General features: G+C 42.7%; 4 protein-coding genes across 5 annotated transcripts; all 4 read left to right on the top strand.

The window, feature by feature from the left end:
• Nucleotides 1-38,121: 38,121 nt before the first annotated feature.
• LOC311146697 (xenotropic and polytropic retrovirus receptor 1 homolog) lies at nucleotides 38,122-94,893 on the top strand. Its single transcript, XM_084183249.1, has 14 exons — nucleotides 38,122-38,578; nucleotides 55,635-55,686; nucleotides 75,904-76,005; nucleotides 76,430-76,650; nucleotides 77,655-77,804; nucleotides 78,158-78,323; nucleotides 78,589-78,776; nucleotides 79,196-79,375; nucleotides 79,616-79,778; nucleotides 82,101-82,301; nucleotides 85,081-85,247; nucleotides 89,335-89,474; nucleotides 92,635-92,856; nucleotides 93,057-94,893. Exons 1-14 carry the CDS (start codon nucleotides 38,510-38,512, stop codon nucleotides 93,109-93,111), a joined length of 2,076 nt encoding a protein of 691 aa, XP_084039375.1. The 5' UTR covers nucleotides 38,122-38,509; the 3' UTR covers nucleotides 93,112-94,893.
• Nucleotides 94,894-97,729: 2,836 nt separating this feature from the next.
• On the top strand, nucleotides 97,730-104,803 carry LOC311146841 (alpha-tocopherol transfer protein-like). Its single transcript, XM_084183442.1, has 5 exons — nucleotides 97,730-98,080; nucleotides 101,171-101,324; nucleotides 101,764-101,957; nucleotides 102,589-102,699; nucleotides 102,908-104,803. The coding sequence occupies exons 1-5, from the start codon at nucleotides 97,877-97,879 to the stop codon at nucleotides 103,142-103,144; spliced, it is 900 nt and encodes a 299-aa protein (XP_084039568.1). The 5' UTR covers nucleotides 97,730-97,876; the 3' UTR covers nucleotides 103,145-104,803.
• A 10,128-nt stretch (nucleotides 104,804-114,931) lies between these two features.
• On the top strand, nucleotides 114,932-142,008 carry LOC311146792 (uncharacterized protein). 2 transcript variants are annotated; one of them, XM_084183379.1, is made up of 11 exons: nucleotides 114,932-115,119; nucleotides 126,419-126,574; nucleotides 126,911-126,955; nucleotides 127,683-127,751; nucleotides 135,344-135,421; nucleotides 136,562-136,633; nucleotides 136,805-137,593; nucleotides 137,997-138,086; nucleotides 138,246-138,284; nucleotides 138,474-138,518; nucleotides 139,635-142,008. In XM_084183379.1, the coding sequence occupies exons 1-11, from the start codon at nucleotides 115,080-115,082 to the stop codon at nucleotides 139,640-139,642; spliced, it is 1,431 nt and encodes a 476-aa protein (XP_084039505.1). In that variant the 5' UTR covers nucleotides 114,932-115,079; the 3' UTR covers nucleotides 139,643-142,008. The 2 variants fall into 2 exon arrangements, with proteins under 2 accessions (XP_084039505.1, XP_084039506.1); XM_084183380.1 differs by lacking the exon at nucleotides 126,911-126,955.
• On the top strand, nucleotides 132,693-135,331 carry LOC311146793 (uncharacterized protein). The gene is made up of 2 exons (XM_084183381.1): nucleotides 132,693-133,332; nucleotides 133,918-135,331. The coding sequence occupies exon 2, from the start codon at nucleotides 134,019-134,021 to the stop codon at nucleotides 134,379-134,381; it is 363 nt and encodes a 120-aa protein (XP_084039507.1). The 5' UTR covers nucleotides 132,693-133,332; nucleotides 133,918-134,018; the 3' UTR covers nucleotides 134,382-135,331.
• Nucleotides 142,009-144,179: the final 2,171 nt, after the last annotated feature.

Below are 144,179 nucleotides of genomic sequence, written 5' to 3'. Positions count from 1 at the left end.
TAAGAGCGTCTGCTAAATGACTAAAATGTAATGTACAGTTCAGGTAACCCTAAGCGTTGGGTAACAATGAAAGAGATAGCATCACTGGAGGCACCGATTGAGCCGGTCTCGGCGTGTATGGGGGGTGGAACAAAGGAACTATTTGAGGCAGTTTGAGAGGGACTAGGGGTTCTACAGTGAAATTGTATAATAAGAACTAACCCAAACAGCAATTGGCAAGGCATAATTGACATGGGAGAGAGGCATAAAGCAATCACAGGTGTTATTAGAGAGAGCTAAGACAACAACTGGTAATAGCGATAACGTTTGGGCTGAGAATAAACAGGACAGGGTACCGTGCAGCTGAGTGATCATAAGGTCCAGTGAACAGCAATATGTGAGTCCGAGAGCAGTTCAAATTGGTGCTTCAGCACAGCTAGCAGGGAGCACAGTTGTAGTTTGCGTGTGCTAGTGGGGCGGGGCTGGCAGATGGATGTTCGTGGTCGTCGCAACGGGAAGCCTGTTGAAACCACATCAGACGATTTCGTCGGCAAACCAGTCGTGTTGGATCGGCGGGGCTCAGTGTCAACACTAGGAGGTCCCGTCCAGTTGACAGAGAAGTAGATAGCCGGGAGATGGGCCTGAGGCTAGCTCAAGGCTAACTGGTGCTTGCTATAGGGCAATGGTAATTAGCCAACAACAGGTTGCAGCTAGCTAGCTGGTTGCGATGATCCGGCGCTAGGGTCCAGTGATTCCGGCAGAAAGTCCAATAAGCTCTGGGTCGATAGCACGCTGTGCAGACTGGCCGACGAATTGTCCAGGCTAGAGCTAGAGCTGGCTGGTGGATAGTGTAGGCCACGGACAATGGTGAAGACGCTAACGGTGACTAATAGCAAGTAGCCATTCAGTTGCAGCTACACTAGTTTCAGCTTAAGGTTCTTGATGAAAGTTATAAAGAAATAATAGAATCCTTTCCACGTTGGGTGAGGCGGGTTGCAGGAAAGTATATTTAGTTAAAGAATGAAAAGTAAAAATTGAGAAATATATACAAAATAGACAAAAAAAACAAGAAACGGGATATTTACACTAGGACAATGAATAAAACCGCGACCGCACTGCTACGCCATCTTGGATCAACATGCTGTGGTAGCCATGTCCATTCATTGTCCTTGTCAGTCAGTCTTCTGAGTGGCTCACACACATCAGATAGGTGGGGCATGAATTTTGCAAGATAGTTCACAAACCCAACAGCCGCTATAGTGACTTGACATCGGTCGGTGTACCCATGTTCTGAATAGCTGTTATTTTCTCTGGGTCAAGGCCCTCTGTGGTGAGAAGATGGCCCATGTATGTCACACTAGGTAGCTTTAACCAGAGTTTATTTTTGTTCAGCTTCAGGTTGACATCTCTTGCTCTCTGCAGGAGAGCTGAATGGTTTCTGTCATGATCTGCCATCGCCTCTTCGTGTGTGTTACCACATTCATAGAGTACAATGTAATCTGCATTCACACTCACTCCTTTAAGTCCCTGTAGTGCTTCACACTGTCTGCACTGGTATTCTTCAGCTGCTGGCTTGATTGCAAATGGCATTCTCAGCCATCTATACCTGCCCACAGGTGTCCAGAAAGGTGTTAGATAGCTGCTCACTTCATCAAGTTTGACTTGCCAATATCCATCTTTGGCATCGAGTACTGAGAATACCTTTGCGTTGGATATCTCTGGTAGAATCTCTTCTATTGTGGGCATCTGGAAGTGCGATCTCAGTAAGGCTTTATTGAGTTTACCAGGTTTATCAATGACAACTATGTTGCTGATCCACGGTGTTGGCTCTGTGACTTTCGTGATGATGTCTGCATTGTCTACTGAATGTATGGCCTTTGTGATCCTTTCTTTCAGTGGAATAGGTATCCGTCTTGGTAGCTGCTGCACAGGCCGGGCTGCATTGTCTACTTCTGGGTGTAGCTCTTCAGGAAAGCAGCCAAGCCCATCCAACACGTCCTTGTACTTGGAGATGATCTCCTCAGTTGTCATATCGACCTCAGTGGATGTGGTGCTTGAGCTGTCGACGTGATGTAACACATGGCTGTGGTTCACATGTAGTAGGCTGAGTCTTTCACACGTGTCAGCTGACAGCAGAGGAAGCTGGGATGTCTCAATGACCTGAAATTTGATATAAAACATTTTTTCATCATGATCTGCTTTGAGATTGCATTCTCCTGTTGGCTTTATCAGTGTGCCGTCATATAGCTTGAGTGTAGCTTTGCTGGGTAGGAGAACTGGATTGTCGTCTTGCATGACTCGCTGTAAGTCCCCATAGCTTATGACATTCACTGTTGATCCTGTGTCTAGTTGACATTTCATTGAATGGCTGGGGTCATATGTCAATGGCTCATCACTGAGTGGAACTAGCTTAAGGTTAATGAACCATTTGTTTGCCTTGTCTTCCACAGAATTAACCTGTGAGATGTACTACATTGCATCTGTTGATTGAGTTGAGGTTTGTGTTGTGCTTGTTTACAAACTCTGGCAAAATGGTTTTGTTTTCCACATGCTTGAAGGTGACACTGTGAGCTGGGCATTTGGCATGTACTGAACTACAGTAATGACAGGGTAAGTCGTTTGGCATTCTATGTTAGTTAGTATCCCCTGTAAACTCTGTCTGTTTACGACCATATGTTTGGCGTTTTGATTCTGAACTTCGCTCACGGGAGGTATAATGTACAGTCTCTGGTTCACCTCCACCAATTTTCCTGATTTACATTTGTGCTTGACACATGTCAATGTCTTTGTTCAGTGTGAGGTTGGGTTCTCTGAACATGCGCGCTCACACAGCTATATCTTTAGTACCTATGACAAGCCGGTCACAGACTAGTTCCTCTCGTAATGCGCCAAATTCATGTGTCTGCTAGCTTCCTCAGATTTGCAATGTACTGCTCTGATGTTTCACATTGACTTTGTTGACAAGCACTAAACATGTACCGCTCATAGATTATGTTTCTGGATGGCTCAAAGTGTTTCTGTAGCACCTCTATAATTTTTTACCGGGTCAGTTCTCTCTGCTTCAGGCATATGAAGATGCCTCTGTAAGAGATGACATTCCTTTCCCATCACGGTTAGCAGAGTTGCTATGGAGACTTTTGCTTCCTTTTCGTCCAGACCGGTAGCTATCTCATAGTTTTCCCATTGTGCTCGAAACAATGTCCAGTTGTTGTATGTATCGCCCTTCATGTCCATAGGCTCTGGTACTGGTACCCTTCATGTCCATAGGCTCTGGCACTGGAATTACCGGGTAAGCCATTGTTGTCGTTGTCGTTATTAGAGAACGGTAATGTTGATTAGAAAGTCTTTACTTCAACATCATTGTGTAGCATGCATACAGCTCCCTTCAGTGCATAGTAATGCATAACTTGGCTCGCTCGTACTATATAGTATCACATTCAGATACACATAAAAGCAGCGGCATCTATTGAATTGGAGACATCTCGTAAAAGGCAGGAGATAGAAACACAATCATCTATTGATAAACAAAATATTGAACAACAATTCATATTTTCCGTAGAAGTGTGCTGTAGCGTTTACTTTAAAAAATGTCAAATAGACAATCAAACTTGCAGAATGTTCTGCCAGTGTTTGGCACTCGCTATTGGTGGTATGCATTTTTAGTTTGAAAAAGTCACTGAAAAAGAGTAAAACATTCTGCCCACACCTCTACATAAATGTGATCAAATTTGCCATTGCGCCATCTTTTAGAAACTAGCATGTCCCAGTTCCAACATCTACAAATCATCCAGCAAATGAGGGCATTTTTGTTACCATAAAAGGTGAATGGAGGACATTTTTCAGGCGGGGTTGTAATGCTCATTCACGAGCGCAGAAATATAGCATGGCTCTGCTTTATCAATGAAAATGTGTATATGTTGTGTGCGATAGTTTGATAAATCCCAATAATTAGTTGCGCAAGCAAATCCTAGAATCTCCAGACACACTAGAATTTACTGAGAAATGTACGCACTGTTGATAAATGAGGCCCCTGGTCTTACTGTTGAATTGCATGTTTGCTTTTCAGAGAGCAAAAGTTTCCTTATCTCTAGCTGATGCAGGAGTTATTAGCGAAGGTCATGAAATAGAACAGTTGAGTTCACCACAGTTCAGATTCAAACCTGTCACTGAGAGCAGTACACATTTTGCCATGAGGCTGAGAAAAAATGTTGCAGTTTTAAAGGTAATTTCCTGTCATTCTAAACATTTTGCCATTGCTTATGACTCTTCATATGCTATCTGGGGGAGGGCCCCTACTTCCAGGGTGCCCCCAACCCCCAAAATAATTACAATTAAATAAATATTTTAATATTTAATAATATATATTGGGGGGCCCCCACATATCTGAGACGAGGCTAACCATTCCTACCATTCCAGCCTAAAGTAAACCTAAGATGAGGGCCATTAAAAACACTAGAGAGTGTGCCCTTTGAGCAGAGATGCAGTCATTGATTTGAGGTCTGAGACACAAGCACGGCTGAGAGAGAGAGTGTCTATGTGAGGTCATTTAGCTAGAACTTGGGGTTTCTCTGGGGCAAAATGTAAAACGCCATGATTAAAATCTGTACAGCTAGTAATGTACTCCCTTTGTTGTTGGGTGACTAAAGTTCAAACATATTATGGAATTCTCTAGTTAGGGGGTCAAGGTGTGCACTCCTTTAAGGAGTAGGAGGAAGTTATAGGGTAACCAAGGACCATCCCCTAAATCAATGATTAATTAACCACGTTTTCACAAACAGCATGTCTAAAAAGTCATTGTGCTAATGCTAGTTAGCATTGGCTCACGAAACTACCTCTAACTTCCTTCTTACTGGACACAGAGACATAAAAATAGTATCCACGAGTTCATCTTACTCTGGGGAAGTACTCATTGCCAAAATCCTGAAGTATCCCTTTAAGAGCGTTGGGCCAGTAACCGAAAGGTCGCTGGTTCAAATCCCCGAGCTGGCAAGGTGGAAAAATCTACAGTTCTGCCCTTGAGCAAGGCAGTTCATATCAAATCAAATCAAATGTTATTTGTCACATGCGCCGAATACAACAGGTGTAGACCTTATAGTGAAATGCTTACTTACAAGCCCTTAACCAACAATGCAGTTTTAAGAAAGAATACCCCAAAAAATCACAAAAAAATACAATATAAAATAATATGAAATAAAAGTAACAAATAATTAACCCCCAACAACAACTGCTCCCCGGGCGCCGATGACGTGGACATCAATTAAGGCAGCCCCCCGCACCTCTCTGATTCAGGAGGGTTGGGTTAAATGCGGAAGACACATTCCGGTTGTGCAACTGACTAGCTATCCCCTGTCCCTTTCCCATACGCACTGTTGATCTATCTCATTTGTTTCCAATGGTAAAAATGAATGGGAATATACGTTTGAAGTTTCCTCGCCTGTCTGTGTGTTATTTCAACAAACAACTTGATAACTTGAAAGTCCTGATCGCTAAGGTCGTTTTAAGATGTGAGCCCTGAAAATCCATTCAGTGGCCAAGTCACATCATGTGATTTTCTAGTGGACCAACTGGAAATCAGACATGAGATCTGATTACATAAGTGAAAAGGTCATGACTTCAGCTTTCCCCTCATACACAGATTATCCATTATATCCCAACGTTTCTAAACCCAGAGGCGCAACATCGAGAGACTTCCGGAAATGCTTGCCAAACAGACCAAACAGACCAGGCTGTGGTTTGGAGTTTGAGAAGTCAATGAGAGAAGTGAAAAATTCTTCCTTACTTGTAAATTTTCTCAAAATCTAAAGGCACAACCTAGATTAGAGACTATGTCTTAAGTAGTTGAACATGTTATTACTCCAACCTCCTGAAAGTAAGAAACGGACACGTTTTCATTTTAGTCAAAAACTACTTTATATCAAAGGAGTGCCTTTGATTTGATGGCCTGCACATGCGCAGTTCGGCGTGAGACGACAGTTAGACCCGATGACGTGTTTCTACACGAGTTTAGCTAGCCAATGTCGCCATGACATCGCCTACAAGTGTGATCTGGGATTTCTGTTGGAGAAGCAGTTTTAGCCTATCTTCATACTGTACTGTCTTTGATTATATTGACCAGATACTCTAGTGGCCACTAGAAGGCAGTCGGGAGGAGGCAAGATCAGGTGTAGGGTTGATCCGAGCGTTCTGGCCTCACAACGGCGGTCAAGCACCCAAGCTAACTGGCTAACATTGGCTAGCTTGCTAGCTACTTCCAGACACAAATGAGAGAACAGCTCACTCTGACCATTTTACTCTCCCTAACAGAGCTGGTTAGGCTGTTTTTTATGTTATCCAGAGGGTTGGTGACTGTAACTGCTGCTGGCAACAATTTAATTACGCTTTTTTGCCGACGTTTACTAACACCGGCCATATTCAACGGGTGTTGAGCGTTTGTAAATTTGTCAGTTATTCTTCGCTCTGGCACACTCAGACAAGAGTGTTCTGAAATCGGAGTAGATAGCCAGAGTGAATTTACGAACGTAGCCAAAGTGTTTTTTCTCCAAGTTTCCAGAATGCCACGTGTCCTACTTATATCAGTACACTCGTAACTAACAACCTAATTACGAAACTTCTATTCGATCGAGTAAGCCACACGTTGCAAATAAGCCATACAAATGTTTGTTAACCAAATTCGACACTCATTGACCCCCATACAAAAACTCCTCGCTTGGTGAGCGAAAAGAAGACAGATTTTGGGCCCAGTTATCCCTCTCGCTTCCTCTTCCTCTCTGATGTATATTAATTCCTGTAAAATGAAGGTATGGCACGTTTCACAAGCACTTTTAAAATGGCTTTGTTCCTATGGGAATTTGCACCTGTTTAGAGTGCATCCATTAGGTAAAAGATATTACCTTTTTTGTTTGCTTTAAGAAAAACAAAAAAACATTTGGAATGGTAATTGGTGACCCAGACTTTCAAATCTCTTATTCCCAACATGGGGACAAATATATTTGTTGTTGTTGTTGCTTTTCTTTGCCTGCTATTGTTCTGGCTCTGTAATAGTCACATTGTTGCTGTTCACCTGTATCAGAATCACACGGTTCTTACCTTTCTAACAGTAATACGTGTTGCATCCCTGGTTAAAGGAAGCTGGTTATTTTTTTTGGCCAACAACCAATGAGGGCCTGCCGATTAAGCTATGCACATCCAATCAGATACATATTTCCAATATCACGCACTGAACACGTGCATACCATTTCAACCAGATGTGCATAATAACATGCTGCTTATCTCTCAAACACTACACTAAGCATTTGTTTGTAGGACTTATATAATAGTTTTGAAATCAAAATGTACCTAATGAAGTTACAGTAGTTTACAATTGATGTGTTGCTTAGAAAATGCCACCAGCATGCTTCAGAGTTTAACAGGATATAGCCACTATATAAACAAATAGAGTGTTTGTTTGTATAACCTAAGCCTATGAGAACATGTGCTACTTACCAGGAATACACTCTCTGCCTTCCGCCAATTCGGGTGCATTTATTGTTTCATTGTGTGAATTATTTGCCCTTTGTTTGTTAAATGTAGGCCTATATCAATTAGCTAATCCTACCTGATTAATATATCGCCAGTAGGCTAATGAATTGACATTAGCCTAACCCCCGTCATTTCCCAGTATTCTGGAACGTTAGTGTTTGATAAGCCTACTGCTAGCCTACATCAGCCTATTACCACTCTCATTCTCAGAGTGGACACATGTTTGCAGTGTTCACAAACTAGGCCTACGCTACACTTGTGAGAAATACGTTTAGATTTATTTCATACCATTTAAGAGTTTTCTGTCAATTTCCCCGATTTCTTTTGGGGCCCAGGGGTACTGACCTCCATGAAAATGTTACAGTTCTAAAGCTAATTGCCTGCAATTCTACACTTTTGCCATGGGTCAGAGAGAAACATTTGCTGTTTTATAGCTCATCTCATGCTACTGTTCACATTTTACACATGTTGCTACCTCTTTTTCATATTTCATTACATTATTTAGATAATGAACTCTTCAAAAACGAACCAAAGACTGACTAAAAATGCCGACTACCCAAGGAGGCAAGAAAAACAGCGCCCTCCGACTTCTTCACCTATAGTTAAGCGTCAGAAGACAGCCCTCAGTACTGAAACTAAGGCCTTCATACCTGGCACCATTTCTGAGGCGTTAGCCAAGCAACAGAACTCTCTCGAGGCTATGCTACAATGGGTGTTAGCTGAGGTGGTTGAACCACTCAACAAAAAAGATCAAGAGACTTTAGCGGCTGTTGAAGCTCTTACAATCGACGTTGAGAGACGGATGAAAGTAGTTGACAACCTGTCTACTGAAGTGGACAATCTGCAAGGTGAAAATAGGGAAAGCAAATGGAAAATCAACCACTGTTCTTCACAACTGGAGAAGATACAGCTCAAGATGGCTGAAATTGAGGACTTTTCACATCGCTCAAATGTAAGATTAATTTCTTTAAAAGAAGGAGACGAGCCTGACGATCCCATCGAATTCCTACAGAGAATGATCCCTAAATGGATCCCATCCATATCTCACAAGGTTGAAATAGAAAGAGCCCATTGCATCTACTCGGGACCTGGGACTAGTAATGCTTCAGACAGACCGAGGACACTGATCTTCAAGGTCCTCCGGTACAACGACCGCCAAGCCATTCTACAAGGAGCCAGAGCAGCAGAGCTCATTCACCACGCCAGTAAGGTACTGCGTTTTTTCCCTCACTACAGCACCCACACCTCCCAACGCCTTAAAGCCTTCAAAGAGGTCCAGAACAAACTCAGACTTAGGGGCATCCAGTCATTCCTTGCCTACCCAGCAACGCTCAGGGCCACACACAAGGAAGAGCGCCTGTCATTCACCACAGCACAAGATGCAGAGGAGTTTGTGGCATCACTAGGAGAGGACAACCACGAGCACTGCAGTGAGCACCACACCACAGGTCCTGTTGTGAGGAGGAAGACTCAACAACAGGGCCATGCAAGCACCGGGGAACCTATGGAGTAAGTGAACTGGTCAAACTTCAACAACAGAGCACCAGCTAGCTAGCTAGCAAACTAGCTTTCCAACTAGCTGGGTGATTGGGACAGTAACGTTACAGCTAACGTTAGCAGCTAAGTAAGTCATCATCACAACTGTTAGCTAGCTAACTAATTATCTTTTTGTAACAATATATGCTGGGAGTCGGGAAGCAAGTACAGGGAGTGCATTAAATGATAAATAAACATGGAACAAAACAAGAGAAGCTTAGCGACAGGAACAGAGTAACATAATCAATAACGCCTCGAGAAGGAACCAAAGGGAGTGAAATATATAGGGGAGGTAATCAGGAAGGTGATGGACTCCAGGTGAGTCTGATGAGGCGCTGGTGCGCATAACGATGGTGACAGGTGTGAGTAATAAAGAGCAGCCTGGTGACCTAGAGGCCAGAGGGGGAGTATACGTGACAGTACCCCCTCCCTGACGCGCGGCTCCAGCCACAGGACGCCAACCAAAGGGACGATCCCAGGGATCTGGAGCGGACCGGTCACCTCTGTTGAAGCACGGGAACCTGTCGAGCCGGTAGAGGCGCGGGAACCTGTCGAACAGACTGAGTCGCAGGCACCTGTCGACCCAGCTGAGGCGCGGGAACCTGTCGAGCCGGCTGAGGCGCGGGAACCTGTCGAGCCGGCTGAGGCACGGGAACCTGTCGAGCTGGCTGAGGTGCGGGAACCTGTCGAGCCGGCTGAGGTGCGGGAGCCTGCCGAGCCGGCTGAGGCGCGGGAGACTGATGAGACAGCTGAGGCATGGGAGCCTGCCGAGACAGCTGAGGCATCTGAGCCTGCCGAGCCAACCGAGGCTTGAGAACCTGTCGAGCCAGCTGAGGCATGGGAGCTTGACGAGCCAGCTGAGGCATGGGAGCCTGACGAGACAGCTGAGGCATCCACGGTAGCTTCGGAAACGGACGCCTGACGAGCCAAACGAGGCTTGAGAACCTGTCGAGCCAGCTGAGGCATGGGAGCTTGACGAGCCATCTTAGGCATGGGAGCCTGACGAGCTAGCTGAGGCATCCCCGGTAGCTTTGGAAACGGACGCCTGACGAGCCAAACAAGGCTTGAGAACCTGTCAAGCCAGCTGAGGAATGGGAGCTTGACGAGCCAGCTGAGGCATGGGAGCCTGACGAGCTAGCTGAGGCATTCCCGGTAGCTTCGGAAAACGGACGCCTGACGAGCCAAACGAGGCTTGAGAACCTGTCGAGCCAGCTGAGGCATGGAAGCCTGACGAGCCAGCTGAGGCATCCCCGGTTGCTTCGGCAGCGGCACCCGGCCCCGACGTCACCAAAAAATATATAAACAAAAACAACAAAAAACTCTCTGATGCTTCCCTTTGGAGAGGCGTTATTCTGTAAAAATGTACGCTGGGAGTCGGGAAGCAAGTACAGGGAGTGCATTTAATGATAAATAAACATGGAACAAAACAAGAGAAGCGTACAGACAGGAACAGAGTAACAGAATCAATAACGCCTCGGGAAGGAACCAAAGGGAGTGACATATACAGTGAGGGAAAAAAGTATTTGATCCCCTGCTGATTTTGTATGTTTGCCCACTGACAAAGAAATGATCAGTCTATAATTTTAATGGTAGGTTTATTTGAACAGTGAGAGACAGAATAACAACAACAAAATCCAGAAAAACGCATGTCAAAAATGTTATAAATTGATTTGCATTTTAATGAGGGAAATAAGTATTTGACCTCCTCTCAATCAGAAAGACTTCTGGCTCCCAGGTGTCTTTTATACAGGTAATGAGCTGAGATTAGGAGCACACTCTTAAAGGTAGTGCTCCTAATCTCAGTTGTTTACCTGTATAAAAGACACCTGTCCACAGAAGCAATCAATCAATCAGATTCCAAACTCTCCACCATGGCCAAGACCAAAGAGCTCTCCAAGGATGTCAGGGACAAGATTGTAGACCTACACAAGGCTGGAATGGGCTACAAGACCATCGCCAAGCAGCTTGGTGAGAAGGTGACAACAGTTATTCGCAAATGGAAGAAACACAAAAGAACTGTCAATCTCCCTCGGCCTGGGGCTCCATGCAAGATCTCACCTCGTGGAGTTGCAATGATCATGAGAACGGTGAGGAATCAGCTCAGAACTACACGGGAGGATCTTGTCAATAGTCTCAAGGCAGCTGGGACCATAGTCACCAAGAAAACAATTGGTAACACACTACGCTGTGAAGGACTGAAATCCTGCAGCGCCCGCAAGGTCCCCCTGCTCAAGAAAGCACATATTCATGCCCGTCTGAAGTTTGCCAATGAACATTTGAATGATTCAGAGGAGAATTGGGTGAAAGTGTTGTGGTCAGATGAGACCAAAATCGAGCTCTTTGGCATCAACTCAACTCGCCATGTTTGGAGGAGGAGGAATGCTGCCTATGACCCCAAGAACACCATCCCCACCGTCAAACATGGAGGTGGAAACATTATGCTTTGGGGGTGTTTTTCTGCTAAGGGGACAGGACAACTTCATCGCATCAAAGGGACGATGGACGGGGCCATGTATCGTCAAATCTTGGGTGAGAACCTCCTTCCCTCAGCCAGGGCATTGAAAATGGGTCGTGGATGGGTATTCCAGCATGACAATGACCCAAAACACACGGCCAAGGCAACAAAGGAGTGGCTCAAGAAGAAGCACATTAAAGTCCTGGAGTGGCCTAGCCAGTCTCCAGACCTTAATCCCATAGAAAATCTGTGGAAGGAGCTGAAGGTTCGAGTTGCCAAACGTCAGCCTCGAAACCTTAATGACTTGGAGAAGATCTGCAAAGAGGAGTGGGACAAAATCCCTCCTGAGATGTGTGCAAACCTGGTGGCCATCTACAAGAAACGTCTGACCTCTGTGATTGCCAACAAGGGTTTTGCCACCAAGTACTAAGTCATGTTTTGCAGAGGGGTCAAATACATATTTCCCTCATTAAAATGCAAATCAATTTATAACATTTTTGACATGCGTTTTTCTGGATTTTCTTGTTGTTATTCTGTCTCTCACTGTTCAAATAAACCTACCATTAAAATTATAGACTGATCATTTCTTTGTCAGTGGGCAAATGTACAAAATCAGCAGGGGATCAAATACTTTTTTCCCTCACTGTATAACCGTAAAACAGTCACTCTTACAACGTGGTTAACATCGCAATTATGATGATGATGATATCATTTATGATTGTGAGGCCGAAGTAACAGTAGTTGAACTGAAATTAATATATTGCTTGTGCCAGTGTGACATCATGGTGACGCCAGCAGACTGGTAAGCTGCAGGACACCAACACAAACAGCACACTCATCTTGGTGTGTGCTTGGCATTCCCTGTGGCATGTGATGCAGTCCTATTACCAACTGTATCTTCCCACCTGACTACCATTAGTCCTAACTACCTTTCCATAGCAGCATGTGCCTCTGACGTGTTTAAAGTAACTGTCCAGTGAAAACTTTTAAAAGTTCATATTCTGTTAACTCATACCCAAATAATGTTATTGACTCGTCCTATGCTTGTATTTGTGGCCAAAGCATACATTGGAGAAAACACAAAAATAATACAAAATACATTTTTTAAATGCTTGCTATTTCCTCATAGAGTATGATGTCATACTCCTGAGGATGATGAGCTGGCCAATCAGCAGTCTAGAGGAGGATGCGTTGGCCAATCAGAGGTCTACTCGCATGAATATTTTTTATGACTGGTACACGCCCACACCATTCTGTTGTTGGGGTACGCCCACACTGCTTTTTAACATACTTAATTATCGTTTTTTTGGAAGGAAAACTATTTCACTCATATTGTAAGTAATTATAGGTCATATTTTCTGGAAACACTGGACAGCTACTTTAAACCCCTCTACACTAATTACTTTGATCAGCAAATGCAAGCAGCAGGAGATGGCTCACGTTCAGGCACAATCCTCAAACACACAGCAAAGTCATATGTCTGGGACATGGCTTAGTTGTTGTGACCCAACATAATGAAATGATTATTAATGTCTTTGAGCAGGGAACGGTGTCTATGAGATAAAGGTTTGAAGAAGACAGATTCACTCTTCAACAAAGTGCCGTGACTGTGATAGAGGTCATATTATGATTTTTTTTGTAAAATTGTCTTTTACTTTTTTTGACAATAAACAAAAAACATACATAGACAAAAACAATAGACAACTTAACATGTACATACATTTCAACAAACATTAATGACATCACAATTGCTCACCCACATGTTCCCACCTTATCCACACCCAATGTTGTTTCCAATGCTTGTAAGACTCCATATGCCCCATATGACTTCCGATTGTGTTATGTTGTTTCTGTCTGTAGCCAAATTTCTTTCAATATTTAAATGATAAAGCATTTGATTATTCCATTCTCTTAATATTGGAGTATCATTTGACTTCCAGTATTTAAGTAATAGCTTCTTCAATATAAGTGACGAAAATAATATTGTCGAACCCATTGGGTATCTCACTGCACACTCATATGCCATGTCTTGAAATATGCAGATAGACGGATTAAACGTTAATTTACATTGTAAAGTCATATTATTTTCGACAGTACTTAATTTTTGTAATACTCTATAACTCTCCCCCTTTCTTCATTGTATCTTCTACCTCACCTCTCTCCCTCTTTCGTCCCTTTCTTCCCTACTTTTTCTTTCTTTCTTTCTTCCTCTCTCTCTCACTCTCTCTCTCTCCCTTTTCCTCCCTCTCTCTCTTTGTAATCCAAGGTGAGAGTAATTTATACAGTGAGACAGATTATTTGCTTTACAGCCTTAATATGCTGACATCATAGAGAGGGCTAAATCCAATCCCATCAAGGTTATGAAAAACGTGGGCAATCATATCTCCAGGAGTCATTTTTTCTGTGAAGCAACCTGGTGTCAGAGCATTTCGTATTATTCTGTACGTAAACCTGAGACACTCCATTTAGTATGATATGTCACGTTTCGTATGGTATGTATTAATTTGTGGATGTCCATCACCCTATTCGTATGATATGTTACGAATTACAATTCATATGATATGTTACGAATATGAAAACATATCACATGTCATCAATTCTAGCTAGGTGGCTAAGTGGCTAACGTTAGCTAGCATTCTAAGTAGTTGCAAAGTAGATCAAAAGTAGTAAGTAGTTCAAAAGATGTTAATTAGCTAAAATGCTAAAGTTATCCGCAATGAGATTCGAACTCGCAAACCTTTGGGTTGCTAGACGTTCGCGTTATACGTTCACCCATCCACCCCGACCAACCACCCTACTTTCATTGTTGCCTTAAGTAACCTTCTGTGTTATGTAACCATACCAAACGTAACATATCATACTAATTTGAGTGTCCCGGATTTACATTTACTATGTTACATCGAGTCTATGAGACCAGGCTGTGTGAAGAAACACACAAAGTAACAAAGTTATTTCTGGGAAACAAAGTTAACTCTATTCTATTCTATTCTGCCATGTAATTTCCCTGTGCAAGTAGACTTGTGCAACATTCCCTGAAGAACTTACTAGGTTACCTCAAACTCCCCCTATGTGCCTGACATATCCAAGATGGCATAGCAGTGCGGTCGTGTTTTCTGTAGTGTCCTCACCTAAATAGACTTTTTTATTTTTTTTTGTCTTTTCGTATATATTTCTCAATCTCACTTTCCATCCTTTAACTAAATATACTTTCCTGCAACCCCCCTCACCCAATGTGGAACGGATTCTATTATTTCTTCAAACATTTTTATCCAGAACCTCTGGCTGAAACTAGCCAGCTAGCCAGCTAACTAGCTACTTGCTATTAGCCACCATTAGCGGTCTTCACCATTGTCAGTGGCTGTGGCCTGCACTACCTACCAGCCAGCTCTAGCCTGGACAATTATAGGCCAGTCTGCACAGTGTGCACAGTGCGCTATCGAGCCAGAGCATATCGGATTTTCTGCCAGAATCACTGAATCACTGGACCTTAACACCGGATCATCGCAACTAGCTAGCTGCAACCGAATGGCTGTTGTCGTTGTTGGCTAATCACCACTGTCCTGAAGCTAACCCCAGTTAGCTTTGAGCTAGCCTCGAGCCAAGCCCATCTCCCGGCTATCTACCTCTCTGTCAACCGGACGAGACCTCCTAGTGTTGACATGGAGCCCCGCCGATTCATCACGACTGGTCTGCCGACGTAATCAACTGATGTGGTTTCAACAGGCTTCCCGTTGCGACGACCACGAAGATCCATCTGCTAGCCCCGGCCTGCTAGCACACGCAATCAACAGCCGTGCCTCCAGCTCGCCTGTAGCGTAGAAGCCACTGAACTGCTCCCGGACTTACTTATTGCTGTTCACTGGACCTTATGATCACTCAGCTACACAGCTGATGCCTGCTGGACTGTTCCTTTATACGGTACCCCATCCTGTTGGTCCGTGGTCAAACGACCACCCCTCATCACTGTAAAACGCTCCCTAAAACACTTCAGTGAGCAGGCCTTTCTAATTGACCTGGCCCGGGTATCCTGGATGGATATTGACCTCATTCCGTCAGTAGAGGATGCCTGGTTGTTCTTTAAAAGTGATTTCCTCTCCATCTGAAATAAGCATGCCCCATTCAAAAAATTCAGAACTAAGAACAGATATAGCCCCTTGTTCACCCCAGACTTGACTGCCCTTGACCAGCACAAAAACATCCTGTGGCGTACTGTATTAGCATGGAACAGCCCCCGCGATATGCAACTTTTCAGGGAAGTCAGGAACCAATATACACAATCAGTTAGGAAAGCAAAGGCTAACTTTTTCAAACAGAAATTTGCATCCTGTAGCACTAACTCCAAAAAGTTTTGGGACACTGTAAAGTCCATGGAGAATAAGAGCACTTCCTCCCAGCTACCCACTGCACTGAGGTTAGGAAACACTGTCACCACCGATAAATCTACGATAATCGAACATTTCAACAAGCATTTTGCTACGGCTGGCCATGCTTTCCACCTGGCTACCCCTACCCCGGCCACCAGCTCTGCACCCTCCGCTGCAACTTGTACTTGATTGACTCTGTCAATCACCGCATTCTTATTGGCAGACTAAATAGCCTTGGTTTCTCAAATGACTGCCTCGCCTGGTTCACCAACTACTTCTCAGATAGAGTTCAATGTGTCAAATCGGAGGGCCTGTTGTCTGGACCTCTGACAGTCTTTATGGGGGTGCCACAGGGTTCAATTCTCGGGCCGACTCTATTCTCTGTGTATATCAATGATGTCGCTCTTGCTGCTGGTGACTCTCAGATCCACCTCTACACAGACGACACCATTTTGTATACATCTGGCCCTTCATTGGACACTGTGTTAACAAACCTCCAAACGAGCTTCAATGCCATACAACACTCCTTCCGTGGCCTCCAACTGCTCTTAAACGCTAGTAAAACTAAATGCATGCTCTTCAATCGAACGCCGCTTGCACCCGCCTGCCCGAGTAGAATCACTACTCTCGGTGGGTCTGACTTAGAATATGTGGACAACTACAAATACCTAGGTGTCTGGTTAGACCGTAAACTCTCCTTCCAGACTCACATTAAGCATCTCCAATCCAAAGTTAAATCTAGAATCGGCTTCCTATTTCCAACAAAGCCTCCTTCACTCATGCTGCTAAACATGCCCTCGTAAAACTGACTATCCTACCGATCCTTGACTTCGGCGATGTCATTTACAAAATAGCTTCCAACACTCTACTCAGCAAATTGGATGTAGTCTATCACAGTGCCATCCGTTTTGTCACCAAAGCTCCATATACTACCACCATTGTGACCTGTACGCTCTTGTTGGCTGGCCCTCACTACATATTCGTCGCCAAACCCACTGGCTCCAGGTCATCTATAAATACATTCTAGGCAAATCCCCGCCTTATCTTAGCTCATTGGTCACCATAGCAACACCCACCCGTAGTATGCGTTCCAGCAGGTATATCTCACTGGTCATCCCCAAAGCCAACACCTCCTTTGGTCGCCATTCCTTCTAGTTCTCTGCTGCAAATGACTGGAACGAACTGCAAAAATCTCTGAAGCTGGAGACACTCTCCCTCACTATCTTTAAGCATCAGTTGTCAGAGCAGCTTACCGATCACTGCACCTGTACACAGCCCATCTGTAATTAGCCCACCCAACTACTTCATCCCCATATTGTTATTTACATTGTTATTTATTTTGCTCATTTGCACCCCAGTATCTCTATTTGCACATCATCTTCTGCACATCTATCACTCCAGTGTTAATACTAAATTACAATTGTAATTATTTTGCACTATGGCCTATTTATTGCCTTACTTCCATAACTTACTACATTTGCACACACTGTATATATATTTTCTATTGTGTTATTGACTGTACGTTTTGTTTATTCCATATGTAACTCTGTGTTGTTGTTGTTTTTATCGCACTGCTTTGCTTTATCTTGGCCAGGTCGCAGTTGTAAATGAGAACTTGTTCTCAACTGGCATACCTGGTTAAATAAAGGTTAAATAACAAAACAAATTTAAAAATGGAGACTGTCCCATCTATTCTGGTCTCAAAACCATCCCCTCTAATTAACCAATTAGGTGAGGGCTTAGACAGGTTTATGGAAACATGGCCCACACAGTCATGGATACTAATCCCATGACAGGTGGGAACTAGGTGAGATGAGACACTAGAGTAGGTAAAGCTGGGGCCTTCAGGTATTCCTTTACTTTCATATCTGTACCTTTCCTTTCCTTCAATCCTTTCCTTCACTATCACTGATCTGAAGGCACTGAACACTTGAAAGTAATGTGGTGGATACCTATCCAGTTGTTGTATCTATCAGTGGTCATATAGGAGTAGGTATTTGCCCCCAATCACCAATGCAGGGTAAGATGTTAAAGTAATCTGATCCCAGAAGAAGGGCAGCTTCTGGCTCAATCAGTCATAAGGGAAGGACAAGACATGGAAGCCCATTATTAACAGCACTGAGATCTGGATCTGTTTTAATCTCTTAGAAGGGATGAGCATAATGTTTTGCTACTGTTAAGCTACTGTTCTGCTACTGTTCTGCTACTGTTCTGTTACTGTTCTGTTACTGTTCTGCTACTGTTCTGCTACTGTTCTGTTACTGTTCTGCTACTGTTCTGTTACTGTTCTGTTACTGTTCTGTTACTGTTAAGCTACTGTTCTGCTACTGTTCTGCTACTGTTCTGCTACTGTTCTGTTACTGTTAAGCTACTGTTCTGCTACTGTTCTGCTACTGTTCTGGTACTGTTCTGTTACTGTTCTGCTACTGTTCTGTTACTGTTATGCTACTGTTCTGCTACTGTTCTGTTACTGTTCTGCCACTGTTCTGTTACTGTTCTGCTACTGTTCTGCTACTGTTCTGTTACTGTTAAGCTACTGTTCTGTTACTGTTCTGCTACTGTTCTGTTACTGTTCTGCTACTGTTCTGTTACTGTTCTGCTACTGTTCTGTTACTGTTCTGCTACTGTTCTGTTACTGTTCTGCTCCTGTTCTGCTACTGTTCAGTTACTGTTCTGCTACTGTTCTGTTACTGTTAAGCTACTGTTCTGTTACTGTTCTGCTACTGTTAAACTACTGTTCTGCTACTGTTCTGCTCCTGTTCTGCTATTGTTCTGTTATTGTTCTGCTACTGTTCTGTTACTGTTCTGCTACTGTTCTGTTACTGTTCTGATACTGTTCTGTTACTGTTCTGTTACTGTTCTGATACTGTTCTGTTACTGTTCTGCTACTGTTCTGTTACTGTTCTGCTACTGTTCTGCTACTGTTCTGTTACTGTTCTGCTACTGTTCTGTTACTGTTATGCTACTGTTATGTTACTGTTCTGCTAGTGTTCTGTTACTGTTCTGCTACTGTTAAGCTACTGTTAAGCTACTGTTAAGCTACTGTTCTGCTACTGTTCTGTTACTGTTCTGCTACTGTTCTGTTACTGTTCTGCTACTGTTCTGTTACTGTTCTGTTACTGTTCTGCTACTGTTCTGTTACTGTTCTGCTACTGTTCTGTTATTGTTAAGCTACTGTTCTGCTACTGTTCTGTTACTGTTCTGCTACTGTTAAGCTACTGTTCTGCTACTGTTCTGTTACTGTTCTGCTACTGTTCTGTTACTGTTATGCTACTGTTCTGCTACTGTTCTGCTACTGTTTTGCTACTGTTCTGCTACTGTTCTGCTACTGTTCTGTTACTGTTCTGCTACTGTTCTGCTACTGTTCTGTTACTGTTCTGTTACTGTTCTGCTACTGTTCTGCTACTGTTCTGTTACTGTTCTGTTACTGTTAAGCTACTGTTCTGCTACTGTTCTGTTACTGTTCTGTTACTGTTCTGCTACTGTTCTGTCACTGTTCTGCTACTGTTCTGCTACTGTTCTGTTACTGTTCTGCTACTGTTAAGCTACTGTTCTGCTACTGTTCTGTTACTGTTCTGCTACTGTTCTGTTACTGTTCTGCTACTGTTCTGCTACTGTTCTGTTACTGCTCTACTACTGTTCTGTTACTGTTCTGCTACTGTTCTGTTACTGTTCTGCTACTGTTCTGTTATTGTTAAGCTACTGTTCTGCTACTGTTCTGTTACTGTTCTGCTACTGTTAAGCTACTGTTCTGCTACTGTTCTGTTACTGTTCTGCTACTGTTCTGTTACTGTTATGCTACTGTTCTGCTACTGTTCTGCTACTGTTTTGCTACTGTTCTGCTACTGTTCTGTTACTGTTCTGCTACTGTTCTGCTACTGTTCTGTTACTGTTCTGTTACTGTTCTGCTACTGTTCTGCTACTGTTCTGTTACTGTTCTGTTACTGTTAAGCTACTGTTCTGCTACTGTTCTGTTACTGTTCTGTTACTGTTCTGCTACTGTTCTGTTACTGTTATGCTACTGTTCTGTCACTGTTCTGCTACTGTTCTGCTACTGTTCTATTGCTGTTCTGCTACTGTTAAGCTACTGTTCTGCTACTGTTCTGCTACTGTTCTGTTACTGTTAAGCTACTGTTCTGCTACTGTTCTGTTACTGTTAAGCTACTGTTCTGCTACTGTTCTGCTACTGTTCTGCTACTGTTCTGTTACTGTTAAGCTACTGTTCTGCTACTGTTCTGTTACTGTTCTGCTACTGTTCTGCTACTGTTAAGCTACTGTTCTGTTACTGTTCTGCTACTGTTCTGCTACTGTTTTGCTACTGTACTGCTACTGTTCTGCTACTGTTCTGCTACTGTTCTGTTACTGTTCTGCTACTGTTCTGCTACTGTTCTGTTACTGTTCTGCTACTGTTCTGCTACTGTTCTGTTACTGTTCTGTTACTGTTAAGCTACTGTTCTCCTACTGTTCTGCTACTGTTCTGTTACTGTTCTGCTACTGTTCTGTCACTGTTCTGCTACTGTTCTGCTACTGTTCTGTTACTGTTCTGCTACTGTTCTGCTACTGTTCTGCTACTGTTCTGTTACTGTTAAGCTACTGTTCTGCTACTGTTCTGTTACTGTTCTGCTACCGTTCTGCTACTGTTAAGCTACTGTTCTGCTACTGTTCTGCTACTGTTAAGCTACTGTTCTGCTACTGTTCTGCTCCTGTTCTGCTACTTTTCTGCTACTGTTCTTCTACTGTTCTGCCCACCCACATTTCATTTTTTGCCTTAAAGATGCACTATGCAGAAATCGCTCCAACATTTCCTGGTTGCTAATAACCAAACATATTGTATTTTCAGCTGTTTGAAGCTGGTGTACAAAACCGTAAGTACAAGATGCAAAAACGAAATTTAAGAACGGGAAGCATAGAAATAGCGCATATAGAACAGATATACCGCTTCTTAGACTTGCTTTCAATGAGAATGACAGATCTATAACACACATTTCTATGTGAATTTGGTCGGGTCGCCCACAAAGTTACATATTGCAGCTTTAAGTAAGCTTCTGTCTTATTTAACCATACCAAAGGTAACAACATATCATACTAATATGAGTTTCCAGGATTTACATTTCCTATGTTACGTCTAGTCTATGAGACCAGGCTGCAGCAGTTTAATCACAAGCCACCCATTCAATCTCTCTATACTGTCCAGCTAGATAACTTGGATGTGGTATACAGTGGGGGAAAAAAGTATTTAGTCAGCCACCAATTGTGCATGTTCTCCCACTTAAAAAGATGAGAGAGGCCTGTAATTTTCATCATAGGTACACGTCAACTATGACAGACAAAATGAGAAAAATAATTCCAGAAAATCACATTGTAGGATTTTTTATGAATTTATTTGCAAATTATGGTGGAAAATAAGTATTTGGTCAATAACAAAAGTTTCTCAATACTTTGTTATATACCCTTTGTTGGCAATGACACAGGTCAAACGTTTTCTGAAAGTCTTCACAAGGTTTTCACATACTGTTGCTGGCCCATTCCTCCATGCAGATCTCCTCTAGAGCAGTGATGTTTTGGGGCTGTCGCTGGGCAACACGGACTTTCAACTCCCTCCAAAGATTTTCTATGGGGTTGAGATCTGGAGACTGGCTAGGCCACTCCAGGACCTTGAAATGCTTCTTACGAAGCCACTCCTTCGTTGCCCGGGTTGTGTGTTTGGGATCATTGTCATGCTGAAAGACCCAGCCACGTTTCATCTTCAATGCACTTGCTGATGGAAGGAGGTTTTCACTCAAAATCTCACGATACATGGCCCCATTCATTCTTTCCTTTACACGGATCAGTCGTCCTGGTCCCTTTGCAGAAAAACAGCCCCAAAGCATGATGTTTCCACCCCCATGCTTCACAGTAGGTATGGTGTTCTTTGGATGCAACTCAGCATTCTTTGTCCTCCAAACACGACGAGTTGAGTTTTTACCAAAAAGTTCTATTTTGGTTTCATCTGACCATATGACATTCTCCCAATCCTCTTCTGGATCATCCAAATGCACTCTAGCAAACTTCAGACGGGCCTGGACATGTACTGGCTTAAGCAGGGGGACACGTCTTGCACTGCAGGATTTGAGTCCCTGTAGTGTGTTACTGATGGTAGGCTTTGTTACTTTGGTCCCAGCTCTCTGCAGGTCATTCACTAGGTCCCCCCGTGTGGTTCTGGGATTTTTGCTCACCGTTCTTGTGATCATTTTGACCCCACGGGGTGAGATCTTGTGTGGAGCCCCAGATCGAGGGAGATTATCAGTGGTCTTGTATGTCTTCCATTTCCTAATAATTGCTCCCACAGTTGATTTCTTCAAACCAAGCTGCTTACCTATTGCAGATTCAGTCTTCCCAGCCTGGTGCAGGTCTACAATTTTGTTTCTGGTGTCCTTTGACAGCTCTTTGGTCTTGGCCATAGTGGAGTTTGGAGTGTGACTGTTTGAGGTTGTGGACAGGTGTCTTTTATACTGATAACAAGTTCAAACAGGTGCCATTAATACAGGTAATGAGTGGAGGACAGAGGAGCCTCTTAAAGAAGAAGTTACAGGTCTGTGAGAGCCAGAACTATTGCTTGTTTGTAGGTGACCAAATACTTATTTTCCACCATAATTTGCAAATAAATTCATTAAAAATCCTACAATGTGATGTGTCTGTGTCACGGTTTCGGCCGAGGCTGCCTCTCTCCCTTGTTCGGGCAGGCTTCGGCGTTCGTCGTCTCCGGAATTCTAGCTGCCACCGCTAGATGTTTCATGTTCGTTTGCTTTTGTCTGTTTGTTTCCACACCTGTTTCTGTTTTGACGTAATTAGTGTCCTATAAGTTTCTCGTTGTGTTTGTCTAGTGTTGTGTGTGATTGTTTCCGTCAGTGTTGTGTTTTGCTCGGTTGAGCGTATTTCTCCACTGTGCTGGAGCTTATTTTGCACTTGTGTGTGCACCGTTACATTTTGTCGCACCTGTTAGTGCGCATTTACCTTTCGCCTTCGTGCGGGTTTTGCTGTCGGGCTTAGTTGTCCTGGTGCCTGTGTTGGGCCAGTAATACAGCCTTTGGAACATTCAGTCTGCGTCCTGCGTTTGATTCCTACACTACACCTACAACACGCCCTGACAGAATCACACACCAACAATGGAATCAGCAGGAGCCGAAGCAGCCCAGACGAGACTGGAAGCCCAGGTTCGGGACCAGCAAGAGCAGCTCCTGCAGATGGGGACCGCCCTGCAGGAGGTGATTACCACACTCCGAGGCTGGGGTTCGCCTCCACCGCCGCCCGCCCTGCCAGCACCATCGGCCAGCCCGCCCATTCCAGCGCCGGAACCTCGAGGAGTCCGACTATCTCTCCCGAGGGCCTACGACGGGACCGCGGCTGGGTGTCAGGGATTCCTGCTCCAGGTAGAGCTATACCTGGCCACAGTGCACCCGGCACCTTCAGGGCATGAGAGCGTGTCCGCCCTGATCTCCTGCCTGGCCGGAAAAGCGTTGGAGTGGGCCAACGCGGAGTGGAGGAAGATCGACGCCACGACGATTACGTACACCGAGTTCTCCCGCCGCTTCAGGGCGGTGTTTGACCATCCCCCGGAGGGGAAAGCGGCGGGGGAGCGTCTGGTCTTCCTCCGGCAGGGGAGGAGAAGTGCCCAGGAATTCGCGCTCGAATTCCGTACTCTAGCGGCAGATGCAGGGTGGAATGATCGGGCCCTCATCGATCTATACCGATGCAGCCTACGAGAGGACGTCCGTCGGGAGCTGGCTTGTAGGGACACCAGCCTCACTTTCGACCAGCTGGTTGATATGTCCATCAGGCTGGATACCCTGCTGGCTACCCGCGGACGTCCTGCGGAGGGTCCGTCCATTCCACCCTCCAGCGTCTCCGAGCCTTGTCCTATGGAGCTCGGGGGCGCTGGCGCTAGAGAGAGGAGGAGTCGGCAGGCTAGGGGGTCCATCCACTGCACCAACTGTGGTCGGGGAGGACACACCGCGGCTAGGTGCTGGGGATGGCCTCCTAGGGGAGATGACGACAGGTCCCGCACTGGGGATTCCCTCCAGGTGAGTAGGCGCCCCACTCACCCAGAGCTCACTGTTGCCCATTTTTGTATGCCTGTACGTTTTCCACAGGTAGCACCTCATTCCCAGCATAAGGCGCTGGTAGATTCAGGCGCGGCTGGGAATTTTATTGATAAAAAGTTTTGTTTAGCGTTAGGGATTCCCCTCATTCCTGTTGATGTTCCTTTTCCCGTTCACGCCCTAGATAGTCGTCCGTTGGGTACGGGCTTAATCAGGGAGGTCACGGCGCCACTTAGGATGTGTGCGCAGGGGGATCATCAGGAGATGATTCAGCTGTTCCTGATTGACTCTCCTGCGTATCCGGTGGTGCTGGGCATGCCCTGGTTAAGTACCCATAACCCAGCGATTTCGTGGCAGGAGAGGGCTCTGATGGAGTGGTCTGCTCAGTGTGTGGGTAGATGTTTGGGCGTTTCCGTAGGGGCTACCTCGGTGGAGAGTCCAAACCAGGTGCCCGCATTGCACGTTCCACCTGAGTATGGGGATTTGGCTATTGCGTTTAGTAAGGCGAGGGCGACGCGGTTGCCACCCCATAGGCAGGGGGATTGTGCGATAAACCTCCAGGCAGGAGCTGCGCTCCCACGGAGCCATGTGTATCCTCTGTCTCAGGAGGAGAAGAAAGCTATGGAGATTTACATAGACGAATCGCTGAGACAAGGATACATACGGCCGTCCACTTCCCCCGCGTCCTCGAGTTTCTTTTTCGTGAAGAAAAAGGATGGTGGTTTGCGTCCGTGCATCGATTACCGTGGTCTCAATCAGATTACGGTGAAGTATAGTTATCCACTCCCGCTGATTGCGACCATGACTGAGTCGTTGCATGGGGCGCGTTTCTTCACGAAATTAGATCTCAGGAGCGCGTACAACTTGGTGCGCATCAGGGAGGGTGATGAATGGAAAACAGCCTTTAGTACCACCTCGGGCCATTACGAGTATCTGGTCATGCCATACGGGTTGATGAACGCTCCGTCAGTTTTCCAATCATTTGTGGATGAGATCTTCAGGGACATGCAGGGGCAGGGGGTGGTGGTGTACATTGATGACATTCTCGTGTACTCACCTACCCGTGTCGAGCATGTGGCCCTGGTGCGCAGGGTGTTGCGGAGGCTGGTGGAGCACGACCTGTATGTGAAGGCAGAGAAGTGTCTGTTTTTCCAGGAGTCGGTCTCCTTTTTGGGTTATCAGTTGTCTGCGTCAGGGGTGAAGATGGAGGTAGACCGGGTGTCGGCCGTGCGTAATTGGCAAACACCAACCACTGTGAAGGAGGTGCAGCAGTTTTTGGGGTTTGCAAATTACTACAGGAGGTTTATCCGGGGTTTTGGACAGGTGGCAGCTCCCATCACGTCTCTGTTGAAGGGGGGTCCGGTGCGTCTGCAGTGGTCGGCCGAGGCGGACAGGGCGTTTGGGAGGCTGAAGGACCTGTTTACCTCGGCCCCGGTGCTGGCGCATCCGGATCCCTCTTTGCCGTTCCAAGTAGAGGTGGACGCGTCGGAGGCCGGTTTAGGAGCCGTGCTTTCACAACGGTCTGGCGCGCCACCTAAACTCCGCCCCTGTGCTTTTTATTCTAAGAAGCTCAGTCCGGCGGAGCGGAACTATGACGTAGGGGACAGGGAGCTGTTAGCCGTGGTACAGGCTCTAAAGGTGTGGAGGCACTGGCTTGAGGGGGCTCAACACCCTTTCCTCATTTTGACGGACCACCGTAACCTGGAGTACATCCGGGCAGCGAGGAGGCTGAACCCTCGCCAGGCAAGATGGAGTATGTTCTTGACCAGGTTTACTTTTAAGATCACGTACATCCCTGGGTCACAGAATGGCAAGGCAGATGCGCAGTCTCGGCGGTATGACGCGGAGGAGAGGTCCGTGGAGCCCACTCCCATACTGCCTGAGTCGTGTCTGGTGGCACCGGTAGTGTGGGAGGTCGATGCTGAACTCGAGCGGGCGTTACGCACCGACCCTAGTCCACCACAGTGCCCGGAGGGTCGGAAGTACGTTCCGCTCGAGGTTCGGGATCGATTGATCTATTGGGCTCACACGTCACCCTCCTCTGGACATCCGGGTATCGGCCGGACAGTGCACTGTCTTAGTGCCAAGTACTGGTGGCCCACGTTGGCAAGGGATGTGAGGGTTTATGTTTCCTCCTGCTCGGTGTGCGCCCAGTGTAAGGCGCCTAGACATCTACCTAGGGGTAAGTTGCTACCCCTGCCCGTTCCACAACGGCCATGGTCCCACCTATCAGTGGACTTTATAACAGACCTTCCCCTCTCCCAAGGGAATACTACCATCCTGGTCGTTGTGGACCGGTTCTCTAAGGCCTGTCGTTTGCTCCCCATGCCGGGTCTTCCTACGGCCCTGCAAACTGCCGAGGCACTGTTTACCCATGTGTTCCGGCACTACGGGGTACCCGAGGACATTATGGCTGATCGGGGTCCCCAATTCACCTCCAGAGTCTGGAGAGCGTTTATGGAGCGGTTGGGGGTCTCGGTGAGCCTCACCTCGGGTTACCACCCGGAGAGCAATGGGCAGGTGGAACGCGTAAACCAGGATGTGGGTAGGTTTCTCAGAACATACTGCCAGGACCGGCCGGAGGAGTGGTCAAGGTACGTGCCCTGGGCCGAGATGGCCCAGAATTCCCTACGCCATTCCTCCACTAACCTAACTCCATTTCAATGTGTGTTAGGTTACCAGCCGGTTCTGGCACCCTGGCAGCAGAGCCAGATCGAGGCTCCTGCGGTGGATGAGTGGGCGCGGCGCTCGGAGGAGACTTGGAACGCTGCACACGTCCACCTGCAGCGGGCCCTCCGACGTCAGAAGGCGAGCGCTGATCTCCACCGCAGTGAGGCACCGGTGTACGCACCTGGTGATCGAGTCTGGCTCTCTACCAGAAACCTGCCCCTCCGCCTGCCCTGTCGGAAACTGGGTCGGCGGTTTGTAGGGCCATTTAAAGTCCTGAGAAGGTTGAACGAGGTATGTTATAGATTACTGCTACCTGTGGAGTATAAGTGTATTAACCCCTCGTTCCATGTGTCCCTTCTCAGGCCGGTGGTAGCGGGCCCACTCCAAGAAGATGAGATCTTGGAGACTCCTCCGCCCCCGTTGGACATCGAGGGGGCACCGGCGTACTCCGTGAGATCCATCTTGGATTCGAGACGTCGGATGGGGGGTCTCCAGTATCTAGTGGAGTGGGAGGGGTACGGTCCGGAGGAGCGGTGCTGGGTGCCGAGGAGAGACGTGTTGGACCCGTCGCTCCTGACGGAGTTCCATCGGAGGCATCCGACGCGCCCTGCGCCGCGTCCCCCTGGTCGCCCCCGAGGCCGGAGTCGGCGCACGTCTGGAGCCGCGCGTCAAGGGGGGGGTACTGTCACGGTTTCGGCCGAGGCTGCCTCTCTCCCTTGTTCGGGCAGGCTTCGGCGTTCGTCGTCTCCGGAATTCTAGCTGCCACCGCTAGATGTTTCATGTTCGTTTGCTTTTGTCTGTTTGTTTCCACACCTGTTTCTGTTTTGACGTAATTAGTGTCCTATAAGTTTCTCGTTGTGTTTGTCTAGTGTTGTGTGTGATTGTTTCCGTCAGTGTTGTGTTTTGCTCGGTTGAGCGTATTTCTCCACTGTGCTGGAGCTTATTTTGCACTTGTGTGTGCACCGTTACATTTTGTCGCACCTGTTAGTGCGCATTTACCTTTCGCCTTCGTGCGGGTTTTGCTGTCGGGCTTAGTTGTCCTGTTGCCTGTGTTGGGCCAGTAATACAGCCTTTGGAACATTCAGTCTGCGTCCTGCGTTTGATTCCTACACTACACCTACAACACGCCCTGACAGTCTGTCATAGTTGACGTGTACCTATGATGAAAATTACAGGCCTCTCTCATCTTTTTAAGTGGGAGAACTTACACAATTGGTGGCTGACTAAATACTTTTTTTCCCCACTGTATATCCGGCTGCTCCACTAACAGTCACATGGTTTGATGCAGGCTTAAGGCCGAACAGATGCTGTGGTTCCATCATAGGGAACTAGTGACTGAAAGTGCAAACTATGAAGAGAGGAAGAGGATGAGCAGAATGTCAGGGCCACGTCTCGCTCTGTCCATAGCAAGTCTGTTTCACTATGCTATATGGCGAAATGTTCTGTTGAACATCAAGTTCACAATGTACAGAATATGGTGACAGGTTCATTATGGAATGACTTGCAGAATCTGAAGAAGAGAGACAAATCATGTGTTTAGACTGGACACAAGCACATCCATGGCTGGCAAAAGGCAATTACAAAAACTGAGCTAATCAGTCCATCGTAATCAATACAAATGTAACCATCATTCTCAGTGTGGCTAGATTTCTTTGAACTTTGCATCAAGGTGCTTTTGGCGGCTATACTGCTCTCTAGTGGCAAACTCAGATCTGTATGTCCACCGCTGAATTATGCACACAGTTTATTTGAATGGCTCCTATATATATCCTGTTAAGCGTTTGTAAATATTCTGATAGGCCTAATGCAAACGGCCCCAAAGTGTGTTCTGCATGAGTATCTGACGAGTGTAGGCCTAGTAGAATTAGGCCTAAGTAATTGAGTCATGGTGTTTTTTCATGTGTCATCATGCGCAGTTATGTGCAAGCCAAGCATAGACACAAATGTTCACACTCTGCATATGAAAACATTGCTGCATGTGGGGAAAAATATAGATGGACGTCTTTGCAAATAGCTATTTGAGAAAAGGCTGGTCAAATTGCAAGCGCAACAGTGTCAAGGGCACGGGAAGAGGATGAGAGGGATTTTGGAGCGTCTGGCTGCATAGTGACGTCATCGACCCTGCGCGTAATCCTCTCCCGCTGAAAGGATGCTAAAATTGCCACCTTATTCTATCGTCTGGTACAACATAATATCGTTTTTTTTTTTTTTTTATCACCGAAGAAGAATGCCGAACGAGGACGTAGACTATTAGATCAGATTTTTTTCCGCCATGGAATCACAATTCCTTGAATTCTGGAAACGAACTCAGACGTGGTAAGAGCTATGTGACTGGGGATCATTCCTTAGGAAAGAATGCGCCATGGACAAGAATAGCCTATATGCAGTTAAAAACCGATTCAGTTTTATTTTTGTGGGGTTGCGTTTCGATAAAATGATGTTATTTCTCTTTCCAGAATAGACAACCTGTGCACGGTCGATATTTGACAGCATTTGTACATTATTTTATACAGCCTAGCATTGTTACCCTTCAACAAAACACGGGTTAAATGTGTACTCCTGTAGGTTATTTGTGTATTTTTTATTTTCTTTGCGTTTTTCAGTGAATTAGGGCGTTGCAGAATTGTCAAATATTTGCATTCAATATCGGATTAGTGGTGTTGTAGGCTATGGTCGTTGTTGTTGTTGTTGTTTGGCCTAGATTATCCCCCTTCCATCTCTGAATTAATGACTGAGGAATAACAGCCTTTAATTTGTGTTTTTATGGGGTTATTGTAGTCATACTATGGTGGAATAACCGTTTTGCTTATGTTGCATTACAGGCACGCAAGGACATCAGATGTGCCGCCGCTTTTCACCTTTAGGCGTTTTCATTGTTGTACAACCTCCAAAATCAGAGCAAGGACTAAAATGCAAGGCCTTGCCTGACCAATTTGATTCTCTTATAATGGCTGCCGTGGATTATCTCGTAGGCGTATTGGTCCTCTCTTTATGGATAGTGTAGGCTGAATTAACAATATTTCAGGAGCCAAACATGATCTTAATTCGAATTGGAGACGCAGGTTTCAGGAATAGACAATGGAGTTATTCTTGACCACTTGACCGCCTCAATTGGCTGCAACACATTAAATGGAAAATAGGTTCTATGGAAGATAGGCTAGCCTATCGAGACCGACGACGCCTTTTTCTCTCTGTCCATGATTTAGACTCCGGCTCCTCGTGTTCACGGCGGACCTTGATTTAAAGTAATTCAATTAAGGCACGCGGTGAATGCCAAGAGCCGAGCCCCATACAGCACCAAATGGAAGCGGACGCTCCATTCTTTTGCGCGATGCTGTTTTGTTGTTGTTGTATTTTATAGCATTGCATCTGTAGCCTAATCAATGTCGTTTAAATTAGTGATTCTATACCATACATTTGGGTCATCATCATAAATATAATCGCCTATGGAGATTTCACTTGTTCTGGTTCGTTGTCGTTGCAGGGAGACATACATTTTTTCAATTTCACGCAAGCGTTATGTGGTGTGTCACAGAGGCGCTGTCCACGACGCGTGGTGCTGAATTTGACCAGAAGCCGATGAGCGGCCATAGTGTCGTCATCATGGGGTTAGCAAGTCTGCCTTTGGTTGCTTAGAGCGGCTCTGAGTGGATGTTAACATCAAAACAAAGCAAACTCAACTATTTTGTAATTGAAAGGCAAGAGTAATCTCAAATGCTGTCTGTCCTACATTGTGCATGGTGTGTTAGGCCCACTGTTTTTCTGAGAATCACAGTTTTTTAACCTCATGCATGCTTAATAAAGATTTATTGAAAAAAATGTGTTGTGTTGAGAAATGTATCTCTCTCTCTCTCTCTCTCTCTCTCTCTCTCTCTCTCTCTCTCTCTCTCTCTCTCTCTCACACACACACACACACACACACACACACACACACACACACACACACACACACACACACACACACACACACACACACACATACACACACACACACACACATTGATGTTAAGGTGAAAAATCTGTCAATGTGCCCAAGGCACTTAACCCTAATTGCTCTAGAGTCACCGTTGATAATGGAAAACCATGACCCAATTCAGGGGGAGTTGGGATATGCAAAAAAACACATTTCAATTCAACATGAGTATAATACACACTTGTACATGTGTGAAATAGGATTAATAAGCGCACACATTATTACATGCAGCAGCATCGCTACACGGTTATATAACAGTACTAGTTTTACACAACAGGAGTGGAGCTGACTTCTGCAGCATATTCACACATCTCACTCATTTTCATGGCCAACAGTATATACAGTGCCTTCAGAAAGTATTCATACCCATTGATTTATTCGACATTTTGATGTGTTACAGCCTGAATTCAAAATTGATTAAATTGATTTTTTTTCTCAGCCATCTACACACAATACCCCATAATGACAAAGTGAAAACATGTTTTTCTTTAAATGTTTGCAAATGTGTTGAAAATGAAATACAGAAATATCTAATTTACATAAAGTAAGTATTCACACCCCTGTGTCAATACAAGTTACAATCACCTTTGGCAGCAATTACAGCTGAGAGTATCTCTGGGTAAGTCCCTAAGAGCTTTGCACACCTGGATTGTACAATATTAGCATATTATTATTTTAAAAATTCTTCAAGCTCTGTCAAGTTAGTTGTTGATCATTGCTGGACAGCCATTTTCAAGTCAGGAACATTCAATGTCATCTTGTTAAGCAACTCCAGTGTTTATTTGGCCTTGTGTTTTAGGTTATTGTCCTGCTGAAAGGTGAATTTGTCTCCCAGTGTCTGTTTGAAAGCAGACTGAATCAGGTTTTCCTCTAGGATTTTGCCTGTGCTTAGCTCTGTTCCGTTTCTTTTGAAGTCACCATTGGCCTCATGGTGAAATCCCTGAGTGGTTTCCTTCCTCTCCGGCAACTAAGTAGGAAGGACGCCTGTATCTTTGTAGTGACGGGGTGTATTGATACACCATCCAAAATGTAATTAATAACTTCACCATGCTCAAAGGATATTCAGTGTGTGCTTTTTTTTTTTACCCATCTACCAATAGGTGCCCTTCTTTGTGAGGCATTGGAAAACCTCACTGGTCTTTGTGGTTGAATATGTGTTTGAAATTCACTGCTCGACTGAGGGACTTTACAGATAATTGTATGTGTTGGGTACAGAGATGAGGTAGTCATTCAAAAATCATGTTAAACACTATTATTGCACACAGAGTCCATGCACCTTATTATGTGACTAGTTAAGCAAATTTGTACTCCTGAACATATTTAGGCTTGCCATAACAAACGGGTTGAATCCTTACTTATTATACTTTAACTAATTTGTAAAAATGTCTACAAACATAATTCCACTTTGACATTATGGGGTATTGAGTGTAGGCCAGTGACACAAAATCTCAATTCAGGCTGTAACACAACAAAATGTGGAAAAGGTCAAGGGGTGTGAATACTTTCTGAAGGCACTGTAGCTTTGTGGGATCTTGTCACTCTTTCATATAGAGTTAGCATGTAAACCAACCTCTTAGGGGGTCAGTATTAGCTGGCCTATTCATAACAGCACTTTGAATCCTTACAAGGAAAACTAAACATTTACCAAAAAAGTATGATTTAAGAGAATTACAAAGATCTACGCTGCCCGCACTGAACTTGTATTTTTCTCTTCATTTAGACATTTATTAATCTTCTTCACTAGCAGCCAGAGCCGAGCCAAGGGAGACATGCATCATTTCCCATAAAATCTACTTTCAATACATGATACAACCAGTGCCATATACTTCAATGATATGTTATTTCATCCCATTATTCACTTTTCATTCTCACAATACCAGACCTTGTTGTAATAGACTACATAACCAAGTCACCATGAGGGTAGCTGCCTGTACCTATGGGCACTGCTTGGTGACGTTATGCTCTAGGCCTATATCTGATATTGACACTTGAGGGCACTGCTGTCACAAGACAAAACTCACATTTTAAAAAAGTATGTATATATTTGTCATATTTTCCAATGAAATATCAGAATAACCCTTTATATAGGTGAACTTGACACAAAACAGGAACATTCAAACTTAAAGTTTCTGTTTTGTGTCCAGTTCACCTATATAAAGAGTTATTCTGATATTTCATTGGTAAATAAGACAGACGAAAGAGCCTCTCAAAAAGTATTCTGGTTCCGTCTGTGTGCTTTAACCGAGTCCTCTCTGTGTTCATTGTCATGCCAAAGATGTATGTAAATGGATTGACAATTAAATAAGGGTTACAGTCTACATCATGTTGTTCAGGCTGAAACAGTGAAGACTGGAGATTACTGCAACTCAGTCAATGAAATAATGTAGCATGGAGTACAACCTGTGGTTGAATTGAGATGTTGTATGTGCTGGAAGACAGAAAACAGGCCTGGCCTGGTTAGTGTAAGATGTAAATAAACCTTCTCAGAACACTGGCGCACACCCAGGGGTTAATAAAGGTCCAATGCAGCCGTTTTAATCTCAATATCAAATCATTTCTGGGTAACAATTAAGTACCTTGCTGTTATTGTTTTAAATTTAAATGGGCAAAAAGAAACAAAAATAGCTTCTTAGCAAAGAGCAATTTCTCAAGCAAGAATTTTGCTAGGACTGGTTTACATTTACATTTGAGTCATTTAGCAGACGCTCTTATCCAGAGCAATTTACAGTTAGTGAGTGCATACATTTTTCATGCTGGCCCCCCCGTAGGAATCGAACCCACAACCCCAGTGTTGCAAGTACCATGCTCTACCAACTGAGCTACAGGAGGCAATTTATTTTTATTTTTTTATTTCACCTTTATTTAACCAGGTAAGCCAGTTGAGAACAAGTTCTCATTTACAACTGCGACCTGGCCAAGATAAAGCAAAGCAGTGCGATAAAAACAACACAGAGTTACATATTTATTTATTATTATTTATTTATATGGGGTAAAAAAACATAAAGTCAAAAATACAACAGAAAATATATATACAGTGTGTGCAAATGTAGCAAGTTATGGAGGTAAGGCAATAAGTAGGCTATAGTGCAAAATAATTACAATAGTATAAACACTGGAATGCTAGATGTGCAAGAGATTATGTGCAAATAGAGATACTGGGGTGCAAAAGAGCAAAATAAATAACAATATAGGGATGAGGTAGTTGGGTGGGCTAATTTCAGATGGGCTGTGTACAGGTGCAGTGATCGGTAAGGTGCTCTGACAACTAATGCTTAAAGTTAGTGAGGGAGGCAGGCAGTGTCACCAGGCAGGCCAAAACTCCATCCCACCAAAACAGGCTGAAAATTCAGGTGGTCTTTTCAAACAGCTTTTACACTAAAAGGGCATTATCATAATTTTCACAATTTCACAGTATTATTCCTATCTCATAGTGTGGAAATATATATAAAATACAGGAAAATAAAGGTTTTGACTGCACTTGGCCTTTAAAAATCCCAGGATCTCAGATCAGCGGGCAAACCTTTTGGCTCAAGGGCCACATCGGTATTTCGAAATTCAACAGAGGCCGCACAGATTATTTTATGAATTATTTGTTTGTCAAAATTGATTTGTGGGCCAAAAAAACTGCAGTTATTTGAAAATATATAGGTCCATTATCATTTCTACCAGTGGAGGCTGGTGAGAGGAGCTATGGGAGGACAGCAACAACACTGCACATACTACACATGAACTTCAGGGACAAAATGTTCTTACCTGACCTTGTCTGAGGAGTGATTTTTATACTATTGAATTGTTCCCCAATAATTACGGTCCCCTGGGAACAGAGACCGAAACTATCGTTCCTACCCTTTTACATTAGTTTACCACAATATTACAGTAACACATGTATCCAATTTACCATGCTCATGATAGAGTAGTTCACCATATAATGGTGACCTAACCCTAAACCCAAAATTAAGAGAAATAATTTAATGTACATGCTTTTTAATTCTGTACATATTTTGTATTTTATGGTGTTGCCTCCCTCTATGTGAGTGCATTACTACCTCTGCCAAGAGAAGGTCTGGAGCTCTTTTGCCCTGTATATGCAAAGTTATTGGTTGAGGTCCTACTCCAGCTCTTCCCCTCAATCGCTATGTTACTGGCAGCACTGAGATCATCCCTGTGGTCTCTTATTTTGTTGGTCTCTCATTGGGGTTGTGTGCGGGCCGTGTCTTGAGAGATAGGGAATAGTGTAGCCTCCCTGTACGTATACATAGCCAGTGCTTGACTTGGACTGAAATAGGTTCCAGTACTCATTTTGGGTGCCGGCCCGGTACTGTTTATATTTAGGTGCAGGAGCTCCACAATACTTTTGAGCTAATTTTCTGTAAGAGGAACAGGAGTTTCGTTTATTAGGATCTCCATTAGCTCCTGCACATGCAGCAGCTATTCTTCCTGGGGTCCACATAAAATGTACAAATACATGACAAAGTATAGAACCGTTATAGACAAGGACATTACATTAAAAATAAATATATATTAAAAATAAATATACACAATGCATTCGGAAAGTATTCAGAGCCCTTGACTTTTTCCACATTTTGTTACGTTACAGCCTTATTCTAAAATTGATTAAATTGTTTTTTTTCCCCTCATCAAACTACACACAATACCCCATAATGACAAAGCAAAAACAGGTTTTTAGACATTTTTGCACATTTATAAAAAAAATACAAAAATGTAATATTAAATACGTCACACCCTGATCTGTTTCACCTGTCTTTGTGATTGTCTCCACCCCCCTCCAGGTGTCGCCCATCTTCCCCATTATCCCCAGTGTATTTATACCTGTGTCCTCTGTTTGTCTGTTGCCTGTTCATTTTGTTTCGTCAAGCCTACCAGCGGTTTTCCCCTTGCTCCTGTCTTTCTCAAGTTCCTGTTTTCTAGTTTTCCAGGTTTTGACCATTCTGCCTGCCCTGACGCCTGCCTGCCGTTCTGTACCTTGTCACACCACCCTGGATTATTGACCTCTGCCTGCCCTGACCCTGAGACTGCCTGCCGTTCTGTACCTTTTGGACTCTGATCTGGATTACTGAGGGATTACTGCCTGCCCTTGACCTGTCGTTTGCCTGCCCCCTGTTTTTGTAATAAACGTTTGTTGCTTCAACACTGTCTGCATCTGGGTCTTCTCCTGAAACGTGATAACATAAGTATTCAGACCCTTTACTCAGTACTTTGTTGAAGCACCTTTGGTAACGACTACAGCCTCAAGTCTTCTTGGGTATGATGCTACAAGCTTGGCACACCTGTATTTGGGAAGTTTCTCTGATTCTTCTCTGCAGATCCTCTCAAGCTCTGTCAGGTTGGATGGGGAGCGTTGCTGCACAGCTATTTTCAGGTCTCTCCAGAGATGTTAGATCGGGTTCAAGTCTGGGCTCTGGCTGGGCCACTCAAGGACATTCAGAGACTTGTCTCGAAGCCACTCCTGCGTTGTCTTGGCTGTGTGCTTAGGGTCGTTGTCCTGTTGGAAGGTGAACCTTCACCCCAGTCTGAGGTCCTGAGCGCTCTGGAGCAGGTTCTCATCAAGGAGCTCTCTGTACTTTGCTCCGTTCATCATTGCCTCGATCCTGACTAGTCTCCCAGTCCCTGCCGCTGAAAAACATCCCCACAGCATGATACTGCCACCACCATGATTCACCGTAGGGATGGTGCCAGGTTTCCTCCAGACATGATGCTTGGCATTCAGGCCAAAGAGTTCAATCTTGGTTTCATCAGACCAGAGAATCTTGTTTCTCATGGTCTGAGAGTCTTTTGGTGCCTTTTGGCAAACTCATGTGCCTTTTACTGAGGAGTGGCTTCCATCTGGCCACTCAACCATAAAGGCCTGATTAGTGGAGTGCTGCAGAGATGGGTGTCCTTCTGGAAGGTTCTCCCATCTCCACAGAGGAACTCTGGAGCTCTGTCAGAGTGACTGTCGGGTTCTTGGTCACCTCCCTGACCAAGGCCCTTCTCCCCTGATTGCTCAGTTTGGCCGGGTGGCCAGCTCTAGGAAGAGTCTTGGTGGTGCCAAACATCTTCCATTTAAGAATGATGGAGGCCACTGTGTTCTTGGGGACCTTCAATGCTGCAGAATTTTTTTGGTACCCTTCCCCAGATCTGTGCCTCGACACAATCCTGTCTCGGAGCTCTACGGACAATTCCTTCGACCTCATGGCTTGGTTTTTGCTCTGACATGCACTGTGAACTGTGGGACCTTATATAGACAGGTTTGTGCCTTTCCAAATCATGTCCAATCAATTGAATTTACCACAGGTGGACTCCAATCAAGTTGTAGAAACATCTCAAGGATGATCAATGGAAACAAGATGCACCTGACCTCAACTTCGAGACTCATAGCAAAAGGGCTGAATACTTATGTAAATAATGTATTTCTGTTTTTTTTTTTGAAGACATTTGCTAAAATTTCTATAAACCTGTTTTCACTTTGTCATTAGGGAGTGATGTGTGTAGATTGCTGAGGATTTTTATTTATTTAATTAATTTTTGAATAAGGCTGTAATGTAACAAAATGTGGAAAAACAAGGGGTCTGAATACTTTCCGAAGGCACTGTATATATAAATAAAACATTAAACAAATTATAATAAAATAAATAAATAAGAGTTATATATTGGAAAGACACCAAAAGACACCAAACATACAATTTACACACTATTCATACATATTAATATTCTTATACACAGATAAATTACATCTTTAGAAAGAGGTGAGGCACTGTGATACAGTATGTTTTGTATATATTTTTTTAAGCTAAACTTGCTTTTGCCTGAGTAACTTCTGGTTGCAGAGCATTCCATGATGACTTGACTCTATAAATAACAGAGAGACACATTAAATCTTCTTATTTTTTCAGGAGCTCAAGCAGTAGAACATTTGAGGTGCCTGTAGGCCTACTCAGCTCCGGTGAGCTCCTGCCCAAGTCAAGCACTGAGCATAGCCTACTCTGAGAGGTCTGGACCTTATTAGCACAGGTGGTAGTGCATTTGCCCTGGAAGTACAGTAATAATAAAATAATAATATGCCATTTAGCAGACGCTGATCTTTGGTTCAAGTCCTAGTCTGACTTTTTCCCCTCAATCACTACATTGGTCCTTATTATAACATGGCCATCTAGTGACTACATCACGTCGCGATTTGTGCCTTATTATGTTGTTTGCAAACCAATGAACAGTCTGAGCTCTGTTCACCTTGGTGCCAGACCTACTTGGGAACAATCAAGCTCTAGCTCATAGTATGTTGATAAATATAACACTGCTCTAGGAGACACTGATGGCCATAACGCAAATGTATGAATGGTCTGACCGTCTGTAAAGGGTTTGGACCTTAGTTTGTGAAACCAGTGATTTGGAGTATAAATTGTGGGGAAGGCATTGTGGCAATTTGCACATGCTCTTGCCGTATTCCATATGAAGGGGGCGGTGAGAATTAAAAATCCACTTGCTGTTGTGCATTCTATGAGGGGTGACGACATAACTACGTCACTTTCTGCCCAATGATGGCGACTCAACGACCTCACAGCACAAGAGGATAGGGGCTGTGTTACCACAAAAACAATATTATCCAAGTTATAATCAAAGGCGGAACAACATGTTATTATAGTGACAACGTAGCTAGTTAAGATAAAGGCGGAGAGGAGCATTTTCTTGAAGTAATGTTTCGGGGTTTTCGCTCGCGTTCTCCGAACATAATGTGAGACGGAGAAAAGGGGATCTTGGACCGAGCAGCACAGTCATAATCTGGATGACAAACATTGCTAAGTGGTGATTCTCTATCAAACGGTCCTCGTTTTTTTTTTTTTTGGCTAGCTAGCTGTATGATATCCATCCATCGCAAAGAAAGTAATCTGACCGCAAGTATTTCAACGTCGAAACCCCGGAGGGAAACCGCTGAGGAAGGATGAAATTCACCGAGCACCTTTCGGCGCACATCACTCCTGAATGGAGAAAACAATACATCCAGTATGAGGTAAATAGCTAGCTCGCGCTAGCTAGCTGTCCTGTTTTTTGGGTGTCTCGCGCTGCTAAATTACGCTAGCTAGCTAACTGCCAAGAGTGGGGATGCTCTTGATAGAGTTTCGTTTTTTATAGCACACCCAGCTAGTAATGTCCGTTTAGTTGGCTAACCAGCTAGCGAGTATAACAAATAACTTAGCATGAACTCCTTGCTAGCAAGTAATGTTAGCGGTTAGCTAACGTTAGTTTGCTATTATTGCTGAACTAGATATTTTTTTTTGGTGGGGGGTATTGCATCTAATGGGGTTTGCAGTGTGTTACAGTGAACGAACAGTTTTTTTGAGGCATTGAATGTCAAGCATTTGAGCTATTTAGCGTGTTTTACAAGTCTTGCTTGATCTAACGTACTACTTAGAGAGCCCTACTATACATTATATTTATGGTTCATAATTCTTATTCTCTGCCTTATTTTGCTACCTAGATAGCATCTCTTTTGCAATGCAATTCTCCAATTCCAACCAAATAGCTAGCTAGTTTAGTAGCGTTATAACGTTACAGTACAGTAGTTACCTGTAATACAGTGCACACTATTACACTGATCCCCTAACATTCTTCAGCACGGGAGCAACTACAAAACCCAGTGCCCCTGTTCGATGGAGATGATTGAATAGACCTGCAATGTTTGGGGCTGATGTGGATTGCAGCAACATACCTCTGCAATGAACACCTGCATTTGGAGGTGATCACGGCTGCAGCCCTCAGACTGAACCGCAGCTCCAGTTCTACGCATTGCTGCTTCTTGCACCAACACTGTCATGTTTACTGACACAGTGTCTGGGCCGGGTTCACTTCAGACTGCAGGACAGATGGCTACCTCTAAAATATTGGCTGGCAACCACCCTCTCATGTATCAACACTAACAAAGTCAAATTCAAGGACATTGACTTTTAATTAAAAAGCTCTGGAAAGGGTCAGCTTGCCCTCTTCCAGTACTACCTTCTGCTGGACAGTGTGTGAACAAAATGGGTCCAGACCAGTGGTCCCTAAAGCATTTATTTGTTAGGAAGTAAGCATGCCAAATACATTAATGGCATATTGATCCAAAATAATAGTTATTGAGCTTGCTTTCCTCAATGATAAACATTGTATTTTTGAATTATGATCATGCAAATGTGTGAAATATGGTCTAGTTGTGTCCACCACATCAGCACTCTAAAACAGCAGCGCCCCTTTCCTACTCCCCCACAGAAATGCGCTCCCTTAGACTGCAGTACACATAATTGAATCATTTCACATCAGTGCTGCTGAGGTTTCTTCTGTGGGATTAGCCTACTGATTAGAGAGATGGTCAGGGCTGGAACAGACAGTGAATGATGGCTCTGTGGCTCTTGCGGGGTCAGTTCTCCACACAATGATTACACAATTTGTCTTTCCAGACTCCTGCCAGTTGGCTAGAGTTGCACAACACATTGGGATGAAGTATCACTCGTGTAGTGGTTTTCAGAAGTGTAGTCTCTTCATGTAGTGGTTTTCAAAATGTTTGTGAGAACATAGGCCTAAGCCTATTTATGACAACCTATTTGTGAGATTCTGCCTAGGTGTGTGTGTGCATGGATTTGTATGTGTGTGCGCGCACGTGCAGCTCTGAGAATATATCCTAATTCCTTGTAAAGGTGTTGTATTTGTTCAGTGCTCTCTCTCTCAGGTCAAGAGGATAGCTGGACTCTGCACTCAACGTTCTGTTTGAGCAGAGCACTGTATGAACACCATTCTGTATGAGCAGAGCACTGTACTGCCTCATAATTTGATTCATCAGGGAGCAGGCAGCAGACATTTTATGTCTGTCATTGTACTGTTTATTCTTGTTGTCGGAATTCATGTGTGTACATGTGTGTTTGTGTGACTGTGTGTGTTTGTGTACTATATTCATGTCTGTCTGTATTCCTGTGTGTGGTTACGGTTGTCATTGAGAATAATTACCAGTGCCTGTCTGAGTGACCTCTGTTGTTTTTGTATCTTTTACTCTTGTGGAACGCTGATGTCAGCTGATTTTCTGGAAGACAGAGATTCTGCCTTTTCCTGGCTGTTACCTGATGAAATTACACCAACAGTCACGGTTTATGATTATTGCTGTTGTCATTGCAGAAAGGAAGGGTGGGTCATATTCATTACGGCAAAACAGTTTGCATCTGAAAACAAGTGTTTCTTATTGGATAAGTTCTGGTAGTCCCTTCCTGTTTGTCAGTTTTTTTCAGTTTGGTGCCTGATGAATATGACCCTGATTATGGCTTACTGTTTTCTGAGCTCACATTGGAGACGTGCAGTGGCTAACTCGCCAGTAGTTAATAGCCTAAAGGCCACCTACTCCTTCATCTAGGCTTGTGCGTCATAGATATAATCCTATTATACGCGTGACATGACACCCAAATACAGTGTGTGTGTGTGTGTGTGTGTGTGTGTATATATATATAACAGTTTTCTTTGAGCTTATTAGCCTATTTGGCTGTTGAATGCAGTGAGATTGGAGGCAGAGAATGTGTGGCCAGTTGTGGTCAGAGAAGTCACTCAATGTTCATTCTAACCAGACTCTGTCTCGTAGACTCCTAGTGTAGCCTAATGCACACACACACACACGCACACACGCCATATCTCCACAGTCCACACTGCCTTGATTTTGTCTGGCCTTGTGTTGTAGTTTGGCCTGTATTACGGCCCACGATGTGTGAGTAACACCCCTATTAAGATACCACAGACCTGTGAAAGGCCAACAGGAGTGCAGCGGGAGAGGAGGGAGGGGGGCTAAAGGGATAATCGCCTGCCTGTAGTGCTCTGCTTTGTTTTGGAAACTTACGCTTTAGCACCCGCTGATAAACTTACGGCACACACAGGCTCAAGCATGGGAAGTTGCCCTTTCTGTCAAGTACAAACACCATACATACACAGTGGGTAGTGTGGGAAAGCGAAGTATTTCGCTACACTAGTAGCACTGCGCCCTGCTGTGTAGGCTCATGCTGAGTATTGCATGACAGTTGGTGAGCTTTGTAAGCACACCACGCCATGCCATTCCTGTCTCTGTTGTCATTATCATTCCTACCATCTCTGCCACAAACGGTTTGCTGCTCTGCAAAAACACTGTCAGAGCTAGCCTAGGGAAACACTGCTTCTAGTTCAAAAGTACTGCAAAAAAGGGTTAAAAAAATTAAGTCTTAACACCTGCTCACGGTTTAACCTAAGGGCTATATGCTCCCGTGGTTTTACTTACTAGCAAAGATTTTACCACAAAGGGTCAGGCCTTCCCCTCTGTGGTAAAAAAAGAAAGAATGTTTCTAATAAAACTACTGGAGCATTTAAACAGTGGACTGGCCCATTATTTTAGTTAGCTCTCACAGTGACAGTCCCGTGACCGTCTTTGTGCAAAGCAGGGTCCGGCAGGGACCAGGGTCACGGCGCGGTCATATCAGTGTCTTCTCCTCTCTCTGACTGGCTGGCTGCTTGACTGGCTCAGCTCCAGGGAAGAGTAAGATACTGGTTGCGTTCCAGCCCGTCGCGCTGTGCAAATTAGCCAATTCTCACGATGCCTGGAGTACTGTTTTAACATCTCAAGAACCACATTAATATGATGTAGCAGTCTTATGATATGCACAGTCCAGCTGTGTAAAGATGGGCTGTAACGCAACCAACGCCTCACAGAAGACGTTAGCTAACAAGCCAGCTACACTACACCATAGACATTGAAACCAGTAGATGGTAGCATTGACGTCATCCACGTATTCCTATGGAAATGTCCCGATGGTGCATGAAGCCGGAAGTATTTTAATTTGAAGCGTGGCATATTGCTGATTGGGGCTGAATGGCACCAAAAAATCGCTAAAGATTATGGTAAAAGTGGCCGTCACTAGCAAAGGATCATGGTCGACGTAGTCGTTTTCATCCTGCCTGAGTCACGTGCAAAGAGCGTGCATGAGGGCGCGAGTCTCCTCAGTGGGGATCAAACTTGATCATGATAAACACACTTTAGAGCGGCCATCCTGAAAAAAAGATCAAATTTACATAGGCTTTCAAGGGCAGACAATGGGCTTTTGGCACCCTAGGTTTCTATGCAGTAGCCCACCAGCAAAGCTCGTGACTTGACGTTCCAGACCGGACACATCAGTATTGTGTCAATGTGAAGTTCTACCTGCGACACCAGAAACCAACCGAAATCAACTCTTTTTCTCATTAGTTCCATTTACAAGATAGAATGAACGCGCGCGTCAGGCATAGAGAATTGAACCTCAGCGATTCTTGCACTTGGACACTGCCATTGCATGTGACACAACGCGGGCAACATTGCAGCTTTCATTGTTTTCAAAGGAAGCGTTCCCTCAATGGCTGATGGCAATGTCGGAAGCCGATGGATTTAGTGTAGCAGGGCCGTAAAATGGAGGACCATAGACGGGCCCGTTGTCTGTTGGTTCTCACTCTATCTCACTATTTATGAGATTCTATATAGACAAGTGCCAAGGGATAGTTGCTAGGGGCCTTTTGGGCATAAATCTCACTAGTGTAGGTAATCTTTCCCTCACAGGTAGACTAGACTTTACCCCCAATCTCTTGTCTAGACTCTAGGAACAGTATTTCTAATAGCCCCCAAAGGTTTGGATTAAGGCAGTGAAAGTTGACCCTAGGGCGTTGCCTAGGAGTAACATTTATTTGGACTCTCTAGGGGCATCTCTTGGACTGGGGAACTGAGGGTGCCTGATGTTGAAGCTGTTGTTCCAAGGTGTCACGTGATGAGAGAAAAAACAAGCATGTGAGAATGGATCTACGTACATCATTGTTGTTGGGAACAGTGGGGGTTCGCTGTGTTGGACACAGACACGTTAGATAAGGATACAGTAAGTATGGAACCCTGATAAACAGCCAGCAAACACTGATTGATCGGTAATGATTGATTTGGGATTCCCACTGTAAGATAATACACACACACAACACAAGTATGCCAACCAACCCCAAGCACAATGACTGATCCCAGGTCATGCACAGACAGCATTACATGATCATCATCATCCACTATGGGCAGAACTATAACAGGAAAGACATCCACTATGAAACTGCTGATTGGACTAGGCTACATTATTTTTTAATAAAAATAAATTTAAAAAAACTTTATTTAACCAGGGAAGCCAGTTGAGAACAAGTTCTCATTTACAACTGCGACCTGGCCAAGATAAAGCAAAGCAGTCCGATTTAAAAACGACAACAACACAGAGTTACATATGGAATAAACAATAACACAATAGAAAATCAATATACAGTGTGTGCAAATGTAGTAAGTTATGGAGGTAAGGCAATAAATAGGCCATAGTGCAAAATAATTACAATTTAGTATTAACACTGGAGTGATAGATGTGCAGAAGATGATGTGCAAATAGAGATACTGGGGTGCAAATGAGCAAAATAAATAACCATGTAAATAACAATATGGGGATGAGGTAGTTGGGTGGGCTAATTACAGATGGGCTGTGTACAGGTGCAGTGATCGGTAAGCTGCTCTGACAACTGATGCTTAAAGTTAGTGAGGGAGATAAGTGTCTCCAGCTTCAGAGATTTTTGCAGTTCGTTCCAGTCATTTGCAGCAGAGAACTAGAAGGAATGGCGGCCAAAGGAGGTGTTGGCTTTGGGGATGACCAGTGAGATATACCTGCTGGAACACATACTACAGGTGGGTGTTGCTATGGTGACCAATGATCTAAGATAAGGCGGGGATTTGCCTAGAAGTGATTTATAGATGACCTGGAGCCAGTGGGTTTGGCGACGAATATGTAGTGAGGGCCAGCCAACGAGAGCGTACAGGTCACAATGGTGGGTAGTATATGGGGCTTTGGTGACAAAACGGATGGCACTGTGATAGACTACATCCAATTTGCTGAGTAGAGTGTTGGAAGCTATTTTGTAAATGACAGCGCCGAAGTCAAGGATCGGTAGGATAGTCAGTTTTACGAGGGCATGTTTAGCAGCATGAGTGAAGGAGGCTTTGTTGCGAAATAGGAAGCCGATTCTAGATGTAACTTTGGATTGGAGATGCTTAATGTGAGTCTGGAAGGAGAGTTTACGGTCTAACCAGACACCTAGGTATTTGTAGTTGTCCACATATTCTAAGTCAGACCCGCCGAGAGTAGTGATTCTAGTCGGGCGGGTGCAAGCAGCGTTCGATTGAAGAGCATGCATTTAGTTTTACTAGCGTTTAAGAGCAGTTGGAGGCCACAGAAGGAGTGTTGTATGGCATTGAAGCTCGTTTGGAGGTTTGTTAACACAGTGTCCAATGAAGGGCCAGATGTATACAAAATGGTGTCGTCTGCGTAGAGGTGGATCTGAGAGTCACCAGCAGTAAGAGCGACATCATTGATATACACAGAGAATAGAGTCGGCCCGAGAATTGAGCCCTGTGGCAACCCCATAGAGACTGCCAGAGGTCCAGACAACAGGCCCTCCGATTTGACACATTGAACTCTATCTGAGAAGTAGTTGGTGAACCAGGAGAGGCAGTCATTTGAGAAACCAAGGCTATTTAGTCTGCCAATAAGAATGTGGTGATTGACAGAGTCAAAAGCCTTGGTCAGGTCGATGAAGACTGCTGCACAGTACTGTCTTTTATCGATCGCGGTTATTATATCGTTTAGGACCTTGAGCGTGGTTGAGGTGCACCCATGACCAGCTCGGAAACCAGATTGCATAGCGGAGAAGGTACGGTGGGATTCGAAATGGTCGGTGATCTGTTTGTTAACTTGGCTTTCAAATACTTTCGAAAGGCAGGGCAGGATGGATATAGGTCTGTAACAGTTTGGATCTAGAGTGTCACCCCCTTTGAAGAGGGGGATGACCGCGGCAGCTTTCCAATCTCTGGGGATCTCAGACGATACGAAAGAGAGGTTGAACAGGCTAGTAATAGAGGTTGCGACAATTTCGGCTGCTAATTTTAGAAAGAAAGGGTCCAGATTGTCTAGCCCAGCTGATTTGTAGGGGTCCAGATTTAGCAGCTCTTTCAGGACATCAGCTATCTGAATTTGGGTGAAGGAGAAGCGGGGGGGGGCATGGGCAAGTTGCAGCGGAGGGTGCAGAGCTGGTGACCGGGGTAGGGGTAGCCAGGTGGAAAGCATGGCCAGCCGTAGCAAAATGCTTATTGAAATTCTCGATTATCGTAGATTTATCGGTGGTGACAGTGTTTCCTAGCCTCAGTGCAGTGGGTAGCTGGGAGGAAGTGCTCTTATTCTCCATGGACTTTACAGTGTCCCAAAACCTTTTGGAGTTAGGATGCACATATCTGTTTGAAAAGGCTAGCCTTTGCTTTCCTAACTGCTTGTGTATATTGGTTCCTGACTTCCCTGAAAAGTTGCATATCGCGGGGGCTGTTCGATGCTAATGCAGTACATCAGTACAACATTACCAATGTGTTCTCCTCCAGGACACTAGACTTCCTTCCCAATCATTTCTTCATTTCTCTTCATTCGTTGCTCTTGTTTGTTTGCAAATCTACTAAATCCACTCATTCATCAGAGCATGAGTGACCTTGACCATGCGGCTGTATTGGCACTGAGGACTTTTATTGTTCTCTGTCTTGCTGGCTTCTCCACAATAATAAGTGACTTCTTGTTCTCTGTACTCTGGGGCACGGAGAGAGCGACTGTCGAGCAGGGGTATGCAACTAGATTCAGCTGAAGGCTGAGTTTTGTTTGAGTGGATGGTTGGGGGCTGGAAAATAATTTTAATAATTATGCTGTGCAAATTGATCACAACTAAGCCCAATATGAGATTGTATTTGAAAATAACAATAATTTCATACCTTGATTACATTGAGACACGATCACATATGTTTTTTCTTAAACTAAACTATATACAGTGCCTTCGGAAAGTATTCAGACCCCTTGACTTGTTCTACATTTTGTTACGTTACAGCCTTATTCTAAAATGCTCCTGTAAGTCGCTCTGGATAAGAGCATCTGCTAAATGACTAAAATGTAAATGTAAATGTAAAATGGATAACATAAATATAAATCCTCAGCAATCTACAAACAATACTCCATAATGTCAAAGCGAAAACAGGTCTTTAGAAATATTTGCAAATTTAGTCAAGTATTAATACCCTTTGTTATGAGACTCGAAATTGAGCTTGGGTGCATCCTGTTTCCATTGATCATCCTTGAGATGTTTCTACAACTTGATTGGAGTCCACCTGTGTTAAATTCAATTGATTGGACATGATTTGGAAAGGCACACATCTGTCTATATAAGGTCCCACAGTTCATAGTGCATGTCAGAGCAAAAACTAAGCCATGAAGTCAAAGGAATTGTCCGTAGAGCTCCGAGACAGGATTGTGTCGAGGCACAGATCTGGGGAAGGGTACCAAAAAATGTCTGCAGTATTCAGACCCCGATTGCTCAGTTTGGCCGGGCGATCGGTTCCAAACTTGAGGTGGCGAATCGCATCTCTGCATGTCTGGTAGACATATCAGTGTGGATGACGGATCATCACCTCAAGCTGAACCTCGGCAAGACGGAGCTGCTCTTCCTCCCGGGGAATGACTGCCCGTTCCATGATCTCGCCATCGCGGTTGACAACTCCGTTGTGTCCTCCTCCCAGAGTGCAAAGAGCCTTGGCATGACCCTGGACAACACTGTGTCGTTCTCCGCTAACATCAAGGCGGTGACCCGATCCTGTAGGTTCATGCTCTACAACATTCGCAGAGTACGACCCTGCCTTACACAGGAAGCGGCACAGGTCCTAATCCAGGCACTTGTCATCTCCCTTCTGGATTACTGCAACTCGCTGTTGGCTGGGCTCCCTGCCTGTGCCATTAAACCCCTACAACTCATCCAGAACGCCGCAGCCCGTCTGGTGTTCAACCTTCCCAAGTTCTCTCATGTCACCCCGCTCCTCCGCACACTCCACTGGCTTCCAGTTGAAGCTCGCATCTGCTACAAGACCATGATGCTTGCCTACGGAGCTGTGAGGGGAACGGCACCTCCGTACCTTCAGGCTCTGATCAGTCCCTACACCCAAACGAGGGCATTGCGTTCATCCACCTCTGGCCTGCTGGCCCCCCTACCTCTGCGGAAGCACAGTTCCCGCTCAGCCCAGTCAAAACTGTTCGCTGCTCTGGCACCCCAATGGTGGAACAAGCTCCCTCACGACGCCAGGACAGCGGAGTCACTCACCACCTTCCGGAGACACTTGAAACCCCACCTCTTTAAGGAATACCTGGGATAGGATAAAGTAATCCTTCTAACCCCCCTTACCCCACCCCAAAGAGAAAAAAATAAAAAAATATTGTAAAGTGGTTGTCCCACTGGCTATCATAAGGTGAATGCACCAATTTGTAAGTCGCTCTGGATAAGAGCGTCTGCTAAAGTACGTAAATGTAAATGTAAGGTCCCCAAGAACACAGTGGCCTCCATCATTCTTAAATGGAAGAAGTTTGGAACCACCAAGACTCTTTCTAGAGCTGGCCACCCGGCCAAACTGAGCAATCGGGGGAAGGGCCTTGGTCAGGGAGGTGACCAAGAACCTGATGATCACTCTGACAGAGCTCTAGAGTTCCTCTGTGGAGATGGGATAACCTTCCAGAAGGACAACCATCTCTGCAGCCCTCCACCAATCAGACCTTTATGGTAGTGTGGCCAGACGGAAGCCAGTCCTCAGTAAAAGGCACCTGACAGCCCGCTTGGAGTTTGCCAAAAGGCACCTAAAGACTCTCAGACCATGAGAAACAAGATTCTTTGGTCTGATAAAATCAAGATTGAACTCTTTGGCCTGATTGCCAAGTGTCACTTCTGGAGGAAACCAGGCACCATCCCTACGGTGAAGCGTGGTAGCAGCATCATGCTATTGGGGAAGTTTTTCAAACTCTCCAAATACAGGTGTGCCAAGCTTGTAGCATCATATCCAAGAAGACTTGAGGCTGTAATCGCTGCCAAAGGTCCTTCAAGAAAGTACTGAGTAAAGGGTCTGAATACTTACAGTGGGGAAAAAATGTATTTAGTCAGCCACCAATTGTGCAAGATCTCCCACTTAAAAAGATGAGAGGCCTGTAATTTTCATCATAGGTACACGTCAACTATGACAGAAAAAATGAGGAAGAAAACCCAGAAAATCACATGTAGGATTTTTAATGAATTTATTTGCAAATTATGGTGGAAAATAAGTATTTGGTCAATAACAAAAGTTTCTCAATACTTTGTTATATACCCTTTGTTGGCAATGACACAGGTCAAACGTTTTCTGTAAGTCTTCACAAGGTTTTCACACACTGTTGCTGGTATTCTGGCCCATTCCTCCATGCAGATCTCCTCTAGAGCAGTGATGTTTTGGGGCTGTCGCTGGGCAACACAGACTTTCAACTCCCTCCAAAGATTTTCTATGGGGTTGAGATCTGGAGACTGGCTAGGCCACTCCAGGACCTTGAAATGCTTCTTACGAAGCCACTCCTTCGTTGCCCGGGCGGTGTGTTTGGGATCATTGTCATGCTGAAAGACCCAGCCACGTTTCATCTTCAATGCCCTTGCTGATGGAAGGAGGTTTTCACTCAAAATCTCACGATACATGGCCCCATTCATTCTTTCCTTTACACGGATCAGTCGTCCTGGTCCCTTTGCAGAAAAACAGCCCCAAAGCATGATGTTTCCACCCCCATGCTTCACAGTAGGTATGGTGTTCTTTGGATGCAACTCAGCATTCTTTGTCCTCCAAACACGACGAGTTGAGTTTTTACCAAAAGGTTATATTTTGGTTTCATCTGACCATATGACATTCTCCCAATCCTCTTCTGGATCATCCAAATGCACTCTAGCAAACTTCAGACGGGCCTAGACATGTACTGGCTTAAGCAGGGGGACACGTCTGGCACTGCAGGATTTGAGTCCCTGGCGCCGTAGTGTGTTACTGATGGTAGGCTTTGTTACTTTGGTCCCAGCTCTCTGCAGGTCATTCACTAGGTCCCCCCGTGTGGTTCTGGGATTTTTGCTCACCGTTCTTGTGATCATTTTGACCCCACGGGGTGAGATCTTGCGTGGAGCCCCAGATCGAGGAAGATTATCAGTGGTCTTGTATGTCTTCCATTTCCTAATAATTGCTCCCACAGTTGATTTCTTCAAACCAAGCTGCTTACCTATTGCAGATTCAGTCTTCCCAGCCTGGTGCAGGTCTACAACTTTGTTTCTGGTGTCCTTTGACAGCTCTTTGGTCTTGGCCATAGTGGAGTTTGGAGTGTGACTGTTTGAGGTTGTGGACAGGTGTCTTTTATACTGGTAACAAGTTCAAACAGGTGCCATTAATACAGGTAACGAGTGGAGGACAGAGGAGCCTCTTAAAGAAGAAGTTACAGGTCTGTGAGAGCCAGAAATCTTGCTTGTTTGTAGGTGACCAAATACTTATTTTCCACCATAATTTGCAAATAAATTCATAAAAAATCCTACAATGTGATTTTCTGAAAAAATAAATCTCAATTTGTCTGTCATAGTTGACGTGTGCCTATGATGAAAATTACAGGCCTCTCATCTTTTTAAGTGGGAGAACTTGCACAATTGGTGGCTGACTAAATACTTTTTTCCCCACTGTATGTAAATGTGATATGACAGTTTTACATTTTTTATAAATTAGCAAACATTTCTAAAATCCTGTTTTTGCTTTGTCATTATGGGGTATTGTGTATTGGAAAAAAATAATTTAATACATTTTAGAATAAGGCTGTAATCTAACAAAATGTGGAAAAAGTCAAGGGGTCTGAATACTTTCCGAATGCACTGTGATCTATATATCACAGTGCATTCGGAAGGTATTCAGACCCCGATTGCTCAGTTTGGCCGGGCGGCCAGCTCTAGGAAGAGTCTTGTTGTTTCCAAACTTCTTCCATTTAAGAATGATGGAGGCCACTTTGTTCTTGGGGACCTTCAATGCTGCAGAAATGTTTTGGTACCCTTTCCCAGATCTGCGCCTCGACACAATCCTGTCTCGGACCTCTACGGACAATTCCTTCGACCTCATGGCTTGGTTTTTGCTCTGACATGCACTATCAACTGTGGGACCTTTATATAGACAGGTGTGTGCCTTTCCAAATCATGTCAAATCAATTGAATTTACCCTAGGTGGACTCCAATCAAGTTGTAGAAACATCTCAAGGATGATCAGTGGAAACAGGATTCACCTGAGCTCAATTTTGAGTCTCATTGCAAAGGGTCTGAGTACTTATGTAAATAAGGTATTTTTTATATATATTCTTTTATAAATTAGCAAACATTTCTAAACCTGTTTTCGCTTTGTCATTGTGGGGTATTGTGTGCAGATTGATGATGGGAAAAAATGTATTTAATCCATTTTAGAATAAGGCTGTAACGTATGAAAATGTGGGGAAAGGGTCTGAATACTTTCCGAATGCACTTTATTAGGGCTGGGCGGTATACCGTATTTTATGATATACCGGTATTGATGCACGGACCGTTTATTTTATTTTATTGACCTTCTATAACAGTATTTGAATGTTTGGTTTGTTAAATGTGATATGACGTGTGTAACGTCCATTTTTATAGTTTATTTATCTTCTTGAGTCATCTCTCGCCACTCTCTCTCTCTCTCTCCATGCTGCTTTCCACACAGACCTAGCCCCTCCCCCTGTCACTCAAGGAGCGTATTTTGTTCCTCGACCACGAGACAGTGGCGTTCAGTCAGCATGGTCAATGCAGCACATGCAACAATGTTGATGGCAGCGATGCCGTTTTCACTTTGCTTCTTAATATAATTCCACTAGCGTTCTATAATTACACTATTAGTTTGTATTTCTTACATCTGCAAACAGCTAGTTCGTCTTTTCTTAGCAAGTTGGGCCTAAAACTTGTTAGCCGCAAATTGTTAGCCGCTAATGCTAATCACTAGCTAGCTAATAAATGTACTGAGTCAGAGCAAACTTAATTAGCTATACAGCCTGATAATACCAGTGATGGTGTAGACCTAAATCAGCATGTTGTTTGTGCAACAGTAGCTTCTAAATCAAAGAGGAATACACGAAGCAAGAATATGTTAGCTACATGAAGTAGCTAAGAGAAAATGTAGCCAAAGATGATAGGGTCCCCTAGGAAACACTTATCAACACTTTGGTTCCTACCCTGTCACAATAACGCCTCCCTGGCATTTTCATTCGTTGTCATGTCAAACAACACTGTATTCAAAGTGCCCACTATTATAGAATTAGAATAATCATTCAATTTCCATGATTCCAACAGTTCACCCAAGTGTTTTGCTCTAAATCGCAAGTCAAATCGCAATTGCAACATTTGGTTAAAAATAAGGCCTAGATTGTTTGCCCATATTGTGCAGCCCTACGTGGCAGTGTGGAAAGGATCTCATATGAGTGCAGAAATTGATGAAAATGCTGAAAAAATAGTTTTGGTTGTAGTTGAATTGAACAGTATAAAACAATCAGAACGGAGGAAGACCCATTGAAATCACTTAGAATGTATGTGTTGCCACCCTTGGGTCACGCATCTACTCCTAAAGTAAATGTATAACTTTTTTTAAATTCAAAAACATCAAATACTGACATGCTGTCAATTTTGTTTTTAAATACTGTGATATGATATTTTGGCCATATCGCCCAGCCCTAATATATATACAGTGCTGCTTGAAAGTATGTGAACCCTACAGGGCTGGTTATTATTTTGCTATAAAATATAAAAATAAACATATAAAATCCTTATCTAAACCCCAATTCGTAATAAAGACATTCCAAGTAAATGACAGAAACAAAAAAATATGGTATATTTTCATTGTTTATTTAACAAAAGTGGTTTATTTAACAGAAACTCAGATTTGATATGTGCTTAAATGTGAACCCCTTCAGTCAATAGCTTGTGGCACCTCCATTAGCAGCGATAACTTGGACTAAACGTCTCCTATAGCCAGTAATCGGTCTCTGACATCTGTTTTGAGGGATTTTTGCCCACTCCTCCTTACAGAACTCAGTCAATTGAGTGAGGTTTGAGGGGTGTCTGGCATGGACTGCCCGCTTCAGGTCCTGCCACAGCATCTCAATTGGATTTAGGTCAGGACTTTGACTTTGCCAATCCAAAACACAAATCTTCTTTCTCCTGAGCCATTCTTTGGTAGATTTGCTTGAATGCTTTGGGTCGTTGTCTTGTTGGATGACCAATTTTTGACCTAGCTTTAGCTCCTTGACTGATGGCCTGACGTTCTGTTCAAGAATCTCCTGGTATACCTCAGAATTCATGGTTCCCTTAATGATGTGAAGTCATCCAGGTCCAGAGGAGGAAAAGCAGCCCCAGATCTTGACATTCCAACCACCATGCTTGACTGTTGGGATAAGGTTATTTTGGTGGTAGGCAGTGTTGGGTTTTCGTCAAACATAGCGGTGTTGATTGTGACCAAAAAGGTCAATTTTGGACTCATCGTTCGAGAGAATGGATTTCCAGAAACCTTCAGGTTTGTCTAGGTGGTCTCTGGCAAAGTTAAGACGGGCAGTTTGGTTCTTTTTTGACAGCAGAGGCTTCTTCGTAGCAACCCTCCCATGAATGGCATTTCGATTCAGTGTTTTTCTTATTGTTGAAGCATGCACAGTTACCTGAGATGCAGCAAGGGAGATCTGCAAATCTCTAGATGTTATGTTTGGGTTGGCTTTTACCTGATTTATTATTATTCTTGTGGCTCTTGGGGATATTTTGGAAGGGCGTCCACTTCTAGGCCGAGTTGCTGTCATGTTAAATGCTCTCTTGTAAATTATTTACCTCACAGTGGACTGATGACGCTCAAATCTTTTTGAGATGATTTTATAGCCTTCCCCAGACTGATGTGCTCTCACTACCCTCATCCTGATGTCCTCTGAGATCTCCTTTCCTCTCGGCATGGTGTGCTTTGCATTCACCTGGATGGGTAACACCAAACTGACCAAGTTTCTTATCTCTATTCATCAGAGTCCCGTCCAAACTCTTTCCTAACGATCTCTCCTTTGATTGGTTCATTTGGTAGCTAATTATTTACCCACCTGATTCTACTTACCTACTTGATTGAACCAATGCAACTTGGGGTTCACTTATTTTTACACCTGCACTAATACTACACGCATTATTTCCTCTACACCAACATATGGTATTGGTAAATATAAACCTGTTATGTCAGATCAAAAAGACTGATTCTGATTAAATGAAGATTTCATGGTAAAAACTGACAAATCTGTAATTGCACAAGGGGTTCACATACTTTCAAATAAATATATATATATACACACTACCAGTCAAAAGTTTGGACACCTACTCATTCAAGGATTTTTCTTTATTTACAATTTTTTACACTGTAGAATAATAGTGAAGACATCAAATCTATGAAATAACACATATGGAATCATGTAGTAGGTGTGTCCATGAGTAGGTGTGTCCAAACTTTTGACTGGTGTGTGTGTATATATATATATATATATATATATATATATATATATATATATATATATATATATATAAATTAATGCAAGAAGCCATGTATAGTAGTGATGGGTGAAATCGATAGTTACATATCGGGATACTATTTTTGACAATATACTGTATCCTAATATTATATATATATTGTTTTTTACTAAAAACTTTGGGGGGTCAACCCCTGCTGTAGAGAAACTGTTAGTAGCTAGCAGCTGCTGACTCTACCCATTTCCTGGACTCTCTGGTTAGGGGGCTAGAGACTCAAAAAGCGCCTTCTGTTCTGTCTGATTGGTTCCCTGATGCACCAGAATAACCTTGACTGATCACCCTGATGCCAAGGACAGCTAGGACAGAACACTTCCCCCCTTTTCACCCGTCTTCTCTATTGTTATATTTGCACACAGTCCCGAAAAATCATGACCCGTTTTATCCCTCAACTATCTGCTGCTTCCTCTGGCTGGCTGGTTTCCTGTCTGGCCTTCTGTCTGTCTGTATACCAACATGCAGAAAGAGTATTGTACAGTGTAGCTTCCCTTATAGGTTGGAAAGGGTTTACTATGAAACGTGTCTGCCTGGCCGCCTGCTTACCTGCTTGCTCCTGGGCAGAAATTCCCCAGCTGTTTTAGCTAGTCAGCGGTGGAATAATCTGGGTGCCCATGTTAAAGAGGGGCTGAACTCACTGATTTGGCCTGGCTTTTTAGCTTGCCTATTAAGAAATGCAAGAAGCCATGTATAGTAGTGATGGGTGAAATCGATAGTTACATATCGGGATACTATTTTTGACAATATACTGTATCCTAATATTATTTTTGACAATATTGCAATATTATGTTTGTGCTAGCTGTCTGTACCTGCGCCAAAACTCCAGTAATTTACCTTCTATAACTTTTAAAATGATGAGCCAACATGTTTTTAGCACTTTTATTTCCATGACTGATCAAAACTTTTTTTCTCATGTCTCTTTCTTGTCTCTCAGCAGCAGGCATGGTGAGCCATATGTTTGGGACATCGAATCGCTATAAAATCGCACTATTGAATCGCAATACATATAGAAACATGAGAATTGCAATGCATATCGTATCACCACCTAAGTATCGTGATAATATATCGTGAGGTCCCTGGCAATTCCCAGCCCTAGCGTATAATGCGAAGGTCTAGCGACCCAAACGTTGAATGTTCGAATCACATCATGAAGACTTTAGCATTTTAGCTTATTAGTAACTTTGCAACTACTTAGCTAGCATGTTACCTAACCTTAACCCCTAACCATAACCTTAACCCCTAACCTTAAACCCTAGCCTAGCTAGCATTAGCGCTAGCTTAGCGCAAATACTGGAAGTCTATCCCTTTAAGCAGTGGCAGTGTCATGAGTCATACACTACACTACATCATGTGCTGCTCTACCACATTGTGCTGTAGGCTTACATAAAGTGTGAATACTTGGTGTAGTGCTGCATTATTGAAAGAGTCTAAGTGTCGAAACATAAGTGATGTCGTGTCGAGCATAATACAATGTCTGCAGTTCATGTTATAAATGTGTCATCCAATTAGTTAGGTTAGTGGCAATGTAAAAAAAAAAAATCCCTTTCTCTTGTTTTTCTCTCTCTGCTCTGCAGGCGTTCAAGGATATGCTGTATTCTGCCCAGGACCAGGCCCCCTCTATCGAAGGTAAAATAAGCTGTGTGTGTACGTGCATACTGCACACTATTAGGGCCTGACCCCCCCCCCCCCCCTTTTGGCCTTTCAGTATCAAACAAATTCTGCAGAAATCAATGCGAGAACAAAGTAAATCATCTAGGAGAGATGAGCAAAGTGAGAAAAAATAAAACCAGAGAAGGAAAGGGAGAGAGCAGAGGAAAAGAGTGTTGAACCAGGGAGAGGAAGCGAAATGCACAATAATCATATTTCATCTCTCAAATACCCCTCCCTCTAAATGAAGCTTCTGTCCATCAGTCTTTGGTCTAACAGCCAGGAGAATGACAATGCTTTGCTCAGGCCTTTTTCTACTGTCGCTGGCGTCATCATAGCTGCTTTCAGTTTATTGGACGGCTAATCCGTTTCTACAGCGTGATTCTCAGTGAAACGCGTCGTGTCCCTTTGTTAAGAGTTCCCTGTGGTGTCTCTGCATGGCATTGTGTATTTGGAGACTTAATCAAACTTGTTATGTTTGACCAGCCACAGAGGCTACTCTGTTCCACTCATCTGTCAACACCTTTATAGGAGCCTGAAGTCAGTAACACAGTCAAAGCTGGTGGGAACTGCAGTATAGACATGTAGGTGGAGGATTGTATAGTGTAGCTACACTCATTAGGGTGTCAACCCTCAGATGAGCCTGAAGTTAGACATGGGTGTTAGGCTAGTCAAAGCTGGAAGGATCTCGAGCAGACATGTAGGTGGAGGATTGTACAGGGTAGCTTCTCTCAAAAGATAGAAAGGGTTTACTATCAAACCTGTGTATGTCTCTCTCTGTGTCTGACCTGGGTTCAAATACAATTTGAAAACATTTCAAATACTTTAGCCACCTACCTGGCACTCCAGGCAAGCAAAAGCAAACACTCAAAGTATTTGAAAGATTTCAAATAGTGTTTAAAGTGTGTTTGAAGTGTGTGTGTGTGTGTGTGTGTGTGTGTGATAAATATCTAGAGCCCGACCGATATGGGATCTTTGGGTCCGATACTGATTTTAGGGAGGCAAAAGTTACCGATATATCTGCCGATACATGTTTTTTTTCCACAAATTGTTCTCCAAAGGATGAACAGATACTCTAAATTATGATTTCTTAACTAAATATAAAACATTTACATTATTTAAGAAAATTGTATTTGTCCTTTACATAACCACCAAAAAGCAACTATATATCCTCTATAAATACAAAAGTAAATATAACACTTGTTCAGTTTACCTTCTTAGGTACAACCTAAAGATGTGTCTGTCTATGGCAGTGGATAAGAAGGCAGAAGTGTTTGTGCTGAAGCACCACAAGCGCACTAATAAACAAGAAGGGCTGAATGAATTCAACTTTGTCTCAAAGTAAATCTGAAACTGCACTGTTCACAAGGTCACAAACTATGCAGTGGAATCCTGTAACATGCAGTTCATAATGTCACCACTTAGTAGATTCACTACAGTGCTTTACAAAAAAGTCAAAGGTCATGGAAAGAAACACTTTATGGCAACCTGCAATGAGAGCTTGTTCAGAGATACTTTTGAGGAAATGGGGGAACTCTATTGGAATCGTATCAACGGCCATTGTGTATGTTTCCCATGCGTTGTCAATGGACTGCGCTGGGCGATTCTGGGACAAGGTGAGCTCTCCTTCAAGGAGTATATGGGAGTCAATTGGGCGCTAGCTCAAACCCAACATTAGCACGAATTTCGTCAACAAGAAGTACAACATTACAAATATTTTCAGAGATGTGAGTTAATTAACTTGTTCTATGTAATATTGTATAGCTTTGAAATTGCGACGTTACGTACTTTCGAGGAAAATATGCAGGTTTCTTGACTCATACCCTGACTTTGAGAAGGGATTGCGTGATGATTAGCTTAGCAACCGTGTGAGGCAGCATGACAACATTAATGCAATTGGTCGACAGTCTGCTGTGTGGGGCGGTATACGGTCCTCCATTCATTGCCCAATGGGATTCCTATCTCGTCTTTTCTCTATCTTTGGCTTGTTATCGCATAATGTACTGTCTGTTGTTATGACAAGCACACGCTAGCTGTTCATTACGAAAATGAACTGACTGACTGCTTCTTCCCTAAATAGTTATTGCATAGTTTGGAGCTGTGCTTTGGGTCATTGTCCTGTTGTAGGAGGAAATTGGCTCCAATCAAGCGCCGTCCACAGGGTATGGCATGGCGTTGCAAAATGGAGTGATAGCCTTCCTTCTTCAAGATCCCCTTTTCCCTGTACAAATCTCCCACTTTACCACCACCAAAGCACCCCCAGACCATCACATTGCCTCCACCATGCTTGACAGATGGCATCAAGCACTCCTCCAGCATCTTTTCATTTGGTCTGTGTCTCACAAATGTTCTTCTTTGTGATCCGAACACCTCAAACTTCGATTCGTCTGTCCATAACACTTTTTTCCAATCTTCCTCTGTCCAGTGTCTGTGTTCTTTTGCCCATCTTAATCTTTTCTTTTTATTGGCCAGTCTGAGATATGGCTTTTTCTTTGCAACTCTGCCTAGAAGGTCAGCATGCCGGAGTCGCCTCTTCACTGTTGACGTTGAGACTGGTGTTTTGCGGGTACTATTTAATGAAGCTGCCAGTTGAGGACCTTTGAGGCGTCTGTTTCTCAAACTAGACACTCTGATGTATTTGTCCTCTTGCTCAGTTGTGCACCGGGGCCTCCTACTCCTCTTTCTATTCTGGTTAGAGCCAGTTTGCGCTGTTCTGTGAAGGGAGTAGTACAGAGTGTTGTACGAGATCTTCAGTTTCTTGGCAATTTCTCGCATGGAATAGCCTTCATTTCTCAGAACAAGAGTAGACTGATGAGTTTCAGAAGAAAGTTATTTGTTTCTGGCCATTTTGATCCTGTAATCGAACCTACAATTGCTGATGCTCCAGATACTCAACTAGTCTCAAGAAGGCCAGTTGTATTGCTTCTTTAATCAGCACAACAGTTTTCAGCTGTGCTAACATAATTGCAAAAGGGTTTTCTAATAATCAATTAACCTTTTAAAACGATAAACTTGGATTAGCAAACACAATGTGCCATTGGAACACAGGACTGATGGTTGCTGATAATGGGCCTCTGTACGCCTATGTAGATATTCCATAAAAAATCAGCCGTTTCCAGCTACAATAGCCATTTACAACATTAACAATGTCTACACTGTTTTTCTGATCAATTTTATGTTATTTTAATGGACCCAATAATTGCTTTTCTTTCGAAAAGAAGGACATTTCTAAGTGACCCCAAACTTTTGAACGGTAGTGTACATACATGGACGAGCAATGACAGAGTGGCATGGACTAAGATACAGTAGAATATTATAGAAAATAGAGCGCCCTCTTCAGGCAACCATTGAAAGATTCTAAAAATGGCCGCAAATGAGCACACGTGTTTGTTCATCCTATGTATATAATATCCGTGTTTTATCGGTGGAATAAAGACCGATACAAATATTTCTGTGAAAGGCTAATATCGGCAGATTTTAATATCGGTCAACCGATTTATCGGTCGGGCTCTAATAATATCCCTCTGTGTTTATTTTTATTTAACCATACAAAGCCCATTGAGACAGTCTCTTTTGTAAGGGAGACCTGGCCAAGAAGGCAGCAGCAATCAATACAACATTACAACATTTAATTAATTCAATCAGCACAACAATACAATCCAGCCTACAGGAAACATTTACACTACTCCTGAACAGAGTTTTGTACCAGAGTTTTAAACTCACTGAGGTCCTCTGTAGCTCAGCTGGTAGAGCACGGCGCTTGTAACGCCAAGGTAGTGGGTTCGATCCCCGGGACCACCCATACACAAAAAAAATGTATGCACGCATGACTGTAAGTCGCTTTGGATAAAAGCGTCTGCTAAATGGCATATTATTATATTATTATGTAGTTTAAGTATACTTTGTAGAAAATTCCATGCCTCAAGTGCCCAATAGGAGGCAGTTTATCTAATGAGTAAAAACAAACGCAGATTCCTGTGGTCATCTGAGGTCATAGTTCAACCAGCACTATCATTGATAGGACTTGCAATAAACAGAGCTAGCCTATCTCTGAGTCTGTGTGTGTTGTTGCTATGGCTGGACATTGGACACTAGGCCTGGAGTGTTGCCAGAGTTGGAAGTCAACTCATCAGTGCATCAGCAAAACAGTCTACGGACACTGTTGTGCTCCCAGTGTGTTTAAAATAACAACAATGTTGTAACCAACCGGTGTTATATAACCAAGAAGATGCCGCAGTCAGCACACAGTGAAACACATACTCCCAACCAAGTGTTTATTGTTTTTTGTTAATACCCTTAGCTCTTTGTTCAGTAGGCCTACCTTTTCCTAGCTCACACGTGCAATTATCCTTGTTTAAGTTGCTTTGATGCACCATAGATAGATAGATTAATTAAAGGCATAATTATTCTAGCAGTGTAATGGTTTACCAAACCAACGGTTCGGTACGTATTTGCGGTTTTGGGGTCAAGGTTCGGTTTCAGTACAGAAGGAAAGTTAAATGCCATTCACAATGTTCCTTACATTGTCTGTTTTGACCAGATTGTTATGTTGGACCTTTTACGTTTCCACTCTGATGCTGTGGGAGGTGGGAATTTACCAGTTGTGAAGTCATAAATACCAGTTAAGAAATGCCGATTGGCTATTTGCAGCTATCATGCTTGTAAACAAATTATAGAGTTCAAAAACCACATTAATAGGTTGCTTTTTATAAATAATGTTTTGTTCCATTTAACTGCTGAAAATGTTGTTATAGAGGCCATTTCCTTGCTCAGGATGATAGATACGTTTCCCACTAGTAATTACCAGTTTGAGGGCCGTTCAAGTGGATTTTTCCGAGTCATATGTGGTGAATTCCCACTTCCTACTTGGTTACGAACACACCATGACACTGCCACCTTCAGTGCCAGATGCGCACTTGTGACTCATAACGGGGGCGTGTCTGTAGCTCGGTACATCTTCCGCTTGGGGGTAATGTGATGGGCTGTCACTGTTAAAGGTCCAATGCAGCCGTTTTTATCTCAATTTCATTATGTACCTTACTGTGAGTGTTTTCAATCAAAATGGTCAAAAAGAAACAAAAATGGCTTCTTAGCAAAGTGCAATTACTCAAGCAAGAATTTTGCTAGGACTGTCTGGGAAAGAAACAAACACAACATTTTCCTCTCCCCACTCTTTCTGAGTGGGGAGAGGAAAACTGAACACTAGCTGTTTTTGGCCGAGAGGTTTGGAACTCTCTTTCTTATTGGTCTATTAACTAATTTGTCACCAGGCAGGCCAAAACGCCATCCCACCAAAACAGGCTGAAATTTCACTGCACTGGGCCTTTTAAGTAACTGCAACACGTTGCATTGGCTAATTCTTTGAAAACGTCAGCTTTGGTTTGCTTATATAGAGCGGGTACTACATGTTTGCTGAAATGGGTGCAAGAGGGAAGTTCGTAAGGTGGCTCAAGCACTTTCACAAGGTTCTGAAACTCCATATTCTCAACTACCGAGAATGGGCGCAAATCCACGGCTATAAACCAAAGACTGTAAAAAATATAAACAAAATTGCCTACCTATCGCTCTTGTAATTTCTTTGGCCGGTCAGAATCAGCTGCCAAGGGCTGCTTGAATGCAGAGAGGAGACAATGTTGTGTTTGTTTCTTTGCGTTTCCATCTTGCTCCAGTAAACTGGGGTGATGTCGGCGTAAATGTGTCATTATATTTGAGGTGTTGGCAGCTGCATAGGCTATTCTCATTGAGAGTGGCGACATACTGTTAACGTTTTATCCACAACTCTCTGCCCATTGCCAAAATGTTCCCAAACCGGAGATTTAAACGATGATGGAGGATCCTCCAATTCTGGTGTATCGACCCCACCACATGCCATCGTACAGAACTAGTTCCCGGCTGCGCCTCACAAAAGGACAGTTTGAAATGCGCCAATTAAGATTAGAATTTTGATTACAACGTGTGCTCTAGTTGTTTATTCTAGGTCTGTCAAGTTGGTTGTTGATCATTGCTAGAGAGCCATTTTCAAGTCTTGCCATAGATTTCCAAGCAGATTTATGTAAAAACTGTAACTAGGCCACTCAGGAACATTCAATGTTGTCTTGGTAAGCAACTCCAGTGTATATTTGGCCTTGTGTTTTAGGTTATGTTCCTGCTGAAAGGTGCATTTGTCTCCCAGTGTCTGTTGGAAAGCAGACTGAACCAGGTTTTTCTCTAGGATTTTGTCTGTGCTTAGCTCTATTGTTTCTTTTTATCCTAAAATAAACTCCCTAGTCCTTGCCGATGACAAGCATACCCATAACATGATGCAGCCACCACCATGCTTGAAAATATGAAGAGTGGTACTCAGTGATGTGTTGGATTGGCCCAAACATAACGCTTTGTATTCAGGGCATAAAGTTAATTTATTTGCCTCTCACTCTGTCATTTAGGTTAGTATTGTGGAGTAACTACAATGTTGTTGATCCACCCTCAGTTTTGTCCTGTCACAGCCATTAAACTCTGTAACTGTTTTAAAGTCACCATTGGCCTCATGGTGAAATCCCTGAGGGGTTTCCTTCCTCTCTCGCAACTAAGTAGGAAGGACACCTGTATCTTTGTAGTGACTGGGTGTATTGATACACCATCCAAAGTGTAATTAATAACTTCACCATGCTCAAAGGATATTCAATGTCTGCTTTTTTTTTTTTTTTTTTTTTTTTTACCCCTCTACCAATAGGTGCCCTTCTTTGCGAGGCATTGGAAAACCTCCCTGGTCCTTGTGGTTGAATCTGCATTTGAAATTCATTGCTCGACTAAGGGACATTACAGATAATTGTATGTGTGCAGTACAGAGATGAGGTAGTCATTCAAAAATCATGTTAAACACTATTATTGCACACAGAGTCCATGCACCTTATTATGTGACTTGTTAAGCACATTTCTACTCCTGAACTTATTTAGGCTTCCCATGACAAAGGGTTTGAATACTTATTGACTCAAGACATTTCAGCTTTTAATTGTTTATTAATGTGTAAAGATTTTGAAAAACATAATTCCACTTTCACATTAGGGGTATTGTGTGTAGGCCAGTGACAAAGCAATCTCTATTTAATACATTTTAAATTCAGGCTGTAACACAACAAAATGTGGAAAAAGTCAAGGGGTGTGAATACGTTCTGATGGCACTATATATGATCCCAATTTTAGCTCCATTATCCCAGCAATTTGAAAAACCCCAAAAGTAGATTGTGCTGATTTATTGGCGCATTGATTGAACCATGTCACGCGCCGTAGTTTAAAAACTCCATGGATGGTGCTTAAACCGTAGAATTAAGAATTTGAATACTAGAATGGACATGAACCTTGTTATAATGGAATAAAGGTTAGCCATTTTGGTCAGGGAGTTTTTCAACCATGGTTTGCCAGTGCTGTGATATTGTCAAATAATGAATTTGAAGAATTGATCTGCACTGTATGTTTGTTAGCTAGCTATTCAGCCAGTTTTAAGGGAATGATTCCATACATTTTTCAAATGAACTACCGATGTGCCAACATTCCATTCAAAAATGCAGTCAGTCCACAGCCATACACTGGCTGTTGTCAGTTGATGATAGCACTTAGACAAGTTTGTAAATGTAACAAGTACTGATATTGTATCATATAATAGCACTCAGCTTTCCAAGAAAACAAAAACTGACATTTATGGTGTGTTTACATATATTTTAGAGGCTATTTATACAGAAAATGTGTATAAAACCTGTATAAACTGTACTTATAATTATATTACTATTTTAGGCTGACAATTATGACAAAAACATTTTTGTATATATCACATGCCTTTACTTTTATTTTCTTACATAAGTAAAATCAGGATTATGCCTCTACTGCCATTCATTCCAATTAGACTGTTTTGGATTTCTCCCTGACCAATATGTCTGCCGTTTTCACCCCATTCTGGAACTTTGAGGGTTTATGACATAGCCCCTCTAGTAATTTAATAGGATCTCTATGGCTTAAACAATGACTTGATATCTGAAGTCATGCACCTTCGCCATTGATTGGTGTGATCTCTGCAGCTGTTTGTCAATGTGTTTGTGTGTCTCAGAGTCAGAGAGAACGGGAGTGAGGATGCGACCTACCCACGTGTGGTAAATTACTGAATTGAATGTCTGTGGTTTATGAATATGTGTGTGGGGGTGTGTTGATTATCTCTGCTTCTGTTTTTGTGCCATTACGTAGCTGTGCGTGTGCGCGTGCGCGATAAGCGTGACTGACTCAAAGCCACAAGAGGATAGAACATATTTCAAACGTTGCTTGTTAGGGGGAGGTAGTTGCAGAAATGTTAGAATGGTTTGGTCGACTTCCTCAATGGTATCCATACCTGTTATTTGCCATGGCAGACTGATGATAATCACAGGGCCATTTTAGGCCAAATTGAATGTAATTGAAAAGTTAATGATGGTCCTTGGAAACGGCTGATGTTTGCAGACATGTCGGTTTCACCTGTTAATTTTCACACGGACGTCATGATGTCACTTACCTTACCAGCACTCTCACAAGTCTGACTTCACTGCCACCATCATCATCGTCTGCCCACTATGTCAAAACTGTTTTTAAGATTCTTCTAAACCATTCTGTGAGCAGAGAAATGGCACAGAATTGCTTTCTTCAACTCTACCCCAATAGGCAAATGTTGAAATACTGAAATTATCATGAGGCTAATTTTTTGCTGAAAACATCTGGAAACCGAAGCAACAGAAAATAGGACATCAATGTGTGCCCACTACCCAGGCTCTCCTGTGATTTGTCAGTGTGTCATCCAGCTGTGCATAGATTGGTTACAGCGTATCTCTCTAATCTTATCAGCTCTCCTCAGGGCCCAGTCGGCCCCAGTGACCCAGTTCTATAGAGCTATATAGAGTTACCTAAACCAGTTTTATATAGGGGTTCGCTCAGTCAAACCAGTACTACGCTAACGGCTGGGATGCATTACTAGTGCTGTTACCATGCCCTGGGGCAGTTGACAACCTTGATCAAACCCGGAGTTCAACCTGATAAACAACATCACACCAGATAAGTGTTTTATTGAGTGGTATATAGCAGGGGCAGCCTATTGCCTATTGAGGGGTTTATAGCAATTCACTAATATTAAGATTATGTTAGTATTGTAGCAATGTCTTCTGCCCCCTTGTCCAATTGCATTTTCTTGTATTGTCACATCCTAGAAAAGAAAAGGAACATTTTGAGGAAAACAGTCATAATTTTGTCTATGATTCAGCCTCTGTCTGAGATAAAATAGCATCTATTTTAATCCAATGAGCTGTATTTAATCTGCAGACTCACAACAACCCCTTTGAAGAGTCCCCACTCTCATTTGGTCAGCATGTGTCACTGTATATTTCAACTGGAGTCATAACACATACATTTATGTGAATAAAAATGATAAAATCATGGCATTAACCATCAATGTGAAGTATAATTTCTCCCTACTTTGAACTTGTTTTGTCTCTTCAGATTTCTCATCCATTTGAATCAAGCCAAATGGACTAAAGACGTCACCAAAGCTTAGAGAACAGTCAGGGAAAAGCACTTTGTCAAGATCCTTTATTGAGTCTCTGTGAAAATGTTTACATTCAGACCTATTACATTTCTTTGACCTTTTGACTGACGGAAAGACACTGCAAAACAGTCTGAAAGGCCAGTAAAGGGATATTTGGAGACTTACCAATGGCACTAACACAGATGAACATCCTGTTCAGGCATACAGTTCCAGAGGGAGCGTTCTGAGTGGTATTATTTGGCTATTAATATCCATCTGCACCCATCCATCATTCTACCCATTCTCTCTTCCTCCTCCAGTGGTTTCAGGCTCTAACGATGGCCTTTCTTTCTTTCTTGCCGCGTGACTCCAAATAACATTTTTGGTCCAAAAATCTTTGCAGACCAGTGATTATCTTCACTTTTGCTGGTAATGTCTGAACACACGAGTGCTCGCATGTGTAATGTATTCATGACAGACTCATTCTGCAGAAAGCAGGATGGGACGTTTTTGTTATAAATCTAGAGTTTCTCATCTGAAGCAAGACTATTAGGATGATGAATCCTTGTCCTCTTGCTTATTATGAGATTCTGTGGATTTGGTCCCAGTCAGTCCCAGACCAGTATAAAGAGCCCAGTATGCCCAGATCCTCCCAGCCTACTTACTTTTTTGTTATGTTTTATTTTGAATTATTTATTTTTTTGCTTATCTTTGACCGTCATTCTATCCCCCACCCAGCAACTCCACTCCCACTTGTCTCCAATTCCACATCCCAACCCTCAGCCTCCCTCAGCCCATCCCACCTATCTTTGCTGGCCACCCTCTTCGGATTTCTACGCCCCATATATCTTTCAACTATGCTGTGATGTTTAACATACAATTTCAATCTATCTAATCGAATAGAATCCACAAATTGCGAGTTGAAGATAAATACTTTTACTAAGAGTATTAGTAATTGACTGACCCTGTCTCTCCAGATCTTCCAACAGTACTATTTCTAGGGTCAATTTTAGATCAATGTTATGCATTTTCAGCCATTCCTGAACCTGAGACCAGAAACAGGCTACCTGAGGGCAATACCAAAATAAATGGTCTATTGATTCTGTATCCTCACAACAAAATCTGCAGAGCTTCAATGATTGTATGCCCCAAATATTCAACATTTTGTTGGTGGCAAGAATTCTATATAATATTTTTTTTTTTAAAGATGAAGCAAAATATTTTTTGCTCATATGATTTGAAAAACTAATCATCAGGAGTTACAGCACCATAAGTAAGTGAGTAAACTGAGATGTGACTAAGGAGTTAATCAGGGCAATTTTTCGGTAAATAGACAGGTATTTACCTCTCCATGGTTGCAGGATCTTGTCTATTTTTACTAGTTTCTATTGAAATTAATTGTGGAGAGCTCATTTATATATTTTGTGATATGAATACCAAGTATGTCTACTTCACTGTCAGACAATTTTATCGGTAAACTGCAGGGTAATGTAAAAATTATATTTTTTAAAGATCCAATACGTAATATTGTACACTTATCATAATTAGGTTTTAGTCCAGAGAGTCCAGAAAAGTTATCTAGATATTCAATGAGACATTGCAGGGATCTAGCTTGCGGACTTAATATAAAACTTGAGTCATCAGCATACATGGACACATTTGTTTTTAAGCCTTGGATTTCAAATCCTCTAATGTTGATATTTGATCTGATTTTAATAGCTAGCATTTCGATGGCCATAACAAATAGATATGGTGACAGCGGACACCCTGGTTTAACTCCTCTTGACAATTCAAAACTATCTGAGAAGTAGCCACTATTTACTATTTTACATCTGGGGTTGCTATACATTACTTTTACCCTTTTTATAAGAGAATCACCGAAATTGAAAAAAATCCAGGCATTTATAAATAAAATATAGTCTTACTTTATCAAAGGCCTTTTCAAAATCTGCTATAAATACCGGGCCTGGCTTCTTAGATGTTTCATGATGTTCTATTATTTCTAGTAGTTGTCGTATATTATCTCCAATGTATCGTCCATGTAAAGAACCTGTCTGATCAGGATGAACAATACCAGGTAAACCTTATTAATTCTGAGTGCTACAGTGAGGGAAAAAAGTATTTGATCCCCTGCTGATTTTGTACGTTTGCCCACTGACAAAAATGATCAGTCTATAATTTTAATGGTAGGTTTATTTGAACAGTGAGAGACAGAATAACAAACAAAAAAAAAAAACGCATGTGAAAAATGTTATAAATTGATTTGCATTTTAATGAGGGAAATAAGTATTTGACCCCCTCTCAATCAGAAAGATTTCTGGCTCCCAGGTGTCTTTTATACAGGTAACAAGCTGAGATTAGGAGCACTCCCTTTGAGTGCTCCTAATCTCATTGTGTTACCTGTATAAAAGACACCTGTCCACAGAAGCAATCAATCAATCAGATTCCAAACTCTCCACCATGGCCAAGACCAAAGAGCTCTCCAAGGATGTCAGGGACAAGATTGTAGACCTACACAAGGCTGGAATGGGCTACAAGACCACCGCCAAGCAGCTTGGTGAGAAGGTGACAACAGTTGGTGCGATTATTCGCAAATGGAAGAAACACAAAAGAACTGTCAATCTCCCTCGGCCTGGGGCTCCATGCAAGATCTCACCTCGTGGAGTTGCAATGATCATGGGAACGGTGAGGAATCGGCCGAGAACTACACGGGAGGATCTTGTCAATGATCTCAAGGCAGCTGGGACCATAGTCACCAAGAAAACAATTGGTAACACACTACGCCGCGAAGGACTGAAATCCTGCAGCGCCCACAAGGTCCCCCTGCTCAAGAAAGCACATATACATGCCCATCTGAAGTTTGCCAATGAACATCTGAATGATTCAGAGGAGAACTGGGTGAAAGTGTTGTGGTCAGATGAGACCAACATCGAGCTCTTTGGCATCAACTCAACTCGCCGTGTTTGGAGGAGGAGGAATGCTGCCTATGACCCCAAGAACACTATCCCCACCGTCAAACATGGAGGTGGAAACATTATGTTTTGGGGGTGTTTTTCTGTTAAGGGGACAGGACAACTTCACTGCATTAAAGGGACGATGGACGGGGCCATGTACTGTCAAATCTTGGGTGAGAACCTCCTTCCCTCAGCCAGGGCATTGAAAATGGGTCGTGGATGGGTATTCCAGCATGACAATGACCCAAAACACACGGCCAAGGCAACAAAGGAGTGGCTCAAGAAGAAGCACATTAAGGTCCTGGAGTTGCCTAGCCAGTCTCCAGACCTTAATCCCATAGAAAATCTGTGGAGGGAGCTGAAGGTTCGAGTTGCTAAACGTCAGCCTCAAAACCTTAATGACTTGGAGAAGATCTGCAAAGAGGAGTGGGACAAAATCCCTCCTAATAATAATAATATGCCATTTAGCAGACGCTTTTATCCAAAGCGACTTACAGTCATGCGTGCATACATTTTTGTGAATGGGTGGTCCCGGGGATCGAACCCACTACCTTGGCGTTACAAGCGCCGTGCTCTACCAGCTGAGCTACAGAGGACCATCCTGAGATGTGTGCAAACCTGGTGGCCAACTACAAGAAATGTCTGACCTCTGTGATTGCCAACAAGGGTTTTGCCACCAAGTACTAAGTCATGTTTTGCAGAGGAGTCAAATACTTATTTCCCTTATTAAAATGCAAATAAATTTATAACATTTTTGACATGTGTTTTTCTGGATTTTGTTGTTGTTATTCTGTCTCTCACTGTTCAAATAAACCTACTATTAAAATTATAGACTGATCATTTCTTTGTCAGTGGGCAAACGTACAAAATATGCAGGGGATCAAATACTTTTTTCCCTCACTGTATGCTTTTCGCTAGTATTTTTGCATCACAACATTGAAGTGTAAGGAGGCCTCCAGTTTTTAAGATAGACTGAATCTTTATATTTGCCATCTGGGTCTTGTTTTAATAATAGTGAAATCAGACCTTCCTGCTGAGTACCTGTCAGACCACCATTTATATAGGAGTAGTTAAAACAATCTAACAATGGAGCTTTGAGTATATCAAAAATGGCTTGATATCCCTCTACCGGTATGCCATCAAGCCCTGGGGTTTTTCCACACTGAAAGGATTTAATAGCCTCAAAGTTATTCCTCTGTAATTTGGCCTTCGCACTGATCTTTCTGTACATTTGTTAATTTTCCATTTGTTTTATTATTTGGAAAGAATTCCTTACAGTAATCGTCATTCAGTGGGTGAGGATGAGACGGAAAAGAGAACATCTGCTTAAAATATTTAGCTTCCTCTTTTAAAATATCATTCGGAGAATCATAGATGACTCCGTCTTCAGTAACGAGTTTCTGCAAATTATTTTTATTAGCGTTCCTGTGTTGGAGATTCAGGAAGAATTTGGTGCATTTTTCTCCATATTCCATCCAGTTTGCTTTATTTTTGTAATAGATTACATTAGATCGTTCTACCTGTAATATAATATAATAATATATAATATAATATAATAATAATACTATTAGTTCATGTATTTCCCTTGTTAGTCTTGTCTCTTTAGCCAGAAACTTATTTTTTATTATTAATGAATATTGAATTGAATGACCTCTGAAGGTACATTTTAAAGGTATCCCAAACAATAAGGGGATTTGCTGAACCTATATTGTACTGGAAAAATTCAGTTATAAATTATTTTGTCTTAGTTAAAAATAAATTGTCCTCCAGTAAACTTTGATTACATTTCCAATATCCCCGTCCATGTGGAAATTCTATAAGAGTTATGTGAAGGCCAATTAGATGATTATCCGATTGCATTCTGTCTCCTATTAAAACTTTTTTAACCTTTGTTGCAAGAGACAAGAAAGTAGTCAAGACGACTAGCTTGATTAAGTCTCCTCCATGTACAGTGAGGGAAAAAAGTATTTGATCCCCTGCTGATTTTGTACGTTTGCCCACTGACAAAGAAATGGTCAGTCTATAATTTTAATGGTAGGTTTATTTGTACAGTGAGAGACAGAATAACAACAACAAAATCCAGAAAAACGCATGTCAAAAATGTTATAAATTGATTTGCATTTTAATGAGGGAAATAAGTATTTGACCCCCTCTCAATCAGAAAGATTTCTGGCTCCCAGGTGTCTTTTATACAGGTAACGAGCTGAGATTAGGAGCACACTCTTAAAGGGAGTGCTCCTAATCTCAGTTTGTTACCTGTATAAAAGACACCTGTCCACAGAAGCAATCAATCAATCAGATTCCAAACTCTCCACCATGGCCAAGACCAAAGAGCTCTCCAAGGATGTCAGGGACAAGATTGTAGACCTACACAAGGCTGGAATGGGCTACAAGACCATCGCCAAGCAGCTTGGTGAGAAGGTGACAAAAGTTGGTGCGATTATTCGCAAATGGAAGAAACACAAAAGACCTGTCAATCTCCCTCGGCCTGGGGCTCCATGCAAGTTCACACCTCGTGGAGTTGCAATGATCATGAGAACGGTGAGGAATCAGCCCAGAACTACACGGGAGGATCTTGTCAATGATCTCAAGGCAGCTGGGACCATAGTCACCAAGAAAACAATTGGTAACACACTACGCCGTGAAGGACTGAAATCCTGCAGCGCCCGCAAGGTCCCCGTGCATTTCACCACCCCATTCCTTTTTCCACGCAACTTCATCTAAGGATGTAGAGTGAGTTTCCTGTAAACAATATATGTTATGTTCCTTTAGCCACGTAAAGACTGATCTTCTTTTTTATAATCTGCTAAACCGTTACAATTATAACTGGCTATACTTATTTCACCCCTTACCATAACCAGATACTATTCTCAGTCTAAATTGACCATAATTAGTGCTTGTAAAGTTACTGCCATAAGTTCAGCATCTTTGGTCCTACATGGGATTGTGTGCAATAGTTTCGAAACTGATACAGGAATACATCTGGAGTTATCATAGAAACAGTGTCATGATGATGCTCCCGAGTGGCGCAGCGGTCTAAGGCACTGCATCTCAGTGCTTGAGGCGTCACTACAGACCCCCTGGTTCGATTCCAGGCTCTATCACAACTGGCAGTGATTGGGAGTCCCATAGGGCGGCGCACAATTGGCCCAGCGTCGTCCAGGTTTGGCCGGTGTAGGCCGTCATTGTAAATAAGAATTTGTTCTTAACTGACTTACCTAGTTAAATAAAGTTAAAATTAAAAAAAGATGTGGCAAGTTACAATTTGCTTTTTGAAAGTCCTATATCTTGAAAGCTTGATTGTTGACATGCAAAAAAATGTGGGACTGTATCAACAGTGGACTAATGAAAGAAATACCCAAATATTGTTTTTAAGTGGATTATTCCTTTAATACAGTGCATTTGGAAAGTATTCAGACCCCTTGACTTTTTACACATTTTGTTACGTTACAGCCTTATTCTAAAATTGATTAAATGGTTTTTTCCCCTCATCAATCTACACACAATACCCCATAATGACAAAGCAAAAACAGGTTTGTTAACAGGTTTGAATTATCACATTTACATAAGTATTCAGACCCTTAACTCAGTACTTTGTTGAAGCACCTTTAGCAGCGATTACAGCCTGGAGTCTTGGGTATGACGCTACAAGCTTGGCACACCTGTATTTGGGGAGTTTCTCCCATTCTTCTCTGCAGATCCTCTCAAGCTCTTTCAGGTTGGATTGGGAACATCGCTGCACAGCTATTTTCAGGTCTCTCGAGAGATGTTCGATCAGGTTCAAGTCCGGGCTCTTTTTGCAAATTTATAACAAATAAAAAACAGAAATACCTTATTTACATAAGTATTCAGACCCTTTGCTATGAGACTCGAAATTGAGCTCGGGTGCATCCTGTTCCATTGATCATCCTTGAGATGTTTCTACAACTTGATGGGAGTCCACCTGTGGTAAATCCAATTGATTGGACATGATTTGTAAAGGCACACACCTGTCTATATAAGGTCCCACAGTTGACCGTGCATGTCAGAGCAAAAACCAAGCCATGAGGTTGAAGGAATTGTCCATAGCTCCAAGACAGGATTGTGTCAAGGCACAGATCTGGGGAAGGGTACTAAAACATTTCTGCAGCATTAAAGGTCTCCAAGAACAGTGGCCTCCATCATTCTTAAATGGAAGAAGTTTGAAACCAAACTCATCCAAAATGAGCAATCGGGGGAGAAGGCCTTTATCAGGGAGGTGACCAAGAACCCGCTGGTCACTCTGACAGAGGTCCAGAGTTCCTCTGTGGAGAAGGGAGAACCTTCCAGAAGGACAACCATCTCTGCAGCACTCCACAATCAGGCCGTTATGGTAGAGTGGCCAGACTGAAACCAGTCCTCAGTAAAAGGCCCATGACAGCCCACTTGGAGTTTGCCAAAAGGCACCTAAATGACTCTGACCATGAGAAACTAGATTTTCTGGTCTGATGAAAGCAAGATTGAACTCTTTGGCCTGAATGCCAAATGTCACGTCTGGAGGAAACCTGGCACCATGCCTACGGTGAAACGTGGTGGCAGCATCATGCTGTGGGGATGTTTTTCAGCGGCAGGGACTGGGAGACTAGTCAGGATCGAGGGAAAGATGAACGGAGCAAAGTACAGAGAGATCCTTGATGAAAACCTGCTCCAGAGCGCTCAGGACCTCAGACTGGGGCGAAGGTTCACCTTCCAACAGGACAACGACCCTAAGCACACAGCCAAGACAACGCAGGAGTGGCTTAGGGACAAGTCTCTGAATGTCCTAGAGTGGCCCAGCCAGAGCCCGGACTTGAACCCAATCAAACATCTCTGGAGAGACCTGAAAATAGCTCACAGAGCTTGAGAGGATCTGCAGAGAAGAATGGGAGAAACTCCCCAAATACAGGTGTGCCAAGCTTGTAGCGTCATGCCCAAGAAGACTTGAGGCTGTAATCGCTGCCAAAGGTGCTTTAACAAAGTACTGAATAAAGGGTCTGAATACTTACAGTACCAGTACTACTCTGTAGAGGGAAGGACACACATACACACACACATTCAGTACCGGTCAAAAGTTTGGACAAACCTACTCATTCAAGGGTTTTTCTTTATTTTGACTATTTTCTACATTGTAGAATAATAGTGAAGACATCAAAACTATGAAATAACACATATGGAATTATGTAGTAACCAAAAAAGTGTTAAACAAATCAAAATATATTTTAGATTTTAGATTCTTCAAAGTAGCCACCCTTTGCCTTGATGACAGCTTTGCACACCCTTGGCATTCTCTCAACCAGCTTCATGAGGAATGCTTTTTCAACGGTCTTGAAGGAGTTGCCACATATACGGAGCACTTGTTGGCTGCTTTTCATTCACTCTGCGGTCCAACTCATTCCAAACCATCTCAATTGGGTTGAGGTCGGGTGATTGTGGAGGCCAGGTCATCAGATGCAGCACTCCCATCACTTTCCTTCTTGGTCAAATAGCCCTTACACAGCCTGGAGGTGTGTTGGGTCATTGTCCTGTTGAAAAACAAATGATAGTCCCACTAAGCATAAACCAGATGGGATGGCGTATCGGTGCAGATTGCTTTGGTAGCCATTCTGGTTAAGTGTTCCTTGAATTCTAAATAAATCACAGACAGTGTCACCAGCAAAGCACCATCACTCCACCTCCTCCATGCTTCATGGTGGGAACCACACAAGCGGAGATCATCTGTTCACCTACTCTGTGTCTCACAAAGACACGGCGGTTGGGACTCATCAGACCAAAGGACAGATTTTTCTTTGCAGAAATTCGGCCTTGAAGGCCTGATTCACGCAGTCTCCCCTGAACATTTGATGTTGAGATGTGTCTGTTTCTTGAACTCTGTGAAGCATTAATTTGGATTGCAATCTGAGGTGCAGTTAACTCTAATGAACTTATCCTCTGCAGCAGAGGTAACTTTGTCTTCCATTCCGGTGGTGGTCCTCATGATAGTCGGTTTCACCATAGCGCTTCATGGTTTTTGCGACTGCACTTGAAGAAACTTTCAAAGTTCTTGAAAAGTTCCGTATTGACTGACCTTCATGGCTTAAAGTAATGATGGACTGTTGTTTCTTTTTGCTTATTTGAGCTGTTCTTGCCATAATATGGACTTGGTATTTCACCAAATAGGGCTATCTCCTGTATACCACCCCTACTTTGTCACAACACAACTGATTGGCTCAAACACATTCAGAAGAAAATAAATTCCACAAATTAACTTTTAACAAGGCACACCTGTTAATTGAAACGCATTCCAGGTGACTACCTCATGAAGCTGGTTGAGAGAATGCCAAGAGTGTGCAAAGCTGTCATCAAGGCAAAGGGTGGCTACTTTGAGAATCTCAAATCGAAAATATATTTTAAATGTTTTGGTTTTTTAAAGGGTTAGTACATGATTCCATATGTTATTCCATCGTTTTGATGTCTCCACTATTATTATACAATGTAGAAAATAGTTAAAATAAAGAAAAACCCTTGAATGAGTAGGTGTGTCCAAACGTTTGACTGGTACTACATATAAATGTGATATTTCAGTTTTTTTATTTTTAATACATTTTCAGAAATTTCAAAAATCCTGATTTTCCTATGTCATTGTGGGGTATTGTGTGTAGATTGATGAGGGGGAAAAAACATTTTAATACATTTTAGAATAAGGCTGTAACGTAACAAAATGTGGAAAATGCCAAGGGTTCTGAATAATTTCCGAATGCACTGTACAGGGGACAGCATTCTCCACAACTCCAGTCCTGCTGGGGCCACAGTATGTGCCTGCTTTTTTTCTATCCCAGCACAAATGCACCAGATAAAACATACATGAGCTTGTAAGGGGTAAGTGGAAGGTAGACTCCTTGAATTATCTCAGACACCCACCTTGTTTTTTCCAGACCACAGAGTCTGGCTGTTCTGACTCACAGATAGTCCTCAGACACTGAGTCAGAGGTACCTGTCTGGACTACCCATAGCCCTACAGTAAGTTAACCTACTACTGTTACACTGGGAATTACTTGGAAAAAACCTGCGAGCTGCTGCCCTCTCTGCAATGGCTCCGCCTGTTGGCCCCCTGGGGTATTACAGGAGTGAGGTAGCAGTGTATCGAGGCACATAATGTACTTAATTTCAATTATTTTAGACCAGTGTTCCTAGAGAGCCGCAATGTGTGCAGGGTTTGGTCTCACGTGCATCACTCTTTTTAGACACCCAATTCAACTAATCCACAAGACTCTGATTAGGATAATCTGTGTTTTAGTGCTGGTCTGGGACACATTGTGCATTATATATTTTCTTCACAATGTCATGCCACCTGAATGTGCTGAATAAGCCCAGAGAGGTTAAGTAATGACTGTGTCATGTATGTACAGAAGCCTTGCTCACTGCTGAGTCTCTAAATAACTTACCACATCATCTCTTAAGACAGCCTGTCTCAACACAGTCTTAGGGATTCAGTCATTTTAAACATGTTTGATGGATTCCCGCTAAACAAGGGCTTGCGTATTTAGTTGACTAGATATTTAAATCAGGGGTGCCAGTGTTGGAATACATCAAATGTGAAATGAATGGGATATCACAAGTAGCAAAAATAGCAAGGTCTCAAAGACATTTGCAAACCCCTTGAAAATACGTCAGATTTATAAGACCTAGTTTTTCTTGTTCTTCCTCTCTTCTCCTGTCTTTTATTAACACCTCGTTTTACCTCGTTCTTTCCAGTCACAGACGAAGACACAGTCAAGAGATACTACGCCAAGTTTGAGGAGAAGTTCTTTCAGGCGTGCGAGAAGGAGCTGGCCAAAATCAACACATTCTACTCAGGTAACTGTACAACTGTGTACAACAATGTGTTGTCATTTCTGTTGCTGGAATACATGCACCTGATATAACCAAACCACCGTGTGTCTCTACTTAGCTAGCCTATTTCTATGATTGTACAAAAAAACTACAGCACATTCACAATGCGTGATTAGCAAACAGTCACACGCTCCTCCACTGTCCACCACTGGCTAGGCCACTAAAGGCCCATCTGTTCAGAAGACAAACATTTAAACCCTTAGGGAGTGAATCTCCCTGCCAGAAACCAATAGTTAGGCAACAGAGACAGAATCAGGCTGCCTCGCTCTCTTACTTAATCTCCCTCTCTCTCCTACCCATGATCCTTCTTCCCATGACCCTTCCTCCTTCTCTCTCCTTCTCTTCTCTCCCCCTCTTTTCTCCCCCTCTCCTCTCTCCCCCTCTCCAGAAAAGCTAGCAGAGGCCCAGCGTCGTTTCGCCACTCTCCAGAATGAGCTGCAGTCGTCGCTGGACGCCCAGCGGGAGAGCAGCATGCAAGGCCTTCGTCGCCGCCGCAAGGCCGTCTTCCACCTGTCCCAGCAGGAGCGCTGCAAACACCGCAACATCAAGGACCTGCAGCTGGCCTTCTCCGAGTTCTACCTCAGCCTCATCCTGCTACAGAACTACCAGGTTAGTACCCTAAACCCTAGATACTACCCCCTATACACTACCCCTAGACCACAGGAGGCTGCTGGGGGGGGGGGGGGGGGGGGGGGGGGGGACTCTTAGTAATGGCTGGAATGGAGTGAATGGAATGGTATCAAACACATGGAAACCATGTGTTTGATACCATTCCATTTATTCCGTTCCAGCCATTACTATGAGTCTGTCCTCCTCAATTAAGGGGCCACCAAAGTCCTGTGCCCTAAACACTATCACTAGACACTACCTCAGCCTCATCCTGCTGCAGAATTATGAAGTTAGTAGACACTACCAGGGTGGGAAATGAACTTTTTGGTCCACCAACCACTGTGGCAGGTAGATGAAAAAAATCTACTAGCCACTCAGTTTTTTTACCAGGCATTTGTTTTTTTATTGCCGTTATTACACCAAAAATCACCCCAAAAATTATAAGCATTCTTTCTAATGTTTCTAAAACAAGAAATCTATTACTAGTAATGGGGTATATTGCTTAATTTCAATTTTGTGACCTGTGTATTTTTTAACCAATTATGTTAAAATAAATCATTTATATCCAAAATTAAAAACAGATAAATAGTTCTACAACTAAACATTAAGAATCAACAAATTGCCTGCCCTGCCACAAAATCCTGAGTGATGTGGCTTATTTAAGCAATAAGGCCTGAGGAGGTGTGGTATATGGCTAAGGGCTGTTAAGCATGACGCAACGCGGAGTGCCTGGACACAGCCATTAGCCGTGGTATATTGGCCATATACCACAAACCCCCTGAGGTGCCTTATTGCTATTATAAACTGGTTACCAACGTAATTAGAACAGTAAAAAGTATTTTGTTGTCATACCCGTGCTATACGGTCTGATATACCATTGTCATATCTGTACAATAAAAGAATCTGGGAGAACCCTACTGATGGTCCAAAAAATGTATCTGAGGGATCCGAAAAAATTATCAGAGAGACTCCTACTTATAACCATTCTCCTCTCCTCTCCCCAGAATCTGAACTTCACAGGTTTCCGTAAAATCCTGAAGAAGCATGATAAGATCCTGGAGACATCGCGGGGGGCCGACTGGCGCGTGGCCCACGTGGAGGTCGCCCCCTTCTACACCTGCAAGAAGATCACCCAGCTCATCTCTGAGACTGAGGTACTGGACTTGACAGACATTTTTTTCCCCCTCTTATCAATGAGAAGTATTGGCTCGTAGCAATGTACTATAATCATTTCAGTTTTTGTCTTTTAGCTGTGACTCTCTCACTCTCTCTGTCTCATTTCAATTTCAATTTAAGTGGCTTTATTGGCATGGGAAACATATGTTTACATTGCCAAAGCAAGTGAAATAGATAATAAACAGAAGTGAAATAAACAATAAAAGATTATCAGTAAACATTACACTCAGAAGTTCCAAAATAATAAAGACATTTCAAGTGTCATATTATGTCTATATACAGTGTTAAAGTTCTCGCTCTTGCTCTCTCTCTCTCTCTCTCTCTCTCTCAGGCCCTGGTAACACAAGAGTTGGAGGGAGGAGACAGACAGCGAGCCATGAAGAGGCTACGAGTGCCCCCACTGGGTGCTGCACAGCCTGCTCCGGCGTGGACCACCTTTAGGGTCGGCTTGTACTGTGGAGTCTTCCTCGTCCTCATGGTCACTGTCGTCATCACAGGTATGCCTGTCTTCCCTGCTTTTCCCCTATTATCCTCCTCCCCTCTGCTACTGAGGCTGTAACACAGGTTTTAAACCATGGTGGTGTGAAGCGCTTTACCATGTGAAAAGATTAGCTCCATAGTGAGAGTTTCTCCATCCATCATTCTTTCATACAGGCCCTAGTCCTCTAGTTCAGGATTTGATAGCTCAGTTATTGACAGAAATGTGCCATTATTGTGTTATTAATACGTTATGAATGTGTTATTAACCGTCTTGCCCTCTAGCTGCGGTTGTGATAGAGAATGCCAACGTGTGGCCGCTGGTGAGGATCTACCGCGGCGGCTTCCTGCTGATCGAGTTCCTCTTCCTGTTGGGCATCAACACGTATGGCTGGCGCCAGGCGGGGGTCAACCACGTGCTTATCTTCGAGCTCAACCCCCGCAACAACCTCTCCCACCAGCACCTCTTTGAGGTAGGAGTTTGGGCCTGATTGGATACTGATTGTGTTTTATTCATACAGCTCTGGTTATTACTTGTACCTATGTGTCTTTTTGTGTTCACATTTATTGTTACTGAATCAAGCTTTTCACATTAGTATCAAGTCATTTGCTTGAATTCTCTCTCTCTCTCTCTCTCCTTATCTCTCTCTTTCTGTCTCTCTCTCTCCCTTTATCTCTCTTGCTCTCTCTCTCTCTCGGTCTCCCCCATCTCTCTCTCTCTCTCTCTCTCCCCCCCATCTCTCTCTCTCACTCTCCCTTTATTGGTATGAAATTAGCAATCAACTGTTGCCAAAGCAATAAGCAGTAGAACGTAATGACACAGTAATCGATTGAAAATGCAATCAAATTACAACACAAGTGAACCTCTCTCTCTCTCCTCACCTCCACATAGATTGCTGGTTTCCTGGGGGTGCTGTGGTGTGTGAGCATCCTGTCCTGTCTGTTCTCCAAGTCCATCCTGGTGCCCATGCAGGCCAACCCCCTGGTCCTCTACGGCTTCTTCTTCCTCTTCCTCATCAACCCCTTCAAGACCCTCTACTACAAGTCACGCTTCTGGCTCCTCAAACTGCTAGTGAGACGCTCAGAAAGCTGCTGAACATGTCTGAACATGTGCCTGGCATCATGATGTTGCCAAATGCTGTATTCTGTATCCTAATCAGTAATATATAGTTATCTCTCTTTTCCCCTCTTTGTCTCACTCTCTCTCTATTTCTCTCTCTCTGTTTCCCTTTCGCTCTATTTCCCTCTCTCCCTCTCTCTTGTCTCCCCCCCTCGCTACGTTTCCCCATATCCATCCCTCCCTCTCCTCCAGTTCCGTGTGGTGACAGCCCCGTTCCACAGGGTAGAGTTTGCAGACTTCTGGCTGGCTGACCAGCTCAACTCTCTAGGGGTGGTTCTGATGGACCTGGAGTACCTCATCTGTTTCTACAGCTTCGAGCTCGACTGGAAGCAACAGGACGGGCTACTGCGGGACAGTAAGCAATGAATTCACACACGAGTACACATGGATATACACGTGTACATACACGCACTGAGACACAAAAACACACACATACAGTGCATTCAAAGTATTCAGACCCCTTGACTTTTCCCACATTGTTACGTTACAGCTTTATTCTAAAATGGATGAAATCATTTTTGTCCCTCATCAATCTACACACAATACCCCATAATGACAAAGCAAAAACAGGTTTTTAGACATTTGCAAATGTATTAAAAATAAAAGATACTGAAATATTACATTTACATAAGTATTCAGACCCTTTACTCTTTGTTGAAGCACCTTTGGCAATGATTACAGCCTCGAGTCTAATTGGATTTGACGCTACAAACTTGGCACACCTGTATTTGGGGCGTTTCTCCCATTCTTCTCTGCAGATCCTCTCAAGCTCTGTCAGGTTGGATGGGCAGCGTCGCTGCACAGCTATTTTCAGGTCTCTCCAGAGATGTTCGATCGGGTTCAAGTCTGGGCTCTGGCTGGGCCACTCAAGGACATTCAGAGACTTGTCCCGAAGCCACTCCTGTGTTGTCTTGGCTGTGTACTTAAGGTTGCTGTCCTGTTGGAAGGTGAACCTTCGAACCAGTCTGAGGTCCTGAGCGCACTGGAGCAGGTTTTCATCTATACTATGCTCCGTTCAGCTTTACCTCGATCCTGACTAGTCTCCCAGTCCCTGCCGCTGCGAAACATCCCCACAGCATGATGCTGCCACCACCATGCTTCACCGTAGGGATGGTGCCATGTTTCCTCCAGACGTGGAGCTTGGCACTCAGGCCAAAGAGTTCAATCTTGGTTTCATCAGACCAGAAAATCTTGTTTCTCATTGTCTGAGAGTCATTTAGGTGCCTTTTGGCAAACTCTAAGCGGGCTGTGAGGTGCCTTTCACTGAGGAGTGGCTTCCGTCTGGCCATTGTATCATGAAGGCCTGATTGGTGGAGTGCTGCAGAGATGGTTGTCCTTCTGGAAGGTTCTCCTGTCTCCACAGAGGAACTCTGCAGCTCTGTCAGTGACCATCGGGTTCTTGGTCACCTCCCTGACCAAGGCCCTTCTCCCCCGATTGCTCAGTTTAGCCGGGCCGGCCAGCTCTTGGAAAAGTCTTGGTGGTTCCAAACTTCTTCCATTTAAGAATGATGGAGGCCACTGTGTTCTTGGGAACCTTCAATGCTGCATAATTTTTTTGGTAGCCTTCCCCAGATCTGTGCCTCGACACAATCCTGTCTCGGAGCTCTACGGACAATTCCTTCAACCTCATGGCTTGGTTTTTGCTCTAACATGCACTGTCAACTGTGGGACCTTATATAGACAGGTGTGTGCCTTTCCAAATCATGTCCAATCAATTGAATTTACCACAGGTGGACTCCAATCAAGTTGTAGAAAACATCTCAAGGATGATCAATAGAAACAGGATGCACCTGAGCTCAATTTCGAGTCTCATTGCAAAGGGTCTGAATATTTATGTAAATAAATTAGTCGTTATGAGGTATTGTGTGTAGATTAATGTGGGAAAAAAGTAATTTAATCAATTTTAGAATAAGGCTGTAACGTAACAAAATGTAGAAAAAGTCAAGGGGTCTGAATACTTTCCGAATGCACTGTATACACACACACAATAACACACTCCAAGCTCCATTGAAAATAAGCTTGTTAGAGTTTCAGACCTTCAATCCGTCAGTTCAACAATCGGGGCTTTTCTTATTTTTTCTGTCCTCTCCTTTGTCCTTCTCTCCTCTCTCTGTCTGTATTTCTCTTTCTCACACACACACAACTCAACACAACACAACTCAACACAGCCTTATCCAAACACACAAAGCTCAGTCAAAACAAGCCTACGGCCCAATCTAGCCCACACTAAACATACCCTCAAGACTTTCGTCCAAACAAAGCTAACTTGAGTCCAAACAAACATAGCCCAGTCACAAACATAACCTAGTCCACACATACAGCTCACTGCAAACACGCATAATGCAAACACAACAAACATTATCCAGTCCAAACAAACACACCACCACCGCCACCTAGCCCTGTTCAAGCATGTTTTATCAATATTATTGATTTTATGGGTGAGAAGTGTTGGAGTCAACTCCATCTAAAACTCAAGTCAATTGAGTATGTTGAATTGCATTTCTGGAAAGAAAATATCCAATCCATCCAACAGAGGGGAATTTCAATGGAACATATTCGGCAGATTTTATTGGTTGATTGATAATCATTGAGATAGGTGCTGGTGTTTGTCACTCCTACTCGTATACCGTGTGCGTGATTTTATCTGTTCATTTATAATCAATGTGTTTTCCGATAGGTGGAGGCGTGTGTCACTCGTACTCGTACGGAGTGCGGGCCGTGATCCAGTGTCTACCGGCATGGTTCCGCTTCGTGCAGTGCCTGCGGCGTTACCGCGACTCCAAACGGGCTTTCCCTCACCTGGTCAACGCCGGGAAATACTCCACCACTTTCTTCGTGGTCACCTTCGCTGCCCTGTACAGCACTCACAAAGAGAATCGTAAGTGTCCTGATACTGTATTATAATAATACTACTGTACTCCTCAGACATTAGTACAGTAGATATACAGTGGGGGAAAAAAGTATTTAGTCAGCCACCAATTGTGCAAGTTCTCCCACTTAAAAAGATGAGAGAGGCCTGTAATTTTCATCATATGTACACGTCAACTATGACAGACAAATTGAGAAAAAAAATCCAGAAAATCACATTGTAGAATATTTAATGAATTTATTTGCAAATTATGGTGGAAAATAAGTATTTGGTCACCTACAAACAAGCAAGATTTCTGGCTCTCACAGACCTGTAACTTCTTCTTTAAGAGGCTCCTCTGTCCTCCACTCGTTACCTGTATTAATGGCACCTGTTTGAACTTGTTATCAGTATAAAAGACACCTGTCCACAACCTCAAACAGTCACACTCCAAACTCCACTATGGCCAAGACCAAAGAGCTGTCAAAGGACACTAGAAACAAAATTGTAGACCTGCACCAGGCTGGGAAGACTGAATCTGCAATAGGTCAAATCAAATCAAATCAAATTTTATTGGTCACATGCGCCGAATACAACAGGTGCAGACATTACAGTGAAATGCTTACTTACAGCCCTTAACCAACAGTGTATTTATTTTAAACAAAAAAAGTAAGAATAAAACAACAACAAAAAAAGTGTTGAGAAAAAAAGAGCAGAAGTAAAATAAAGTGACAGTAGGGAGGCTATATATACAGGGGGGTACCGTTGCAGAGTCAATGTGCGGGGGCACCGGCTAGTTGAGGTAGTTGAGGTAATATGTACATGTGGGTAGAGTTAAAGTGACTATGCATAAATACTTAACAGAGTAGCAGCAGCGTAAAAAGGATGGGGTGGGGGGGGGCAGTGCAAATAGTCCGGGTAGCCATGATTAGCTGTTCAGGAGTCTTATGGCTTGGGGGTAGAAGCTGTTGAGAAGTCTTTTGGACCTAGACTTGGCACTCCGGTACCGCTTGCCGTGCGGTAGCAAAGAGAACAGTCTATGACTAGGGTGGCTGGAGTCTTTGACAATTTTGAGGGCCTTCCTCTGACACCGCCTGGTATAGAGGTCCTGGATGGCAGGACGCTTTGCCCCAGTGATGTACTGGGCCGTACGCACTACCCTCTGTAGTGCCTTGCGGTCAGAGGCCAAGCAGTTGCCATACCAGGCGGTGACGCAACCAGTCAGGATGCTCTCGATGGTGCAGCTGTAGAATTTTTTGAGGATCTGAGGACCCATGCCAAATCTTTTTAGTCTCCTGAGGGGGAATAGGCTTTGTCGTGCCCTCTTCACGACTGTCTTGGTGTGTTTGGACCATGATAGTTCGTTGGTAAGCAGCTTGGTTTGAAGAAATCAACTGTGGGAGCAATTATTAGGAAATGGAAGACATACAAGACCACTGATAATCTCCCTCGATCTGGGGCTCCACGCAAGATCTCACCCCGTGGGGTCAAAATGATCACAAGAACGGTGAGCAAAAATCCCAGAACCACACGGGGGGACCTAGTGAATGACCTGCAGAGAGCTGGGACCAAAGTAACAAAGCCTACCATCAGTAACACACTACGCCGCCAGGGACTCAAATCCTGCAGTGCCAGACGTGTCCCCATGCTTAAGCCAGTACATGTCTAGGCCCGTCTGAAGTTTGCTAGAGTGCATTTGGATGATCCAGAAGAGGATTGGGAGAATGTCATATGGTCAGATGAAACCAAAATATAACTTTTTGGTAAAAACTCAACTCGTCGTGTTTGGAGGACAAAGAATGCTGAGTTGCATCCAAAGAACACCATACCTACTGTGAAGCATGGGGGTGGAAACATCATGCTTTGGGGCTGTTTTTCTGCAAAGGGACCAGGACGAGTGATCCGTGTAAAGGAAAGAATGAATGGGGCCATGTATCGTGAGATTTTGAGTGAAAACCTCCTTCCATCAGCAAGGGCATTGAAGATGAAACGTGGCTGGGTCTTTCAGCATGACAATGATCCCAAACACACCGCCGGGCAACGAAGGAGTGGCTTCGTAAGAAGCATTTCAAGGTCCTGGAGTGGCCTAGCCAGTCTCCAGATCTCAACCCCATAGAAAATCTTTGGAGGGAGTTGAAAGTCCGTGTTGCCCAGCGACAGCCCCAAAACATCACTGCTCTAGAGGAGATCTGCATGGAGGAATGGGCCAAAATACCAGCAACAGTGTGTGAAAACCTTGTGAAGACTTACAGAAAACGTTTGACCTGTGTCATTGCCAACAAACTTTTGTTATTGACCAAATACTTATTTTCCACCATAATTTGCAAATATATTCATTAAAAATCCTACAATGTGATTTTCCCCCCCCACTGTATTAGGGTTGCAAAGGGAGGGTATATTACTGGAAACTTTAGAAGTTTACCAGTAAAGTACCAGAATTTTGGTATCTTTCAAGGATTTTATATAATCTAGCACAATACATCTAGTGGCTCTTTTGGGTACTTCAGATTATCACTGGTGTCTATAATAATCTCTGTCCCTCTGTGTGACTTTATCACATGTAAAATATATCAAATAATTGAATAAGATTATTAAAAAATTAAAAAATAGAATGACAAAGCTGTAAAACATTCTCCTAAATATAAACCATAAACTTAGTGAATACCATTGGTGTTTCATTTGAGGGTTTCAGCATGAAATGTCCTTTATAAAACAATGTTTACTCACTTATTTATTTGACCTTCTCAATATGTTTGTGTTTTCAATATTTTGGTGTCAAGCTGGTATGCCTCTGCCTCTCTCTTCCTAGCTGCGAGTCACAACGAAGCTAAGATCTTCTTCTACCTGCTGATTGGCTGTTCCATAGTCAGTTCCTGTTACACCCTGGTGTGGGACCTGAAGATGGACTGGGGCTTGTTTGACCGCAACGCAGGCGATAACACATTACTCAGAGAGGAGATCGTCTACCCTCAGAAAGTTAGTATACACCTTTGAAAAAAAGCTATACCTACCAAAATATTGAATAAAGGTGCTGATTTAATCATATATACAGTGGGGAGAACAATTATTTGATACACTGCCGATTTTGCAGGTTTTCCTACTTGCAAAGCATGTAGAGGTCTGTAATTTTTATCATAGGTACACTTCAACTGTGAGAGACGGAATCTAAAACAAAAATCCAGAAAATCACATTGTATGATTTTTAAGTAATTAATTTGCATTTTATTGCATTACATAAGTATTTGATACATCAGAAAAGCAGGGGCTGTCGCTGGGCAATACGGACTTTCAGCTCTCTCCAAAGATTTTCTATTGGGTTCAGGTCTGGAGACTGGCTAGGCCACTCCAGGACCTTGAGATGCTTCTTACGGAGGCACTCCTTAGTTGCCCTGGCTGTGTGTTTCGGGTCGTTGTCATGCTGGAAGACCCAGCCACGACCCATCTTCAATGCTCTTACTGAGGGAAGGAGGTTGTTGGCAAAGATCTCGCGATACATGGCCCCATCCATCCTCCCCTCAATACGGTGCAGTCGTCCTGTCCCCTTTGCAGAAAAACATCCCCAAAGAATGATGTTTCCACCTCCATGCTTCACGGTTGGGATGGTGTTCTTGGGGTTGTACTCATCCTTCTTCTTCCTCCAAACACGGCGAGTGGAGTTTAGACCAAAAAGCTCTATTTTTGTCTCATCAGACCACATGACCTTCTCCCATTCCTCCTCTGGATCATCCAGATGGTCATTGGCAAACTTCAGACGGGCCTGGACATGCGCTGCCTTGAGCAGGGGGACATTGCGTGCGCTGCAGGATTTTAATCCATGACAGCGTAGTGTGTTACTAATGGTTTTCTTTGAGACTGTGGTCCCAGCTCTCTTCAGGTCATTGACCAGGTCCTGCCGTGTAGTTCTGGGCTGATCCCTCACCTTCCTCATGATCATTGATGCCCTACGAGGTGAGATCTTGCATGGAGCCCCAGACCGAGGGTGATTGACCGTCATCTTGAACTTCTAATAATTGCGCCAACAGTTGTTGCCTTCTCACCAAGCTGCTTGCCTATTTTCCTGTAGCCCATCCCAGCCTTGTGCAGGTCTACAATTTTATCCCTGATGTCCTTACACAGCTCTCTGGTCTTGGCCATTGTGGAGAGGTTGGAGACTGTTTGATTGAGTGTGTGACAGGTGTCTTTTATACAGGTAACGAGTTCAAACAGGTGCAGTTAATACAGGTAATGAATGGAGAACAGGGGGGCTTCTTAAAGAAAAATTAACAGGTCTGTGAGAGCTGGAATTCTTACTGGTTGGTAGGTGATCAAATACTTTTGTCATGCAATAAAATGCAAATTAATTACTTAAAAATCATACAATGTGATTTTCTGGATTTTTGTTTTAGATTCCGTCTCTCACAGTTGAAGTGTACCTATGATAAAAATGACAGACCTCTACATGCTTTCTAAGTAGGAAAACCTGCAAAATCGGCAGTGTATCAAATACTTGTTCTCCCCACTGTATATACTGAACAAAAATATAAATGCAACATGTAACAATTTCAAAGATTTACTGGGTTACAGTTCATATATAAGGAAATAAGTAAATTGAAATAAATTAATTAGGCCCTAATCTATGGATTTCACATGACTGGGAATACAGATATGCATCTGTTGGTCACAGACACATTTTTTTTCAAAGGTAGGGGTGGGGATCAGAAAACCAGTCAGTATCTGGTGTGACCACCATTTGCCTCATGCAGCGCAACACATCTCCTTTGCATAGAGTTGATTGTGGCCTATAGAATGTTGTCCCACTCCTCTTCAATAGCTGTGTGAAGTTGCTCGATATTGTCATGAACTGGAACAGGCTGTCATACACGTCGATCCAGAGCATCCCAAACATGCTCAATGGGTGACATGTCTGGTGAGTATGCAGGCCATGGAAGAACTGGGACATTTTCAGCTTCCAGGAATTGTGTACAGATCCTTGCAACATGGGGCCGTGCATTATCTTGCTGAAACATGAGGTGATGGCGGCGGATGAATGGCACGACAATGCCAAATTCTCTAAAACAAAGTTGGAGGTGGCTTATGGTAGAGAAATGAACATTCAATTCTCTGGCAACAGCTCTGGTGGACATTCCTGCAGTCGGCATGACAATTGCACGCTCCCTCAAAACTTGAGACCTCTGTGGCATTGTGTTGTGTGACAAAACTGAAATGTAGAGTGCATTTTATTGTCCCCTGCACAAGGTGCAGCTGTGTAATGATCCTGCTGTTTAATCAGCTTCTTGATATGCCACACCAGTCAGGCGGATGGATTATCTTGGCAAAGGAGAAATGCTCACTAACAGGGATGTATAAAAATTTGTGAACATTTCTGGGATATTTTGTTTCAGCTCATGAAACATGGGACCAACACTACATGTTGCGTTTATATTTTTGTTCAATATACAGTACCAGTCAAAAGTTTGGACTCACCTACTCATTCAAGGGCTTTTCTTTATTTTGACTATTTTCTACATTGTAGAATAATAGTGAAGACATCAAAACTATGAAATAACACGTATGGAATCATGTAGTAACCCAAAAAAAGTGTTAAACAAATCAAAATATATTTTAGATTCTTCAAAGTAGCCACCCTTTGCCTTGATGACAGCTTTGCACACACTTGGCATTCTCTCAACCAGCTTCATGAGGAATGCTTTTCCAACAGTCTTGAAGGAGTTCCTACATGCTGAGCACTTGTTGGCCGCTTTTCCTTCACTCTGCGGTCCAACTAATCCCAAACCATCTCAAATGGGTTGAGGTCGGGTGATTGTGGAGGCCAGGTCATCTGATGCAGCACTCCATCACTCTCCTTCTTGGTCAAATAGCCCTTACACAGCCTGGAGGTGTGTTTTGGGTCATTGTCCTGTTGAAAAATAAATGATAGTCCCACTAAGCACAAACCAGATGGGATGGCGTATCGCTGCAGAATGCTGTGGTAGCCATACTGGTTAAATGTGCCTTGAATTCTAAATAAATCACAGACAGTGTCACCAGCAAAGCACCATAACACCTTCTCCACCTCCTCCTCCATTCTTCACGGTGGGAACCACACATGCGGAGATCATCCGTTCACCTGCACCACGTCTCTCAAATCTGGACTCATCAGACCAAAGGACAGATTTCCACCGATCTAATGTCGATTGCTCGTGTTTCTTGGCCCAAGCAAGTCTCTTCTTCTTATTGGTGTCCTTTAGTAGTGGTTTCTTTGCAGCAATTTGACCATGAAGGCCTGATTCACACAGTCCCCTCTGAACAGTTGATGTTGAGATGTGTCTGTTACTTGAACTCTGAAGCATTTATTTGGGCTGCAATTTCTGTGGCTGGTAACTCTAACTTATCCTCTGGGTCTTCCATTCCTGTGGCGGTCCTCATGAGAGCCAGTTTCATCATAGCGCTTGATGGTTTTTGCGACTGCACTTGAAGAAACTTTCAAAGTTTTTGAAATGTTCCGTATTGACTGACCTTCATGGCATAAAGTAATGATGGACTGTCGTTTCTCTTTGCTTATTTGAGCTGTTCTTGCCATAATATGGACTTGGTCTTTTACCAAATAGGGCTATCTTCTGTATACCACCCCTACCTCGTCACAACACAATTGATTGGCTCAAATGCATTTAAGAAGGAATGCATTTCAGGTGACTACCTCATGAAGCTGGTTGAGATAATGCCAAGAGTGTGCAAAGTTGTCATCAAGGCAAAGGGTGGCTACTTTAAAGAATCAGAAATATATATTTGTTTAACACTTTTTTTGGTTACTATATAATTCCATATGTGTTATTTCATAGTGTTGATGTCTTCTATTATTTTACAATGTAGAAAATAGTTAAAATAAAGAAAAACCCTGGAGTGAGTAGGTGTGTCCAAACTTTTGACTGGTACTTAATATATATTGTTGGCGAAAGCATATGCCTCAAAGAGGAACAGAGAGGATGTCTGATAATTTATAAAATAATCATTAAAATATTTTTTGGGGGCCTACTATTTCTGTCATTTCAGAAGATGTGTATGTGATGATAATGTGTGTTTTCAGGCCTACTACTACTGTGCCATACTGGAGGATGTGCTGCTGCGTTTTGCCTGGACGATACCCCTCTCCCTGAGCACGGTCAGTGGGATACCCTCAGCTGCAGACATCGTGGCCACCATCCTAGCCCCTCTGGAGGTCTTCAGGTGAGAACACTCACTATCTCTCTCTCCCTCTCTTTCTCACACTATCTATCTCTCTCACTATCTTTTTCTCCCCCCCCCCCCCTCTCTCTCTCTCTCTCTCTCACTATGTCTCTCCCCCTTTCTCTCACTATCTCTCTCTCACTATCTCTCTCACTATCTCTTTCTCTCCCCCTCTCTCTCACTATCTGTCTCACTCTCTCTCACTACCTATCTCTCTCTACCCCTCTCTCACTATCTCTCGCCCCCTCTCTTTCTCTCACTATTTCTCACTCAATTAAATTCAAAGGGCTTTACTGGCATAGGAAACATATGTTTATATTGCCAAAGCAAGTGAAATAGATAATAAACAATCAGAAATGAACAGTAAACATTACACTCACAAAGGTGTCAAAGGAATAGACACATTTCAAATGTCATATTATGGCTATGTACAGTGTTATAATGATGTGCAAATAGTTACAGTACAAAAGGGAAAATAAATACAAAAATACAGTGGCTTGCGAAAGTATTCACCCCCTTGGCATTTTTCCTATTTTGTTGCCTTACAACCTGGAATTAAAATTTATTTTTTGGGGGGTTTGTATCATTTGATTTACCCAACATGCATAAGACAAAAAAACTGAACTTGAGCGTGCATAACTTCACCCCCCCAAAGTCAATACTTTGTAGAGCCACCTTTTGCAGCAATTACAGCTGCAAGTCTCTTGGGGTATGTCTCTATAAGCTTGGCACATCTAGCCACTGGGATTTTTGCCCATTCTTCAAGGCAAAACTGCTCCAGCTCCTTCAAGTTGGATGGGTTCTGCTGGTGTACAGCAATCTTTAAGTCATACCACAGATTCTCAATTGGATTGAGGTCTGGGCTTTGAGTAGGCCATTCCAAGACATTTAAATGTTTCCCCTTAAACCACTCAAGTGTTGCTTTAGCAGTATGCTTAGGGTCATTGTCCTGCTGGAAGGTGAACCTCCGTCCCAGTCTCAAATCTCTGGAAGACTGAAACAGGTTTCCCTCAATTTCCCTGTATTTAGCGCCATCCATCATTCCTTCAATTCTGACCAGTTTCCCAGTCCCTGCTGATGAAAAACATCCCCACAGCATGATGCTGCCACCACCATGCTTCACTGTGGGGATGGTGTTCTCGGGGTGATGAGAGGTGTTGGGTTTGCGCCAGACAGCGTTTTCCTTGATGGCCAAAAAGCTCAATTTTAGTCTCATCTGACCAGAGTACCTTCTTCCATATGTTTGGGGAGTCTCCCACATGCCTTTTGGCGAACACTAAACGTGTTTGCTTATTTTTTTCTTTAAGCAATGGCTTTTTTCTGGTCACTCTTCCGTGAAGCCCAGCTCTGTGGAGTGTACGGCTTAAAGTGGTCCTATGGACAGATACTCCAATCTCCGCTGTGGAGCTTTGCAGCTCCTTCAGGGTTATCTTTGGTCTCTTTGTTGCCTCTGATTAATGCCCTCCTTGCCTGGTCTGTGAGTATTGGTTGGCGGCCCTCTCTTGGCAGGTTTGTTGTGTTGCCATATTCTTTCCATTTTTTAATAATGGATTTAATGGTGCTCCGTGGGATGTTCAAAGTTTCGGGTAAAATTAATTGACATTTGTTTGGTAAAAACAGTAGGATAAATACACATGTAGGTAGAGTCCATTCTCGTTTTGTCTCCTTTTCTTTTAAGAGCTTTGTCACAACGGACCAGTCAGTCAATGCCCCCTCAGGGGTTATGGAGTATGCAGTGTTACTTAAAAAGAACAATCTAATAGAAAATGGTAGCTAGTAGCTATTGTACATAAAGGAGTGCCATACATTCATAACCATAATAGTAGTATTTTTTTGGGGGGGGGGGGGGGGGGACTTTGTGTGTGTGAGTGCCATTGAAGGTATTAACTGTAAAATACCATATTTGGAGGAGGATTTGTTTACATTTGACAGGTGTTGGAATCTGTCTCTCGGGTCTATACTTCTCCACAACTTTGTCCCTGACCTGTTTGGAGAGCTCCTTGGGTCTTCATGGTGCCACTTGCTTGGTGGTGCCCATTACTTAGTGTTGTTGCAGACTCTGGGGCCTTTCAGAACAGGTGTATATATACTGAGATCATGTGACAGATCATGTGACACTTAGATTGCACACAGGTGGACTTTATTTAACTAATTATGTGACTTCTGAAGGTAATTGGTTGTACCAGATCTTATTTAGGGGCTTCATAGCAAAGGGGTGAATACATATGCACGCACCACTTTTCCGTTATTTATTTTTTAGAATTTTTTGAAACAAGTAATTTTTTTCATTTCACTTCACCAATTTGGACTATTTTGTGTATGTCCATTACATGAAATCCAAATAAAAATCAATTTAAATTACAGGTTGTAATGCAACAAAATATGAAAAACGCCAAGGGGGATGAATACTTTTGCAAGGCACTGTATGGGTTGTATTTACAATGGTGTTTGTTCTTCACTGGTTGCCCTTTTCTTTTGGCACACTGTGGTATTTCACCTAATAGACATGGGAGTTTATCAAAATTGGATTTGTTTTGGAATTCTTTGTGGGTCTGTGTAATCTGAGGTAAATATGTGTCTCTAATATGGTCATACATTTGGCAGGAGGTTAGGAAGTGCAGCTCGGTTTCCATCTCATTTTGTGAGCAGTGTGCACATAGCCAGTCTTCTCTTGAGAGCCAGGTCTGCCTACGGCGGCCTCTCTCAATAGCAAGGCCATGCTCACTGAGTCTGTACATAGTCAAAGCTTTCCTTAATTTTGGGTCAGCCACAGTGGTCAGGTATTCTGCCACTGTGTACTCTCTGATTAGGGATAAATAGCATTCATCTCGCTCTCTCTCGCTCTCTGTCTCTTGTGTTCTATATTTTCTTTGCATTCTCTCTTCCTTTCTCTTTATTTCTCCCTACCCTCTGTCTCTCAAACACCCTTTTTCTATGCCAAAATCATATTTCCTGTGAATGGACATTTCAGGTCTGCCTACTGTTATGGTGCCCTCTAGGTGGAGCTCTTTCTCCAGAAGATTTTAAAAGGCAACTATTTAGCCACTATATACCTCAAGGATATTTCATACATAATTCTCTCTTTCTCTTCCCATACGAACATTGAAACATCTCAACAACATTTCACTTGATATTCTCTTCCTCCCCCTCTCCACTGCAGGCGTTTTGTCTGGAACTTCTTCCGTCTAGAGAACGAGCACCTGAATAACTGTGGTGAGTTCCGTGCCGTGAGGGACATCTCAGTGGCTCCGCTGAATGCTGACGACCAGACGCTGCTGGAGCAGATGATGGACCAGGAGGATGGAGTCAGGAACCGCCTGGGCAAGAAGAACTGGAAACGCTCCTACAGCATGTCTCTGAGACGGCCACGCCTCGCTTCCCAGTATGGTTATAGAATAGCTACACACACACATTGACATGCACACACATTGGCATGCGCATGCATACACACCCACACAATGCTACAGCATGTCCCTGAGACGGCCATGCCTCGCTTCCCAGTATGGTAATAACGCACACACCTTATATAAAACGTATGGCTGTGTTGCCGTCTACTAAACTTTCTCTCTCCCTCCCTCTCAGGACCAAGACCCGGGACACCAAAGTTCTCATCGAGGACACTGACGAGGACACCTGACATCAGGCCAGACCCATTGCATCCATAGCATGGGTTCAGAACCTCTTTAAAGGACCACGCCCCTCCTAGGGGCACGCCCCCCTGACCCCCTGAAACCCTTCCTCCCCCATCAATCAGTCGATCGATCATTTGATTGACCTGCCCCCTCGTCAGCTTCTCCAATCAGTCCATCACAGAGCTGCCTATCTGCACCTTACATGTATTGACATAAATACAACACGCATAAATACACACACACACACACACAGAGAGTACAAAGACATGAATATAGGCGTAGATAGATGAACAAAATTGGAGACATAAAAATATGACACACACCTTGGAACAGCTACTTTTAAGCCACTTTGTTTTGTTACGTTCATGGACCATTTAGTACAGAGTTGACGTCACCCGTAATTTCAGATTCATGAGGAAGAGACGAAACACCAAGACTGTAAATGTTGATGTAGATATCAGGAAGAACAAACGGGTGGACTAACTTTTGATTTCAAGATGGTTAATCAGAAATGATCTAATATAAAAAAAGACTGAGATCGATGGACTCTGAACAGTGATCAGACACTCCTCTGCAATCAGTCTGTTTTTTTTACTTTCTAATTACATTTTTGGATTACCATGATGATGAAGATGACTATATTAATGTGGCTGTTCTTTCCATGTGCTATAAGTTCTTCCACGAATACCTTGGTTCTTATTTTATTTTGTTGAATGTACATTTAATTGTTATTTATGCGAGGGGAGAGATGCCTAAAACATTTGGGAGTGAAAAAAATATATATATTTAAAAAATGGGTGGTTCTGATTTGAAATGGCTGCTAAAGTGTCTGCGGATGTTGCCCATAAGAACTGTTCCAGGACCTGTTGGGGAGGGGGATTCTAAGTCTGATCAGAGACCATTGCTTGAGGGCATCTCATCCTATAAAATGACTTTGTATGTTCAAAAACCCTCAGGAGGCTCCGATTGGACAATTCTCTCAAAACAAGCCCACCCCTTCCCTATCATCAGAACCTTCCAATATGGTTTAACTATAGCATTATGTTTACTTTCATGCCAAATCTAGTATTTTTAGTTACCAGTGTGAGCTAATGCAGTCTCTCTCAGTAAGCCGTGGTAGGTGTGAGAATGGCAGGATTTTCTACTATCGTTATATCTCTTCTTGCTCTTCTCAGAGCTAGCCAAATATCTGCAACATTCCATTGAGAGCTGGGCTGTGCTTCCACGGCACAACGCCCCCATAAGTGACATTGCACAGTAGATATAAATAGATTCTATAGAAGATATTTCACTATTAAGAGCCCTCACTTTTTCTTGGTCATGTGACATGAGTTTTTCCTTGTCAGGTCACATGGTCAGGAGAAAAGCTGAGGCCTACTCACTTTTAATACATACCGTCTGTTCTAGACATCCTAGTTCTATCTGCGTTGTTGCGCAGCCTTGTGTCCACCAAGCAGCATAACGCAGAGCTCTGTTCTCAACTTCAGTTTAGCCATCAGTAGGGCCAGGAGTTTAAACTGACCGTGCTATCATTAGGGCCCAGAGTTGTTCCTGGTCCGTGCCTTTCCATTAGATCTCAGGGCAGCACACCCAATGCCAGTTAGGAGTGCGGTGTCGTGTGTGTCTGGGGATGTGCAGGGATTGGCCTCTTCACCTACCAATCATCTCCATTCTGATCCACCCACCCTGTCCATTCTGATTTCCACTTCCTGGGTGTGTCTAGCGTCTTTTCTTTTACTAGATAACAGAAATTAATATTTTCAGTTGAATTAAACTATAAAACATTATATTCCTCTGTAGCAGAAATCTAAGTCATTCCATGATCCAATAGTTTTTATTCGTTCCTAGCTTGAACACTTCTTTCTCACTTTGGGTCATTTGTTGAATGTATCATTCTGTTAGTAATTCCAGCCAAGAAACACGATGTGTGTGCGTTCTCACATTTAGTCCTGGAGAGAAGTGTCTGCGTTGGCTCACCTAAGGCGACTTGAATATTACAATGCATTCAATGCAGATTCTCAGTTCTAATGAAGGCAAAAGCTTTAAATGTTCAGTAAACACAATTTCCCAGAAGTCCTGCCTCTCCCAAAAGCCACCTGAGGGTTTTAACCCCCATTGTGTGCCCTGGTAGAGTTACTAACCCTGTAAAGATATAAGCAATCATTTAGGGCGGAATCCTAACTTGATATTCCCGGATAACTCGTCTCCCAATGACATTAATGCACAATGTTCAAATGTTTGAGTTAACCCAGGTGTATCTCAGGTTAGGATTTGGCCTATACTTCTTAAAGTTCAAGCTGCATTTCGTAGTGTAGAGGTCAACCGCAATAGTGATTGTGGAAAGCCTGATGGAGCTTAAATGTCTGGGGGAACTTGTCTTAAATAATGTGATGAAGAAGATAACCACGTAAAGACAACATGGTAATCGATTTGTAGCTTCATCCGAAATGACACCCTATTCCCTATATAGGGCACTTATTTTTAACTTAGGGGCACTATATAGGCAACAGGGTGCCATTTCAGATATGCCCCGTCCCTGTGATGGATGAGCTTTCTTGTCGACCATGTCATGACCAGCTCAGATGGAGCCGACCTTGGAGGCTCTTAGACTTGAATGGAGCTGGTTAGCAATAACAGCCATGCATTATCCCTGTAATAAGTCATAAGTATAAAGCGATGTTTGCAGCAGAGGGAGGAGAGACCCTAGTGCCTCAGGGCAAACTGTTGGTTTTCATTGGGCCTCAGTGCATTGTAGATCAAATAGTCCCTATTTAACTAGTGTCACCTCATCTGAATTATTTGCCAGAAATGTGTACCTACATGTGCACTTTAGCTGCTCAAAAGAACCATAGTAGACACAGAATAAGCAGAAAACGCAGAAGCTGGGGCCCAAAGAGAACTAGTAACAATTCAACACCCTGTGCACCTTGGGTCCCCCGCCCCTTGAAAAGATTGTGATGGTCACCTGTTGTTACTTTTTCAGACAGCACCACCTAGGTCAACCAATGAACCTAGTGGGGGAATAAGATAATATCGCTATCCTTTTGTTACATTCCTAAAGTAACGTTGCACCCTTAAAAGAGTGTGCTGGAGGGCCCACAGACACATACAAAGCCTTGTAAATATACATGCACACTTTCTCCAAAGTGCTTACACACACCCTGCTTACAAGCATACCCTGTACACACAAACACACACCCAAACACCTTGCTTGGAGTATGTTCCAGCTATGAATGCTAAGGGTGGAGTTGCACTGGACCCGTCTCCCTGTCGCTTCTCATTGGATCACTGGATCTCTCAGAGCTGCCACTCAAATAGATCCGCCTATGGAAGAAGAGTGGAACCTACTGTACCAAAAGCCTGGACCAAAACAAAGCTCTAGAACGTTTGTGAAACGTTACCATATTTCCCTTATGCCTAGAACGCTATAAAGACTGAAAAAAGCCAAGTGAAGGAAGGGCCCTGTATGAACTACATGAAACGGACGGTTACCCATGTCCCATATATCACACCAGCGTTGTTTTTATGTTCCAGTTTTTTAACATGTACTGTCATCGTACCCTGTACCCCCTGGTCACTGTAACTACTACCTTAAAGGAGTACTCCTCATGCATTTGGCATTCTGCTAACTGAGGTGCCTGGATCGCCTCCCTGTCCCTGTTACACGTTTTTTGAGTTAAAAAAAGTCAAACAAAACATTTCTGTACTTGTTGCTCTTTATTTCCATCTTTCTGAATTTATTTATTACCTCTTTATCCATTCTCTTCCACTATTTCTTTGTCCTGCGGGTGGCGCTGTTTCTATGACCTTTAGAGGGCATTCTATTCCATAATGTTTGAATGTAGCTGGCCTAATGGTGAGAATATTTTCCTATACATTTTGGTTTCTTTTGCATAGGGAGGTGTTAAATAAATGTATTCTTATAGCTTACTCAAAGTAATAGACAACGTTTCTTGCCCATGCTTGGCAGCCTGAAACCTTTTTAATAGGTGGAACAGAAATTGGATGAAATATTGTAATACTTGGATATTGAAGCTGTTCTCTGTTTATCAGGATTCTCCTATAAAACGGGAATTTTATAGTCTAGGCCAGGGCCAGGCACATTTGATTTGGCACCAAAAAATATGCCCATGCCTAGACGTCCGCTATCAAATGTGGTCAATACCCTTCCGCCCTTTCGTGGAAGAAGGTTGAAACACTTTATAACAATGTAACAATTTGTATCAATGCAATGGATACAATTAGTCTAGAAAAAATAACATTTTACAGACACTTTGTAACGTTACAATCTATGCCTGATCATTCTCCCCTGGAAGTATTTGATTCCGTTTAGGGGGTGATGCATGACAAAATAGACGACCGATAGCCTGCCTTATTTGAGTGTTTGAATTGTAGCATAATAGAACAATTTATTTGGTCTAATAGCTCAAATATTGCTCAAGTCGCTGGACAAGTTTTTCCACCGTCTTGCCCTACTGCCACGTATCATGGCAGTGAACTTTAGGTCGAGAAGTATTTGAAAACAAAGTTTTACCCCTGACCAGTAAAAGGCTGTACAGCCTTGATTTCATCGTTTTTGTTGACACGCGCTTAAAGTATTTGACTTGTTGCACAGAGGTGAGTAAGTGAGCCGCGTGCGTGTTGACGAGCGAGACATTATTACAGTAGCCTATTCTGATTGCGCCGAAGGAAGTTTCTTCATTCTCCTTTATGTATATAGAGTAACCTACTTTTGTGTGTGATGGGCGTGAAATGTGATACGGTACCGACATGAAGTCCGGAGAGCAGACTGATTACGAGGGAGAGCTAAATAGTTTGCCCGACGACTCCAACTTTGTCAAACCATATTTATTAGAACTGAGACAGAGGGCACAGAAAGACATCATCGACCCGCAGGAAAGTTTGAATTGGTCGGACAGTTTTCTGATAAAGTTTCTGCGAGCGAGAGACTTTGATGTTGAGCTGTCACTGAAGGTTGGTATCTCGTTGGGTTAAAGGTATTGAGAAATTGAAACTGTTTTGGCTAGGCCGCATGTTGCCCAGCTAACACATTAGTTCCTTGGAAGTTGTGGGAATGTAAGTTTTTGGTTTCCCATTGGTTCTGGGAACGAAGACATAAGTGTCCTGACCAGTAAAACTGAAAGCTTTTTAAATGTTCTGAGAACAGAAGTTACAATTTCGCCTGTTCTGAGAATGTTCCTTTTAAGATTGCAGGGAGGTTCTGAGAACATTTTACTATGGTTCCCTGAACATTTTCCTAGGAGGTTTTATTAATTTTCTGAGAACGGAAATGATAGGTTATTTGAAGATAATTAACGTTCTGAGAACATGTTTCAATAAGACTCAATAAAACTGATAGCTTAGTTTAGCTGTTTTGGACTCCAAGCACAGATAGGACACATGGAAATTAATTTGCTTAGGCATTAATCATGCAACCATTTATTTTATTTTTTGTGGCACGGCATCAATGAGATTCAAACCTAAGATCTTCTGTTCTCTATCCATGGAATTAATCCACTGCACCACAAGGATGGAGCTTGCGTGCCATGTTCTTTCTTGTGGTTTTTCTGGAAAGTTTTCTTAATGTTTTGAGAACAATTTGAGAACTACTTTCAAATCAAATTTTATTTGCCACATGGGCCGAATACAACAGGTGTAGACCTTACAGTGAAATGCTTACTTACAAGCCCTTAACCAACAATGCAGTTTTAAATAGAACCATGAGGAAACCTGTAGGAAACATTATGCTGAAGTGCTGAAATTCCAACCTAAGAAACATTTACAACACCGTTCAAAAGTTTGGGCTCAGTTAGAAATGTCCTTGTTTTCAAAAGAAAAGCATTTTTTTTGTCCATTAAAATAACATCAAATTGATCAGAAATACAGTATAAACATTGTTAATGTTGTAAATGGCTATTTTAACTGGAAACAGCAGATTTTTAGTGGAATATCTACATATGCGTACAGTGGCCCATTATCAGCAACCATCAGTCCTGTGTTCCAATGGCACGTTGTGTTTGCTAATCCAAGTTTATCATTTTAAAAGGCTAATTGATCATTTGAAAACCATTTTGCAATTATGTTAGCACAGCTGAAAACTGTTGTGCTGATAAAATAAGCTATAAAACTGGCCTTCTTGAGACTATTTGAGTATCTGGAGCATCAGCAATTGTGGGTTCGATTACAGGCTCAAAATAGCCAGAAACAAATAACTTTCTTCTGAAACTTGTCAGTCTATTCTTGTTCTGAGAAGTTAAGGCTATTCCATGCGAGAATTTGACAAGAAACTGAAGATCTCGTACAACGCTGTGTACTACTCCCTTCACAGAACAGCGCAAACTGGCTCTAACCAGAATAGAAAGAGGAGTGGGAGGCCCCGGTGCACAACTGAGCAAGAGGAGAAATACATTAGAGTGTCTAGTTTGAGAAACAGACGCCTTACAGGTCCTCAACTGGCAGCTTCATTAAATAGTACCCGCAAAACACCAGTCTCAACTTCAACAGTGAAGAGGCGACTCCGGGATGCTGACCTTCTAGGCAGAGTTGCAAAGAAAAAGCTGTCTCTCAGACTGTCCAATAAAAAGAAAAGATTAAGATGGGCAAAAGAACACAGACACTGGACAGAGGACGATTGGAAAAAAAAGTGTTATGGACAGACGAATCGAAGTTTGAGGTGTTCGGATCACAAATAAGAACATTTGTGAGAAGCAGACCAAATGAAAAGATGCTGGAGGAGTGCTTGATGCCATCTGTCAAGCATGGTGGAGGCAATGTGATGGTCTGGGGGCGATTTGGTGGTGGTAAAGTGGGAGATTTGTACAGGGTAAAAGGGATCTTGAAGAAGGAAGGCTATCACTCCATTTTGCAACGCCATGCCATACCCTGTGGATGGCGCTTGATTGGAGCCAATTTCCTCCTACAACAGGACATTGACCCAAAGCACAGCTCCAAACTATGCAACAACTATTTCAGGAAGAAGCAGTCAGCTGGTATTCTGTCTATAATGGAGTGGCCAGCACAGTCACCGGATCTCAACCCTATTGAGCTGTTGTGGGAGCAGTATGGTACGTAAGAAGTGCCCATCAAGCCAATCCAACTTGTGGGAGGTGCTTCAGGAAGCATGGGGTGAAATCTCTTCAGATTACCTCAACAAATTGACAACTAGAATGCCAAAGGTCTGCAAGGCTGCAAATGGAGGATTATTTGATGAAAGCAAAGTTTGAAGGACACAATTATTATTTCAATTAAAAATCATTATTTCTAACCTTGTCAATGACTACATTTCCTATGCATTTTGCTATATTTCCTATTCAAAATCATTTCATGTATGTTTTCATGGAAAACAAAGACATTTCTAAGTGACCCCAAACTTTTGAACAATAGTGTAGTTCTCAGAACGTTATGTGCGAGCTGGGTATCCTGCACCATTCACTGAAAGTTGTGGGAAGGTTGTATGCAAAATAACCATAAGACAACCACACTCTCACCAAGCTCTAAGAAACATATGGTTCTCAGAACGTTATGTGCTAGCTGGGTTTTGATGCGTATCGCACTTGTTTAGAACTTTGACTCAAAGACTGTTTCTCAGTGAAAGAAAGTTGGGTCCATGCCAACTGGACTAACGGGACAATACATTATTTGGGCTACAGATTGTCGCTATGTAAGCAGGTTTTAAACGACCAGATTGCAGCACAGGCATGGATAATGTCAAAAAGCATGTGAAATAAGTCTTATCTTTTGCTTTGCAATAGTTGGACGATTTGGACCTCTCCAAAACGAAACATTCACTGCAGGATAGACTATGCAGGAATAGGTTGGGTTACTTAGTGTAAGTTAATGTTTACACAACAAAATGTGTGGCGTGGTTCATGCCAGTAGCCCTATATCCTGTTCATAGCGTACAAATGTCAGTCAGTGTTTTCCAAACACACTGCCTGACATGATTTGACAGGCTGACAGCTGGCTGTAGTTCCTCTGTTGCAATCCCAAAAATATTTATTCTCGCTCTCTCGCCTGCTCTCTCTTGCTCTATCTATCTATCTAATATATCTATCTAATCTATAGCTACTAGTTAATTACCAGCATTGGAGGAGAGAGTGCCCAGAGATCAGTGCCAACCTGCACCCGTCCTCTGTCCTTGGACTCCTCCAGAATAACTACCATGGAGTGCTGAGGGACCGGGACCACAGCGGCAGCAGAGTGCTCATCTATAGGATTGGTTAGTTCTCATCTCTACAGTCTCATAGGGTGTGGTCTGGGTGTCAGGCCAGGCAAACAGCACCACTGCATCAAACCACCTAAAATGTGCTTTGAACATTATTCCTTTTGATTCATCTGCCCATGACTGTGTAAACGGCTATGTAAGGATATGGAATACTCTTCTACAGTATTTGTTTCAATATAGTATACTCTATAGCAGGGGTATTCAACTCTTACCCTACGAGGTCTGGAGCACTGCTGGTTTTCTGTTCTACCTGATAATGAATTGCACCCACCTGGTGTTCCAGGTCTAAATCAGTCCCTGATTAGAGGGCAATACATACATTTTTTTAAAGCAGTGGAACTGGCTTCGAGGTCAAGATTTGAATTTGAGGGCTCTATCTATAGGGTGTAATTTGAGATGTTGTCATTTGAGATGTGTTGGCTTGTCTCCTCAGGCCAGTGGAACCCCAAAGACTTCACAGTGTACCAGGTGTTCCGTGTCAGTCTGATCACATCTGAGCTGATCGTCCAGGAGACAGAGACCCAGAGGAATGGACTGAAAGCCATTTTTGACATGCAGGGATGGTGCTTCGCTCATGCCCTTCAGATCAACCCCTCCCTGGCCAAGAGGATCTCCTCTGTGCTCACGGTAGGTTATCCGTTGAACTGGGTCATGTTCATTAGGACACGCAATGGAATTTTTCTAGAAGGGTATTGCAACAGAAAAAAAAAAGAGAGTTTATTATTTCACTCCATTTGGAACATTTTAAACTACTGTTTTAAAGGGCCCATCTGCTGGTTTGAGAAATCATCTTTGAATGAAAACAGTGTTAGAAAAACATGATCAGTACTTGTAAAGGTCTAAGGATAAGGTTAGTTCTGGATCCAGAGTTGTCTGTATTGTAGAAATCTCATGTGTTACTCTTACAGAATATAGCTATACACAATAGCTATACTGTGAGTAAGCCTGTAATAATACTGTACCAAAGGTAGAATCAGCAAGATGACATAGATGCACAAAGTAAACAACAGTAATTAGTCAATATCTGCAACAACTAAGAGGGTTGTAGTGTGAGGCTAAACTTCTCCGCTGTTTTGGTTCTGTAGCTCCCACGTTGTAGCAGCAGGAAGCACACCCGTGCACATGCACAGATACTTTGTGTGACTGTGTGAGAGCAAAGTCTTGCATCCTGCTCATCTCAATATCTGTGGTGCTGCTCGTTGCATCGTCATCTCGCTGAGTCTACCTTTAACCCTCTGTTTAAATGTGATCTCCTCAGGACTCGTTCCCTCTTAAGGTGCGAGGGATCCATCTGATCAACGAGCCCATATTCTTCAGACCCGTCTTCGCCATGATCCGCCCATTCCTGCCTGATAAGATCAAACAGCGGGTCAGTCACCATGTTTCATCATTCACCTTCTTGCACTGACTCTTGTTTCACCTGGATACATCTTTTCATACATTTTCAACAGGAGTGATAGAGATTATGATGATGACAACCTCAGATGATGATGCTGTCTCTGATGATTGTGGCAACAATGTTGATCGTGACGGCAGTGACGCTAATTCATGTCAATGCCCTCCTGTCTTATTCCTAGATCCACATGCACGGCAGCACCTTCAAAGAGACTCTGAGGGATTTCTTCTCCGAAGACATCCTCCCCCAGGAGTACGGGGGCAGCGGCCCCTCCATGGAAGAGGTGTGTCAGGAGTGGACCTCCCACATCCTGCAGTGTGAGGAACTCCTCACCCAGCTCTCCATCTACCCTGCAGGAGATGAGGTCACCTCTGACCCCGACCCAGAACCTGACAGCCAGTCTGCCTACAGCTCTTGACTTCCCATGGACTACACATCCCAGAGTGCATCTCACCAACCAACCACCAACCACACAACTCGTAGCATCCTTCTGAAGTCCAATTCCAATTTCTTATTCCTTCACAAAATTCCTCCACCTTTCTTAAGGGAATCCAATCGATATGGTTGGGGTGCACAACTTGAGCTTTCGAGGTCCAAGATTGTCTGCTAGTTTTGAGTTTACAAACGAGTATCCTGGTTTTTAAAAGTTTTTATCAGTTGTCTATGAAAAGATAGGATGATGACGAGGGATGCTCGGTAGCAGCTAGTGCTCAAGAGTATAATAACACATTGTGTTAAAGTAATAACACATTGGAATTGGGCCTAGACTACTTTTCTCCATCATCTGTTTTATGGGTTTTGCAAACATTTATATCAGTACTCAACCAACTGTCTGCTAGCATAATGTGTTAAAACGAAAGGCAAGGTTAAAGATGTATATTTTAGCTTTTTGTACAATTCTGTGAATGTCTACTGTAGATGTGAAGTATATTTTTATACTATGATTGGTGTTTTAATTAATTACGAAGATTAAGTGCTTAGTTATTTACTCAAATCATTGTCTTCTTCTCATAGAGGATTATGAAGGAAAGGTGTCCTCAGAAATTTTCACATTGTAGCAAAATTGGACAAATTGTCATTCTTTTAAAATGTTTTCAACATCTCTCTCACTCAGATGAGAGAAGTGCTAAATAGGGCTCTGTATGTTGTTACAGAAGCTCTAGTCCAGTGGAGGCTGCTGAGGGGAGGACGGCTCATAATAATGTCTGGAATGGAGTCAATGGAATGGTACCAAACACATCAAACACGTGGTTCACATGTGGTTGATACCATTCCATTGACTCCATTCCAGCCATTATTATGAGCCGTCCTCCCTTCAGCAGCGTCCACTGCTCTAGTCCATTCCCTGTCTTTATGTGAAACAGTCCAAAGGTCTAAAAGCCGTCCAGAGGGACAGTGTGCAGTGTGTTGAGCTTAGTTGGGTTCTCTCACAACATTGTGTTGAGCCTGGCTGGGCTCTTTCACAGTCTGTTGTGTTGAGTTTGGCTGGACGCTCTCCCCACCTGACCTTCGGCCCTCTTCTAACTCAGTAAACAAGCCCTGTGTCAATGTCTGAGGAGATTTCATCACATTTGGATGGCTTGATTTAATCATGTTCAGTGATGGTTTTTATTTGTGTCCATCTGTTTGGAGTTTGGGAGCAAGACAAGCAAAAATGCTTTTTGATTGAAGTGCCTCTTTTTGTGTTTTTCTATTGACGTTCTACTTGAGGCTTGTTGGAACACATTGCTTGCTACATCTCTGACCAATATCATTGCATTGAGGAAATGTGAACATACCAGTAATTCAAAGGAACTTTCGTAAGCTTTGCATCAATCAGTGGTTCCTGATAGACAGTCATCTTGCTTCCTCGTATGGCAAAGGTTTATTTTACCTACTATTATTAGCTATTGGAATAGTACTGTAATTAAACAACTTGAACTATTGAAAGTTTACTAAACCCCTGTAATTGAATGCCCTATAGAAAGTGAATATTTTATTAAAATATCACATTACTATTACCCTCATTATCTTGACATTTGTAAATGTTCTTGTTCTCTGTGGTGTAAAGTACCTAAGTAAAAATACTTTAAAGTACTACTTAAGTAAATTTTTTTGGAGTATTTGTACTTTACTTTACTATTTACAGTGCATTTGGAAAGTATTCAGACCCCTTCCCTTTTTCCACATTTTGTTACGTTACAGCCTTATTGTAAAATGGCTAACATTTTTTAAAAAATCAGTCTACACACAATACCCCATAATGACAAAGCGAAAACAGGTTTTTAGATTTTTTGGCAAATTTATTAAAAATAAAACACAGAAATACCTTATTTACATAAGTATTCAGACCCTTTGCTATGAGACTCGAAATTGAGCTCAGGTGCATCCTGTTTCCATTGATCATCCTGTTTTCATTGTGCATCCTGTTTCCATTGAGATGTTCCTACAACTTGATAGGAGTCCACCTCTGGTAAATTCAATTGATTGGACATGATTTGGAAAGGTACACACCTGTCTATATAAGGTCCCACAGTTGACAGTTGTCAGAGCAAAAACCAAGCCAATTGTCCGTAGAGCTCCGAGACAGGATTGTGTCGAGGCACAGATCTGGGGAAAGGTACCAAAAAATGTCTGCAGCATTGAAGGTCCCCAAGAACACAGAGGCCTCTATCATTTTTAAATGGAAGAAGTTTGGAACCACCAAGACTCTTCCTAGAGCTGGCCACCAGGCCAAACGGAGCAATCGGGGGAGAAGGGCCTAGGTCAGAGAGGTGACAGCTCCAGAGTTCGTCTGTGAATATGTGAGAACCTTCCAGAAGGACAACCATCTCTGCAGCACTCCACCAATCAGGCCTTTATGGTCCAGTGGCCAGACGGAAGCCACTCCTCAGTAAAAGGCACATGACTGCCTGCTTGGAGTTTGCCAAAAGGCACCTAAAGGACTCAGACCATGAGAAACAAGATTCTCTGGTCTGATGAAAGCAAGATTGAACTCTTTGGCCTGAATGCCAAGCGTCATGTCTGGAGGAAACATGGCCCAATCCCTACGGTGAAGCATGGTGGTGGCAGCATCATGCTGTGGGGATGTTTTTCAGAGGCAGGGACTGGGAGAAAGTCAGGATCTAGGGAAAGATTAACAGAGCAAAGTACAGAGAGATTCCTTGATGAAAACCTGCTCCAGAGCGCTCAGGACCTCAGACTGGGGCGAAGGTTCACCTTCCAACAGGACAACGACCCTAAGCACACAGCCAAGACAACGCTTTGGGACAAGTCTCTGAATGTCCTTGAGTGGCCCAGCCAGAGCCCAGATTTAAACCAGATCAAACATCTCTGGAGAGACCTGAAAATAGCTGTACAGCGACGCTCCCCATCCAACCTGACAGAGCTTGAGAGGATCTGCAGAGAAGAATGGGAGAAACTCCCCAAATACAGGTGTGCCAAGCTTATAGCGTCATACCCAAGAATATTCAAGGTTGTAATCGCTGCCAAAGGTGCTTCAACAAAGTACTGAGTAAAGGATCTGAATACTTATGTAAATGTGATATTTCCGGTATTTAATCCATTTTAGAATAAGGCTGTAAAGTAACAAAATGTGTAAAAAGTAAAGGGGTCTGAGTACTTTCCGAATGCATTGTATATGTTTTACAACTTTTAATTTTACTTCACTACAGTCCTAGGGAAAATAATGTGCTTTTTACTCCATACATTTTCCCTAACACCCAAAAGTACTTGTTATATTTTGAATGCTTAGCAGGACAGGACAATTGTCAAATTCACACACTTATCAGGAGAACATCTCTGGTCATCCCTACTGCCTCTGATCTGGCGTACTCACTAAAAACAAATGCTTAGTTTGTAAATGATGTCTGAGTGTTGGAGTGTGCCTCTGGCTATCTGTAAATAAAAAATAATGCAGTTTTAAGAAAAATAAGTGTTATGTAAACAATAGATAAGTAACAAATAAAAGCAGTAAAATAACAGTAAAAGTTAAAGTAGCGAGGCTATATACAGGGGGAACCGGTACAGAGTCAATGTGCGGGGGCACCGGTTAGTCGAGGTAATATATACAGTACAAGTCAAAGGTTTGGACACACCTACTCATTCAAGGGTTTTTCTTTATTCTTTACTATTTTCTACATTGTAGAATAATAGTGAAGACATCAAAACTATGAAATAACACATATGGAATCATGTAGTAACCAAAAAAGTGTTAATGATGGTGTTGGAGTCATGCCTGGCCATGCAGTCATGGGTGAACAGGGAGTACAGGAGGGGACTGAGCACGCACCCCTGAGGGGCCCCTGTGTTGAGGATCAGTGTGGCAGGTGTGTTGTTACCTACCCTTACCACCTGGGGGCGGCCCATCAGGAAGTCCAGTTGCAGAGGGAGGTGTTTAGTCCTAGGGTCCTTAGCTTAGTGATGAGCTTTGAGGGCACTATGGTGTTGAACGCTGAGCTGTAGTCAATGAATAGCGTTCTCACATAGGTGTTCCTTTTGTCCAGGTGGGAAAGGGCAGTGTGGAGTGCAATAGAGATTGCATCATCTGTGGATCTGTTGGGGCAGTATGCAAATTGGAGTGGGTCTAGGGTTTCTGGGATAATGGTGTTGATATGAGCCATGACCAGCCTTTCAAAGCACTTCATGGCTACAGACGTGAGTGCTACGGGTCGGTAGTCATTTAGGCAGGTTACCTTAGTGTTCTTGGGCACAGGGACTATGGTGGTCTGCTTGAAACATGTTGGTATTACAGACTCAGTCAGGGACATGTTGAAAATGTCAGTGAAGACACTTGCCAGTTGGTCAGCACATGCTCGGAGTACACGTCCTGGTAATCCGTCTGGCCCTGCGGCCTTGTGAATGTTGACCTGTTTTCAGGTCTTACTCACATCGGCTACGGAGAGCGTGATCACACAGTTGTCCGGAACAGCTGATGCTCTCATGCATGCTTGCTTCCTTGTTGCTTGCCTCGAATCGAGCATAGAAGTGATTTAGCTCGTCTGGTAGGCTCGTGTCACTGGGTAGCTCGCGGCTGTTCTTCACTTTGTAGTCTGTTATAGTTTGCAAGGCCTGCCACATTTTTATTTTTTTATTTTTTGTCAACGAGCGTCGGAGCCGGTGTAGTACGATTCAATCTTAGTCCTGTATTGACGCTTTGCATGTTTGATGGTTCGTCGGAGGGCATAGCGGGATTTCTTATAAGCGTCCGGGTTAGAATCACACTCCTTAAAAGTGGCATCTCTACCCTTTAGCTCAGTGCGGATGTTGCCTGTAATCCATGGCTTCTGGTTGGGGTATGTACGTACAGTCACTGTGGGGACGACATCATCGATGCACTTATTGATGAAGCCAGTGACTGATGTGGTGTACTCCTCAATGCCATCAGAAGAATCCCAGAACATATTTCAGTCTGTGCTAAGAAAACAGTCCTGTAGCTTAGCATCTGCGTCATCTGACAACTTCTTTATTGACCGAGTCACTGGTGCTTCCTGCTTTAGTTTTTGCTTTTGAATTTCAGTCTATACCCTCTGCTCTAATCAATAGAAATGCATAAAAGTGGGAGGGAAAGCAACGCATGAGTCTATTACCATGTATTTATCTAGTTATTTTATGAAAATTGCCCTGTAGAGGGGACTGCAACCATTTTTCCTCCTATAGAATTCCCCTTCCTTCCCAGGTAAATGAATTTAGAGGAAGAAGAACTTTCAGTGGACAAAATGTTTGGTGTCCACAGACAACTTGGTGTGTGACTATTAAGTTTTCCATGACTGTCACGATCGTCGGTAAGAGAGGAGGACCAAGGCGCAGCGTTGCAGGCAAACATACTCTTTATTTAGCGATATACGACAAAATAAACAAAACGATAACGTGCCAGTTCACGGTCTAACACAAACCAACTCGAAACAAGATCCCACAACTAATGTGGGAAAACAGCCTCTATAAGTATGGCCCCCAATCAGAGACAACCAGCCACAGCTGACACTCGTTGCCTCTGATTGGGAACCACTCTGGCCAACACAGAAATACCATACCTAGACTCCCGACATAGAAAAACAACACATAGATCTACACACCCTGGCTCAACATAACAGTGTCCCCAGAGCCAGGGCGTGACAATGACATTTCATAAAATGACTAGGCTCAAAAGCATTGAAGAATAATAATCAATTACAGAACAATAGTTACTGGATACTTAACTGGTCAAGTGTTGCCATCTAGTGGGGAAAATATGAGACCAAAGTTCAAATGTTTATGAGTTAGTATTTTGAAAGCTCCCATTGTCCCTCATCCACATCCTGAATTCTTTCTTTACTATGCCGTAAAATGCTTATGACTATCAATTCTCATAGTCAAATTACTCGTAGGTATGCCTACTATTAGACCTGACGCCATGAGCTGTACAGACCTCCATAAACCCACTATCAAGATAATATAATCTTTATTAAATTGAATATTTGACAGAAATAAATTATTATTTAAATAACTATTTCAATCTTCTGGAAAATAAAGATGAATTAATGTTGTTCTTGGCATGGAGGCCCAGACAGACAGCAAGACGGACAGAAAGAGACAAATGTGACGGGTTCACATACTGTATGTTCACATACGTCTAAGAACACATAACCGAGTAGTCAGTATCAATCAATCACATTTATTTATAAAGCCCGTTTTACATCAGCAGATGTCACAAAGTGCTATACAGAAACCTGTCCTAAAACCCCAAACAGCAAGCAATGCAGATGTAGAAGCATGGTGGCTAGGGAAAAACTCCCTAGAAAGGCAGAAACCTAGGAAGAAACCTAGAGAGGAACCAGGCTCTGAGGGGTGGCCAGTCATCTTCAGTAGGATCCTGTCAATGGAAATACTATGTTTCACTTGATGTACACCTTCACTTATGTACAATGTACAAGTTAAGGCCAACATATAGGCTCCTGTATATGGGAACACTCCATGTGGTCTACATGTATCAGTGAGTGAGTGACTCAGTGTGCGTTGAGGTGCTGACTGCAACCATGATTTCATACATTACACAATATTGGCAGCACAGAAGACATTAAGTGATTTAGACATTTACATTCAAATATCTTTAGGTATCGCAAAGTTGATTATCCCATTTCACAATACCTGGAGTTACCTGTTTGAAGGTTCTGGGATTTCTTTATTGAATTACCTGTTTGAAGATCTTTCTTTGTTGGCAGCTATTCCATCTACAGTTGAAGTCGGAAGTTTACATACACTTAGGTTGGAGTCATTAAAACTTGTTTTTCAACCACTCCACACATTTCTTGTTAACAAACTATAGTTTTGGCAAGTCGGCTAGGACATCTACTTTGTCCATGACACAAGTAATTTGTTTAACATTTGTTTACAGACAGATTATTTCACTTATAATTCACTGTATCACAATTCCAGTGGGTCAGAAGTTTACATACACTAAATTGACAGTCGGAAACATTAACTTGCTTGACCATGCTGTAGGTCATGTAACTGTCTGTTACTGTACATGCAATATGCTTTGTGGACGTCACTGGACAGAGGTTGCTATCCGGTTTAATGAGAAAACAAATGTGTGGTTGAATTTATTCTGCCACTATGTCTTCTTATTGTCTCGGTCTTTAGGCCTATATATCACAGTCGCAAGGCATATGAATTAACAGGTTATAGAGCAAACAACGCAATTATCACAACGCATAGGTTGTAATATGGCTTTTTGTGTGGGGGGGCTTGGCTTCCCCAGTGATTTTACCCACGCACCGCTACTGATCTATTACTACCTACACATTCCTACATGTTCTCTATTGAATTACTACACAATGCCTACACATCACAGGAGGTTGGTGACACCTTAAATGGGGAGGATGGGCTTGTAGTAATGGCTGGAGCGGAATCAGTGGAATGGTATCAAATTCAACAAACACATGGTTTCCATGTGTTTGATGCCATTCCATTTGCTCCGTTCCAGGCATTATTGTGAGCCGTCCTCCCCTCAGCAGCCTCCACTGCTACACATTACTGCTGTATGCCTACTCAATCCCTATTGAATTACTACTACCATCTGTGTGTGTAGTGTTGTGTCACTACTGATCTGCTTCTGATCCTTTTTCATTTCCTATATAAACCCTGTTGAATTACTATTGAAAATTGACACATGTACTAGTGTTTGCCTATTCAAAATGCACTATTGACATCTTATTTCACTACAATCAATTACAGCTGCAAGTCTCTTGGGGAATGTCTCTATAAGCTTGGCAGATCTAGCCACTGTGATTTTTTCTCCATTCTTCAAGGCAAAACTGCTCCAGCTCCTTCAAGTTGGATGGGTTCCGCTGGTGTACAGCAATCTTTAAGTCATACCACAGATTCTCAGTTGGATTGAGGTCTGGGCCTTGACTAGGCCATTCCAATACATTTAAATGTTCCCCCTTAAACCACTCGAGTGTTGCTTTAGCAGTATGCTTAGGGTCATTGTCCTGCTGGAAGGTGAACATCCGTCCCAGTCTCAAATCTCTGGAAGACTGAAACAGGTTTCCCTCAAGAATTTCCCCGTATTTAGCGCCATCCATCATTCCTTCAATTCTGACCAGTTTCCCAGTCCCTGCTGATGAAAAACATCCCCACAGCATGATGCTGCCACCACCATGCTTCACTGTGGGGATGGTGTTCTTGGGGTGATGAGAGGTGTTGGGTTTACGCCAGACATAGCGTTTTCCTTGATGGCCAAAAAGCTCAATTTTAGTCTCATCTGACCAGAGTACCTTCTTCCATATGTTTGGGGAGTCTCCCACATCACTTTTGGCGAACACCAAACGTGTTTGCTTATTTCTTTCTTTATGCAATGGCTTTTTTCTGGCCACTCTTCCGTAAAGCCCAGCACTGTGGAGTGTACTGCTTAAAGTGGTCCTATGGACAGATACTCCAATCTCCGCTGTGGAGCTTTGCAGCTCCTTCAGGGTTATCTTTGGTCTCTTTGTTGCCTCACTGATTAATGCCCTCCTTGCCTGGTCTGTGAGTTTTGGTGGGCAGCCCTCTCTTGGCAGGTTTGTTGTGGTGCCATATTCTTTCCATTTTTTTTATAATGGATTTAATGGTTCTCCGTGGAATGTTCAAAGTATCTGATATTTTTTTATAACCCAACCCTGATCTGTACTTCTCCACAACTTTGTCCCTGACCTGTTTCGAGAGCTCCTTGGTCTTCATGGTGCCACTTGCTTGGTGGTGCCCCTTGCTTAGTGGTGTTGAAGACTCTGGGGCCTTTCAGAACATGTGTATATATACTGAGATCATGTGACACTTAGATTGCACACAGGTGGACTTTATTTAACAAATTTTGTGACTTCTGAAGGTAATTGGTTGCACCAGATCTTATTTAGGGGCTTCATAGCAAAGGGGGCGAATACATCTGCACGCACCACTTTTCCGTTATTTATTTTTTTGAATTTTTTGAAAATATTTTTTTTTTTCATTTCACCAATTTGGACTATTTTGTGTATGTCCATTACTTGAAATCCAAATAAAAATCCATTTATTATTATTATTATTATTTTTAGTCATTTAGCAGACGCTCTTATCCAGAGCGACTTACATGAGCAATTAGGGTTAAGTGCCTTGCTCAAGGGCACATCGACAGATTTTTCACCTAGTCGGCTCGGGGATTAGAACCAGCGACCTTTCGGTTACTGGCACAACGCTCTTAACCACTAAGCCACCTGCCGCCCCATTTAAATTACAGGTTGTAATGCAACAAAATATGAAAAACGCCAAGGAGGATAAATAGTTTTGCAAGGCACTGTACCAACGGTCAAGCGTGGTGGTGGTAGTGTGATGATTCGGGGATGCTCTGCTGCCTTCGGACCTGGACAACTTGCCTTAATAGAAGGAACCATGAATTCTGCTCTGTATCAGAGAATTCTACAGGATAATGTCAGGCCATCCGTCTGTGAGCTGAAGCTGAAGCGCAGCTGAGTCATGCAGCAAGACAATGACCTAAAACACACAATCAAGTCTACATGAAAATGGTTAAAAAGCAACAAATTTGAAGTTTTGTAATGGCCCATTCAAAGTCCAGACCTAATCCCAATTGAAATGTTGCAGCAGGACTTGAAACGAGCAGTTCATGCTTGAAAACCCACAAATGTCCAAGTTAAAACAGTTATGCATGCAAGTTGCAAAGAAAAAGACATATCTCAGACTGCCCATCTTAATCTTTTATTTTTATTGGCCAGTCTGAGATTTTCTTTGCAACTCTGCCTAGAAGGTCAGCATCCCGGAGTCGCCTCTTCACTGTTGACGTTGAGACTGGTGTTTTGCGGGTACTATTTAATGAAGCTGCCAGTTGAGGACCTGTGAGGCGTCTGTTTCTCAAACTAGACACTCTAATGTATTTGTCCTCTTGCTCAGTTGTGCACCGGGGCGCCCCACTCCTCTTTCTATTCTGGTTAGAGCCAGTTTGCGCTGTTCTGTGAAGGGAGTAGTACATAGCGTTGTATGAGATCTTCAGTTTCTTGGCAATTTCTCGCATGGAATAGCCTTCATTTCTCAGAACCAGAATAGACTGACGAGTTTCAGAAGAAAGTTATTTGTTTCTGGCCATTTTAAGACTGCAATCGAACCCACAATTGCTGATGCTCCAGATACTCAACTAGTCTCAAGAAGGCCAGTTTTATTGCTTTTTTAATCAGCACAACAGTTTTCAGCTGTGCTAACATAATTGCAAAATGGTTTTCTAATGATCAGTTAGCCTTTTAAAATGATAAACTTGGATTAGCAAACACAATCTGCCATTGGAACACAGGACTGATGGTTGCTGATAATGGGCCTCTGTACGCCTATGTAGATATTCCATTAAAAATCAGCCGTTTCCAGCTACAATAGCCATTTACAACATTAACAATGTCTACACTGTATTTCTGATCAATTTGATGTTATTTTAAATGACAAAAAAATTGCTTTTCTTTCAAAAACAAGGACATTTCTAAGTGACCCCAAACTTTTGAACTGTAGTATATATATATGCATGTGTGTGTGTATGTATGTACATTTATATATATTTACATACACACATTTCCTTAGTTCAATCAACAATTGTTCATTATGCCCATGTGTAGTTGTATGCAGCAAAGCATGTCTCGAATTCTCTGCCTGGCACGGACCCATTTACAGATGATGTGGACAATGTACGGAACATGGGCCCTCAGCCCATTGCCACACAGTAGCTTAGCACAAGTGTACATCACATAATTTAATTTTCAACTGGAAAGTCATTATTTTTATTTTGTATACTAACGCATACTTGAAATGTATGAAGGGGGTACTCTACATTGATCATTATAGATATTGGTTTCTGAAGAATTAGAGTAGCATCAGCATTGCACTGACACTGGATTTAAGTGTGCAAGCGCTACTGAGCTCATGGAAGCTACTAGGCTATGCGATTCATTGGGCTTGTTCGACATTGCAGCCGACCGTGCAGGCGACTACCGACTAACTGATCTACAAAGAACCTTGCATCATCAATAACTACTAATTATTATTTGTAGATCAGTCAGTCACAATTTACCCATGATACATTACGGTTTTGATCCTCTCGAACACGGCCATTCTCTACACGGTCTCTCATCTTGTTTGTGATAGACCTGCTAAAAGTGAGAGTTTTCTATCAAATGCACATCACACATGCCCCATTAATAACATTTCGCCACAAGGCAACGTGGCTTTAAGCGACCTATTTGTTAAAAACGGTTTACAACTGCACTAAGACTCCGAGATGACATAGGTTATGTAATAAAGATATATTACAGTACTGTGAAAAACAGTCGGGTCTCGCGATGGATGTATCTTCCATTTTGCCACGTTCCAGTACAGACAAAAACAACGGGGATGAACGAGGATTTTCTCTAGAAGGGATACAGCTTTTGTCAATATTGACTTTTTGTAGCAGGTTTACGAGAATTAACGCAGCAGGTTAGGTTAATTCACGTATCAGTTCCGGAGAATTAGGTTAAGGCTAGGAACAGGGTTAGCGAAAATGCAAAAATAAATCACCTTTTGGCGTCAAATTTGAGAAAAGCTGTATCCCATCTAGGCATGACCATGAACGAGGCGGTTCTAACCTGTGGATATCCACACGATTGAATAAGACAACATCCTCTGAAAGCGTATTGGACGAGATTTTCCATTTCTCCGCCCATCTTGTCTTCGTAAAACGGCACTGGCTGAGGGCGCAGTCATTCAAAAGTAGACGGGGGTTGCTATGGGCTTCGGTTTATGAGGGCAGAGCGATTTGATTTCTACTGGGCCACCTTTAGTGCAAGAAATTGACAGTGAAGCTCGCTAATTTTGAATTTCCACTTGAATTAAAGCAACTTCGAATAGCCATGGTCACGAAGAAACTCTCACGAGGACAGAAAATGAAAGGTTCGTAATTTCAATTTCAGTAATGACAGTGGTGCATGCAACCAACCTTAACTTATTTACAGAAGGCCTTTGAAAGTTAATCGGCCGGCAAGATTTATCTTTTCATTTAGGCAATGCAAGTTAGCCTATAATACTATATAACTATAACTGGACAAGATGTAGGACAACGTCCACAATATACCCCAAAAGTTACCAAACAATTGTGTCCCTTTTTACGGAGCCACCATCAACTGTACATTGTGCCGAGTTATAGTAAACAGAACAAGTCTCTTTGTATCTAGATGATAGGCGCTTTGCTTCTCTGCTACATTGTATAACGAACGAGGCATTCGTTCGATTTGAAGCATTGTTGCAAAGACTCATAACTTGCATGAGAGGGTATCAGGTCAATTTTGAATAAAAGTTTAGAGGGGCCCGTGCACTAATGAGGACTTTGAGTCCTATCGTGCCCACTTGTGTAATTGTACGCAGCGAGGCCAATTACATATCCTCCTCGTAGACTACAACAGAAACTGCATCAGTAGTAGAGGGTATCGTCCCCCTTTTTCGTTTTCGGTCATTCTCCAAGTGTTCACGTGTCAATAATGGCAGAACGTGGGAGGGGTTACACGTGGCTTCTATCGTCGTCGCGGTTGCAATCCAGGACCCCTACGGAGACTTTAATTATATGAACCCCCACTTTTCTCATCGCGGCACCGCTCCCCAAGTTATCAAGATAATGAGTTACAATGGCATGGTCTGAGCCCCATACTTTAAACGTTCTTAACTAGTGGTTTCAGGGCAGACTGACTGCAAGGGGGCGCGGGCTTTACATGTAGCCTACGAGTCATGCTAAATGTATGTCCCCTTTGCAAAACTCCAGTTGCATTGTGACACGTGGCCTTAGAAAGGTTTACCCGAAATGTATGTAGGCATATGACCGTAGAATGTGTTCCACATAGGTTATGAGATTATGCCAATATTTTACTGTCAGGCTAGGCTACTTCTAGTACTTTAATTCTAAATCCCATGACTTAATTCGTCTGATACTGAACGCCCGATTTCCACTATGTTTTGTTACACTTTAAACAAATACGATGATGATCATCAGGCCACTATTAATATCGATCATATCAGTGTGAATATTACGGGTCCGACTTTTGACTGAGCTGCAATAATGGAACGTTTAGAGAAGTCATCAAGTAATGAATTGCAAACGTTCTATCAACTTAGTGGTTGCAAATGAGTTGAAGATAGGTCTACACACGTCGTATGTTACGTGATAAAATAATGTTAAAAAAGACTTTGGAACATTATGTACAGTTATCGGAGTATTTCACAACACAAGGCTCCTCCCCTTGCGTGTATGTTGACCGTTGTACAGAGGCATATTCACTAGGTGAACTGTTCAGGAAGTTGCAGATAGAAATGTAGTGTATTATGTAGAGCTGATCAAATGTACTATTCTACACGACCGAGAAGCATCAGTCATACATTTATGAGTCAACATTGGATATGTTGCACCCCTCTGAACAGGCCTCATACTCACTGCCCAACTTCTGATGACTATCAACTGCCTGCCTATAGCTATAGGGATGTGACTTATTGATACATCAAAGCTAAAGCTATTTTCGACATTCTGTATTTATGATTATGTAATAAGCAGGTAAAAGTATATGTGAAGTCAAATTCTGTACTGTATGACCAAAATCTAAAAATGGATGTAACCAAATATTTTCAAATGTTTTCTTTTGAATGTACATTATTTCACCATACAGTTTGTTTAGAGGTTTGATTGTCATTGATATTCTACAATGGTTTTCTATGGACATTTTATTATGTATTATCACTTTGTTATTTCTAAAAAATGAAATTGCCCCTTCCCAGGCTTCCTCATCTCTCAGAAGCATGGTTTAATTGGACGAAGGCCAAATAACTGGTAAAGGCAACAACTGCTTGCCCTGACCTGTGTGAACTTGTGTTTTCTTTGCAGTGTATCTGCCTCAAACGAAATGCTATTCTTAGGGAATAATCTTGCATGTGTGATGTGAGCTTGTTTGTATGGGATGTTTTTTTTAGCTTGCTTGTCCTGGTTTGGATTTTGCACTGAGCTGTACAAGAGTGGCAGGACTGGAAAATGTTGTATACATGATGGATGAGGGTTGTGAAACTTCGCACTTGCTCTTCAGCAATGCTGAAGTTGTTGTTTTTGCCCTCACTGATGCTTGAGTTAATTTTACTGCCATTGAATTGATGAGAGACGTATCAATATTTGGATAAGCGTTAATCTGCCAATTTTATTGCTAGAGCCCTGTGTACAGTATGTAGGGCTGCTGCATCTCAGAGCCAGGACACACTTTGTTCAGTTTGAACTATGGTTATGAATTTAGGGGTTCTACAGAAGTTGAAGGAGACAGGCTAGTCTTTATGGAGAGTAAGTAATGTGGTTTTGAGATGATTTTCGCTATTTGCCTTTTAGAATGGTCTCTGACACTACATCACTAAAAAAGCTTCATTTTTAGTGTTGTCACGATACCAGAATTTTGACTTCGATACCAGGTTTAGTATTTCGACAGTAGCGGTGTGTGGGTAAAGTCACTAAGGAAGCCAAGTCAGGGAAAAAAAAGCCATATTACAACCTATGTGTTGTGCTAATAGTGTTGTTTATAACCTGTTAGTTCATATCCCTTGCCACCGTGATACATACATACATACATACATACATACATACATACATACATACATACATTACCAGTCAAAAGTTTGGACACACCTACTCATTCCAGAGTTGTTCTTTATTTTTACTATTTTATATATTGTACAATAATAGTGAAGACATCAAAACTATGAAATAACACATATGGAATCATGTAGTAACTGAAAAAAGTCTTAAACATATCAAAATATATGTTATATTTGAGATTCTTCAAATAGCCACCCTTTGACTTGATGACAGCTTTGCACACTCTTGGCATTCTCTTAACCAGCTTCACCTGGAATGCTTTTCCAACAGTCTTGAAGGAGTTCCCACATATGCTGATCACTTGTCTGCTTTTCCTTCACTCTGCGGTCCGACTTATCCCAAACCATCTCAATTGGGTTGAGGTCGGGTGATTGTGGAGGCCAGGTCATCTGATGCAGCACTCCATCACTCTCCTTCTTGGTAAAATAGCCATTACACAGCCTGGAGGTGTGTTGGGTCATTGTCCTGTTGAAAAACAAATGATAGTCCCACTAAGCCCAAACCAGATGGGATGGCGTATCACTGCAGAATCCTGTGGTAGCCATGCTGGTTAAGTGTGCCTTGAATCCGTATTGACTGACCTTCATGTCTTAAAGTAAGGATGGACTGTTGTTTCTCTTTGCTTATTTGAGCTGTTCTTGCCATAATATGTACTTGGTCTTTTACCAAATAGGGCTATCTTCTGTATACCCCCTCTACCTTGTCACAACACAACTGATTGGCTTAAACGCATTAAGAAGGAAATAAATTCCACAAGTTAACTTTTAAGAAGGCACACCTATTAATTGAAATGCATTCCAGGTGACTATCTCGTGAAGCTGGTTGAGAGACTGCCAAGAGTGTGCAAAGCTGTCATCAAGGCAAAGGGTGGCTATTTGAAGAATCTCTTATATAAAATATATATTTTGATTTGTTTAACACTTTTGGTTACTACATGATTACATATGTGTTATTTCATAGTTTTGATGCCTTCACTATTATTCTACAATGTAAAAATTTAGAAAAACCCTGGAATGAGTAGGTGTGCCCAAACCTTTGACTTGTACATACATACATACAGTGCATTAGGGAAGTATTCCGACCCCTTGAATTTTTCCAAATGTTACAGTCTTATTCTAAAATGGATCGCATTCCCCCCCCACAATCTAAACACGGTAGCCCTAAAAACAGGTGTTTAGAAATGTTTGCAGAAATACTTTCTCTGTACTTTGCTCCATTCATCTTTCTCTCGATCCTGACTAGTGTCCCAGTCACTGTCGCTGAAAAACATCCCCACAGCAGGATGCTGCCACCACCATGCTTCACCGTAGAGATGGTGCCAGGTTTCCTCCAGACGTGACGCTTGGCATTCAGGCCAAAGAGTTCAATCTTGGTTTCATCAGACCAGTTAATCTTGTTTCTCATAGTCAGAGTCCTTTAGGTGCCAACGGGTTCTTGGTCACCTCCATGACCAAGGCCCTTCTCCCCCAATTGCTCCATTTGGCCGGGCGGCCAGCTCTAGGAAGTGTCTTGGTGGTTCCAGACTTCTTCCCTTTAAGAATGATGGAGGCCACTGTGTTCTTGCGGACCTTCAATGCTGCAGACATTTTTTTGTACCCTTCCCCAGATCTGTGCCTCGACACAAACCTGTCTCGGAGCTCTACGGACAATTCCTTTGACCCCATGACTTGGTTTTTGCTCTGACATGCACTGTCAACTGTGGGACTTTATATAGACAGGTGTGTGCCTTTCCAAATCATGTCCAATCAATTGAATTTACCACATGTGGACTCCAATCAATCAAGTTGTAGCAAGATCTCAAGGATGATCAATGGAAACAGGATGCACCTGAGCTCATTTTGTCAAAAAACCTGTTTTCGCTTTGTCATTATGGGGTATTGTGTAGATTGAGGGGGAAAAATTACTTTAATCCATTTTAGAATAATTTGTTTTCGAATAAGTTAAGGGGTCTGAATACTGGCCATCTACTTTTTTTCCTCACTCACAACCAAAGATACAGTGAGGGGAAAAAAGTATTTGATCCCCTGCTGATTTTGTACGTTTGCCTACTGACAAAGACATGATCAGTCTATCATTTTAATGGTAGGTTTATTTGAACAGCGAGAGTCAGAATAACAACAAAAAAGTCCAGAAAAACGCATGTCAAAAATTTTATAAATTGATTTGCATTTTAATGAGGGAAATAAGTATTTGACCCCTCTGCAAAACATGACTTAGTACTTGGTGGCAAAACCCTTGTTGGCAATCAGAGGTCAGACGTTTCTTGTAGTTGGCCACCAGGTTTGCACACATCTCAGGAGGGATTTTGTCCCACTCCTCTTTGCAGATCTTCTCCAAGTCATTAAGGTTTCAAGGCTGACGTTTGGCAACTCGAACCTTCAGCTCCCGCCACAGATTCTCTATGGGATTAAGGTCTGGAGACTGGCTAGGCCACTCCAGGACCTTAATGTGCTTCTTCTTGAGTCACTCCTTTGTTGCCTTCACTGTGTGTTTTGGGTCATTGTCATGCTGCAATACCCATCCACGACCCATCGTCCCTTTGATGCAGTGAAGTTGTCCTGTCCCCTTAGCAGAAAAACACCCCCAAAGCATAATGTTTCCACCTCCATGTTTGACAGTGGGGATGGTGTTCTTGGGGTCATAGGCAGCATTCCTCCTCCTCCAAACACGGCGAGTTGTGTTGATGCCCTAGAGCTCGATTTTGGTCTCATCTGACCACAACACTTTCACCCAGTTCTCCTCTGAATCATTCAGATGTTCATTGGCAAACGTCAGACGGCCCTGTATATGTGCTTTCTTGAGCAGGGGGACCTTGCGGGCGCTGCAGGATTTCAGTCCTTCATGGCGTAGTGTGTTACCAATTGTTTTCTTGGTGACTATGGCCCAGCTGCCTTGAGATCATTGACAAGATCCTCCCGTGTAGTTCTGGGCTGATTCCTCACCGTTCTCATGATCATTGCAACTCCACGAGGTGAGATCTTGCATGGAGCCCCAGGCCGAGGGAGATTGACAGTTCTTTTGTGTTTCTTCCATTTGCGAATAATCGCACCAACTGTTGTCACCTTCTCACCAAGCTTCTTGGCGGTGGTCTTGTAGCCCATTCCAGCCTTGTGTAGGTCTACAATCTTGTCCCTGACATCCTTGGAGAGCTCTTTGGTCTTGGCCATGGTGGAGAGTTTGGAATCTGATTGATTGCTTCTGTGGACAGGTGTCTTTTATACAGGTAACAAGCTGAGATTAGGAGCACTCCCTTTAAGAGTGTGCTCCTAATCTCAGCTCGTTACCTGTATAAAAGACACCTGGGAGCCAGAAATCTTTCTGATTGAGAGGGGTCAAATACTTATTTCCCTCATTAAAATGCAAATAAATTCATAACATTTTTGACATTTTTATATTCATCCAATGTCTGCCATGTTTTTGGATGACGTGATAACGTCGTCGCTGCTCCCTGTGCACACTGTTCTAGTGCTTAGTGATGGGGGGGGGATCAATAGTTACATATCAGGATATTATTTTTGTCAATTTTGCAATATTATTTTGCGCTAGTTTGCTGTACCTGCACCAAAATTAACTTAACTTGTTCTCCATCTTCTTTTTAAATAGGGAGCCAATTTGTTTTAAGCACTTATTTCCATGACTGATCAAAACTTGTTTTCTCATGGCTCGCTCTTGTCCCTCTGCAGCAGCAATATGTTTGGAACATCGAATCGAATTGCAATAAAATCACTGTATCGAATTGCAATACATATAGAATCGTGAGAATCGCAATACATATCGTATTGGCACCTAAGTATCGTGATAATATCGTGTCGTGAGGTCCCTGGCAATTCCCAGCCCTACTAGTGCGCGTGTGATGTTGGGCCGTGTAAACCGAATGCAGCCCGGATATAGAAGGTCCATGAATCGGTGTATGTGAATGTGAGTAGATTACGTTTAAAACAACGTCGGACATCTTGGACACAGTCTCTAGTTCTTATTATACCTCAGTGTTAGCAAGCCCAGACAAATGCGAAGTGTTTCACATTACTTTTGGGTTGTAATCATATTAAAATGTTTACATGAATGTCATGCTGAATATATGTTCATGACATTTTCACTCAAAAATAATTCGAATTTAGTTGCTAGTAGAATAACGTTACAATGCAAATGTCATGTGTGAAACAGTTTTTTATGTCGTTTTGGAACTAAACCTCCCTTGCACTGCTTTGGAACACCTTTTGCTTAGTAGTTTTGGTGGGCTGGCCCTCATCTGCTCGCTAAGCAAAGTATTCTCATAGTTAGCTTCTGGAGCCAGTCAACAAGCTGTGGGTGTGGAGGTATGATGTTTTTGTTAGAAGCCATGCTGTTGCATTTTCTCTCTCTCACTCGCTTCTCAGAAGTCTGGCTTGCTTCTTGTCATGAGAATTTCTATCTCTAATTCAACCTAAGCTTGAATCATTACCAGGGGTTGTAAGGCTCTGGTTATAATCATAAATGATTCAAGGTCCACAACCAGCAAGAATGATCTGTATTTTTATTCATGGAGAGCTCTGGCGCCAAAAAACATACATACAGCTTTATACCCCTTGACACACAAAGGCACTTTGCTCCGCCCACCTTTAGGAGGCTTTTTTAAACCAGTTTTCTCAGTCCCCTTCACCCTGGAATGTTTAGTCCCGCCCCCCTCTGTTAGTGGGTTGCCACTACATTATAACTCTAACACCGTTCACACATCTATACTGTATTTGGGGTGAAATCCTTTAGTCATTATTCTTAAAATACAAATTAATCTATCACTTCTCAAAAGTGGCTCGCGCGCGCTGTGTCAGCAGCCTGGCTAGCTAGCTAATGCTCCCTTGAAGATTCAGACAAATTACTAGACAGATTCGATCCTCTCAATCTGTATTCCGTATATATGACATGAGACACATTTGACAGACGTACTGAAAGTTTAAAATAATTATAGGACTGAACCGTTTTTCATGTTCTAGTATCTGGAAAAAGTACCAAAGTTTCGGTATACTGTGCAACACTGTTCATTTTAGATTTCAACTAAGCACCATTGTTAGGCGAATTTCCTGATGTTCCCACATAGCCCATATAATGCTATTACAATGTTGTTACGTTACTGGCAATGTGGGTAGTATCACTAAAGGACACTTTTGGTTATGCATTCTGACTGGTGTGATGGCTCCATGTATTTAGAAGGAATTTTCAGCAATAGGGTAACCCTCTATTTTCCCTGTTTCTGGTCTGGAGTCTCTTTTAACTCTATCTGTGGACTTGGTGACTGGCCCTTTTAACCAAACCATGACAGTGTATAGGTGAATGAGGGTGGGGCACCATATGTGGGCTGGATACCAGGCAGGTTTTATGGTTATAACCAGAGAGCATTCTCTGGAAAAATGAACAGATCATGATTAGATCAAACTGGCCTTGGGAGAGTCAGGGTGTGGGGGCTCGAGGACGGGAGTAACATTATCTTGTCACTGTGACAACAGCCACCAACATCTGTCCCAAAATGTCAAGGTGTGTGTTTTGAGGGTGTGTTTATGTTTGAAAGAGAGAGAAGCGCAAGAGAAGGGGAGTGTGTCAAAGCAGACATTCCACAGGATCCTTATGTAAGCTCAAACTGAACAATATGTACCCATAAATGACACAAGCAGAGACCGAGAACAGGGAGAGGGAGTGAGTTTCCTCCAACTAACTTACTAAACATTTGAAAAGAGGTTACAGTGGAACTACTGGGGTGTTGTGGTCATGGAACATTCAGCTGAAAGATACGGTGCGTGTGGTGTGCGTGTGTGGTGAATACATTCACACTGTAAATGTTAGTTTTGTGTCAGAGGATGTGTGTGTGTATAGGTGTATGTTAATGCATGTCTGTGATAGGTAGTACACAATGGAGGCCCTATTCAGTTGGTCATCTTTACTTCTTCCTCCTACTAGCACTGACTTAGCTGATGGCTACTTTGAGGGAAAATGTACTTGCTATGTGGTTGTCCCACCCAGCTATCTTCAGATGAATGCACTAACTGTAAGTCGCTCTGGATAAGAGCGTCTGCTAAATGACTACAATTTAAATGTAGGGGGGAGTTAGTTATGTGGCTTTCCAGAGAGTATGTAGGGAATGGTGTGTAGTAAAAGCCTGCACAAATGGCTTAGGGGCCATGAGAACCAGGTCTGCTAGATTAGGGCAGTACCCTTTTCAGGATTGTCAGTACCAGTGTTCTAATGAGGATTGCAAGCTGTTTAGATGGTTTGTTTGCATTTGATTTGTAGGCCCACTTAGGCTATGTTCATTCTGTTGAAATATTGTGTAGGCTTAGTGTTCGGCACTGTATGCCTAGAGCGAGGAGAAAATACCTTAAACCAAACAGATGAAAAATTGTTTGGCTATTGAAAAAAGATGGTCAAATACAGTGCAAAAGATTCTGGTTTAACATGACCAACAACTTTCCGACCAGGGTTCTGACAGTGACCAGGGTTCTGACAGTGACCAGGGTTTTGACAGGTTAGCCTGCATAGTGGTTGATTATTGTTTCAGTAGATTGCACAGCCTCCTGGTATTTGAATGTGATTTCCATGTGTGCTTGGCAATGTGTGGCTCATTGTGCATTGATGCGTTTGCTGTTCCTTGCTATGATTTGTGGTCATGTGAGTGACTTTCTGGATGAGGAACATTTAACACAAAAAATAACCCAACCCCTTCCCCCAGCTCGCACACTTTTTTGCAGCAGATTGTCCTCTACCTATGTCACAGGTAAGGTACATTTGTGAAAGGCGTTGTCCCTCATTCCTGAGTGTGCAGAGTAGTCGGCAGTTTTTAAATGCCTCCACTCTCTCTAAGAGCCTGCTTAAACTGCCCATGTAGGGCTAACGAGTATCCACCTGGCATCCAGGCAAAGTCACTGTAAGCCAGGATTTGCGTGGCCTGTAGCCTTTAAATCCCTCTCCCTCAGCCCGCTCCATCACACGGCAGTGATTAGGTGTCAGCCAGTTCCCCTAGTAAAGATCTCCCATTCTCTACCTGATGCTGTTCTATTGTTACCGGGGCGGTAGGCAGCTGGTGATGTGGGGGGGGGGGGGGGTCAATACAGTTACATATCATTATATTATTTTGGACTCAAAGTATTGATTTAGTTGTGATGTTTTTGCTAAGTAGCATTAGCGAAGGCTAGTTTGATCATCCATTTTAAATAGTGAGCCAGTTGTCATGGCGTTAACAGCGCCTCTCCATATGAGTGCCTGAATATCTTCCGGCTGGACAAGTGGACAGCTCTAAAAATAGCCGTATTTTCTGGTTCAGGTCCCATATCAGGTTCCGGCTGAGTTTGCCGGGAACAAAAAGAGGAGGAGGGCACAGAGGTTTGAGGGAAGTATACGGGTGATAAGAGACTCACTGAGGCTTTTCCCAATCGGACGGGTCAGGGGTGGTCTGCGCGGATGGAAGAGCCGATAGTGGAACCCACCCGGGTGCTGGAACCCGCGGTGGTTGTCGAACAGACCGAAGGTAGATGGAGCGATGTCGTCAGATAACGACTTCATCCGGAATGAGGAATATTTATTTATATATATATATGATATTGATTCGACCCGTGGCATTTTCCTTTTTTGGTGATCGTGGAGAAACCGGGGTGCAGATCTGGGGTTGATACTTTGGCTTTTGTTCTACTCAACTTAGGGAGGAGAATAAGAAAGGACAACTCTGTGGATAAGGGTTGGGCCTAGGGTTTGGGTTGGTTTTGGTGCAGATGTGGAACAACTTTATTTAACTTTTAGAATGAAACATCAGAAACTGTAGTGTGTGAGTGTGGATGGGTTTGCAAAAAAGTGAAGTTGACTGACTAATTGGTGCATTAATTATGACAGACGGCAATGGAATATTTTGTTGGGACTTACCGAGACATATTTTTATAACTGTCACCGACATTGACATGAGCAGGTGCTGTGTGTCTGAATGTGGTGCATCTGCCTGTGTGAATGGTTTGACCTAGCATGAGGGTAGGGGACTTGCCACCTGTTCATTCTTCCATTGCCATCTCTTCGAATACATTTATATTTTTACCCATAGTGCTCTGTGTAAAGTGTCAGTAGCACCCAGAATAACTAGCTACTCTACTGCTTTTGTCTTTTTGCCTCTCTCTGAGGACAATCATAGATTGATTTGGGCTTTTGCTTGAACATTCAAACACTGAATTATAATTCAGTTACTTGAAAACTCTAGGCCTATGTTCAATCCTCGTGAGGTTTGTGGCATTCATTTGGTTTTCATGTTTTTTTTAGGCAATACTTTATATACCATTTGCTTTTGTAAGTTGCAAAAAAGTGGTCAGTGGCTCATGAGATTTCTCCATTCTTACCCATTTTACTTCCCGTTTTTATATATGAATGCAAGAACAAAACAACAGAATCCAAAGTATTATGGCACGGTGTATCTCTTCTTTTAACTGCAAAGGCTTTCAGATTTGGGTAACATTTAGGCCTGTATTTTGACCATCTCACAACTCAAATGGAACAAATTGCATTTGTGTGTAGCCGTTATCCTGTACAGTATTGGCTTCAGGTCTGACTCTTTTCTCTCTCCCACCATTACAGAAGGCAAAGCACAGCTAGCCAGTAAGAATGGCAAGAAGCCTGAGGGAGCAGGAGGAAGCTCCTTCTTCACCTGGTTCATGGTGCTGGCCCTCCTGGGGGTCTGGACCTCCGTGGCCGTCGTCTATTTCGACCTGGTAGACTACCAAGGCGTCATCGGTAAGTGACACCTTCACAGGGGAAAAACAACTGTTAACTGTAGGAAGGCTACATTTCCTTCTAGCTACAGCAAGCAGTCTGTCATAGTCTGTTGACAGAATATTCAGCCTTCACCAGTTACGAATGTCATTGGGGAATAACTCAAAGTGATACTGAGTTCTTTGATGCATTTTAACATTAAACTTTCAACTTTTCAACCTTGACGTTGTTTTATCTTTGGTGCATGTGTGCACATGCTCTGAATATGCCTGTACACTAATCATGTTTGGATTGAAGTTTAAATATTGTAATTTCTCCAATGTGAATGTTTTTGTCTGGTCTTAATCTTGCATGCAGTCAAGGCAAAGGACATGCACATTACCCTCTCTGAGACACTGCAAGGTATGATATTTGTGCCCATGATCATTCCCCGAAATAACAATTTCACTCACTAACCCTCCTACCCTAATTGAAATAATCAATTTGTTTCCCATACATGTCGTCTAATCACTTGCTTTTGGCTAAATTCTTATCGAAGAAAATACGACTAATTTTAAGTTTTGCATTAGTCTTTTATTAACATGTTATAGGAGAGACTTTACCTTCACACTATATTTCTAATTATTAATACCAATTAAATAAGTTTCCACTGCCATAGATATATAATGCAATGTAAATGAACAAATGTAATGCAAAGCTTTTTTTATGCTGAGCTTAATTTATTAAAAATTGTACTTAGCCACGCTATGTTGTGATTAAACCTCATAATTAAAAGTAAATAAATATTGAAATGCTAACATGTAAGTCGCTCTGGATAAGAGCGTCTGCTAAATGACTAAAATGTAAATGTAAATGTAATGATACTATAATGCTAATGTGATTTACCAGAAATGCTAATATGATCATTTAAAAAATTGCTCATGATAATATTTCTAATGAAAATTAACAGCAATTTAACAATGTAACTTCTGGAAATGCAGAAATGAATGTTAATGATTATCCTAATAATCATGTAAGAATAGTGGCAATGAACATGTTATTATAACTTAAATGCTATTGTGTCCCCCATCCTGCTGCGATTCAGTTGCATAATGTATTATCCCACCTCATTTCACCATTTCTTTGCTAGGTAAACTTTCGTCCTATGACGCCGATGGAGATGGTGACTTCGATGTGGAGGATGCTAAAGTATTGCTAGGTAAGTTCATCGATTTGACTGGATTGTTATTTATTGACGTGTTCGTTTGATAATCAGAGGAGGCTGGTGGGATGAGCTATAGGAGGATGGACTCATTGTAATGGCGGGAATTTAATTAATGGAACGGAGTCCAATGTGGTTTCCATATCTTTTTATGTGTTTGATACCGTTCCATTTATTCCATTCCAGTCTTTACAATGAGCCCATCTTCCTATAGCTCCTCCCACCAACTGATTTGGGTTTTCTTTTGCATGACTGACTTTGGCATACCCGATCTCTGCCACGAGACTATTTTGGTCAATTCTACCAAACAAACTGAACAATGAATCAACAAGGTCTGCATGTGCATGGTGTGAAAAGGTGTCTTGAGTTCGATTCCATGCTGACCGTTGCGTTTCAGGCCCACACAACTGACATGACATCTATTTATATATAATATGAATATAATATGCCATTTAGCAGATGCTTTTATCCAAAGCGACTTAGTAATGCGTGTATACATTATTATTTTTTTGTGTATGGGTGGTCCCGGGGATCGAACCCACTACCTTAGCGTTACAAGCGCCGTGCTCTACCAGCTGAGCTACAGAGGACCACACATTTATCACTAGACATGCGCCACAATTAGCTCAGGGCCAAAGTGCTGCATGCTTTAAGAATAATTTAACAAGGAAGTAGATGTGGTGTTCTCAAAGTCGCTAGTCATATCTTAAAGTTGCTATTTTCTTTCTAAACAAAAGGGAAAAACCTAGTTCAGGAGTGTTTTCTCCAATGAGGTGGTCCCATGTTCTGATACCGTCTACCCTGCCGCTCTCTGCCATAAAGACCACTGCCTGTCTGGCACAGCTGTTGTCCCCCTGCTGTTAGTGATATATTCTGTAGAGTCCCTCTGCATGCTCCCCTCTAGGCTATGCTATTGGTATTCTCTCCTCTCTTTAGTCTCTAACTCTGCTTCATGCGACCTTTGACCTACATAGTTTCCCTTGCTGCCTAACCTCCTTTCCTCCTTTCTTCCTGCATTTTTCTCCTCTTTCCTTTTCTCCCTTCCTCTCTTTCCTTGTTTTCCCCTCTGTTTGCGTAGGCCTGACCAAAGATGGCAGTCAGGAAAGCTCGGACTCCCTCGAGGAGGTCCTGGATATGTTAGCGGAGGAGGGCTCTGATTGGTTTCAAGGCTTCTTCACCTTCCTCTATGGCCTCATAAATCCGTTTGAACCATTTGAGGATGAGGAGGAAGCAGCGGCTGAGGAGGAGGAAAGTGCTGGCACTTCTCAGACTGACGGGGTTCAGGGCAAGGGTTATGTGATCTTAGGTCTCCACAACCAGTAGCCATATCCCCCTTGGCATGAGGTCCCAACTTGTTGCTCCTTTAGACTTGTTTCCAATTGCTTGAGGAGCAAGCGTTTGTGGAAAACCCCTCCTTAAAATCACCAATCCCTAGTAGAATACTTTTTAAAGGATTTAATCATGGCACGGTTGACCCCTCAAGTCTCTTTTTGAAGATTTCCTATGGTTGGACGAAGACTGAATAATGCTTTTTTAGGATACAGTTGAAGTCGGAAGTTTACATACACCTTAGCCAAATACATTTAAACTCAGTTTTTCACAATTCCTGACATTTAATCCTAGTAAAGATTCCCTGTTTTAGGTCAGTTAAGATCACCACTTTATTTTAAGAATGTGAAATGTCAGAATAATAGTAGAGAGAATGATTTATTTATTTCAGCTTTTATTTATTTCATCACATTCCCAGTGGGTCAGAAGTTTACATACACTCAATTAGTATTTGGTTGCATTGCCTTTAAATTGTTTAACTTGGGCCAAACGTTTCGGGTAGCCTTCCACAAGCTTCCCACAATAAGTTGGGTGAATTTTGGCCCATTCCTCCTGACAGAGCTGGTGTAACTGAGTCCTTGCTCGCACATGCTTTTTCAGTTCTGCCCACACATTTACTATAGGATTGAGGTCAGGGCTTTGTGATGGCCACTCCAATACCTTGCCTTTGTTGTCCTTTAGCCATTTTGCCACAACTTTGGAAGTATGCTTGGGGTCATTGTCCATGTGAAAGACCCATTTGCGACCAATCTTTAACTTCCTGACTGATGTCTTGAGATGTTGCTTCAATATATCCACATAATTTTCCTTCCTCATGATGCCATCTATTTTGTGAAGTGCACCAGTCCCTCCTGCAGCAAAGCACCCCCACAGCATGATGCTGCCACCCCTGTACTTCCCGGTTGGGTTAGTGTTCTTCAGCTTTCAAGCATTCCCCTTTTTCCTCCAAACATAACGATGGTCAAACAGTTCTATTTTTGTTTCATCAGACCAGAGGACATTTCTCCAAAAAGTATGATATTTGTCCCCATGTGCAGTTGCAAACCGTAGTCTGGCTTTTTTATGGCGGTTTTGGAGCAGTGGCTTCTTCCTTGCTGAGCGGTCTTTCAGGTTATGTCGATATAGGACTCGTTTTACTGTGGATATAGATACTTTTGTACCTGTTTCCTCCAGCATCTTCACAAGGTCCTTTGCTGCTGTTCTGGGATTGATTTGCACTTTTCGCACCAAAGTACGTTAATCTCTAGGAGACAGAACGCGTCTCCTTCCTGAGCGGTATGACGGCTGCGTGGTCCCACTGTGTTTATAGTTCTTGGCTGATTTATTTTGATTTTCCCATGATGTCAAGCAAAGAGCTACTGAGTTTGATGGTAGGCCTTGAAATACATCCACAGGTACACCTCCAATTGACTAAAATGATGTCAATTAGCCTATCAGAAGCTTCTAAAGCCATGACATCATTTTCTGGATTTCTGTTTAAAGGCACAGTCAACTTAGTGTATGTAAACTTCTGACCCACTGGAATTGTGATACAGTGAAGTATAGGTGAAATAATCTGTCTGTAAACAATTGTTGGAAAAATTACTTGTCATGAACAAAGTAGATGTCCTAACCGACTTTCCAAAACTATAGTTTGTTAACAAGACATTTGTGGAGTTGTTGAAAAACAAGTTTTAATTGACTCCAACCTAAGTGTATGTAAACTTCCGACTTCAACTGTATGTGCATTTCCAATTTATGCAATGAACAGTTACACTTGGACAACAGATCGGTTTTTGAAGGGTATTTTTTAAGACTTTATCAGTGAAGCATTCCCTCGTTATGGTATTTCTTTGTCTCTTGTCCGTGTTAGGAATACTATTAATGTTCCATGTTTGTTGGTTTTTAAACGTATTCAGGTCAGCTATTTGTCCCCGTCTTTCCATTTTTGTCTTCGTCATCCATTTGTTAAACAAAATAAAAACGTGTTTTTCAGGTTATTTATTGGCTAAGGCTTATAAGTGGTTTTTGTGAATGTTGTTTTTTACTTGCATGGATAAGTAGTGCATTTTTTATATATTGGCCAAATGACAAGAGATGGTCATTTACTCTTAGATATTTAGAGACCGGCTTGATGGAGGACTTATTCCACAGGTGTTAATCATTTCTCGTTAGCTGTCAACTTTTGTTAAGCAAACACCTTGAGAAACTAGCTTTCGGCTGTTCCATAAACAAATTGTCTAGAAGTCCTAAAACAGGGATATTAAATATGATGTTGCGTATTTAGCCCAAGATGGTTTTGGAAAAACGTGTTCCCTGATGTGGAGGATTCTGAATGGCTAATATGAGTTCAAGGACATTTACCGAATTCCACACCTCATGGACATTTTACCTGATTTGAGACACGGAAGATATGGCATCATCCTCATCTCAATCCCAACGTCATAACCACAACCCCAGATCTCTGAAACGGGTCAGTGCTGACTCCCACTCGCCCTAAAGACACTCACCCAGCTAGCTTAATCTTTAAACGCTAAACATTGTAGCCTATAGGTGGAACTCTAGAACTGCAGAGTGAAGTTCCAGTCATTTGTAATGTATGGTAAAAAATGTGTCATCTATGACAACATTGAACACTTTTTTTATTTTTTTTGTAAGCAAACACAGGCTTCTAGTAAGTATTAGCAAACACAAATGTCTGGCACAAAGGGTACAAGGAATAGTGCTGTTAAAGATGCAAGAAACCTGCTGAACAAGCTGTTGGTTGGAGCCCATTCAGATGTCATATTGGCTTCAATCATTTAGACTTCACTTGGTGCTCAAGTACAATGACTGAGCAACGACAGTATCGCTACATAGCAGGTTCAACTGGTGAGGTTAATGTTCTCAAGTTAAAGGAAGTCGGTGGCTGTTGACAAACAATTTGAATAGAGTAGTCTTGACCAATTAGGGAAGGCATTGGTAAAGTGTGTGTGGGGGGGGGCATTGTGCTGATTGTGGACTACCATCTATTGTTTTAGTTGGTCTTTGGCACTGTTGACGAAAGGGTCAACAATCCTCAAATGGCATGAATATGAATCCAAATGTATTGGTTAGGTGTAAAATTCCTTATACAGTCATGTTACACTCACGTGGTCGTCAGTTTTGCATACTCCTACAAGTAATGGAATGAAACCATCAGAATAGGAGGTATGGGTAAGCACTATGCAATCGTGATTGTGTGGTAGCATGTGTTGCCTATGAGATGTAGCATGGGCATGTTTTGAGTTGTCAAATATTCTGAATATTGTTTTTAATGTTTACTGGATTGTTAGCTTCTAATGCCATGTTCCTTTTGAAAAATATCAGATGAACCTCGACGCGATCGGAAAAGAGTGAGACACAGAGGTACTTTACCTGCTCCCCCCCCCCCCCCCCCATTCTCTCTGCTGAGAGTAAAACCTCAAGAAGCTCTGAGTAGCCGACTCTGCCAAATGTCTCCTTTAGATGCGTGTCATTAGATGCATGGCATTACATTCATGGAAAGCTGGGCTGCTAGTTAGAGAACCTGGATATCTTAACATTGCTAAGTTAGTGATGATTTCTTCCAGTAGTCATTGTTTTTTCTTTTCTTAGTCGACTTAGTTGAAACAGAATCTCCAAAAACAAAGGTCAAGAAAAATAAGGCGACAGAAGGTACTTTGTCGTGGATCAATGTCCAGATTGCTTTGTAGGTTGTCTAGTTGTAGCATTTTGTCAGCTTTTCCATGTTGTCAATGTGCACATTTTTGCAAATGTTTTTGTTTTTTTGCCTATAACTCAGACACTATGTTTGAGGTCTGGCTCATTTTGTTTTTAATTCATACTGACTTTGCCCCTAAATTGTGACCACCCCCAGCTGCTATGGTCCAAGTAGATCCTGTCCACAAATTACTCTTAATACTCTGAAAGCTGTATGTCAAAGGCTTTACTATTAGATTGTGAGAGAAAAGCTTAGCCCTGCTGGATAATAAATAGTTGCCTGTGTGTAAGCTTGCCAATGGTGTCAATGAAAGCTGAGTGGGGTACAATACTTCCCTCTATCTGTTATTGGTTGAGCTTGGTTTTGTTCTGTTGTAACAGTTGCTCTCCCGTACTATGGGTAGGCTCTTCGATTTGGCTGTTCCTATTGGTGGTTGAGCACCAAGCAGATACACCTGTCTAACTGAGACTATAACTGTATGTAACTTTTTGTTTTCCTAAACCTCAGATGAAAAGCCAGGACATGTTGCCAAGAGAGAAGCCCAAAAAGGTATTGCATGAGGAACGGTGTGGGTTCCAGTGTACAGTAGACTTTGAGCTAAAAAGGTCTTGCTTACTTTAGTTCTAATAACCATATTGTGGTCTTTAGAATTTGTATTTACTAGTAGAATGAAGTTTGAATTTATGAAAAATAATGGCTATGTTTCTTGGCATAAAAGTTTGAATTGATTTTTAGTCGCATGCTTTATTTGACTACCGCTTTTGTTGTAATAGGATTTTGGTATGAAATAATTGAAATTCACCTTGTCAGTGGTGTGCTGGGTGTTATATTGGACAACATCATATAACTGTTGGACTAACTGAATCCCATCTGTGTAGTAAGATGCGTCAGACCATGGCCCTATACACCTTTACATTTTGACAGGGTAAATTGTAACGAAACCTTTCTAAAGTGCAGAAAGATGCCACTTGCTGTTATCCTAACACTCCCAGTCAGCAAATCCAAATACCCAGGGTGCTTTGCAACCTACTAAATGCTTGGAGTGTGGTCAGAAAAATGCTTGCAGTGTGACCCTAGCAGCCTGGCGACTAAAAAAAACGGTCAAAGCAGCTAAACAGTATTCTCGTATCCCAGAACACCCTCTGACCAAAGACGTGGGCTGGAAGCTGAGGGAGGCACTAAAACAGCAGCTAGCCATCATCCATGAGCGAGTGGAAGCCAAAAAGATTGCCAAGATGGCGCTGGCCGAGGTGAGGAACATCCTGGCCAGGGAGGAGGAAGAGAAGGTCCTGGGGGTGACGAGGGATGAGTCGGCAAAGAAGGCCAAGGTGGCGGTAGCAGCTAGGATGAAGGAGGAGGAGGAGAAGATAGAGAAGGAGGAGTTTGAGAAGGCCTTGGAGAAGATTAGGAGAGACAAAGAGCAGGAGGAGGAGAAGGGCAAGAAACATAAGAAGGAGAAGAAGCCAGAGAAGAAGTCGGGGAAAGAGGCAGAGGCGGTGGGTCAGAAGGCAGAGGCCCCAAAAGAGGCCAAAAGTAAAGAGGCCCCCAAAGCTTCTGCTAAAAAGCTCAAGGTGTCTGATAAGGGGGTCAGGAAATGATGCGAGACTCTTCACACCTGCACTACCTATGGGTAGGCAGTGACACAGGATGTTAAATTATTCAGGAGAAACCCCTCCAGTGAGAGCCTTCACTCCAGTTATAAACCTCTGCGAATGGGAGTAGGAAACCACCTAGTGTGCAGGGCTTCCATTCCCGCAATGTATAGTGCATATTGTTTTAGCCACTTCCTGCTTGTGAGAATCACAATGATGTCCTCTATAGAATTATGAACTGTTAAAGGAAAGGTGCCAAGAGTACCACAAGGTGCTATAATCTTACAATAAAGATAACATTATTTAGAGTCACTAGAGAATACATTTGTAGAATTGGACAAAGACAAAATAATTTATTTAGCATTTAGTGGAGATGGAACACGTGATTTCATCAAAGGACAAATTATAGATTTGAAAGGATCAGCTATGTGTGTTCTGTGTTAATAAAGTTGCTGGATCCTTGAAGGTTTCATGTCTTCAAGTGCACTTGTCCCACATAGTTCAAATAAGATGCTTTGGTGTTACACAAATGGGCATTGCATGCATACACAAGGTCATGACATTGTGCCGAAAGGGGCACTTCCTCCTGTTTCTACTGGAATGCTCTTCTTTTTCTCTCCTGTCCTGATCTCTCTCTTAGCACTGTAGACCTCACTTTTCACAGCATATCGGAACACAATACAAATTCAGTGTTGGAAGCACAAAAGTAAACCCAAATCAGTCTTTAAATGTTATCTTTTTATTTTATTTTGAATGATGTTCATTAAATAAAAGATGATACATAAGACCTCCTAGACCTAAATCCTAATGTTGCTATATTGTTACTAGCCATATACATGAATATTACTAAGCAAGCCAACTAGCCAAATACATTATACAGAGTTGTAGCCTTCGTAAAGGCACTTCTCCTGAACATGAGTTGTTGCCATGTCGTCCTCTTCCCCCTGCATCACATGTAAAACCCCCAGGACTGAAAGAGAAGGCTACCATCATCATTAGCAGAGGGGGAGCACCAGAGGAGGCTCCTGCAGCACCTGTGGAAGAAGGTACAACTCCTGCGGGTCTACACACACACACACACACACACACACACAGAGCAGCATTTAACTGTAGTAGATGGTAAAGCTCATAAGAGGTAACTTATGTGTGCCTGTATGCACTCTCTCAATGCCACCCACCCACAGGAGAATGCCCCAGTGGCGCCGGTGGTGGGCATATCCCTTGAACACATACAGATGCCACAAACACATCTACATTTACATTTTTGTCATTTATCAGACACTCTACTACACTACACTGTTACATACCTTCTGTACATTAAGAATGTGACCAGTGGTTATATTTGTCATACTCAAACATGGCCTACTACCTAATTTCCTCATATTACAATTACATACAACGTCCCCTTGACAGAAGTTTATGCATTATACTAATTGCTTAAACATGCATGTTATTCCTCGTCATTTTCATCGAATTTGAACTGTGGGCTTAACTAGACAAAATTGCATCCAACTAGAAGCTCACAAGCGCTATTAAGGTGCTGACTCGCTCTTGAGGGGTGTTAATGACACCTTTGGCCTCAGTAGAACTGTCCTCCACCAGACAACCACATGGTGCTGCTACGGCTATCTATGTCAAGAGTTAACCATTAAACTCATTGTACTAACATGTAGACTCTATTGATTCCATATGTCTGCCACCTGTAGAGGCTATACCTGTTTCCCCAGAGGGCCTGTCATTGGTTCAGGGGACATAAGCCGTTCTCTACCCTTTATCCATTGGCTCTGATAATCTATTCTTGCCAAATACCTGGCACTGTTGTGTACACAACATGCTTACACCTACTGTCGATTAGACACCTATACCTGTTGTGACATTATACAAACCAATGTGCCAGACCTATACCTACCATGGTTTTAGTCAGCAGTTTCTATACTGTAGGTCTGCAGGTTCATGATTTATTTTAATAAAGGAGCATACACTTTTTTGTTTATCTTTATTATTCTTTATTGACACACAGACTTAGAGAAGTTTCATAAATGTGCCTCAAGGAAGACATTTGAAACGTTCTGTGCAAGAGGAAAACTATGAAGTATGCCAGATAATGACTTAGTTAAAGGATCAGGTGGATGGTCTTAACGGTTCCCCTCTACTCCCTCATCTCTCCCCGCTGCCCCTCGCTTCAGCCGCACCAGAACGCATTGTTGAAGAAGTGATTGAGGCCGCCGAAGTAGAGGAAACTGCTGCTTTCCCACCAGGTGTGTGTGTGAGCTTGACAACATTTTCTAAGATGTTTGAATGTATTGTGGATTGAAATTGTCAAGTTTTAAAATGAAAATGTCAACCAATATCATAAACTTGCTTTAGTTGGTTTTGGCAGGAAATCCACGTTATCAGCTAAATTGCTTAATGCTATCTTTTCCCTACAGAGACTGAGGTTGTTGAGGAGGAAGAGCCTGAGGTGGATGAGCCTGAAATCTTTGAGGAAGAGCCTGAAGTTCTGGAGGAGGAGGCTGCTACCTTTGAGGAGGAGGAGGAGGAGGAGGCTGCTACCTTTGAGGAGGAGGAGGAGGCTGCTACCTTTGAGGAGGAGGAGGAGGCTGCTACCGTCGAGGAGGAGGCTGCTACCGTCGAGGAGGAGGAGGAGGCTGCTACCGTCGAGGAGGATGCTGCTCCCATTGAGGAGGAAGAGCCTGAGGTGGATGAGCCTGAAATCGAGGAAGAGCCAGAAGTTCTGGAGGAGGAGCCAGAGGCTTTCGAGGAGGAGGGTGCTCCCGTCGAGGAGGAGGTTGTTGAGGAGGCCGCACCAGTCGAGGAGGAAGCCGCACCTGAGGATGAAGAGGCTGCACCTGTGGAGGAGGTAGCTGCCCCTGTAGAAGAGACCTTAGAGGAGGAGGCTGCCCCCGTTGAGGAAGAGGTTTTAGAAGAAACCGCCCCAGTCGAGGAGGAAGCCGCACCTGAGGATGAAGAGGCTGCACCTGTTGAGATGGTTGACGAAGAGGCTGCACCTGTTGAGATGGTTGACGAAGAGGCTGCACCTGAGGAGGAAGAGGCTGCAGCCGTTGAGGAGGAAGCCGTCCCAGCTGAGGAGGAAGTTGATGCCGTAGAACAGGCTGTTGAGGAAGAGGCCACCCCCGCAGAAGAAGAGGCTGCACCAGTTGAGGAGGAGCCAGCAGAAGAGGAGGCACTGGAAGAGGAGGCAGCACCAGCAGAAGAGGGTAAGGAAAAATAATCCAGAACAGAGCAATAGGCTTTTATTCCAGGTAGGCTTAATCTGGGTCTAAAAAGTATTGAACCAAAAATCCTCTCAAGGGCTTCGGGTTTGTGCTGACAAGTCGTTTTTCTTCACACTGCTCTCAGAACGAACACTGTTGAACGCCAGGTGGTGCATTGCTGAAGTGTATGCACACATTATCTGCTGAGAATAGCTGCATGTATGTAGAGAGATCATGCACAGGCCCTTTTCACATATAATCTTGGGGTAGTGAATAGGGTACTCACTTTTCTGTGTCTCCTGTCCATTTTGCATTTCTATGTCACCTTTTTGCACAATAATAGATTAAATCAGTGTTTTTGAAAATAATGGTGTGTTCTTATATTCATTGTTGCTTTGCTCCACAGAAGAGGTAGAAGAAACAGCAGAAGAAGAGGAAGCAGACGCTGAATCAGAAGAAACTCAAGAGGAGGAAGCTCTTCAGGAAGAGTTTCCAGGTATGTGTCGTGTGTGTGATTACGTACGTGCCTGTGCAAGCATATACCTCCAGATGTTGCAACCGTGAAAGTAATTTACTTTAATTATTTCTTCAATTCTCTCTTTCTCTGTCTGTCTGTCTCTCTCAACTAACTGCAACTGTTGCTTTTCTGTTGCAGAGGAGGCAGATGAATTTGATGAGCCAGTTGAGTTGACAGGTTGGTGCTAAGATTATTTGAACTCCAATGTTATAACTAGGAACAGCTCTTCTGTATAAATTGTATTTTTTCATAGTGGCCATTGACCCTGTTCTCTGAAAGCATGTCAAGTAGTACTGCTCTGTAGTTTACTCAAGACTGTGGAAGCTGTTTTTTTGGTTCTAACTGTGGTTTGTTTTGTTTCAACAGAAGAACTTACCCAGGCAGAAGAACAGATTGAAGATGCGCGAACAGGTAAACTTTTTAATTTAAGAATCAACATTTCACAATCAATATTTACCAGCAACATTTCACAGCTGAATTTAGGCCTACTGTACTGAGTACATAATCATTGTTTAATAGATAGTTCTCCCTTTGGATATTAATCAGCAGTACAGTATCATACAGCATGGTATCATGCTATCTAAGAAATCGTGTCACTAGAAACCCAGCTTTTCCAGTGAGTCTGACCTTTGGGCATGTTTCCACAGCAGACAAAAAATAGCCAGTCTGTATATGTTGTACGATAATATATTCCCCACTTTGAAGCCCATGCCAGGTAGGAAACGCTTGATCAATAGGTAGTGTTCTCTAAAATGTGTAGGCCTTATGGCACATTCTACCAAAGAGAAGACCCATTGGTCACTATATTTGGCATTATGGTTGTATTGTGTTGTGTTGAAGCTTAATATAGACTTCATGTAAGCAATGTTGACTGTAAATATTGGTCAGTGAATTAATCCTATTGAGAGAGGTTTTGTTCAAAGGACTTAACTCTCGGCTAGTGCTATCCATGATCCTTGGGGCATCCCTACCCTAAACCCTAACCTTAAACCTTACTTAACCTTAACTCTTACATTTCAACTTCAATGGGATAAGGTCAGTTGGGACGTCCCAAGCATCCCATTTAGACTTTTCCCTTAACTCTCCCTTGTGGTGCGTAATGGAGGCCAGTGCAGCTATTTGTAGTGTAGGCTGTAGCTCCCCCTTGAGGCTGGTTTATGAAACACAGCTTATAAAATGGCTCTAGCAAGAGTACTAGTGAGTCATTCCATGCATTTGACATATTTCCATATTAAGAGGATTTTTTTTATCCTATTAAACAAATTATTGCTAGATTACTTATGACGTGAGTAGAACTGAAATGGAGGGCCTCAATCCTGCTTTTTAAAAATGTTGATTTGTGCAGTCATTTCTTTGTTATATAATGTAGTAATCATATAAATTGTATTAGTGTATTATGTTGTCTAAATATTTTCTCTACAAGATTGTAATTGTAATATTAACTAAATTGAATGATAACTTTGATTTGAATTCTGCTGTTCTACTCCGTCACTGTCACTCACTAACCTCACTATCTTCTTTCCATAGAAACGTAGAGCCTGCAATCTCGGCGCAGTAAGGCGGAGCGAGGTCAGCCCACATCGCATCCCACTGAGCACGTGCAGCCACGCTTCCCCACCTCCATAGAAAGAGAAGCGTCGCCGCGACATTCGCCACTGTCTCCGTTTTCTCACTCACACACTCAGAATTTTGCTTTCCTTTCGTTAGTGTAAAATCTCACTGTTCCATAACTTGTTTGATAAGTATGTTAATTTTTTTCTCTTGCCCTTTTTACTTTTCATTTTTTGTTCTACTTTGTTTCCATGATTTGTTGTAAAAAAAAAAAATCCCATTTCATATAATGGAAAGTATCAATGAATTTCTCTTACGGATGTAGGTAGATCATGTGAGTTGTAGGTTGTTTTTCCTTTCCTTTGTATAACAAGCAGAGGCAAGTGTTGCTTTGCTAGTCAAAGATCTTTACATGTCTGAACCGAGTTCAGCATGTAAATGTATGTTTTTTGTTCAACGTGAAGGTATTATGCAAAGCTGCACTGATCATTCGCGGCAATTTCACTCTAAGTTTTGTATTACCAGTATGTAGTGAGTCTACATGTGGCAGGTGAACTCTGACAAGTCAGGTGACGTGTTGGGTGAGTGTGTGAGCTTCAGTGTGTATGACTGAGAATGTGTGTAGATGTTTTGTGTGTGAATGCGACTGTGTGTCTGTAGACATATCGCTTTGCAAAACAATCCCTATTAGCCGTAGTTCTCATAAGATCTTTGAGACTCTTCCTCATTTCGTTTTGTTTTTGTTTGTTCCAACTACTAGTACCTCTCGCTCTCTGATACTTCTTAAGTACTGAAAGTGTTTTTGACTCACTCAGACCTCGAGCCAGAACAGTGAACATCTTTTTGTATTTCTTAGGATCTATAGGAACACATTTATTTTCCAGCAATGCAAGTAAAAAAAAAAAAAATGTGGGTGGTATTTTTTGGACTGTATTTGGGTTGGAAGTAAACTCTCCTAATGGGAGATATGTTGGCGTATGCCATTTCTTCTGGGAAAAACGGATTAAAAAAAAATTTTGAGGGAAGCGCAGGGTCTCAGAGTATATGGTAAAACAGGCACTACTGTGCAGTGTGTCCCAGGTCCTTCAATAGGTCTGCCCCACACACACACACACACACACCTGGTCCAACAGGAATGTGATTAATTCAATACACTTAAACACAAAACAAAAAATCTGCGTCAGCAATGTTCATAAACTTTGTTCCATTTCTCTCAATGTACAGGTCCACTTTCACTTGTATATTAACTGACTCTAGCCCAGGGTAAGTGCTTCATTTGGAACAAAGGTATATGAATGTCTGGGATTGTGGCTGATTTAGCAGATACGTGGAACACCTCTTGTTGTTGTCCCTCTGCATGTGTTTCAGTGCAGCCCCTAAAACCAACTGTAACCAACTGTTGAAAGAGAAATGCTGTAGTACATCTAGAAGGGAACGTGACAGTGTAACCTGCTAACTCTAATGTCCTAGCATTTAATGCTAGCATTTACTATTGGCGTTATTGTCATTGTTGTTTTTACTACAAGGACGATTCTAGGTCGTGCTCTGGACTTGAGGCTGGAGGGTTAATGTAATTTTTATTATTTTGAAGGAGTCGTGTGTTTAGTCTCCGTAATGTTTCTGTGAATTCAAATTAGTGTGTTTTATGTTTTAAATCTTGCCATCGTAGCAGTTTTCTGTACATTGTGGTAATAAGGGGCGTGCCAGTTGATATAATGCCGATTTAATGTGATGGACTGTAGGAAATGCTGCAATGCAACTCTTCTCTGAGGGTGGGGAAAAAACGGTTTGTTTCAACATTTAAAACAAGTCAAGTGGTTGAAATATAGTTCTTAGGACTTATTTTGGCTTTTTTCTATAACACTAGTGGGTATTTTTCTACTCCCTAACACTTTTGAAGTTGATGTGAATTTTTAACGTGGTGTTAATTTTACATTATACAAAACTTTACAAGATAGATCTGTTCTAGATTTTTAAATAAAAAATACACTTTTTAGGATCAAACCTGTTTTTTGTTGTTGACATTTTAAAGACAGTGTTTCACTTTTTTCAAAGCCATACGTGAAAGGTACAGAACATACTTTCTTTACTCCAATGGAAAGACATTGCACAACTAGTAATAACAGAAAACATATACGAACCCCACTACAATCTCAAATTGCAGTTCACATACAAACAGAGGTTTACACACATACAAAAAAACATGTTAGAGGTTTACATAGTATCCTGCTGTATAGGCTAATAGGTTTTTAAATTATTGTGAAAATGCATCCTGTATGCAGGGTCGGATGACTGTCACAGTTTCTGTAAAAGTTCTGTTCAGGGGCTGCAATAAAGGTTTGGGACAACACCATGGTGTCATTTATTCTTGTGTGACTGGTTTTTGGAATAGCTTGACATGGGCACAATAGTCCATCATACCATGCATGGTAACACTTTCATACTAAGGTACCCTTTTAAGGGTGTTGAAAAGGGTCAGCCGTATGTAAACCCAGTAATTCGCAAACACCAAAATTGTTTAACGTCTGTCTAGAAATTACTTATAAAGACTTTACCTCCCCCATTAAAGAGTACCTTAATGTAAAGTGTTACCCAGTGCACTACATTGTCATCTGAGAATATTACCACGATACAAGGCAGCTTTGATACAGAGGTATAGCAGCAAGAATAATTGAAAATCTTCCGACCCACAATGGTGGAACCTAGTGTGTAATATAAACTACACTACCGGTCAAAAGATTTAGAACACCTACTCATTCAAGGGTTTTTCTTTATTTTTTACTGTTTTCTAAATTGTAGAATAATAGTGAAGACATCAAAACTATGAAATAACACATATGGAATCATGTAGTAACTGAAAAAGTGTTAAACAAATCAAAATATATTTTATATTTGAGATTCTTCAAATAGCCACCCTTTGCCTTGATGACAGCTTTGCACACTCTTTGCATTCTCTCAACCAGATTCATGAGGTAGTCACCTGGAATGCATTTCAATTAACAGGTACTGTATACCTTCTTAAAAGTTAATTTGTGGAATTTCTTTCCTCCTTAAAGTGTTTGAGTCAAGCAGTTGTGTTGTGACAAGGTAGGGGTGGTATACAGAAGATAGCCCTATTTGGTAAAAGACCAAGTCCATATTATGGCAAGAACAGCTCAAATAAGCAAAGAGAAATGACAGTCCATCATTACTTTAAGACAAGAACTTTGAAAGTTTCTTCAACTGCAGTTGCAAAAACCATCAAGCGCTATGATGAAACTGGCTCTCATGAGGACCGCCACAGGAATGGAAGACCCAGAGTTACCTCTGCAGCAGAGAATAAGTTAATTAGAGTTACCAACCTCAGAAATTGCAGCCCAAATAAATGCTTCACAGAGTTCTAGTAACAGACACATCTCAACATCGACTGTGTGAATCAGGCTTTTATGGTTGAATTGCTGCAAAGAAACCACTACTAAAGGACACCAATAAAAAGAAGAGACTTGCTTGGGCCAAGAAACACGAGCTATGGACATTAGACTGGTGGAAATGTGTCCTTTGGTCTGGAGTCCAAATTTGAGATTTTTGGTTCCAACTACTGTGTCTTTGTGAGAAGCGGTGTGGGTGAACGGATGATCTCTGCATGTGTAGTTCCCACTGTAAAGCATGGAGGAGAAGGTGTTATGGTGTGGGGTGCTTTTCTGGTGACACTGTCTTTGATTAATTTAGAATTCAAGGCACACTTAACCAGCATGGCTACCACAGCATTCTGCAGCGATGCGCCATCCCATCTGGTTTGGGCTTATTGGGACTATCATTTGTTTTTCAACAGGACAATGACCCAACACACCTCCAGGCTGTGTAAGGGCTATTTTACCAAGAAGGAGAGTGACGGAGTGCTGCATCAGATGACCTGGCCTCCACAATCCCCGAACCTCAACCAAATTGAGATGGTTTGGGATGAGTCGGACCGCAGAGTGAAGGAAAAGCAGCCAACAAGTGCTCAGCATATGTGGGAACTCCTTCAAGACTGTTGGAAAAGCATTCCAGGTGAAGCTGGTTGAGAGAATGCCAAGAGTGTGCAAAGCTGTCATCAAGGCAAAGGGTGGCTATTTGAAGAATCTCAAATATAAAATATATTTTGATTTGTTTAACACTTTTCTGGTTACTACATGATTCCATATGTGTTATTTTATAGTTCTGATGTCTTCACTATTATTCTACAATGTAGAAAATAGTAAAAATAAAGAAAAACCCTTGAATGAGTAGGTGTTCTACAACTTTGGTAAAATATATTGTCATATACTGTACTTCTACGCGTTGTTCCTCGTTCCACCACCAGATGGCACGTTTTGTAACGTTCAGATAGAAATATGCTATGTTGAACAAACATGCCTTTGACATGTTCAATAAGGCATCACGTCGTCACTATTCGTGGCATTTCAGTCTGCAACGTTCCACAACCTTTGGCAACGGAACGTGGCCCTGAAAACTTCTCCTTGAAATCCTCAACCAGATCCATTTTTGCCATTGTAGTCCATC

The sequence above is a fragment of the Coregonus lavaretus genome (genome assembly GCF_964263955.1).
Source record: "Coregonus lavaretus genome assembly, chromosome: 19".
Taxonomy (NCBI): Eukaryota; Metazoa; Chordata; class Actinopteri; order Salmoniformes; family Salmonidae; genus Coregonus; species Coregonus lavaretus.
The sequence above is the reverse complement of the archived record's forward strand: the minus strand, read 5'-3'. Positions and strand labels throughout refer to the sequence as shown.

Bases quoted from the DNA above. Each gene is read 5' to 3' on its own strand.
- LOC311146792 (XM_084183379.1), top strand. From the start codon at position 115,080: ATGGTCACGAAGAAACTCTCACGAGGACAGAAAATGAAAG. The intron at 126,956-127,682 runs GTATGATATTTG...TTTCTTTGCTAG, and splicing joins CCTCTCTGAGACACTGCAAG to GTAAACTTTCGTCCTATGAC. The intron at 127,752-135,343 runs GTAAGTTCATCG...TAAAACCCCCAG, and splicing joins GGATGCTAAAGTATTGCTAG to GACTGAAAGAGAAGGCTACC.
- LOC311146793 (XM_084183381.1), top strand. From the start codon at position 134,019: ATGGCGCTGGCCGAGGTGAGGAACATCCTGGCCAGGGAGGAGGAAGAG.
- LOC311146841 (XM_084183442.1), top strand. From the start codon at position 97,877: ATGAAGTCCGGAGAGCAGACTGATTACGAGGGAGAGCTAAATAGTTTG. The intron at 98,081-101,170 runs GTTGGTATCTCG...TCTAATCTATAG, and splicing joins ATGTTGAGCTGTCACTGAAG to CTACTAGTTAATTACCAGCA. The intron at 101,325-101,763 runs GTTAGTTCTCAT...TTGTCTCCTCAG, and splicing joins AGTGCTCATCTATAGGATTG to GCCAGTGGAACCCCAAAGAC.
- LOC311146697 (XM_084183249.1), top strand. From the start codon at position 38,510: ATGAAATTCACCGAGCACCTTTCGGCGCACATCACTCCTGAATGGAGA. The intron at 78,324-78,588 runs GTATGCCTGTCT...CTTGCCCTCTAG, and splicing joins GGTCACTGTCGTCATCACAG to CTGCGGTTGTGATAGAGAAT. The intron at 79,779-82,100 runs GTAAGCAATGAA...GTTTTCCGATAG, and splicing joins GGACGGGCTACTGCGGGACA to GTGGAGGCGTGTGTCACTCG.